This window comes from Trematomus bernacchii, unplaced genomic scaffold (genome assembly GCF_902827165.1).
Source record: "Trematomus bernacchii unplaced genomic scaffold, fTreBer1.1, whole genome shotgun sequence".
Classification (NCBI taxonomy): Eukaryota; Metazoa; Chordata; class Actinopteri; order Perciformes; family Nototheniidae; genus Trematomus; species Trematomus bernacchii.
In genome coordinates this window covers 3747731-3891909 of record NW_022987409.1, presented here as the reverse complement: position 1 = coordinate 3891909, position 144179 = coordinate 3747731, and the positions used below count along the sequence as shown (strand labels likewise).

The 144179-nt window shown below is 39.7% G+C and overlaps 8 protein-coding genes and 1 long non-coding RNA gene across 16 annotated transcripts; 6 read left to right on the top strand and 3 right to left on the bottom strand.

Moving 5' to 3' along the window:
* Positions 1-4367: 4367 nt before the first annotated feature.
* LOC117488076 lies at positions 4368-5043 on the bottom strand. Its single transcript, XR_004556499.1, has 3 exons — positions 4955-5043; positions 4514-4604; positions 4368-4397 (listed from the first exon to the last, which is right to left on the bottom strand). It is a non-coding gene; the product is annotated as an uncharacterized LOC117488076 (long non-coding RNA).
* Positions 5044-15847: 10804 nt separating this feature from the next.
* xpnpep2 (X-prolyl aminopeptidase (aminopeptidase P) 2, membrane-bound) lies at positions 15848-29069 on the top strand. Its single transcript, XM_034138489.1, has 21 exons — positions 15848-16105; positions 16730-16791; positions 17143-17253; positions 17351-17414; positions 18125-18229; positions 19142-19228; positions 19387-19530; positions 20634-20735; positions 22156-22237; positions 22854-23061; positions 23651-23740; positions 24053-24162; positions 24335-24412; positions 25126-25197; positions 25291-25351; positions 25585-25654; positions 25794-25898; positions 26944-27003; positions 27112-27188; positions 27292-27381; positions 28722-29069. The coding sequence occupies exons 1-21, from the start codon at positions 16054-16056 to the stop codon at positions 28920-28922; spliced, it is 2031 nt and encodes a 676-aa protein (XP_033994380.1). The 5' UTR covers positions 15848-16053; the 3' UTR covers positions 28923-29069.
* Positions 29070-32473: 3404 nt separating this feature from the next.
* sash3 (SAM and SH3 domain containing 3) lies at positions 32474-42604 on the top strand. Its single transcript, XM_034137696.1, has 8 exons — positions 32474-32697; positions 34349-34444; positions 36534-36668; positions 37244-37379; positions 37978-38129; positions 38975-39187; positions 39265-39409; positions 41879-42604. The coding sequence occupies exons 1-8, from the start codon at positions 32641-32643 to the stop codon at positions 42118-42120; spliced, it is 1176 nt and encodes a 391-aa protein (XP_033993587.1). The 5' UTR covers positions 32474-32640; the 3' UTR covers positions 42121-42604.
* A 2607-nt stretch (positions 42605-45211) lies between these two features.
* zdhhc9 (zinc finger DHHC-type palmitoyltransferase 9) lies at positions 45212-80950 on the bottom strand. Its single transcript, XM_034137323.1, is given in 10 exon segments — positions 45212-48590; positions 50552-50651; positions 51113-51216; positions 62270-62372; positions 62982-63030; positions 63488-63625; positions 65734-65857; positions 65859-65893; positions 70840-71000; positions 80143-80950. Coding segments are annotated over 10 exon segments (1368 nt in total). The 5' UTR covers positions 80307-80950; the 3' UTR covers positions 45212-48200.
* Positions 80951-87293: 6343 nt separating this feature from the next.
* Positions 87294-89543, top strand: LOC117488630 (tRNA wybutosine-synthesizing protein 2 homolog). The gene is made up of 4 exons (XM_034137642.1): positions 87294-87448; positions 87643-87673; positions 88125-88311; positions 88879-89543. The coding sequence occupies exons 1-4, from the start codon at positions 87396-87398 to the stop codon at positions 88890-88892; spliced, it is 285 nt and encodes a 94-aa protein (XP_033993533.1). The 5' UTR covers positions 87294-87395; the 3' UTR covers positions 88893-89543.
* Positions 89544-94589: 5046 nt separating this feature from the next.
* On the top strand, positions 94590-109024 carry sytl4 (synaptotagmin-like 4). Of its 7 annotated transcripts, none has more exons than XM_034136457.1 (19): positions 94592-94865; positions 94979-95027; positions 96038-96075; positions 96726-96923; positions 99456-99671; positions 100449-100558; positions 100743-100857; positions 100950-101117; positions 102257-102353; positions 102442-102538; positions 102647-102741; positions 103354-103446; positions 104363-104541; positions 105008-105110; positions 105556-105717; positions 106807-106909; positions 106992-107100; positions 107197-107405; positions 108269-108411. In XM_034136457.1, exons 4-19 carry the CDS (start codon positions 96799-96801, stop codon positions 108409-108411), a joined length of 2124 nt encoding a protein of 707 aa, XP_033992348.1. In that variant the 5' UTR covers positions 94592-94865; positions 94979-95027; positions 96038-96075; positions 96726-96798. The 7 variants fall into 7 exon arrangements, with proteins under 7 accessions (XP_033992375.1, XP_033992348.1, XP_033992341.1 ...); XM_034136443.1 differs by having other exon boundaries at positions 94597-94865; positions 94960-95027; positions 108269-109024; XM_034136484.1 differs by lacking the exon at positions 108269-108411 and having other exon boundaries at positions 94590-94865; positions 94960-95027; positions 106807-106908; positions 106990-107100.
* On the bottom strand, positions 108466-118390 carry srpx2 (sushi-repeat containing protein X-linked 2). Its single transcript, XM_034136500.1, has 10 exons — positions 118144-118390; positions 115440-115517; positions 114227-114418; positions 113475-113651; positions 112420-112543; positions 112221-112342; positions 111450-111629; positions 111215-111348; positions 111016-111137; positions 108466-109624 (listed from the first exon to the last, which is right to left on the bottom strand). The coding sequence occupies exons 1-10, from the start codon at positions 118184-118186 to the stop codon at positions 109444-109446; spliced, it is 1353 nt and encodes a 450-aa protein (XP_033992391.1). The 5' UTR covers positions 118187-118390; the 3' UTR covers positions 108466-109443.
* A 1338-nt stretch (positions 118391-119728) lies between these two features.
* Positions 119729-127116, top strand: tspan7 (tetraspanin 7). Its single transcript, XM_034136427.1, has 8 exons — positions 119729-119962; positions 122343-122531; positions 122614-122688; positions 122782-122886; positions 123828-123983; positions 124139-124222; positions 125864-125948; positions 126141-127116. The coding sequence occupies exons 1-7, from the start codon at positions 119876-119878 to the stop codon at positions 125930-125932; spliced, it is 765 nt and encodes a 254-aa protein (XP_033992318.1). The 5' UTR covers positions 119729-119875; the 3' UTR covers positions 125933-125948; positions 126141-127116.
* An 821-nt stretch (positions 127117-127937) lies between these two features.
* Positions 127938-130754, top strand: mid1ip1l (MID1 interacting protein 1, like). 2 transcript variants are annotated; one of them, XM_034136915.1, is made up of 2 exons: positions 127938-127996; positions 129521-130754. In XM_034136915.1, the coding sequence occupies exon 2, from the start codon at positions 129599-129601 to the stop codon at positions 130094-130096; it is 498 nt and encodes a 165-aa protein (XP_033992806.1). In that variant the 5' UTR covers positions 127938-127996; positions 129521-129598; the 3' UTR covers positions 130097-130754. The 2 variants fall into 2 exon arrangements, with proteins under 2 accessions (XP_033992806.1, XP_033992799.1); XM_034136908.1 differs by lacking the exon at positions 127938-127996 and adding an exon at positions 128943-129103.
* Positions 130755-144179: the final 13425 nt, after the last annotated feature.

The window sequence follows — 144179 nt, the reverse complement described above, 5'->3', positions numbered from 1 at the left end:
ACCTCCTTTAGTTTAGGAACCACTGGACCTCCCTAACCGAAAGGAGAGGAGAAAATGCTGCCCCACAATGCCTTGCGGCCGCGGCATTTGCCGTCACACAACAGTCGGCCGTTCACGGAAACAACCGATTATGAACTAGAAATTATATCATGAAAGTTACGGTGCTTATTAAGCATTTTAAAACGTATGTGGTAAGTTGCCAAAGTGCTTTGTTTTGAACGTTCATCAGTATTATAATCAAAAAGAGAAATATGAACGTTAGTTTTTACTGAAATGATCAAATAAAGTCAACATTTCACAGTCTTTACTGTGTGGGGTTTGTTAAACTTTTAAAAGATGTTTGAATGGTGATATACACAGTGATAGATGTTAAGGACTAACGTTTATAATAAATACATTTGTATTGATTTTAAGATCTTTTCATACAATCATACGTATTGGGATCATTTGTATTAATGTGGACCGGAGGGAGAGGGTGACGAGCATAAGTTTCACTTTCCTTTTTTATTTCAATTCCAACTTTGGTCATGAAGAATATGTTTCTCTGTGTCCCCGTTCATAAAGCATAAAACAACAGCATCAGAGCACGGTGCAGAGTCTCTAGATGAGTTTACAGTAGTCCCTCGTTCTTATTAACATCCATGTTGTAGTCCGCTGTATAGAAAACTGTAGTTTCCATAGTTTCCCCACAGCAGCAGGCGCACATTTATGACCTCCGCTGGCGCATCATAAACACGTCGGATAGTGAAAGTGCAGTCGGATTCTCTAAAGTACCGCAGTCTCTTCTCCTAAATCCTTTTGAATTCTCCTATCCACTATCCCTTAACCCTGTGACGTTTCACTCAGAGGTCAAGGAATAGACGATAGGGTTAGAACTTAGGAGCTGTTTTTTTTTAGTATTTGACCGCAACCCAAGTGTGTTCTCCCGCGCTCATCAGCACCAGCCCCGCCCCTGATTGTTTTCACCTGTGCCCAGTTATCTCCTGTTTATATTCCCCTGTTTCCCTTTGTTTGTTGTCAGTTCGTCTTGTCCTGTCCTCATGCCAGAACTCTGCTCTTCAGCGTTTGCTTCTTTGATTCAAAGCCTATTTTTTGCTTGTGAAACTTATGTTAAGTTTAGTTCCTCACATTGTGAGCGATATTCTTTTGTTACCTTTGTGCAAATAAAGTATATCAATTATACTTTACCTCTGGCTCCCGGGATAAGTTATCCTTGTGTATCCAAGTTCGTAACATTCATAAGATGTTTTGGAATGACAAAACACCTCAAGGTTTTTGAATGTATAACTTTTCTCCCAGGCCTTTTGAGCAAATATACAGTTAGACAGTCTATATCGAGCAGTGCGGAAATATTCAAGTGTTATGTAGCTGAAATCTGGGGTAAGTGGCAAGATCTGTAATCAGCTTCCCCTGGCTCTGCAGTGGCACAGCAAACAAAGGCAGCTCGAGGATTGGAGGAGAGTGACCCCAACATGGCCAGTTGTTGTTTACTTTATACAGAGACTGACGGCTGCATGCAGTGCTGCACTGTGTATACGTGACTGAGGTCACAAACCCTCCATACGACTGCATAACAGAACGGACTGCTACTGATTAACTTACATACTATTTATGGCCTTCTTTTCTCAATTTTTCTTAAAGATTCCTCATCTCTCACTCTACACAACCTCTTTGTCCCTCTTTAAAGCACAGTAGAAAGATTATCTCTGGAGGAGGACTCCACTGTCTTTAGCTGATTTATACCCTTTTAAGAACCCTAAGAAATCCACAACAACCCTTATGGCCACTTTAAAAATACCCTCCACTCCTCAGAGATACAGGAGAATGTGCATCACCACCACAGCACATCCCAGAGCAGCGTGGGGAACACACATGTTGTATTCCCTCGACCGTTAATCCTTCATGTTGTTCAGACCATTCAAACACACACAGTATAACACAAGTCATTAAATGTAATTTCTTGGGTTTTGCATTTAAACGACACAGAGCAAACAAATGTCTCTCATTGCCAAAAAAATACTCTTCATCTGTAAGAGATATTCCGTGTTGATTTGATTTGAATTCGGCCCGTCCTCTGAACTCAGCACAGATGTGACGCTGGAGGTGTTTTTCAGAGAGCATCCATGTTCGGCCTCGGTGCCCTGCCTTCCCCTCTGCCTCCTCTGACTCACACTCAACACTGTTGCCAGGGCTACCATTTATTAATATTGGTCCATAACTTTGAGCATCATCACCAGGCTGCAGCTTGGCCGACGGCTGACACTGACACACACAGATACGCATGCAAACACACACACATTCACATGGCTTTGTGAGGAGTTGATGCAGATTGTGAATGAGAGCAGCTAATGGAGAAAATGTTTTTGAAGAACAGGGTGTTCACTGAGACTGAGGAGGACTGGAGGGGGATGTGTTGGACACTAGCGACCCCTTGTGGTTTTTTGTGATGTGTGTGTGCCCTGCCATGTTCAGCACTTTTTGCAACTTTTGTTTAAAATCTGCATTACTTGCTTACTCTAATCAGGATTTGAGCCTGGGGTACACATTGGAAAAGTAAAAAAACAACTGATTTTACAATAAGGTACCCAATATCCTGAATAATTACAAGTACAATTTAACACAATTCTTAACATCATTGCATTTTACTTGAGGATTTACACTTTCAGCTACCTTTTACTTCGATTTTAATACATTTGACAAAGAAACTGTTACTGTGTGAAGAAAATAATCTGAATCTACATTGTTTCCCCAGTAAAAAAAACAAATGTTTAAACAAAAGTTAAGATGATTAACCAGAGTAGTACAAAGTGTGTGTGTGTGTGTGTGTGTGTGGTGTGTGTGTGTGTGTGTGTGTGTGTGTGGTGTGTGTGTGTGTGTGTGTGTGTGTGTGTGTGTGTGTGTGTGTGTGTGTGTGTGTGTGGTGTGTGGGTGTGGGTGTGGTGTGGGTGTGGGTGTGTGTGGGTGTAATTATATAAACAATAAGCACATTGTGATGTGTTATATGAAGTGAAGACAAGTTTTCTACTTGTGTTTTTGCATATAAATAAAATAAATGTCTCTGTTTTTACTTTACCAGTCATACTTAATGAGTTATTTTGGTTATTCCGATGTCCTGTTTGGCTATTTTAATTACAGTTTGATGCACATTCTCTGTACAGGTGTATTCTGCATCAGATTAGCTTCATATTTGCTAACAATATGAACTTCTATGTTAATACAAGAAATAACAATGGAGCTCTTACCCCCCCCAGTTGGTCACTTGGTGTAACTTAATGCTGATGCAGAAACTGTGTCACACCTTGTGGGAGATATAAAGCAAGTTTCCTCTCACTTTTCATTGTAATATCCACAACACATGTATGCATTGTAGACACCTGAATCTTAGATTACTTACAGGAAATTGATCTACAAAGTTATACAGTATATGGCATTCAAACCCTGACCTCATCACTCAGTATATCGAGACAATATTACACTTCAAAGACTACGGGTGGGTGATGTGTTGGAGGAGGGGTTGATGGAGTGTTCCTCATCAGCAGAAAGGGTAATGGAAGTGAGTATTTCAGCAGCTTCATATCATGAGTGCTTTATGTGACTGTACTGTTTGAAAGTTTGATAGGATTCCTAGTTTCAACTGAAGAAATGTATTTACAATAATACCATTTAAATTCTGCATATGGGTTCAATTAGCAGGTAGCACAAGCTATGAGAAGGCAAACAAGCAGATATGCATACACTCTAAAAAGAAATATACCGGCTCTACTTAAATAAATTGAGGTAACAATTTGCGTTGATCTTTTTAAGTATTTCCAACTTAATCGATTATTAAATGAATCCGAGTACCCATTTATAATCTGATTAACTCAATTAGTTCAGTACTACAAACATAATTTGCTTTCACCTTTAAAAACAAAATTAAATTGAACCAACTTAATTTTAATCGTATTAAGTTGCATTTTGTTTAATTTAAGCTATTATAATTTATTTATTTAAGTCCATACTACTCAGAAATGTCCATGCAAATTGTTACCTTAATTTGTTTGAGTATTAGAAACTCATTTATTTGAGTCAAAAACAATATACACATTTAAGTTCCCACTTTTTAACAGTTTATTTTCAAATGTTCTTTACACAATGACCCTTTTTATAACAAATGTTCTCAATATGAATAAAAGTAAATACAACAATTTAAATAAAGGCATGAACCTGCTTCCAACGTTTTTAACATCTCTTTTAGGTAGTTCAGGTTGAGTGTTGTATTTAGCCCCTCAGGCACAGGCTCTGGTCCGCACCCGAGACTTGAAGGACTTCTGTTCCTTCAATCACTATTCTTGCATCCGCACCCCTTGGTCAAGACAGTTCTTCAGCACCTCATTGCTAACTTCCACTTCACCATCCTGGAATAAGATTAGAAAATACATTTCAGTGTTTTTGGTGCCCTCAGATTTGAAAACATTGCATTGTGTTTCAGGTTAACACAAGTTACAGTATGATTAAGCATCGTCTTACTTACTTAAGTTTTCCTTGAAGAGATCCTCCTTTTCACGAAGACACACCACCAAGCAACGGATAGCAACCTCTTTTATTCTTTCCACCGAATCATCCTTAGGAGAACATTTTAATGTTGAGAAAGAAAAACAAAGGCTTGTTTGCAAAAACTGAACATGCCAAGCATTGTCACTTGCTGTTCATATTTATTTTAATTCAGTTTTTATCAAATGTAACGTTAATTCTAACAAGAAAAAATATATATACATACTGTATTACAAATAATGAACTTTGACTGCAACTGTGAAACAGGATACAGGAGGATACAAACAGCTAGCTAATCAGTATGCTATGCATGCTACAGTAGCTTAAAACAAGTAGCTAATGACTACCTTACAGCTTGTGTTACACTGTATATGCAGTAAGCAGCTGTTGTAAATTAAGCTGAACAAAAATGGCTACTTACCAGGTAACTTGATATATTATTAGGTTCAAATCCTGTTGTTCCATTGCTATCAAGAGTTCTGCTTCCAGGATGAATGCAGATTGCTCCAACTCAACATGCGGTCTAGCAAAGTCCGGGCAAGTCCAAGCGTGTGTTCAGTTTTGAAACTATAACTGAGTTACTCTAACTTAATATATCCCTATAGTTGAGTGAACGCAGAAATATTTTTTCAAAATCATTTTTGTTCTTTTTCAGTTTGACTGACTGACTGATTAAAATGAGTTGTAAACTAACAAAAATAAGCTGAGGTAAAAAACGAAATGTTCTATGTTGAAAAAGTATTTTTTTTTTTACATGGAATCTACTAACCCCATGAATCGTGTACAGCGAGAAAAACTGCCAAGACAACTACTTACAATGTGCATAATTAACACAATAAAATTTAAATAAATATCCTTGTGCTGTCTCAGTTTGATTACTTGTGTTCTCACTGAGGATTGCTAAATGCAGTTAACATTGAATATCTGAATGGGGCACTTATATCGGACAAAGAGTGTTGAAAGCTGGACAACTCTCAACCTCAAAGATCGCCATCTTGGCTACATACTGTAGCAGAATGGGAGGGATCAGCAGTGGTTGGACTCAGGTGAACAGCTCACTACACAAATATGAGTTATACATGTTGGTTTTTAGTGCCACTATATTGTGGTTGGAAAAAAGCAATCAGTCTGTTTATTGGGTTCATTTAGCACTCAGTCATTCCCAGCCTACAGACAGAGAGATAGATGAATAGATCATGGTTCATTAATTATTTTCATGAAGGAAGTTATTCTTCACAGTAGATGCATACATAGCACAAACAAGTAAGACATACTGAATTATACGCTTAAACGCTTACAGACTTCACCCCATTATATTGAACATTTCTGCAATTTTTTTTCTTCTCACGGCTAGAGGTTTCTAATGGTTCCCATCAACAGTTTACAACCTTTGAGTCAAAGCTTCATATAATCTCTCTGTGTATTTATTGTTTATTGCTTTTATTGTCATCTATTCTTCTCTGTTCTCTGTGTTATCAGGGAGTTATCCAAACTAAACAAGCTTTAATGACCAATCCTGGGTTTTATGGACCCTTATGCTGATCCCATTTCAATGCACAATAACAGATGGTGGCAGAACATTGACAGCTCTACTTCTCCTTCCCCTCTGTAATGCAGCTTTTGGTCTAAAGGTCAAGGCACTAGAGAAGCTTTACTGACTCACAGCTGTTCTTCCCTGTATCATGTCTGCACAGCATAACCCCATTGAAGCTGTTAAAACCTACAGATACTTAGGCATCACTATAGATGAAAACATCTGCTTTAAACCTCATTAGACAATCTCTTAAAGAAACTGAAATTAAAACTGGGATTATTTTTTTAGAAACAAGACCTGCTTCTCCACAAGTGCTAGGAAACAGCTATAGCTGCCACATTTTTGCCGCTCTTGGACTACGGGGATGTTGTGTACGTGAACGCCTCAGCTCACTCCCTTCATCTGCTGGATGCTGTTTACCATGGGGCTCTGAGGTTCATAACCAACTGTAAACCCCTCACACACCATTGCACGCTGTACTCTTTAGTCAACTGGACATCACTATCAATGCACAGACCACTGCACTGGTACAAACTCATCTATACCGCTATGCTTGGACTGCTGCCCCTCTACATATCCACTTACATCTCACACAACAGTACAGTTATAGCCTACGATCTCAAAATTACACCACTCTGTCCGTCCCCTCAGTACGCACGGTGCTTGGGGAAAAAGCCATATCATACTCTGCCCCCTCAACCTGGAACACACTTCAGCAGGAACTTAAGCTGACCAGTTTGATACCCATCACAGATTTTAAACTAATTTAAAAAAAGCTGGAGAAATCATCTGTGGGTGTTTGCACCTGCAATATCTGACTACCGATGTTTTATTTGATTGTTGCCTCAGTGTTTAGTGTCCTGTCTGTCTGTAACTTTGTGTGGTAGAGTTACCACTGAACAGGTCTCTCTTGAGAATGAGACCTTGTGTCTCAATGAGATTCACCTGTATAAATAAAGGCTAAAAAATAGTTAAGATAAGTGTTACAACAATAATACTAACAGATGTTAGTTCTGTTTTGTATTTATTATGTAAAATGACTCAGACAGTAGGAACTAATGCCGTAACTGAGGCTTATTGCACTGTTAGGGTTAGGTTATAATCTGAATTGTCCACAATGTGGAAAATGATCTTTGTCCTCTTTACAATTATGCATGAATTACAAATAACACTAAAGAAAAACACACACTTCTGGAGAGCCTGGACTGTGCTTGATGTAAACATGATAAGGATGGGACACAAGCCAAGTGGAAGAGTCAGGGTAAATACCATAAATCCTCCAACACTGACAGAGACCTTCATTCAACCTGATTGGGAGGCTTTTATTTGCTTTTTACATTGGACACTTCACTTCCTTGTGGCTTGTGAAATACACCTTGCATGCTGTACTTGCACCCCCCGGTATTTGCATCATTTGGGTGAAAAAGCTCGGCCAGAAGTTACCAAAACCCTGGTCGCCTCAACAAAGAACATTTGGTAGTTTCCTGGGATTATTGAAGAAAATAAGCTTTGTGACAATCAAAAGGATGTTCTCCAGTAATCAAACAACATGGGTCCCTATACAATTATTTGAACTATGAATGTCATACAATTTTTTTGGGGGGGAAATCCATCAAATATTTGTTTGTGTTTTCATGTAATAATGAGGTGAAGCTGCTAGCATGGCTAAATATCTATTTCGTCCGATGTGGCCAAAATGTCTGCAAACACCTGCCTTCTGTTAAGTTTCACCTGAAAACATGATCATTTAGACCAGTGGTTCTCAACTGGTGGGTCGCGACCATAGACTGTATATATAGGTCGCGACCCAGGACCCGTTTCGAGTGGGTCGCAGATGTGTGGGAAAAAAGTTAAACTTTTATTTTGAAGGCCCGGTTTTCTAACGCTGTGCATGCAGTAGGCGTTGGACTGGAAGTACCGGAGACCATAAACGGTTTTGAAAACTTCTGTCACGTAGTGATCATCTTCTCAATAAAACATCTTTGCTGATGTTTTTTCGAGTCTTCTGGCCAATCAGAATCAAGATTGTTGCCGGAAGTCCCCACGGAGAATAACTTTGCGGTAGAACTATACTAGAGTGGCGAAGTCACGCCCATCTACTTCCGCCCCATGGGACCTTATTTCGGAAAAATAATGTATTGAAGTCAATGGAGAGAGAAAACGTATCTTTCGATCCCGTTTGAATTGTGCCATGAATTACACATATGATGTTTGTCAATCTTAAAAAATAATTTCCATGTCAAAAAAGTCACAGTTTGTCGTAAAACTGTTGAAATATAAGACTATGAAAAATACGTAACTAGAAAGACTACAAATCCCAGAGTCGCGTAAGTGATGTCCAACCTGGTCTCACCAGAATGCGTGACTCCACCACGACTCCTTAACACCGCATTGCGTGGTGGAGTCACGAACTTTGCTACATTTACGCGTCTGCACCACGCAAACAACCCCAATGTAAAGTGAATGAGGCTCCTTTGTCGTGGTGCACACACGCATTTCTACAACGTCCAGCATTGAGCTTTTATTCTATAAAACGTTTTTAAAATCTACTTTATAGCTTGTAGTAACTCACGGGAGGCTTCTTTTATTTTATTTGTATTCATAATAATTTGAAAAAACGTTTTATAGAATAAAAGCTCAATGCTGGACGTTGTAGAAATGCGTGTGTGCACCACGACAAAGGAGCCTCATTCACTTTACATTGGGGTTGTTCGTGACTCCACCACGCAATGCGGTGTTAAGGAGTCGTGGTGGAGTCACGCATTCTGGTGAGACCAGGTTGGTGATGTCACAATTGTTTTCCTCCACTAAGAGATAGCTAAAATCAGCGCCATATATGCGGCTTTCACACCAGCGCTTTTCCCTTTCTAGCTCCTAGCTAGAGCTTTTCTGGTTCAGCTCCGGTTTCCCTTTTCAGCTCCCGCTCTGTTCACACCGCCCAGCTGCCGCTGCTGCGTCATGACGTCACCGTTTCCATCGCTGATTTTCTCCCCAACGGAGCTCACAACAACATTGGGTCGATGATCGTGTTGCTTTTAATCATACAAAGCCAGATTAAATTAAATAACGACTTCTCCAACCTTATACTTTTCTCCAGAGTGCCGTGGTTCATTGTTTATTAATGTGTTTCAGCGGCATTTACCGACCGCTGCAGTGCTGGCTGCTCTTCCACGGGAGTTTATTCTCCCGTTAGCTCCGGGTTAGCTCACACGGCTCTAAAGTATTCACTGTCTGACTGTCACACAAGCAGCTGATACATATCCCCAATTCCCCTTAAGTGAATGTGTGTCAGTCTGAATTGACGCTGTTTGGCATCACAACGCTGTTATGAAAGTTTCTCTAGTATAACATGGGTGATGTTAGCATAGCAACCGAAGCTAAACTGACTACTTGCTAAGCCGTTTTCTACAGGCACATTTTACCGTATACGTACGCGTATTTTTCATTATGATTCTACTTGTGATAGTCGGACATGACAACCTGTGCAGCCCATGTATTGATTCCATCCGATAGCTGCTATAATAACAAACAAAACGTCTGCCTGCTCTCCACAATGATCAATAACAGCGAACGGATGGTCAAAGTAAGGTACAAATAAACAGAATCACACGAAGCCTGGTTAGTGTTGCCTGACTTTATAAAGTGTGTTTTTTTTTTATAAGTGTGTGGTTGCCTTCTAGTCACTTTGCTCAGCGCTACTGCTTGTAGGCAGGCATGACGAGACTCTTCAGTCGACCCATGTTCAGGGGAGGTGGGTTTAGTTTCCTGCACGCCTCGACGTAAGAGAGACGTAAGCGACGCGGCGTCATAGCTCCGAAGCTCTTGCCTCTCGACCGACAATTTTTTGGAGCTGGAAGTGAACCGCATTCCGGAGCTATGACGCGGCGTCGCTGCGGTGTGAACAGGAAAAACCGGCGCTTTTCCAGCTCCAGCTCCGAGCCGGAGCTGGAAAAGCGCCGGTGTGAAAGGGGCAATAGATATAATCTATCTATATGGCGCTGGCTAAGATAAGATAACTTTAACAAGATGCCTGTGTGCTTAGTACCAGGTTGTTATTATACCAGCAATGGGTCTTGCTCGTTCTTTCGCTTCCCGTCTGATGAAAGGAAGCTAGTAGCTAGCACGTTAGTTAGCATTACAGCCTTGTCATTTGTATTAGCCTTAACATGAAGTAACATTAAGTAACCCAAAATGTTAAACAGTAAGAGTAGTAGTCATATTTTGTGAACCCTTTGAAGAGTACTGTCACCGGTGTGATCATTCTATAATACACAATTTAAGCCCGGGGGAGAAATGCTAACGCTAACGCTAGCATCGACGATCTTCTCTACTTCATGCTATCTGCACAAATGGTTGACATTAAACATTAAAACGACCAGGCAGTTCAGAGAGAATCAAAGGAAGGCAGGCAGGCAGCTTTGCATGACATTCTTCAGGACGTGTTTCATTGTGGTGATAGTGAGGGTAGTCAATCGTTTTGTTGACAAGACAGTAGTGACGGCCATCTTGGTGACGTGTGTTGTTGACCAGAGATGTAGTTCATTGAGCGTTTCACACAAACAAAAGTGTTACTTCACAGTTTTACGACACATTTTTTTTTTTTTGACTTGCAAAATTATCTTTTAAATTGACAAACATCATATGTGTAATTCGTGGCACAATTCAAACGGGATCGAAAGATAATCTTTCTCTCTCCATTGACTTCAATACATAATTCTTCCGAAATAAGGTCCCATGGAGGTCCACCGGAAGGGGAGGGACTTCGCCACTCTTGGCGAAGTCCCTCCCCTTCCGGTGGACCTCCATGGGACCTTATTTCGGAAAAATTATGATTATGATGTTTGTCAATTTAAAAGATAATTTTGCAAGTCAAAAAAATGTGTCGTAAAACTGTGAAGTAACACATTTGTTTGTGTGAAACGCTCAAGGAACTACATCTCTGGTCTCACAGAACAACACACGTCACCAAGATGGCCGTCACTACTGTCTTGTCAACAAAACGATTGACTACCCTCACTATCACCACAATGAAACACGTCCTGAAGAAAGTCATGCAAAGCTGCCTGCCTGCCTTCCTTTGATTCTCTCTGAACTGCCTGGTCTTTTTAATGTTTAATGTCAACCATTTGTGCAGATAGCATGAAGTAGAGAAGATCGCTAGCGTTAGCGTTAGCATTTCTCCCCCGGGCTTAAATTGTGTATTATAGAATGATCACACCGGTGTGACAGTACTCTTCAAAGGGTTCACGAAATATGACTATTACTCTTACTGTTTAACATTTTGGGTTACTTAATGTTACTTCATGTTAAGGCTAATACAAATGACAAGGCTGTAATGCTAACTAACGTGCTAGCTACTAGCTACCTTGATCCAGACACTCCTAGTCCTTTCATCAGACGGGAAGCGAAAGAACGAGCAAGACCCATTGCTGGTATGAACAACCTGGTACTAAGCACACAGGCATCTTGTTAAAGTTATCTTATCTTAGCCAGCGCCATATAGATAGATTCTATCTATATGGCGCTGATCTTAGCTATCTCTTAGTGGAGGAAAACAATTGTGACATCACTTACGCGACTCTGGGATTTGTAGTCTTTCTAGTTGCGTATTTTTCATAGTCTTATATTTCAACAGTTTTACGACAAACTGTGACTTTTTTGACATGGAAATTATTTTTTAAGATTGACAAACATCATATGTGTAATTCATGGCACAATTCAAACGGGATCGAAAGATACGTTTTCTCTCTCCATTGACTTCAATACATTATTTTTCCGAAATAAGGTCCCATGGGGCGGAAGTAGATGGGCGTGACTTCGCCACTCTATACATCCATGGGTACAACTTCAGATAAAAATGAACACATAATGAAATATGACCCCCGGTTTGATGATTGACAGGTCACAGAACAATGGGAGTTATCTACCCTTACCCACAATTGAAAGTAAGTCACACAGACTATCTCCTCTTTGCTCTTCTCTCTGTGTGGAGCAGCAAGCTGTCAGAACAAAGTGAAAAACAAACAATGGCATAAAATATTATTAATATGTCGGCTAGTAATAGATTTATTTATTTTCATCTCAGAGTGTACCAGAATGCGTAGTTTATATGTTAGTATTTCTAAAAATCTCCTGGGGGAGAATGCTGGGGTTGGGTTTTCAGCATGTGTGCCTTTTTATGTTATACAGTTCAGCTTTGATTCCATCATCTCATTAAACCTTATTTAAAAGTATTCTTCAGTTCTGTGAAGAGATATATGCCCTGTACTTCACTTTAATATTGTATGCTGAAAAGCGTATTACAGCACGATTTTTTGTTGAATAGATTTGAGTGGTTCAAAATTTCGAGTCGCGATTGATTGACAAAGGAAAAAGTGGGTCCCGAGGCCTGACCAGTTGAGAACCACTGATTTAGACTACTTCTCTTTCCTTTTTGGGGAAGAGCTGATAAAATGTCATCCACCTCCTTGATACTACCTCATCTGCCACACAAAGAAAGTCTGAGATCCTCAAGGTCCAACATCTCTCTTAGGTCGCTGTCATTTAAGACAGCTTTTAGGCCTGTTTGCTTTTAATTAATGTGTTAGTTGAGCTTTATTTAATTAGTCAGGACATCTTATCACAACCACTTATGCGGGTGACACCTGAGAAGAAATTACAAACAAAAGATAATACAGAAGCAAGACATAATTCACACAAAACTGCCCTGTCCGGACAGGAACTTGGCCTCAATTTGCTCTTTATATTCATTTCATATGGTTCAATCAAATAATTGGTGGCAGATTGTTTCTGTTCAGTTTTATGTCAATCAGGCTTGTATCAAACTGTAAAACTCAGCAGCTCAGTCTGTCAATCCACACTGCTGCACAAGAGAAACTGCCAGTAAATATTTTCAATGCTATAGACGAGCTGAAGGTGTTTCTAAATGTGAGAAAACAACTCTACCTTTCCACAGGCTGTGATTCCTCCTTTTCAAATAAGCTGTTTGCACCTGCTACATTATTAATAGGATTATATGTCCTATTATCTTCTTAAAGGTGGGGTAGGTAAGTTTGAGAAATCGGCTCGAGATACATGCACTTTTTGTTATATTCCATGGAATGCTCTTAACATCCCGATAGCAATGAATATCTTAAGTGCTTTGACAAAAAATCCATAAAAAAAATGTCATCTGTGGAAGCCGTAGTACTGTAAAAAGCACGACCAATCATTTTAGCCGGCCCGGCTAAAATAACTGGATGGCCTACCTGCCTGTCAGCCTTCCATCTGTGCACAAACCTATCTCGTGCCCTCATTGGTCATGTGCGCGTTCGTGTGTGTTGGAGGAGGGGCTCTGTAAGGAAGTGGCAGATTTTTTCCGGCTGTGTATTTTCAAATTCTAGCGCACTCGAGCTGGTTTCTCCAAAATGACCTACCCCACCTTTAATAGGACATATTCAGACTTTTTTTGTTCTAAATGTTGCTATATTAAGCCATTTATAATTTAGTTTCAAAAGATTAACAGATATCAAATGTGCTTTTTCCCCCCAGAAATCAACACATCAGACAGTTTGCACACAGTGTATCCATGGCCTATTTATGAATGTGATAATAAAATGTCCAGCACAATCACTGGGTCACTTTAAATAGACATAATGTTGTGAGCAGTAACAAAGGTTTTTGGGTGACTGTTGAAATACATCGATTAATGGCAGATGTAGGCATTTTAAAATGATACACAGAAATTAGGATTAAATATTATATATACAGCATTATCTTGCTATAAAATATAAAATAGTTGAAACTATTTTAAAGTGGACCTATCATGCTATATTTGAATAATCAGGGATGCAAACTTGTCACCTTTCGGCGAAATTCGCCGTTTTGAATCCAAAATAGGTCGTTTGTGTGATTCATGTAGATCTGCAATAAAAATATTTTCAGGGTATGGGGGGGGTCTGGGACCCGGAGTAATCTGCGGCCGCGAGCTGTTATGTGCCATCAGGACACGCATGATGTTCTTTTTTTATATATTCTAATATTCTAATTACGAGCGTCATGTTACCATGCTGTTACCATGCCACGGCAACCTCTCATTCCCCTGATAGGTGGAGAGTTGGCCATATAGGCGGAGCTCCTCCGTCCTGACGTCAGAGAAATGTTCAAATCTGGATCAGTCTGTATCAGATCCGTTGCAGCCCCGTTTTTAGAGATTTGGGTATGGAGGAAAAGAGAGAGGGTTGTGTTTTCTGACACTTGGTGAGTTCCCTGGAACACCAGGGACACATATTCATGTATAAAAGACGTGCAAAAGTGCATTTTGCATGATAGGTCCCCTTTAAAGTAACAAATTAATGGTACTGTGTTTTCAAATAATATCTGGTAGACATACAATAAGCTAATTATTCATAAAACACTGTACCCTATCTGCTCTTATCGTTTTCATTAAGAAGATTAACCGGGCATGGGGAAGAAAGGGGACATTTTAAATTAAACAGAGTCCACCATTTCTTTTAGTTTTCATAGACCCCTTTATAACTCCTTAAAATACATTTCAATCTGCAGCTAATGAAAGAAGAGGGTCGTTTAAAAGGCACAGCTCTGTGATCTCATATTTCTCACCACAGCGCTGAAGTCTGAAGGTCTGCCAGGTTTTGAATTTATGATCAAAGGCAGGGGATCCAAGAGCATTGTAGAGGTGTTGGCTTATAATAAAATATTCACATCAGGTACAGTAGTTGTAATGTCGGTAAAACACAAGCTGTACTGTAGGCGCCTGCTTCTGGATTAATAAACCAGCAATAACACACTGCTCTGAGGGGGTTTATCATTTCCGAGCACTGACTAATTGGCCCAGCTTCAGTGCCCAGAGTCCTATCTCTTTATACAATAACGATTATGAATAATAATATCGGCACATTTTTGTAGAAAACTTCCAAAAAACAATTTAAATAGTGCTTTACAAAAGGCAGCACATTAAACACCAACACTTATTAAAGCAAATATAGAACTTTAGTTAGATTCATATACATTAAAGAAATAAGATTAAGATTCAGACATTCTTTCTTATTCCCAGAGGGAAAATGTAATGTAAATTAACGGAGAAGTCTGATAACACTTTAAGTATGCTAAATATGAAGCTACAGTCAACATCTGCTTAGCTTAGCTTAGCAGACTGGAAACAAGGGGAAACGGCTAGCCTGCCTCTGTCTAAAGGTAACAACAGTTTTCACCACAACTTTAATTTGTTTGACGTCAAACTAATTCCAGTAAAATAAAAAAGAAGATATTATAAGATTAAATCCCCCCTCCTCTTCCTCTCCTCCGCCTCTCCTTTTGGCTAAGTGGCAGAATACATTTGGCATGAATGGAAGGATTGAAATGAAATTCTATGGAAATCCCTGCAGGATTACAAGGCCTCGTCTATAATATGTGGATCTGTAGACACAGATACTGCGCATGCATTTATATGCAAATGTGAAAAATATAGGCGTTCATCTGCACATGTACAGGACTCTCCAGTTCTTTGTGCATTGCATGTAAAACAGCCATTGTTGCCATCTCTCACTTCTTATTGGTGCAAATAATTAAGATAACAGCACAAGTGTGTTTTTATTCGATCAAAAACGCATGCAAGATGACCGTGCCTCTCAGGGGAAATTCCACAGCTGCTGAGTTGCATCATGACACAATGAAAAACGTTGAGCAATAAACAGGTGGGGGGTCATTGTAGTTTGACTCGTTGTATTTTAAGTCAGGAAGCAAATAAATGTTTCTGAACTCCAAGATCCACCCCCAAAGCCGCTGCACATGATTACTATCTGAGGGCCGCAGGGAGAGGAGATAGTGGCGGAGGAGGAGGAGGAGAGAAAAGAGAGAGAGGACAGTCATACACTTCCCATCAGACACCCACACACACGTTCTCACATACGCTGCATACACGTCGGAGCACCTGCTTTGCGATCACTCTGTCTGTGGATCTGCTCCTGACGGCTCTCAGTGCCGAGATGACTTCCTGTGGCGTGCTGCTGCTGGCTCTCTGTCTGGCCGCACTAACAGGTAAAAAGTTCCCTGTCCTCACTGGACTGTGTGTATGTGTGTGTGTGTGTGTGTGTGTGTGTGTGTGTGTGTGTGTGTGTGTGTGTGTGTGTGTGTGTGTGTGTGTGTGTGTGTGTGTGTGTGTGTGTGTGTGTGTGTGTGTGTGTGTGGTGTGTGTGTGTGTGTGTGTCAAGTCTCTGATGTTTAGCTGTGAAGATCAATATTTCTATTTGTAAATGACGATGACAGAAGCCGTGAAGTGGTGAGATATGTAAAAAGGGATCAATATGCAGTTTTGATTTCAATTGAACTTGTAATGGGGGAATAAAACATTGCCTTCTGCTTTTTCTGTGCATGTTAGTTTTCTCATCAGGATTCCTATGATGAGATATGATATATTTTATCAAATCAACTGTGAACAAGGACCTGATTGAACTCCACTCCCTTTATCTAGTGCATAACTCTTATTGGTGTGGTTATTGTGTTATCATTGTTATCTTTTGCAAGCTACTTTGACTGATCAGGGCTATTTTTAGGTTATAAGTCCCATTGATTCCGAAAAACATCCCTCATGATCATGTGCTTTCAGAGCTAACTATTTAGTTTCATTTCCCAAGATATTTCATTGTGCGCTTTGCATTCCAGGAACCACTGCTGTTGCTGCTGCGTACGAGCGGACTGAGAGGAACTGCTCCGCCTCGCCTCCTGTGAGTGAATTGAGGCTCTTTGATTGAAAGAAACATTAGAATACAGATATTACATCATAAAAACAGCATTTTCCATGGAACATGTTGCACACGTTTTATAAAGTTACAGATAATGATTACTGCACGCAGGACAGTTAATGATTACAATGGGAGATACAGGAACTGATGAATCAGCAGTTCTGCAGGTTTTTATTGCATTTGAAGACTTTTCACACTCTCTGTCTTTCTCTCTCTTTGATGTTGTATGTGTGCGTGTGCGTGTGTGTGTGTGTGTGTGTGTGTGCGTGTGTGTGTGTGTGTGTGTGTGTGTGTGTGTGTGCGTGTGCGTGTGCGTGTGCGTGTGTGTTACAGTACCTCCCCACCACAGCAGTTAATACCACTCTCCGGCTTCAGGAATTACGAGTGCAAATGCTTCTCCAGAATATCTCTGCCTACATTATTCCTGGCACTGACTCTCACCTGGTACATCTGCTGTCCGTCATAATTAACTCCTTTGGGATTTAAAATGTGTGTGTCTGTGTGTGTGTGTGTGAGATGCTAACCTCTGTTTCTCTGTCAGAGTGAGTATATTGCACCACGTGATGCCAGGATGGCCTTCATGACCGGCTTTACAGGCTCCGCAGGTACAATCCCTTTCTGCCTCTTCTTTCCTTTTTTTCTCCTCGTCCTTATCCTCCTTTTCCTCCCCCTCCTTCTCCTCCTCTTCTTCCCCATGACTCAACCCCCCATGTCTGAGTGCCGCGGTCACGCAGCTCCTCTACTTTCATCCCACATCCTCACCATTGAGCCATTTTTCTTTTAATTTTATCGCTCGCTGCATCTTTTCATTCGTCTGAACTCTCCGATCTTCACCATTAAATCAGAAGATGTATTTGCACGCAATATTGCAGAACGAATTCATGATTGTACATATTTGTACACTCAGCTGATGCACGCATTAAAACAACAAGACGGATGATATTTCAGTAAAGTGCTCTTTACGCCAGGCCAAAGATATGCCAGACTGCTCAAAGAAAAATCACTTTTTCTGGGTGTCCATTAAGAATAAGACCAAAATTAGATTTAGGGATCTACTCAGCTGTCACTACTTAAGTGCATGTATCCCATGTTTGGGTACAGCAGTGGAATGATCATATAAGCCCTGATTATACTGTGTTTCCACCACACATCTCCTCAGGCTTTCTCCTTCCTGTGTCTCTTCACATGCCTGCATTTTTCAACATTAGCTAACACATCAAACATTGTTCAAAGTCAAATCTAGCATCACGAGTTGTTTTGAGTTCACTATCAATATTCCTCTGGATAACGCAGCTGCTGTTTTGCCTCTCTGCAGGCACTGCTGTGGTCACTCAGACAAAAGCAACTCTGTGGACAGACAGCCGCTACTGGGTGCAAGCTGAGAGACAGATGGACTGCAACTGGGATCTGGAATTTGATGGTGGGCAATCGTATTGTGACTACTTGTTATGACAACGCAGTGCACACATCCAACGGTGGTTTTGATGATCTTGTCTCAAAGATAACACCTGACAAAAGCTGCACGCATTATCAAAGGATTTAGATGATATAAATAGCTCAACAAAGGAACAGTCCCAGCATGGTTTGTCTTGCAAATTTATTTTAATACTGAACAATTGTGCTGATGTTCACACATTTGGATACAGTGGGGCAACTTTGCAATTTAGGACTTGTACAGGCACCTATTGTAGTCAAGGATTTGCATAGTGGCAAAAAGAGCTCAATAAAACATATACGCTGCGTAGAGAAACACGCTGCAAATAGAAACACTGCAAGTGAGAACATAAAATATATTTCTGTGGGGAAATTCAAAATTATTTGGATTATATTGGATATATTGGCTACAACTTCAGCATTTACCACATTTATTTACATTAATATATGTGGTGGAATTCTTTATTCCTATACTACACAATTATCGTGGCCAAAATATTTTTTCATTAACGATATTATGATGTTATCTACAGACGTTTTGAAAATAATAATCATAATATTAAGAATTTGTATTTAACTTTGTTTATTGTGCATTTTGTCTCTTTTTTGGCAAATAAATTACATTTAAAATACAAATGTAGGGAGTTGAGAGTATCTTACTATAACTACAAAAGCATATATAGAGTATAAATAATATTATTTTAAAAATAGTGTTGATAGAGTCAATAAAGTATATTAGTTTTCACATGTTATAACAAATAAAATCTCTGCTGATTTGAATTAATGCACATCTAATTGGCAAACCCAAAACATTTTGAGCACAGGTGAATAAACTGCATTTATTCTGTCACATCCTGTTGAGTCAACTTGAACTTGTGTCATGTGTGATGTTCCCCAGTGTCCGTCCGCAGCGTGGCAGTGTGGCTGATCTCCGAGGTCCCACCGGGCGGCTACATCGGCTTTGATCCCTTCCTCTTCTCCCTCAGTGAGTCTCCGTCCTCCTGTCAGTCCAGGTTAACATCGATAAAGTGCTCGCCAGAGTAGATGGAAAATGATCGATGGAGCCTCCAGACGCCACGCGGACTGTTTACTCATCATTGATTCGGCTCAGTGTGTGTAATCATCTGCAATTTCCTCCATCAGAAACGCAGGGGGACTACAGTGTGGTCCTGGAGTCGACCAATCGCAGCCTCATGTCTGTCCCCGTTAACCTGGTCGACCAAGTGTGGACAGACAGGCCACCCGTCCCACCTGGCAACCTCACCCGCCTGCCCGACAGAATCATAAGTAGGTCTAGTCTAGTGCTATACACACACACACACACACACACACACACACACACACACACACACACACACACACACACACACACACACACACACACACACACACACACACACACACACACACACACACACACACACACACACACACACACACACACACACCCTGCAGTCTGCCTGTGAGGTGCCCCTTATCTATGTGCTGATAAATACCTGCAAACTGGACTGAAAAGCAATAAGCGGCTCCACAAACAACACCATAAAGAGTCTATTCATGATTTTATGGCTGCCTTAAAGATCAAATACCAACTTTGAGAGAATAGAAAAGCCTCGGAGTAGGAAGTTGTCTGGATGCCCGTTATCCTTATTAGTCTTTATGGTGGGAGAACAGACAAATGGAGAGTCTATCATAAACCTAATGGTCTCTGTGTGTGTGTTATGGTGTGTTGAGTTTTAGGTGGGTTTGGGTATGAAAGCATGCACTCACACGGTACTTGGCATTGTGGGTAGAGTCCATCAAGTGATGAGCATTTTGCACACGACATGAAGAGAAAAGGACAAAGTTAATGGGAATTCAATAATGTGTGTTTGCACTTAGCAGAAGTCTCTTTTATAGATAAAAACTACTATTCACAACTTTAGGAAAACTCTAGGAGAAGTTGAGTTTCATAACTGTTGCTCCATTTAAATAAAATAAAAAACTAATTATATAAACATAGTGAAGTTAAGAGTTGCACGGATTTTTTTTATGAACAATGGGTCTAATTTGTAATGTGAAATGTGTTGTTGTCTACTTTTTCTGTAAGAAGCAATGTAGTGTCTCTCAGTTAATTGTTTTGAATTTGAGCTCCCAACTTTACCATTTGTTTCTTCAATATCACCGCACTCATCAAACTCATTAAATCCAGCAAATCTTTTCATTTGAATTCGATGCTGAGGACTAACTCAATACATTTATATAAAATGCTTTGCAATGAAGCAGCAAGCTGGATTCAAACGATGTCTCTCCCTACTGATTAAGATCATGGTGAAGATACCTAATAAAACTCAATATCTGTCACAAAATGGCATCAAGTGTTAACTGTGATGTTGAATGTGTGTTTGCAGAAAGGTCCTGGGAGATGAAAGTGGAGCACATACGGAATCAGATAAGAGATAATCCATACGAGCCGACAGCTCTTCTGCTGTCCGCACTGGATGAAACAGCCTGTGAGTAACTCTAACTTCCTCCATGAAGCTATTAATAAATCATGTTGCTGATTTGGAAAAACGAATACTAAACCACACCAGCATTATTCAGTGAAAAACACAAAAACATGAGAATTTTGCATTATTTATTTATTCGTTCTTAAGCCTTCAAAAGTCCCATTAATTAGAAATATCTTCTTCTGGGGGAGTCCTTGTCAAGACGGCAGAAAGAACAGCTTCACGTAAAAAAACAATTTCACTTGTTGGAACACGATACCAGCTATATCCATCACACACTCCACATCAAGGATTTTCAAAACAGCAACATATTTCCTTCTGGTCAATTTGCATGAGACCTTTAAAGGTTTTCCAAGAACAGTACCTCCATGACCTCAGGCATACTAAGAGAACACAGTTTTACAAAGCTCAGGGGAAACCATGGGGACATAAAATAATCTATTTTGCGGATCTTTAGTGCAATAGTTGCTGGTATGACTAGATAAATATGATTAGGATGTTTGCTTAGAATAGCAACATGTGCAGTTTGTAGTAGCCTCTGGATAAACATGCAGTATTGTTCATCACCACCAAAGAAACATCATTTTATCACCGCTCAAGACAATTATATGAATAGTTTTTAAATGTATTTACAACTGCAGAGCTACATCCCACATTTAAAATCAATGCAAAAACAACAACATGTGTGATTATTTAAAAAACGATGTGTATGATAATTCCCTAAGAGAATGCACAACACAAAGGAGAGTGCAAGAATGTTAAATAACATACATTATAACCAGTAATGAATCCTATATTATGTAACTATGTAATAGTTGGGAGATACAATATTAGGATATATAACAATAAAACAGGATACCTTTTTACAGTGCATAACATTTTCAGAAATGACTGAAAAGTAATCCCAAAGGTCTTATTTCCTTTTAGTTTTTAGTCCACCAAGCGGCTGCAGGGTCCTTTGTAGCTGCTTCTTTTTACTTACGCCTCAGGACAGATCTGAAAATACAGTTTACATCAAAATAAAATGGCAGGGGAAACAAAGCTCAAATGCAAAAACAGCTTTTAGATTGAACTGGAGCCCGAGGAGCTGCATATTATACTGAGAATGTGGTAAAAAAATGTAAAACTAAATGACAGAAATATGGAGAATAGACTACAGATATTTTTAAAGAACAGGGAGTTTTTCAAAAGCATCTTATAAATCATGAGGAGCACTGCTGAGCGTCAGACCTCTCCTGACTTCTGATTTCAGAATTAGCGAGTCTGTTTTCAATGACAAGGACACAGAAGAAGTCACGTCTGTGAGACAGAAACAATTGATATAAACGGCGTGCCTTGGCTCAGGTGGAAGTAGTCGATGATTTAAATGAATGCACAAGCTGCTGCTCACAGTCGGCGGTGGTGTGTCTGTTTTGATTTCTAGGGCTGTTCAATCTGCGCGGCAACGACATCCCATACAATCCCTTCTTCTACTCCTACACACTGCTTACAATGGATGAGATCTGGTAAATTAATTATTCTGGGATTAAATGTGTGAAACTGTAGCATTCATTTCAAATTGTCTTTCTTATGTCTTTGTGACTCCCATGACATTTAAGAGGATTTGAGGACTGTAGCACCAGATAGTGTAGCTATTTTAAATGTAATGACATTTGCACTGATTTAAAATGTAATAAAACACAATGATGTTATAAAATATCATGACTCATATTATTATAATATTTTCACTGATGATGTAATAATACCATATTAAATTATTGGGAATTTGTATTGACGATGTCTAATCTATTATCTACCCTTTTCTAATGAACGAACATTGAACTACGACCAATCAAATGTGTTTCATTTTCCATTGATAATGATTTTAGTTCAATGCATCTCCAACAAAAAAAAAAACTCATCATTTGCCATCTGTTGTACATTTAAAATGACAAAAAGCCTAGAGTTTACATTTCCAAACATGATGTTACATTATCAGTCAGGACGTTTTATTACGTGATTTGTCAAGTCAATGGGTTTTATTATATTTTCTTTCAGGTTAAGTGCAAATATTAGATTACCATCATTCAAACATTAACCTATCTTTTTATGAACCACTCTCCCTTTGTCCACTTCTCCCAGGCTCTTTCTCCACACAGAGAGAGTGACAGAGGAACTGAAGGTGTACCTGAACGCCACCTCATGTATACGGGGGCCCCTCTGTGTGCAACTGAAAAGCTACGACTCTGTCCGAGAGCACCTGCAGACGTACGTGGATCAGCCTGGGGTTAAAGTGTGGATCGGCACAGAGTACACAAACTACGCACTTTATGAGATCATTACACCAGAGGTGGACAGACATTTTATTATATTTACTGTACTGCATAATTTCCTTCTCTCTTAGTGGTATATTACTGTATGATCTTAAGATATACTCTGTGTACATACAGTTTAATTATCTTTTGTATTGCCTTAGTCTGCGAGCACTCGCTTGCTGCTGCCGGGTATATTTATATAATGAGTTGTACATATTTACAGCTTTGTATATATATTATTTAAGAAATTGATGTAATGACTGTTTTTAATGTGAAAGAGGCCACTCATTGTGAAAAAAAACAAAGATCCCTAAACTTTACCTTGCTCTATTTTACTCAGAAAGGAACCATTATTTATTACAGAGAGTGCAGGCTTAAGGCATTTCCACATGTGACAAAAAGGCTTTACAGTAACAGAATAAACGTATTCCCTCATACAGTAATAGCAAAAATCTATGCAGGGTTCTTAAGTCAACTTACACAAAAATAATTATAACTGGGACTTTCTACAAAGGTAAAAAAACTCCACCCTGTTTTTAACGAGAGGTCCAGGTTTCTCCAATATGAATAATACTAAGAAATATATTTCCTTGTATTAATCATGTTGTTTTTTTCATCATGAAGGAGAAGCTGATGACAAGCACCTACTCTCCTGTGTTGACGACGAAAGCTGTGAAAGATGAAACTGAGCAGCGTATCTTGAGAGATGCTCACGTGAGTCACCTTCACACATCCTGTTTATACACAACCACACACATGTACATGCACACATGAGCACCAATATAGCTCATATCTGTACTCCTATGTGTGTGACTTCACTGTCAGACTGTTGGGACTTTTATGAATCGTTTTCATCAAGAGATTGAACACTTCAGTGAACACAGGCCCTGAAAAATGTATTAGCTTGTCCATAGGTGTCTGAACAACTTTGCAACATGTCATGTGACTCAGTCCGTGTGTGTTGTGCTGTTATGGTATTGTAGGATGTTGAGCCTCTGCTGGTCGTTGTGTTATCTCTCTGTGCAGGTGAGGGATGCAGTCGCAGTCGTCCAGCTGCTGATGTGGCTGGAGAAGGCGGTGCCGGAGGGGAAGGAGACCGAGCTGACTGCTGCAGCATACGTCAATAAATGTCGCTCGTGAGTGCACACGAGATGGAAGAAAGCTGTATTTCACTCAGAATATCAGTTTTGTGGAGCCTAGAAAACATAGTAGAAAGGGACGAAGAAGAGAGATATAGTGACACTGAAATCCAATCTCAGTCGTGTTCAATAATTTAAAAATACAACTAATAATAATATATTTTCACAGCAAACAGAAAGACAGCAGAGGCCCGAGCTTTGAGACTATCTCTGCAAGCGGACCCAATGCTGCACTTGCCCATTACAGGTAAGATGTAATCATTTCTGCTTACTGACTTCTTCTTTTTCATTGATATCAAACAAATATATTATTATCTCTAGTTTGCCTTTAGCTTGCAGCATTCATTACTGCAAATACGTTTTTTCAGAACATACAATATAGGTTTTAATTTAGAGGTGCTATACATTCATGAGAGGGAGCATTTTGGTGGCCTGGGAGTTTAACAATTTGATTGCCATTATAAGATACATTTATCAAATCCTTTACTTAATTCAAAGTAAAAATATCACACTTAAAATACTCAATCACAGATAGAAATTCTAAATTCAAAATGTTACTTGTACAGAATAATTATGAGAGTACAGAGTAAAATGAACTTAAAGTATAGTGGTAATTATTTGTACGTATATTTGTATTATTAATAGGAAATATTATATAGAAGTATTATAAAAAGTAACCAGTATTATAAATGTAGTGGAGTACAAAGTAGCCAAGAATGGAAATATTCAAGTAAAGTGCAAGTGCATCACAATTGTACTTAGGTATATTACCTGAGTAAGTGTTACTTTCCTTTAATGATAATCACAATGATTGTCATCCCCCCTCTTCAAATTGATCTACATGCATCATAAAATGCTCTGCAGTAATGTTCAACTTTACAAACACAGATCCTTGAGGTTTACCACAACTACCACCTGCAGTGCTGCTTTCATTTCCTGTTTTTCTGTTATTTCCTGCAGCCCTTCAGAAGAAACCAGCAGGAGGCTGACAGTTGATGAGATGTACCTGGTGGACTCCGGCGGTCAGTACCTGTGAGTAAAAACACTCTCTGCCCACACACTCTCCAGTTTCACATCACAGCTCGTGCATTTCAAATGAGTCATCATGTCTGTCGTTACTCTCAGAGACGGGACCACTGACATCACTCGGACCGTTCACTGGGGAACCCCCACAGCCATGCAGAAGGTAACACGTTAGATATCATACTGAAAATGTGACTGTTTAATTTAAATGTTGTCTTTCACGACAATGTTGATGTATGATTTTGTTTTTGATTTAGGATTATTTTACTAGCCAACACTTTTTGATGTAACTTTACAGTAAAAGCCTTTGCAGTAATGTTTTTTCACAAAATATCATCAAAATGATTCCTTTAAAATCCCATTTTCCTCTCATCAATCACATGTCTCGCTCTGCAGGAGGCCTTCACTCGAGTGCTCATGGGAAACATTGAGATATCTCGAACCATCTTTCCCTCAGGGACACGAGGTGGGAATAAAAAAAAATGAAACCTTAAATTCTAGTGTCACCACTAGAGAGCCCCATTTCTTCACTGTTTGATCAACATTTTGTAAACATCTTACTGCAAGGTCATTGAACTCTGTGTGTGGCTTTTGTTTACCATCAGGTGTAAACATGGAGATGCTTGGTCGCCGTGCATTGTGGGAGGTGGGCCTGAACTACGGGCATGGCACAGGCCACGGTGTTGGAAACTTCTTTGGAGTTCATGAGTGTATGCTTTTCTTTTTTTCCCCCACTTGTTTTCCGTTTTTGATTTATTCAGTACAGTGATTTGTCTGATCGACAGTTCAAATTATTTTGACAGTGGTTACAGTAATATAAAACCAAGAGAAGCAGCATTCTATCACACTGGAGGAATTGCGAACAGTTTTTTATATGAAAATTACTTTAAAGGTAGGGTAGGTAAGTTCGAGAAACCGGCTCGAGATACACTTTTTGTTATATTCCATGGAATGCTCTTAACATCCCGATAGCAATGAATATCTTAAGTGCTTTGACAAAAAATCCATAAAAAAATGTCATCTGTGGAAGCCGTGATACTGTAAAAAGCACGACCAATCATTTTAGCCGGCCCGGCTAAAATAACTGGATGGCCTACCTGCCTGTCAGCCTTCCATCTGTGCACAAACTTATCTCGTGCCCTCATTGGTCATGTGCGCGTTCGTGTGTGTTGGAGGAGGGGCTCTGTAAGGAAGTGGCAGATTTTCTCCGGTTGTGTATTTTCAAATTCTAGCGATCTCGAGCCAGTTTCTCAAACTTACCTACCCCACCTTTAATGATACATTTATTTTTTATTAGCAAAATAGTTGCTGATCAATCAAATTATTGATTCAACAGGCATTGTAGCAGCTTTCTGTATGTGTGAGCTTTTTCTGAAAATTGCCAATTCATAAAGGTTAAAGCAAATACAGAAATGGACATTGCATTTAAGACCCTAACTAAGTAATGAAAAAAATGTAAAATGTTATACATTATCAAGATAAAATACAACACTACTGCCTGAAAAAATACATTAAAAAATACATTAGTCATTTAAAAAATATTTATTGGACATATATTCCTGAAAAAGAAAGGTTCAAAACAAAACGACAACACTATACAACATTTAAATAGACATAATTCAATCTCAATTCAGGTAATGCTCACTAACTGCAGGAACATATGCAACAATAATGTCCATAAAGGTTTTTCTTAAGATTTGTTTTTACCTAGGTTTCTGTTTTTTTAAATAATGTACTGTTGTGATATCTTTTCAGGGCCGGTTGGCTTTCAGAGTAACAACATTCCCTTTAGAATCGGCATGTTCACGTCTATTGGTGAGTTAATATTACTTGTTTTTAAATACATATATATCCATTACATATAACACAACATAGTGATTAATCTAAAGGAAATGCAGAAAAATTCAAAGGATTTGCTTTCAGAACCTGGATATTACAAGGAGAATGACTTCGGGATCCGGATTGAAGATGTTGTTGTGATCAAACCAGCAAAAACAAAGGTAGATACACAACAGAGCTTTGTTGATAATCAACAGTTATTTAAAGGATTCCCTTTTTTATTGTCAAGGTATTCTCTATGTGAATATCCATTTCTTCCCTCAGTATGGTCAGAACTACCTGACCTTTGAGACGGTGTCGCTGGTCCCATACGACAGAAAGCTGATTGACACCTCACTTCTCAGCTCCGAACAGGTAAGACATTACGTTGGATCACTGGAAATTAAACTATCTGTATGAACTGTATATTGAGAAATGAATGGAGTTCAACATTATTTCTTTAAAAAAAGGAGGTACTAAAAAATGCGTACCCAACTTACTGTAAAAGAATGCCCAGTTAGAAGCAATAATGTAAGTGAACTTCCCCAGAGATATGAACAGTTTCCTGTTTTAATTTGTAAATACATAGTGTGACATCAACCGAGGCTTTCGATTTCCTGCTCTCTGAGTGCAGGTTTCCTCTTAAAATCCCCCCTTTACACTTCAGTTCAAAGCTTCTCCTCAGCTCAGAGACTCTGTAAGAAAACAAAACCACGTGTGAAATTAACTCCAATTTTTATCTTTCCATTTAAGGTGTAAACATAAGACTGGTTTCTGAAGCATTATTATTGTATTTGCAGTTACAAAACGTTTTTGATACTAAAAAAGTTGGTTTTGGGCTTATTTTCGAAAATGTAATATTTTTGTAATAGTTCACTTTACTATACTTGGATTAGGGCTGCACGATATTGGAAAAAACTGACATTGCGATTTTGTTTCCCCTGCGATATATATTGCGATATGAAAACATACAGGAATTGACCATCCTTTCTTGAACTTTAATGCTATACAATTGTTTGTTTTTTTAACTATATTTAACCGGATGAAGGATTTTAGTCACGGACGTCTGGATCTTAAGTTATCAGAGCAACAAGCTGAGCTAGCTCGGTTAGCAGCACCGAACTGGAGAAACACATTAAAACACCTTTAATCACGGGGTCCGTTTGCTTTGGAGATTTGATTGTGGTTTGCTGTGCATGCAAAGCCTGCTTGTCACTCACTCAAGTACCCCTGACATGAGAGCCGCGCAAGTTTTCCTTTTGTAGCAAGCAGCAAAATAATTGTAACATGACGTGTTTGAGTTAATTTGCCTACTTAATATCACAAGTCCTACAAAAAAATGTTTTAAAAGAAAATTAAATTACGTTTTTTTCTTTTTAAATCGCACGTCCACGCGATGTGAATATCGCGCATGCGCATATCGTGATTATCATCACGACACGATATATCGTGCAGCCCTAACTTGGATACACTGTTGAAATACTTGTAGTTAACTCGAGTATTTCCATTTGATCTCAAGTCAACTATATTTGCTTTTTCTACCATTGTTGGCAAAGTAATGATATTTTATTTAGTATTTTTGATGAGGGGACAAAATCACAGAACAGGACGAAAGTGGTTGTGTTATTAACGGTTTGCTTGTTTTCTCACATACATACAGTTTACATCTCTAGGCTTGTTTTCTGACTTTCATTGAGTGTTTTCTCTTGCTTCAGCTTCAGTGGCTGAATAATTACTACGAGACAATCAGGAAGCTGTTGGGCGCTGAGCTGGACAATCAGGGACTTCATGAGGAGAAGAAGTGGATGCTCAAACACACAGAGGCCTTCATGGAGTCTGGATCTTCTGCGTCCGTCTGCTCCTCCTCTCTGACTCTCATCGCCCTGGCCGTCACTCTCCTCCACAACATCATCTAATCTTCATCTCTCTTGCACATTAACAGCTGACTGGCGCACTAATGTTACCCATATGCAGGCTCTATTGAGCCGCTAAACCAGGTCGAGAGATGCACTGTAATTGATCATTTCATTTAAATTAAAGGATATATTTGTTTGACGGTTTAATTAATTGTAAATTGTTGATATTGTGGTGTTTTTAAAGTTTGAAATTATATTTTTTGTGATTTTTGTAGGTTTTAGATGTTTTGTTTATAATCTGGACATTTGTATGACCAGTTGATATAATTTATATTGTTATTAAAGTAAGACTCTTTCAAACAAAGGTGTGGACAAAAGTCATAATTCGGATGACCTGGCTTTGATTTAAGTCAGATGTGTAGCCTACAGACTTTTATTTTCATGGATTTATTTTACAAAAAGTATAGGCCTATAGGAGATACAATTAGATAAATGTCGACAATCTACATCAGCACAATGCCCAAAGAGTACTAGGCTGCCGGTACTTAGAATCAAGCTGACAGCAGCCAATCATATTGTGGGGGCAGGAGGGAAAGGTGCGTTTGATATTCACACCAGCAGAACGTTACAATGATACACGCCTGTGACACCTGTCGCTTTAATTGTATAGACTCTTTGTTTACTTAAAAAAGCACACGGCAATGTGCAAAACATTGAGCTAAATGATCCCAGGTAGACACTAAAAAACCGCCAACATTGTTCAACTCTTGAGGCCACATAAAGTGCGGTAAGTAGAGGCTTTCATATCAGCTAGCTAAGAGCTAACGTTAGCCACGGAGTTGTTGGTTTGCCAAGTAACTTGTAGCATAAACAACATTTTTTTACAGACTTTGTGGGAAAAAAAGATTTTTATTATAATTATTAATGTATTTCATAATTTGTCCCTGTTTTTTTGTTAGTAATATATTTATATACTCCTCCAAACTTCCTAAACTTCATTATGCTGCACACAATGTGTCACCACCTGTCTGAAGTCTTTGTGCTAAGCTAAGTTAGCCGGCTGCAAGTGGTACAGTAACTTCATTTTAAAGACTGTAGTCGCTAAAAGCCACTGGTTCTTTCTGATTAAGGAAATATTTTCGTTAATATCTTTTAATATAATGACAACCTTAAACAAAACAAACATGCAAACTCGTAAAAACAGCTGTGAGCAAATCCTGTGGTTTTACTAATACATGTAAAGTGCTAATACAGGCAGAAAAGTAGTTGCCTAGCAACTAGCAACAAGGTGTGAATGTGCAGAGCCCTGCATCTGCATCCTCCTGTCAAACAGCTCTGAAAGCTCATGCAGAAACCCTTGACTCAGAAAGTTGGACAGTTTACAGTAAAAGGCATATTCCTCCCTATCCGTTCGGGTTTGTGGTAAAGAGGCCCTGGAAAAAGAGGAACAACATGTATGAGATCATTGTTCTCTGTGAACAGAAGTCGTTTCTGCTGTGTTTTGTTGTTGTGTAGTTACATTTCAACATCTTTACATGTGGTCATCTCAAGGCTTACGTACTTTATTCACTTATTAAATGTGTGCTGTAAAGTTTGCTTGTAAACAGCATGTTAACATTCAGTGTTACTCACCTTGATGAGTGCATTTACTTCCTCTCCTCATAAAGGATGTGCAAAGCTAAATATTTGACATACTGTATCTGCCTTTGCTGTCAAAGCTTTGCTAGTGGTCATGAACTCCATAGGGTTCCTCTTTACCTTTTCAAGTGCAGTATTGGATAGGTTTTTTGTAGTTTACATCCACAAGTCAAGTTTTATAAGTTAGTTATATTGTTGTATTAAACCAAATATTACATATACTCATCCATCCAAGGACCAGTAGTGAACAAGTGAAGCTATTAACACTACATTGTAGCAGGCAATATTTTACTATTTACTTCACTACCTGTATGTGTCAGCGATAGTTACTTTATAGATATATATTTGACATTTACATATGGTCATTTTATTAGCATTGGATTCATTGTAGATACAATTACCCAACAATATAGAAAATAGTATGATTAAGGTCTGCTTTAACAAACTACAGCAACAACAATCTGCTCACAATGCATCATAATAATAAAATATATATCATATAACAAGTAATGGTATTTTAACATTGTGAAAGGGCCCATTCTGCATAATGATACTTTTGCCTTTTGATATTTTTTGTATATTTTTCTGATAATACTTAAGAGAAGTAACATTTGAAATGCTTTATTTTTCTGTGTCTCTAGTGTAGAATCGCTTTTAAATCATCCGAGTTCTTCTTCCACCACTACCTGTGAGGTTTCAGGTAACCTCAGTGTAGATCCAAATCTGCTGCTTATTGTTTTTGTCGATCTGCAGACAGATGAGTTTGTTGACAACCTTAGGTCGACTGACGGGAAACTAAAATAGGGCATGCTCTTATCATGTGGTTTGCCACCCCACCAAAAATAACAAGCCTAAGTTGACTAACATTTGACTTCCCTCTTTGCGTCGAGTGCCAATAGTAGCCTTCTCCTGCAGGCTGAGTGTTCATCCAAACGCACGCACATCTCTGTGACTCACTCAAGTTGTTTGTCCTAATTGTCTGTTTTGGATATTTGTACATGTCTTTCCCTACATGTTGTATGAATACCCTCTGTTGTATGTCTGATCATTAGTCTGTGTTGTTCTGGCCTCCTGTAGCTGTGGTGGCTCCTCTGCTGCAGCTGCAAAGCCGTTACTGAGTTTCTAAATATGTCATCTTTACATTTGTCTTTCACTTCCACACCTCAGGGGCTACCGTATGGCAAATGTGTTTTCGATTGAGCACAGAACCTACAAACATTAATTTAAAAAAATGACTCAAAGCTGCTGTGTTGCATGACGGAGATCTTTCTTTACTTCACTTCTACTTCAAGGTTCAAGGTTCTTTATTGTCAAACTAACATAGCTACAGAGTAATTATGTCGTTGAAAATCTTAGGTCACAGGCTTCTCCAACAATGCAACATAATAATACAGATGGTAAAAGTAATACAAAAAGAAAAATAGTTCTAAAATAAAGTGAGAGAGAAAAAAAAAAAGTGGAATAGTGCAGTACGAGTCTATATACAAGTTATTGGAATGATATATATTAGAATATATATGTACTTGAGATTTTGCTGAAGTTAAACTAACTTCTGTGGCAGTAGACATTTTGTAATACAGTGACACTGCAGCAAGAGGTGACTTCGATGTGTATCTGCTTTAAACATCTGCCCCTTATTCATAATTGTTTTGACATTTATTTTTATCAACCTGAACATTTGAGTATAAATATAAGACTGGAGGTTGATTATTTGACCACATTTTTTTTTTTTAAATCGAGCAGGATTCAAAGAAGGGAAGACTTTCTTTTATACCTTTTTTATTTGTTTATATCTGTAGTGGTATTCAAGATTGAGTTGTGAGTGTGAGTCGGTTCAGTTTGAGAGCTTGTAGCATGCAAGGCTGAAAAAAGCCTGCAACAAACCCTTTGCCCTCTGTGTAAACCAGAGGACCAAAAACAGGGTTTTGCCTCTTCAGTTTCTGCGTCGCCACGTGACTTCCTCTCCACTTCTTGCACCCCGTTCAGCTGCAGCGGAGTCGCAGCTCTACCTTTTTTTTATCTGACAACTTTTGGCATTGACAGCACGGTGACAGGAACTCTCACTCTGTGTATCGCTCCCTCAGCTTTACGTCCAGAGAAATCTCCTGAAGGACCGCTGAAGAAGAACAAGAACAAGAAGATGTTGAGGCGAAGGACTTCCAATGCCTCGGAAAAGGAGCAGGTGCAGAAGAAGAAGGTGAGTTTTTTTTGTTTGTCTTGGAACGTTTAGAGTGAACATCCTCATGTGAGCTTTTAAAAAAAACGTAAATATTATAGACTGCCATTGCGAACAGGTGTTAATCACATATTTCAAAACACTTGTTTGCATTTCAACATCTAGCACAGCTGTCTTTGTGTGCACATCGTCTCAACACAGGATGTCTGCAAACCTTTGTGGTGAAGCTGAACAAAGACACACACACACACACACACACACACAACATAAAGCTCAATCTTTATATTTTAAAATGTTTTAATTGTCTAAATACTGTGGCCCCAGTTGTTCTTTTGTAAAGTAAGGTTCCTCTATTCTGGCGGGGTGAATCATTGCTGCAGATGTAGTTTGAGTCATGTCGGGCGTTGTGGCTTCTGGTGTGTTGAGAGCGAGCCTCCTACGCTCAACACCAGTGCCCCTACTTTCCATCAACATCTACACTCCTGTGGTCCAACTCACGCCTCGTTATAACACATCTCTGTCTTTGTTCTCTGTAACTGTCTCTTCACACTCTTCTCCTTGGCCCTAATCCAGGCTGCAGAGCATCATTGATCCACTGATCTACTCTCAGCCGTAATAGATCTGAAAGCTTTGTGGCTTAACGCTTTTCAGGCAGGAGAACTGTGGCAGGAAAAAGAGACATTTACCAGAAATACTGGAAATAGCCTCATAATGATGGAGGGCATTCACAGCGGTGGTTTAATCTTCAGGTTAGACGCAGACAGACTGGATGTCTGCAGCGATTGGCTGCCAGCAGTTGCTCAAGCTTTGCCCTTTGTTTCCTGTGGTTTCAACTAAGAATTGAGAAGGATGAGCTGCGATAAAATCAAGCACAGAAACGAGTGATGGCATGGAAAATTAGACAAAGAGTTTCCACTAGGACTAAAGGAGTCTGAAGATTGCAACATTGTTAAAAAGAGTCAAAAAATAAAGTTGGCTATTTTGGTGAAAAATAAGTCTTAATTTGAATCATATTCAAGCAGATTTTTCAGCAGCCTTTTCCACAAGTGACTCATCCTTTAAGTAAAGTATAAAGGCCTAAAATTCCTTAAGACGTTAAGACGTTTTGAAAAAGGAATGTTGGGAGAAAATGATAAATGTTGAGATGTCAGTAAAGTGTGAGGGAAAATGTGTCACTATTTTCTGACCAAATTATTATAATAATTGGCAGATTACCAAATTTGAAATAAAAAATGGAAGAATTAACAGAAAGTGTACTTATGTAAAACCACTTGCCTTTACAGAATAGCATTGAGTTTGTTTTAAAACCATTTTGCTTTGTGTCTTGCTGAGCTACAGTGCAGCATGACCCAGATTCATGGCTTTATCTTTAATAACTCTGGGAGAAACACGGGCCGTTGTTGCTTCTGAGAAACCCCAACCCCCCCCCCCCCCCCCCCCCCAAGATTCATTCTGTTCACACATTTGCAGAGATTGTGTGCACAATGTGAGATGAGCATTATCAGTGTTGCATTACAGTCAAAACCACCAAACAACCATGCCAACCCTTTTTTTGGAAATGCCTTTTTGATTACACCTTTTGCTTTACGGTAAACATTTTATTGAGGGCCCTTTGCTCTAAGCTTTTTGTATCACCAGTTACAAATAAATGCAATTCTCTGTGTGTTTCCAGCTCTCTCTGCAGAGGTCCAGCAGCTTCAAGGATTTTATAAAGCACAAACCCACCTCTCCTGTGGTGTCAGAGAGGGAGTTGGCCTTAGAGGAGAATGTAAGTTATACCAAACATCAGACACACTGTACTGTTTGTACGGTTTGGAAAAGTAGAAGTAGATATCTTTGAACTCTTTGTGTTTTAAGTTCCTAAAAGACAGATCCTTTATCACATTGTTCCTCATTAGGCCTGCTGGGACCATTATACCCAAAACCAAAATGACTCTGCATGAGGAGAGACTGAAGTACACAGTCGCTGTTACAGAAGTACACAGTTTGAACTTCCTCACGTGTGGGAATGTGTTAACACCTTTTTTTAAATTCACAGAACTTAAATCACTTTCCAGTAGTGTTCTGAGAACCCTGAGTGGAAGTTGGAGGATAAATAAGCTTAGAAGTGTAGAAGAAGAGAGGAAGTAAAAACACAAAGCATTGCACACAGCGCAGCAGCATGACAGCAGACAGGATGTCTGTGAGTTTCTCAAGCAGAGAGCCTGTGTGTCAGACAGACACGGCAAGCAGCTAACCAGGTGGCTTTACCCCAAGACAGGCTTTTTTTATTCAAATGTTATTACATCCCTCTGTCTCTGTGGCAGCTGTGTGTTTGTCAATGTGGGTATTAAGTAGTAAATGAAGTTCTTATTCGAATAGTTGTGATTGATACATTTATTTAAGTCTCTAAAAGTGAGTCTCTCCACAAGTAATCATGCAAAAGCACCTCTTCAAATCTTGTGTAACCAGAGATGTACTTGATAAAGGTCATTCAGTACCAAAAAGCATTTAAGAAATGACTAATTGGCTAAAGGATCTTAGTCGACTAATCTACCAGGGAGGCCTAGTATTTGGAAAGCTTAACCCTTAACTCTCTTCACTTTTCACTGACACTTTACCTCAGCCACAATGCAGTCTCTATATGCATCACATTAATGCACACAATGTTCAATACTGCTTACTGCACATATTCTTATTTCATAGTTTATATTCTATAATTCATTACATTCTATTTCGCTGTAAATTACTGCTTTATTTTATTGCTATTTAACTATATTTTATTACAGTGTCCTTAAAGATTTGTTGTTTTATATGGAGATTTCTTTGTTTTATATTTTATGTATGCACCACGACATCAAGTCAAATTCCTCGTATGTGTGAACCTACCTGGCAATAAACCCGTTTCTGATTCTGAAGAAAACCACACAATTTAGTTTTGTGAGAGAAAGTCATGACCACAGCCCACAATCGATGTAAATCTTGTAAAGGTTAAGTTTGTCATGAGAATCCGAGTGCATAGTACTGTATTACATATACATAAAGGCCTCTGTTACAGTTCACTATAATGGACTTTTCTATCTTAAAATAAATCATTAGCTGCCGGTTTGAGGAAGCCACAGAAGGACGCTCAATGTTAAAATGGTCAAAAGGGCTCTGTGTCATGCTCAAATGCTGGTAAGTGACCAAAGTGATATTTATATGGAAGTTTTACTTAACTCACACTGCACAGGAAGTTGCGAATATGCTTCAGTGTTAGAAGCTAATATTTTTCGCCTTTTTATTTGATAGAAGTGAACATAAGGTGGATAGTAATTTCAGGGATGTGTGACAGAGCCTTAATACAGCTATATTTCTGAGTGAATCAATTATCTTTTCATCTAACCGACCATCTGCGTTCTTTTCCTTGGCAAAATGGAGGGGACTCCACCTCTGTGTCCTCTTAGTCAATGGTCCTCACACAATGCAGAGTTTCACACAATGCATTTACTGTGACTGCCCCATAATGAAAATACTTAAAACATCATTAGCTCTCATTTCTGAGTCCACAGTGTTTGTCTATAGGCAGAGTTATGTCTGGTATCGTTCTCAGGAACTTAGCAGAAATAGAGTACAGGTGTTTGTTTATGTGTGTGGGTGTGGGTGTGTACCACTTTGTGGGTATCTGCAGTGTGTGGGAATGCAAACCCCATTACCACAAAATCTCAATGTTTTCTAGTTTGTGAGAAGTGAATTTGTGACAGTGACACCACTGTGAGAATGATTTACTGTTAATGTCATATTTTGGGCTTTTTTTTAAACCTCAATTGACCTGATTCTAATAAAGTTGTGCCACCTCTCATTTCCAAACAGCTGATTGATGTTCTCACTCTTCTCAGGGGGCAGAGTGTGCCACAGTCGAGGAAGCAGTGAAGAGTGGCAGCAAACTGGGAAAGAAATGGCGAAAAGTCATCTCGCGCACCATGACCCGCAAAGCATCCAAGATGGTGCAGAAGGCTCTGGCTGAGGAGGGGGTAAGATCCTGTTTACTGTTACACTTCAGCTACAGTTACATGATCACTGTATCTAACAGTATCATTATCATTTCAAACTTTGACATCTTTTCGTTCAGCTGTTGTTACAAAAAGATTGGAACTGTCTCCATCTAGTGGACAAATGTATGTACTGTGGTTTACAAAAGAAGCCGAATGTGTGTGCTTTTGTAGTCGTTGAAAGTACATTTATCCAAGTGTTGTATTGTAAGTGCCTTGAATTTTAACGACACTTAACATTTCCGATCCTCTACAATATAGAGACCATGATTGTACTCTTTTTACTCCAATTCATTTATCTGACAGCCTTATTTTTTTTCACACAAAAAATATGATAGCTATATGACACACTGTTATTGACCAACAAATACAAATTGTCTCCACCCTGACCGATTAAAACAGTTACATTTATGACATTTTAAGCATTGTTTATATTTTTGACTAGTCTAATAGGTTTTACTTCATTTCTCAGTTTCAGTTGTAACAATAATTCCTCAGGAAATCGTTATCATTATGGGACCTTTTAGTTTAAGTTCAACATGATTAACTCTCTGCAGGGTGAGAGTGGAGAGGAGCTGTCTCCGGTCTCCTCTGATTGGCTGCCTGATCTGCTGGCAGGACAGAGGACGTCTGTGTGCTCCACCGGGTCGGAGGACGCCACGCCGGCCCTCTTCAGCCGCCAGCTGTCAGGCAGTGAGTGCACATCTGTATCTGAGATCCAGATGGTTCTCACTGTGAGGGAGAGTAGAAGATGCCTCTAAAACTTGCCTGAGAATCATCACATTTTAAAGTTTTCTTCAGTATCAATGAAATAAAGTAGTAGTGTTTGTTGCGTCCTTAGTTACGTTGCAATAAAAAAAATCCCACTCTAAACGAACAAAAGAAACTGAATGACATAAAAATAGATTGGATGGGAGAGAAATTAGAAAATTAAGAGTAAGAAGGAATATGCTGTTACAATATATATTCATGTAGTGCACATAAATGGGACACTTCTGCTTACATACAAGTAAAGTCTACAATTATAGTCATTTAACTTTGCCTTTGTCTACATCCCCTTATGGGAAATGTAGTTCCAAAAGCCTCGATCGTCATGACCACTGAATAGAAGTAAAACAAATAATAAGCAGGAGAAAAGCCCTTCATAGGCAGAATTGTATTGGCTCAATAAGAGTTCAGTGTCGGGCTATTCATGGCAGTTTGAAAATCTGGCAAAATTGTTGAGGGGGAAAAACCCCTCATCTGAAGAATCTTCCTGGTGAATGCTCAGTCTCTTCCTCTGTGTCCTCAGGCAGCGACAGACAGAGCCTGGACAGCGGGTACTGCCAGAGGGACAGCATGCGGCTGGAGGAGAGCTCGTACTCCGGACCCTTCTGTGGCCGCGCTCTGGTGCACACGGACTTCACCCCCAGCCCCTACGACGTGGAGTCGCTCAAACTGCAGGTGAGTCTCAGGGGGGGTCTTCCTCTCCCTCTCTCAAGATTCAAAGGTTTTATTGTCATATGCACAAAGCTACAGTGTAGAAATGGCAATGCAATTCTTCTGACCTGAGCTCCTCCAACAATGCAACATATATAATAAAATACAAAATAGAAAGTAGTGCAACAAGTCATACATGTCAATAGGATATGTACAAGAACAGAATATGAAAATAAATAATGTAAATTAAGACAAAATTTAAATACGGTTTATTGCGGTGATAACTATTTATATAAATAAGTATATTGCAAGATGACAAACAGGAATGTTTATCGGGCAGAGAAACCGAGCAGACGGGTTGTTTCTCTGATATCTTTTAAGTGTTTGAACGCCACATTACTGACTGTCTGTTTCACAAGATAAGGTCATTTTAGTAGGGATTGTGTTTTCAGAGACTCATTTGATCCAGACAATCTCTATATCTCCTTTGGTAAAGTCCAAAGGTAAAAGAAAATTCAAAAGTGATCGACGCAAACATTTTGAAAGTTCACAACAAGGATACTATTCTGCTTCTATCCATATTTATTAGCCTTTAGAAACAACTCTTTGCTCGATGCACACAAACGGAGACAGGCTCAATAACAGGGCGGAAATAAGACGTCTAATGGCACCATCAAATGTAATTTTTAATAGAAGCTTTGAATGAAAAAAAGTCATTCAATACAACCCTCATATTTTTAAAGACTTAACAAACAACCAGACAGATGTTGCTCTCAAGCTTTTCATTTGTCTATCCTTTTTTTTTTGGTGTCCTTCATCCTGCTGTCCTCATCATGACTCATGGTGCTGATGCGTCATCTCTCTTATAGAAAGGCGACATCATCCACATCATCGAGAAGCCTCCTGTGGGGACGTGGAGCGGGAAGCTCAACAACAAAATTGGGTCTTTCAAGTTCATCTACGTCAACCTGCTGCCCGACGAGAGCCCCCCCGCCCGCAGGAGACGCTGCAACAGCAAGAACCGGCTGTCCAAATCCAAACCCAAATCCCTGGAGGAGGTTCTGGACAGCATCGGCCTCACGGTAAGAGTCTCACTGTGCCACCACTGCAGGAAGAATATGAATAAATATCTGTCTAAACGCTGCTGTTGGTGTTTCAGGAGCTGAGCTCTCTGCTGTCCATGCACGGCTTCCAGAGCCTCGAGGACTTTGCAGGGCTGAAGCAGTCTCACCTGAACGAGCTGAACATCACGGACCCGGACGCTCGCTCCAAGATCCTGAGCGCCTCTGAGCTGCTGAGAGACTGTAAGGGCAAACACTGTAATCTGCAAAAACCTTTAAAAAATACACCTCTGATCCAGAAGCTGAGAGAAATATCCCACTAATGATCATTTCAGAGTCCGTGTGCCACTCGGATATCACAGAAAATGGTGTCTTTGGGGGATACTTCATGCTTCATCACCTTTTTCTGCCTCAGCTGCATAATGAGCTTCATTGTATGGCTCCGTTGCACAGCGTCACACTCAGTTTGATTAATGCTCAGTCGCTTGTACCATCATACTGTGTGTGTGTGTGCTCCAGACGATCCATCACTAATGATCTGAACACCGGTTTACAGCTATTTGTTGAAAAGACTTTAAGGATTAGCATTACAATTAGCTGCAGCGAGTTCATTATTAAAGCACATTACAGCAACAAGGCAATTCAAAGTGCTTTACATAAACATCAACGTAAACAAATACATCAGGAACACATTATGACAGGAGATTTCAATGCTTTTAAAATGAGTAATTAAAGCTTCCATAGAACAGGAAATTAAATCAAAATAAGAAAATATCATACAATAAGACAAGTCTATTACTAAAAAAATGACAATGCATTGTTAGAAAATAATGATAATTTGATAGGTAAGCCAAAAACACTGAAACCTGTTTAGCTTCTTGTAGCCACTACCAGAGGCCTGTACTACGAAGCTGGATTTTCGCTTAGCCGGCTAAATTCAGGGAAATCTCGGGCTTTCCGGTCCTACGACGCTGGTTCTCTTTTTAGCAGGCTAGATTTCCATGGTAACTTATGCTGAGCGGCAAACCTGCTCCGGAGCAGGTTAGGTTGCAGGCTAAGAGATCAACTCAGTGAAAGCACCGCCTGCTGACCAATCAGAGCTCCGTGTGTGCGGAGTTTAAAGCGATCAAGTCATATTACAGGATAGAGGAAATACAGAAAAACTGCCATTGCAGGAAAGACAGCCGGCAAAAATCAACTGACTGTGTGAATGTGAAAATTCATAGAATATCCCCTCCCATCTTCAGAGCAATCTGACTATTATAATATTAGCGTTAAGAAAGCTTACTTAAATATCTGCCACGACATAAGTAACCGGATCAGAGTAACATTAAGTACAGTCCGCGGCACTGTGAGTGCAGACGTAGATGTGTCCCATTATCTATCATATCACATCATAATGTATCATATATTTCCTTATCTGAGTCAGCTTCTTGAGCCGTATCTGGCCGTGCAACACTCACAGTGTCACATACTGTATGCAGAAGTATTATTTTAAGCAACACATTAAGTTGACGAAACACTCGAGTCAAATTCTCCTAATTAAAGTCAGATCCACTCGTGTCTTTTAGACGGGGCAGTGATATCATAAACCTGTTAATGTACGCATTCAAACACTTTTTCTTTTACCAGCTGTATTCACCTTGCAGGTGCAGCTATGTGGCTTTTATCCTGGATAAAGTGTTTAAGTCATGGATGTTTAAAGTTTAACTTCTTCATATTTGACTAATATTAAAGTTCACTTTTCATTCAGGAAGTATGACGCTGCGCTGTCAGTACGCTTGTCCGTGTTTGAGATTGGTCGAATGCTCCAAATACCACCCCTTTCATGTGAACGCGCACCTAACTAGATAGGACACGGCTGGCTTGAGCGATCCACTTGATAACCGGCGTCGTAGTACAGCTTAGCGCCAGCGCGTATGTTTTGGCTTAGGCCAACCGGCTAACTCAAACATATCCAGGTTAAGTTGAACCAGCTTCGTAGTACAGGCCTCTGGTGTCAAGAAGTAGGAAAACATGGCAACATAAAAATGGGCATTGAATACACTCCTCTTATTAGGAAAATCCCACAAAGATGTTAATTAATGTACATATATGGAAAAACAACCATACAAGAAAAGACTTGAGAATTCAACGTAAAAGCCAAAAACATCCCACATAACGGTAATTAAAACGTATCGTAGCGGTCTGTGCCTTTGTGTTTATTCTCAGCTCACACAAATAAAATAAAATAAAATCACTGGACACAAATATACACTGTTTCCACAACCCATGCTAATATATTAGTAGTAGACCAAAGATGTAGATAGATATGTCACTATATGTACAGATGTCCATTTTCACTTTTCACTTGTCACTTGAACTCATTTCCTACTTCATAACTTAGATGACCAAATACGTATATATGCTGACAGTTATTTTACTCTTATTTTTACTCATCTCCTATTTCATAGTCTTTTATTATTATTATTATTGTCATCATTATTTAAAAAAGAATTCTTGATTTTATTAATCTGTGTGAATCTTTGCTGTCCTGTTTTTTCACGCTTACCCTGTTGCTGCTATGTACAGCTGAATTTCCCCACAGGGATTAATAAAGGTCCATCTTATCTTATCTTATGAATCTAAAGTTCCTCTCTGCAGCTGAACAAGATTGTAGGAGGAAGGAAGATTGTATTTCAGTATTTAAATCTGATTCTTTGCCCTGTGTAGCTGACGACGAGTCCGAGCCTGAGGAGGAGGAGGCCAAGGAGCCGAGGGACTCCGGCTGCTTCGAGAGCTCCGAGAACCTGGAGAGCGCACGAGCGGAGCCGAAGACCGAGAAGGAGAAGGAGCAGGAGGGAGCTTCAGAGGGGCAGAGAGGTGAGGAGGAAGAGGAGCAGCTGGAGGAAGAGGAGCAGCTGGACGCTATGCAGGAGCAGCTGCAGGAGCTGACGGTGGACGAGAAATCTTGAGGAGTGACGGAGAAATACTTTGTCAATCTGATTCTCTGGACTTTGTGGAGCGAGGTGTGATGCCGTTAAAAATGTCCCTTCATACAGAGAGGACTGCTGATAGGAACACAGTGTAAGGTTCAAATACTGCAGGAAATGAGGGTCTCCGTTTACTGGAAGAAGCCGCACAGCTTCTATAGGTACGCTGTATAATGAACATGTTTCCTCCTGAGGGTATTGTTTCATTGTCATGTACAAATTAAGCCTTTTCAGGTCATGTTTTCTTCATTTTTACAATGTCATTCTTTTTTTTTAGTGGTGAATGCTCATACACATATGAATGTAAAATATATTCAGATGTAACTTGAGTTTTATTGTAACTTGTAGTAGTTTGCTTTTAAATGTGTATTGAGGTTCTTTCACTGATTTATGTTGCATTACGAGGAGGTTGTGAACAGTTGCTGTAAATACTTTGAATAAAACTGTACTGAGAAGTTGTTGTTGACTAGCGAGTACAAACTCAGTTGTCAGAGCTCTCGACTACATAAAACAGATATGTCTTTAAAAAAGATGTGTACTTAAAAGTCATTCAATTATATTATCCATAGACTATATATAGTTTTTCATGGAAAAATATCTTTAAAAAAGCATATTGTCATAAAAAAATGAAGTATAGCCTGTTTTGAAAAATATAAAAAATTAATAGTTTTGCATGTCCTAAAATAAGTAAATAAAAACAATCATAGCTTAGTATCTAATATCTTAAAGGGGACCTATCATGCAAACTTTTTGATGTATTTTATACATAAATATGTGTCCCCGCCCGGTGTGTCAGGGAACTCACGCAGCGTCAGAAAATAAAACCCTCTCTCTTTTCCTCCGCACCCAAATCTCTAAAAACAGGGCTACAACGGAGCTGATCCAGATTTGCGTCCGATATGACGTAATATCTGAAATGTAGGCTGGCTTTACACCCACGGCCCTATCAGAAACGTTGCTATCAGAAACAATGCCCGACTGTTTTGGACGTAATATGGTCGGTGCATGTTTACATTAGCATCGCTAACACTCAGAGCTAACCTGTACTGGAGAGCGTGTGTGAAGAAGCAGGAAATAAAAAGGAACTCACCTTGTGGTATAACCGGCAAGAGAGAAAGCCTTTGAGCTCCATACTGTTTCAGAAATAATCTTTGATAATCCATGCGTTTCATCACGGCAGTATTTAGTTTAGACAGTAGCTGCCGGGTCCTGCATGAGCTCAGCCCCCTCCTTTTTATTTTTTTAAAGCTTTATACCCCAAATCATCACTTTAGAAACAGGAAGTGAAATAGAGGGATATGAGGCATGGCTAGAATGGGTGATCTGTTTGGTATTTTGAGCAAAACACTTCATAGACATGTTTTTTATATATTTTTATATATGAGACCTATGCTATTGCCTAAAAATAGCATGATAGGTGACCTTTAAATTAGAATACATTGTCATTAAAGAAATCTTACTAATGTGGGTTATACAAAATATAATTTACACATTTAAAAAAACTCAAAGCATGTCTTTTAAAACTCAGTAAAGAGAAAGTTATTGTACTGTATGTCATAACAACTTATTTTAAGAAAGATAGATTAAAATCCTAGAATTGTATGTCAAATACGTTTTAAGTAATTTCATAGTATGTCATGAAAAGTCTTAAATCTTAGTACAGTAATACACAAAAATATCAATAATAGAAAACATGTTTGAACAAAGTTGGCATACTCTACATTTAGTCTTCTGATACAGAACTTTAACATCTATCTGCTTAATGAAATGTGGGGGAAATAAAGTACATCCATACTATTTAATTTATTACCTGGTAGTTTGGAAGACATTACAGTTAAACAAAGGACCTGTATTATCGGATGATCTGTAAAACATTGTCACCCTTACATTTGTTGTTGGTTTACTAAGAGTAATAGAGAATGCAACGATCACAAACATGCTGCAGACTTTGTGGAAGTGAAGACACTGAAACCAAATCCTATTTAGAGATGAAAACAATCCTCTGCTGTTTGCTCTGATGTGTGAATCTCTGCATGTTACTCCTTACACACCAACAATATCATGGCAGTACATATGAGTGTTGTGTGCCAGGAAGACAGAGGTAACATCTGATATATGGAAAGAGCAGCAGAGTAAACATTGTACTTTTACAAAAGTGATTCATTCATTCATAAAAGATCACTTGTTTTCAAATGATTGTATTAATACTGTAGTGGGCAGAGGAATAATAAGTAGTCTGACCTTTACTGAAGTAAAAATACTAATACTACATTTCAAAATACTTCCGACCGCCTATTGAAAACATGGAAATAACACTAAAACAGAAAAACAAACCGCATTTTCAACTTGATTTTCAAAGTTAATGCACATTCTTTTTGACGGGATTCTTCTTTCACAGAGAGATTAATGGTTTGATAGCATAAATAATACTTCTGTAATTAAAGGTTTTCCCTTTCCTATAATGTGTTATAAAGGTTTTTGTGCATGTAAATTGTCTGCATAGGCTAAAATATGTAACACTCGCGCTCCAACACATTGTAGGCTAAGGGGCGGGACATCTCTAAGGGGTTGACCAATCACAACAGAGCTGGCCAGCTAACCAATCCGAGCAGACTGGGGCTCTGGTTTCAGGCAGAGGGTGAAAAGAGGTGCTGCAGCACAGGCAGAATGAGAAAAATAAAGAGCTTTTTGAACATTAAAGCATGGAGACATGTCCCAGTAGAGACACTACATACAAATATGAAAGTGAAAACGAGCATGATAGGGCCCCTTTAACTAGTTTAGCTAGTTCATTAGCTTGTCACCCATTATGTGTACAGAGAGTTAATATTGTAATTTCAACCATTAACATGTTGCTGGTTTTACAATTAACTGTGTGTATCTTTTAAGTCTAATAATAATCAAAAAGGTGTGTGTGCAAGTGTGAACTCCGCCAAGTGTCTCGTGTAAACATGTTCTGTTGTTGCTCTTGCTAAATGCAGCGCGAATCTGTATGTAATAGTCTTTTCCCTTCATTTGCATCGCGCCCTCTAGAACTCTGTATAAGAGTAAAGAAAACATATTTTAAAAGACAAATAAGACAATATTGTTTATTTACCAGACACATTGATCATGTAAAAAGAAGTGAATTAAATTGAATGAAACACATAATAGTCACAGTGCTGATACTTAACAAAGTGAACATAAATAAAGAGTATCATCGATGGTATATTACTGTTTCTGTATACATCATGTAATAGATTGATCAGAGCATTCAGATCTGACCGTCATGGCATTTTAACACAAGAATCATACGTACAGGAGCTCAGCTTGAGCCAAAAAATCATACTTCATCCGTCCCTTTTAAAGTCTCCCGTCTCTTCTTTCATCGAATATCAATCACATACATTCTTGCTTCTCGGTGACAGCAAATCAATCAAATACACCAAACTGTCTTCAAATACTTTCCACAAAGAAAGATCAGCCGCTAAATTCAGCTTTAAAAACTAGTCTCAAACCTTCTTATTAAAAAGTTTTCCCAACAAATACTCAGCTGTTTTTTTTTATATACTTCACAGAAACAATACTGTCACACACTTTACAGCTTCTTCCAGCGGGGGTGAGTCTGTCATCTCTCCTTTTTTCATCCTAATGTAGAGATTAATGTGGAGCTAAAACTGTTAGTCAATATATCGACAGGAAATTAATTGCACACATTTTTTTGCTGAAATTGTGCAAGTTCCAGCTTTTTAAAATATAAATATTTTCTGAAAGTTCATTGATTTTCGAAGGGTTTCTGAATAGCTGGTTGGACAAAATTAAATACTTCAATATGTCAACCAAATATTTTTTTGACAAAGGGTTAGCCGATAATCAAGAAACTCATCCACAGATTTTAAACAAGAATGAAGAATATTGGCCAAGATGAATCTTTATCATCCAAAGTGTCTAAACTGCTCCATTATTACGGTACAATATAAATAATCAAACGTTTCCACTCTTTGTTTGGCAGATGTTTTGATCTTCAGGAGAAACTGTGACTTAGTAATAAATAATCTCAGGCATATTTCTGATACAATGCTGTTGACAAACTAGAACTTCTACACAGGTAAATTTCACAAACACTAGCTCTGTCTTGCATACAACACAATAACTATTACAAACCCTCGCTATCAGCTAACATCATTTAAATACTAAGAATAACTCTTTCTCTTTCCTCGGTGTGGATGCTGTCCCCTCGAGCGACCTGTGACCAAAACAAATAAACTCTGCAGCCATTTTGAAGTCTGAAATACACAGAAGTGTGAAGAGAAAGGACGTCTTTGCCTCGGCTCTTTATGCTTTAATGATGCGGCCACAGACGGCTGCAGTGGAGACCTCGGCTTTAGGTGCACTGTCACAACAAGGAGGCGAGGAGAAGGAGAAGTGTTAAATATGTAGTAACAGGAAGAGAGAGGAGGAGGAGGAGGAGGAGGAAGATCAGCAGGAGGAGGCGCTGGAGCTCAAAGGCAGCGGGAATAACACCGGCTGCACTTAAATGCTAAAAAAACAACAACCTTGCTTTAGTCTCTCCTCCTATCCAATCAGCTGACATCTTTACCTTGCAGAAATATGTACAATTCAACACGGCTTCACTACGTTTTTGCTTTACAATGTCTAATTCAGTGGTTCCCAACCTTTTTAGCATGTCCATAAGTCAACCAGCAGTTCAAACAGAGCGCTTATTTTCCTTCTACGATTTATTTTTGTGATTTTCCAGCTAAAAACCCTTTAAGAAAATGTACTTCATTTACGGTCTGTTCAAAATATCATCGCGTCATTATTTTATCCTAATAAACATTTGTGTAAATTGTGGACCTTTGTGTTAAATTTGATATTCTACCTTTAGACAGAGTCAGGCTAGCTGTTTCCCTTTGTTTCCAGTCTTTTTGCTAAGCTAAGCTAACTGTCTATTAGCTGTCGCTTCATATTTACTGTACATATGTTGTAGTGATATCAATCTTTTCATCCAACTCTTCAGGAAAGTGAATAAACTACTTCCCAAATAGTCAAATGATACCTTAATCCCACTCATTCCTCATGTTATGACCCCATTTTTCTTACCCTCCAGGTTGGGAACCACTGAACACTTTGAAGAATAAACGTTGGCATTTGTCTATCAGTGGCATGAACGGATCTATCTGTTGGTCGACTTCAGTTGCACTTGTTGGTGCGTCTGTTATGATAAGGCACTGTTACTACTAGTGTCTACTATCATCAGAAGTCAGACCTTTCCTCTCACACAGTGGGACTGAGCGTCTCCTGGATAAAAGACTTCACGTTAAGCAACTTCAGAGCACCGATGTCACACTACATCCTGGATTTATAAAAATGGAAGGACAGGCGTTGGTCTGGATCTCTTAAAAAAAAGTAATGCATGTAAGTTATAACAGTACTGAATGCAGCAGTATCATAAAACAAGGTAGATTGGACTTGCCTGGAAGGAGCCTTTAATCTGTCAGCTAAGGATCGTCCTCCTGGACTCCTGCCGTTAACCCTTCTCTTCAAAAAGCTGCACGTCCAGCCTCTGTATGTTTGCATAGGGCATGTAATGTGCACACAACAGATAAATGGAGTTTTATACATGTCCAGAAGTAATATCGTCGTTGCCAGACACTTGCAAGGAATATATTTGAACTGGCCTCTCACAATAAATGTCATTACGCAATATTTTAAATAAAGAACAGAAGCAGTAGTGATAATCCCACAGGTGGCCTGCTGGGACGTCAAACGCTCGGAGAGTTTTTTTATTTCTCTCTGCAGTTCGTCCTGCAGCTTCTCCCCCTGCGTGTCTTTTCCATGCAGTGTGCAGGAGACAGAGGAAGCTGCTGACTTTACATTAAATCGATGCCCCTCCTGCACTGTCAATCTGCGGGTGAGGAGAGGGGGGGGGGAGAGGAGGAGCTGCTGCAGAAACCCTGCTCTCCTGGAGGAATGTGGGGCGGGCGTCGGAGGATAACTGAGTCCCCCGCACAGTCATCACACGTCGATAATGTTTCACTTCCTGACCAGCCAGGATCAGAGCCCCCCCCCCCCTCATGCAGCTAATGGGCCGGGCCCTTGCTGACGGACACCTCTGCGTCAGGCTCGGGTGAAGCCAGGGGCGGGACCTTCGGAGTCTCCTCTCTGGGGGAGGAGCTCTTCTCCTCTCTGGGGGAGGAGCTCTTCTCCTCTCTGGGGGAGGAGCTCTTCTCCTCTCTGGGGGAGGAGCTCTTCTCCTCTCTGGGGTAGGAGCTCTTCTCCTCTCTGGGGTAGGAGCTCTTCTCCTCTCTGGGGGAGGAGCTCTTCTCCTCTCTGGGGTAGGAGCTCTTCTCCTCTCTGGGGTAGGAGCTCTTCTCCTCTCTGGGGGAGGAGCTCTTCTCCTCGTGGGCGGCGATGCTCGGCTTGGCCTCATCAGGTGTGTGTTCGTTGCGGATGAGAGGAGCCGTGGTTTTCTGCAGAAAGAGACACTGATGAGGAACTGAGCTGCAGCAAAGCTGAAGGAATTACATGCAAACAACAAGCATGGCATTTTTAGCTTCAGTATAACTGGCTAAACTTCTCTCACCATTTTAGTATTAAATTGATATATCTATCGAGAAATAAACAGACATAAAGGTGAATTCAGTTCTGCCTTTCTGCTGCTTTCAGTATATGGTTAAAACCAACACACTTCATTTCCAAGATAACTCTATATATATAAATATATTTGCAGACAACAGACACCAACAAAGCTTTACCTGCTGCGACATGAAAGTGATAAGAGGTGGGAAGTAACTAAGTAGATTTACTCAAGTACTGTACTTAAGTCAAATGTTGAGATACTTGTACTTTATTTGAGTATTTCCATGTTATGCTACTTTGTACTTTTACTCCACTAAAATTAGTGTATACCTTTAGTTACTTCACAGATTTTGATTAATGATGTGAAATATAATCAACTCTTGAATCAGACTTTAGTAACACCTGGAGTAAATCCACAAGCTACCCTGCAGTAGACAACGTCATTAAAACCAGCTGCACTTTTAACAGCAATTAATGCATCAATAATTATAATCAAAATATATAATATATATCATGTGGAAATGGGCCCATCTGCAGAATGAGTACTTTAAGTATATTTTTATGCTAATACTTTTGTACTTTTACTCAAGTAACATTTTTTATGCAGGACTTGTACTTGTAACAGAGTATTCCTACACTCTGGTACTTCTACTATTACTCAAGGACAAGATCTCAATCCTCCCACATCTGAAAGTGAACACACATTAATGCATTGATTATTATATTATAACAGTGTAATACTGTATACTGTGCATTATTCTTCAATGGGCCATTCTGCGTTAAAAGTACTTTTAGTTTGGGTATTCCTGTACATCAGGGCTATTCAATTGGCGGCCCGCGGGCCAAATCCGGCCCGGGGTGATATTTACTGACCCTTTGAGTATAATGTTAAAAAGTCATCAATTTTTTTTTTTTAAGATTTTTTTTTTTTTTTTTTTTTTTTTTGCCATAATGCCTTTATTCCAGAGAGGGTGTTACATTGAGAGATAGAGGGGTAGACAATGCCTGAAAACTTCGACGGGCTCGGGTTTCGAACCCACCTACTATACTGTAGTGACAACTCCTGTCATTGATTGCATCTCTGCGTGAATGATTAGATAATTTCACCTAAATGAAATCAAATGAAACATGTAGGCCTACTGAGTTCTGAACTTGCCATTTAGATCTATAAAGGCCTTGGGGCTATGTTGTTTGATTGAATTAAACACAATATATGCACTCCACTATGCTGTTGTAGTATTTACTGTATCTGAAGCTCTTAAATATGATTGCTCATATTTCAAGCCATCTTTTTCCCGGCCCCTTGCTTTGGATCATTTTCATCAACCGGCCCCCATTCCAAACTAATTGAATAGCCCTGATGTACATTGATGCTAGTACACATTTCTAATTGTTACAGATTACTTTTACACCATGGTATTAGCACTTAAGTTAAAGGTCGGTATGTGTCTTCCTCCGCTGCAAACACGACTAATGATGTAGCCTAGCAGAAAATATAACAAAATAAAAATAATAAATAGATAAATAATAGACTATATAAAGAGACATAACATGGCTCAACATCAGTGTGTCTCAAGATGGATTACCTGTCAGTTTGATTACACACACACACACACACACACACACACCACACCCACTTTCTCCAACATCCTCTGTAATTGGTTTAGACTGTTTTATGTCTACTCTGTATTCACTATCCTATGCTCTGCAGCCTCGTTTCACTTTAGAGCCAGAGAAGTGTGTGAAGGGGGGGCGGGTGTGTGTGTGTGTGTGTGTGTGTGTGTGTGTGTGTGTGTGTGTGTGTGTGTGTGTGTGTGTGTGTGTGTGTGTGTGTGTGTGTGTGTGTGCTCACCGTGGTTTGTGACACTGGGTTGCTGCTGGAGGGGGGGGGTGCAGCAGACGCAGCAGAAACACATGAATCCTCCTGCATCAGTCCTCTCCTGTCCAACACGCTGCGGGGACAAGGCCATCGGTCACCAACGGCAACCGGCTCGTTACCGGGCAGGGTGAGGAGCAGCAGAGAGACACGTCTACCGACTAATCTATCACACACACTCACTGTCGCAGCTCACAGATCTATCTATTATGACAATAAGCAGTGTTTTATTTCACTGTACAGCATTTCAATTGACATTCTATTTTACTTGTATATAGTTAACCTCTCCAACATTAAGTGCACATTAGTCTTGCAACATCATCTTGCACTCATTTATTTCCACTGGTTCCTATTGCGCTATTTGTATTGTTTTTAACTATAACTACACTTTCGATGTGCATATGACAATAAAGCCTTTGAACAGAGCTCTTTGATAAAACTGGAACATAGTGAAAACCTAATATAGGCATCTAGACAATTTATTAACCACGAAAGATGATGGATTCTGTTTGTTTCGTGTTTTAATCCGACAGTTACCTCGGGAACGTCGGCCCGCAGAGAACCTCGAAGCAGTTCTTGAAGCAGTTCTTGTGGCTGTACGGGTTCTGGACTCGGTTCTTACCCGACCAGGATCCTTTAATCTGAGAAAACACAAAAAAAACACTGTAAGGCAAAATCTTCCCAAACCACCTCCCTGATTTTCCCTGCGCTTATATCTTATTCAAAAGCATACTTCCTTTTTTAGATGTTATTCCCACAGGCTTGGCTCTGACCTACTAAAAAGGAACTTTAACGATTCCTGGTTTAACGGGAACTCTATGCGCCAACGGGTGCGAACAAGCACAGCATGATTACAACCACTTTAATAATTCATTCAAGAATCTGAGGATTAATATAAAGGATTTCCCCAGGTAAGATAATACATTCCACTCTGTGCTGTATGCATGCAGCTGCTTCATATACATATTCTGTAGAGGCTTCTTTTACATTCATATGATGTACAAAGTCATTTGAATATTCAAATCCTTTATGCCTTTTAGGGCTGCACATTTACATGAAATGGAAATATTCTAAAGGTCATGTGCACACACACACACGTGTCAACAAAATGCCTCCTGACATTTTTTGTATTTTTGAAAACTCAAAGACTCTCAAATGCGGCTTTCACACCAGCGCTTTTCCCCTTCTAGCTCCGAGCTAGAGCTTTTCTGGTTCAGCTCCGGTTTCCCTTTTCTGCTCCCGCTTTGTTCACACCACTCAGAGCCGGTGTTGTGTCAAATTATGCACCCCCATAATGAAATGTCCCCCTTGTCACGGGAACGCGCATTTCCAAATGACACGTTTACACCTTAAAACGATGTTTAAAACGAAAAGTAAACGTTCAGGGTTTTTATTAATGGTAATTTTCAGACTGTGAGTTGTTTAGTGGTAGCTCATATAGTCTTGATTCTTGTGGTTAAACTTGTCGCTCCGTATTTGATGGTAGTGGTGTCTAAATTCATTCGTCACTTCCTTTTCAGCTTTTTTCTTATTATTGTTACGTCCTGTCTGTATACACGTGCTTTAAAATGTATTGTTTAATTTTACATATTTGTCATATAATAATCAAAATATATGTTTACAAATGTTACATAGTCTTTGTCAGCATATTTTGCCACGTTATACACCCCTTGCTATCTTACATAATAAAAGTGTCACATTCATGAAACTTGCTCCATTCATTGGTACTAGTCCTACAACTATACCCTGAAAAATGCTTGAGGGTGGGATTAATACAAACATCTTTTTGGGTGGGGGTGCATTTTATGACAGGCCTGGTTATCACAATATGCCCCCCCTTGCTATCTTACAAAATAAAAGTGTCACATTCATGAAACTTGCTCCATTCATTAGCTCCGGAGTCTTGCTTCTAGACCGACAATTTTTTGGAGCTGGAAACGAACTGGATTCCGGAGCTAAGAGGCGGCGCTGCTGCGGTGTGAACAGGAAAAACCGGTACTTTTCAGGCTCTAGCTCCGAGCCGGCGTTGAAAACGCGTTGGTGTGAAAGGGGCAATAGTCACATACAGGCTTCCCACCTTGTTGGTGAAGGTGGTTGGAGGAATACCTTCAGACATAACTCGGGGTTGAAAATAAACTGCCAGCTCTACTGCATGTTTTTGGATTATAGAGAAATACTTTGTACTTTGAGTGCAGTTTGTATTCTCCTAAATATAAATTATAATAGAAAGTCAATCACAGCTAGTTGAGCTTAACTTTTATAAAAAAAGCTTTTTATCAATGCAAGGTTAACACGTATTTTGGGTATTCTATTTTATATACTGTTCATATCTCATGGTCTTGTATTTCTATTTCATCATCTGTGTTGCTGAAATTGTTTCATTTTATGTCTTTTCCATTTACTATATTTATGTTGTTATACTATCAAAAAATGAAAGAAAGAAAGTTCATAATTAATAATCCAGCATCATTTCTTAAGTGCTAGATTGACTCAAGTGTTACTGATACAAAAAACACAATTTAGATTATAATTGTATTAACCCAAAAAGTACTTTGTCACAAATAATTGACCCCTACAGAACAAGCTTTGGCTGCACAGCATGAGTTTGTACCGAACGCCCCTCCAGCGAGTCAGAGAGAAAATAAAAAGCTTTTCTTTTAGTTGTTGCGGCAGATGTAGGTCAAACTGTCTGCCCCATGGGCTACTTCAGTACTGCATGCCTACATGTAATATCTGTGTGTGTGTGTGTGTGTGTGTGTGTGTGTGTGTGTGTGTGTGTGTGTGTGTGTGTGTGTGTGGTGTGTGTGTGTGTGTGTGTGTGTGTGTGTGTGTGTGTGTGTGTGTGTGTGTGTGTGTGTGTGTGTGTGTGTGTGTGGGAGACACAGTGGACAGAGCATGTGTCGTCCTGTGGGAGAGATCGGAGCAGCACTCAAGGTGCCTTCTCTTGCTCACCCTCCTTCCCCTCTCCTCCCTCCCCCCCTCCCTTCTGCCACAGCAGGGCATCTGGCACGGCGCCCGGCCCTGCAGCGATTGGTGGATTTATTATTAGGCCAATCACAGATAACCAAGCTATTGTTTCAACTCCTGGAGCAAAACTACACCGGACTGTACTGTAGGTGCTCATTGCAGTGCTTCATTACTGATTAAATGAAAAAAAATGAGGCCAGCTCTTGCACAGGAGAGAGAGAGAGGGGATTATAAATTAACCATTACAACAAAGTATGAGTGCACTTTCTTGCTTCCAGCCATCTAGAAGCTTCTATCATCGCTGCTTGCGCTCTGCTTCTCCTCAGAGCCTCTGCAGCACTAACAGAGCCTCAGATAGCATACACACTGTTACACTCACACACACAGACACCACATAAATGACTCCCTCTGAGGATTCAGCCACCTGCATCATCACCACTCATCTCTGTGTGTGTGTGGGGGGGTGTGTGTGTGTGGTGACTCAATGTTAGTCAAGCAATCAATACTTATTTTCCTCATTTAGCCTCACAAGCATCTCTAAATATATTCTTGTTATTCTGTTTTGTTTGTCTGTTTTCATGCATATTTTTAGATCAGAAGTCGATGTCGGCTCGTGAGCAGAGAGGAGTCCAAGCTTTCACCAGACAGTTTGTCATATGGCTCAGACTGTGAGCAGAATAAAAGTGTTCCTGCTGTACCGCCCACATTAAGTGTGGCTGTGGTGGACACATATAAGACAAAAACATTTGTCATGCTTTTCGTAGCCTGATTTATATCACCTTTCATTCTATAAATATATATATTTTATGGCTGTAGAGTATATTCTTTACTTTTTTTATAGTTATACATAGCGATATCGAAATCCCCTCTGTAAAAAACGTAGACTCTAACATGTTAACCAAACAATTAAAAGGTTTTGAAACTGGCTTCATCAAATGGTCGGATTTCTGTTTTGGAACTGTATGTTAGCTAGAACAATAATAGATCATGCATTTCTATTTCCATATTTTAAACAAACATAATTATTCTGATGCAAGTTATCAGAAAATGTCCTGGTGATATCCGTTAGTTACATTTTTACACTATTCACTCTTTCTATGGTTTCTAATTTCTCTAATTTCCCCTCCTCGGCTCCTCGAATCCTCGGTCCTCCGGTAGTGACCCGGAAATGGATTTCAGCGCGCCATGTTGAAGGACATCTCATTTCTCTAAATGCACATCGAGGACCGAGGATCGAGCGCCGAGGAGGCTCTCTGGAGGAGCTATAACCGAGGATACACTGATGGGTCCTCCACGGATGTATTTTCGGCAACAGTGATGTTTAAAACAGTCGTGGCGCACGGCCGGACTTATCTCAGCCAATGACAGCTCTGCATGCATCCCCTGGATATTATTTTATTAACTGCTTGAATCGTGACGTGATGTTTACAGTGAGAACAGCTGTGGTCTGTGCAGAAAGCAGAGCAGTGTGTATAATATATATCACTCAGTATAACAGGCCTACATTACTCTCTGTATTTGCTTTAGTTTAGTAGATATCTACAAACAAAGAGTCGACATTTTTCTAAGACCATTTACTGCTTCTCATAATAATATACGGCTGTAGCCTGATATATATTATATGCTTTAGGAGCTGTAGGTGCGTGTTGTACAGTGTGTAGGTGCGTGTTGTACAGTGTGTAGGTGCGTGTTGTACAGTGTGTAGGTGCGTGTTGTACAGTGTGTAGGTGCGTGTTGTACAGTGCGTAGGTGCGTGTTGTACAGTGCGTAGGTGCGTGTTGTACAGTGCGTAGGTGCGTGTGGTACAGTGTGTAGGTGCGTGTTGTACAGTGTGTAGGCGTGTGTGTGGTACAGTGTGTAGGTGTGCGTATTGTACAGTGTGTAGGCGCGTGTTGTACAGTGTGTAGGTGTGTGTTATACAGTGTGTAGGCGCGTGTTGTACAGTGTGTAGGTGTGTGTGTGGTACAGTGTGTAGGTGCGTGTGGTACAGTGTGTAGGTGCGTGTTATACAGTGTGTAGGCGCGTGTTGTACAGTGTGTAGGTGTGTGTTGTACAGTGTGTAGGTGCGTGTTGTACAGTGCGTAGGTGCGTGTTGTACAGTGTGTAGGTGCGTGTGGTACAGTGTGTAGGTGCGTGTGGTACAGTGTGTAGGTGCGTGTTGTACAGTGTGTAGGTGCGTGTTGTACAGTGTGTAGGTGCGTGTTGTACAGTGCGTAGGTGCGTGTTGTACAGTGCGTAGGTGCGTGTTGTACAGTGTGTAGGTGCGTGTTGTACAGTGTGTAGGTGCGTGTGGTACAGTGTGTAGGCGTGTGTGTGGTACAGTGTGTAGGCGTGTGTGTGGTACAGTGTGTAGGTGTGCGTATTGTACAGTGTGTAGGCGCGTGTTGTACAGTGTGTAGGTGTGTGTTATACAGTGTGTAGGCGTGTGTGTGGTACAGTGTGTAGGTGCGTGTGGTACAGTGTGTAGGTGCGTGTTATACAGTGTGTAGGCGCGTGTTGTACAGTGTGTAGGTGTGTGTGTGGTACAGTGTGTAGGTGCGTGTTGTACAGTGTGTAGGTGCGTGTTGTACAGTGTGTAGGTGTGTGTGTTGTACAGTGTGTAGGTGCGTGTTGTACAGTGGGTAGGTGCGTGTGGTACAGTGTGTAGGTGCGTGTGGTACAGTGTGTAGGTGCGTGTGGTACAGTGTGTAGGTGCGTGTGGTACAGTGTGTAGGTGCGTGTTGTACAGTGTGTAGGTGTGTGTGTGGTACAGTGTGTAGGTGCGTGTTGTACAGTGTGTAGGCGTGTGTGTGGTACAGTGTGTAGGTGTGCGTATTGTACAGTGTGTAGGTGCGTGTTGTACAGTGCGTAGGTGCGTGTTGTACAGTGCGTAGGTGCGTGTTGTACAGTGCGTAGGTGCGTGTGGTACAGTGTGTAGGTGCGTGTTGTACAGTGTGTAGGCGTGTGTGTGGTACAGTGTGTAGGTGTGCGTATTGTACAGTGTGTAGGCGCGTGTTGTACAGTGTGTAGGTGTGTGTTATACAGTGTGTAGGCGCGTGTTGTACAGTGTGTAGGTGTGTGTGTGGTACAGTGTGTAGGTGCGTGTGGTACAGTGTGTAGGTGCGTGTTATACAGTGTGTAGGCGCGTGTTGTACAGTGTGTAGGTGTGTGTTGTACAGTGTGTAGGTGCGTGTTGTACAGTGCGTAGGTGCGTGTTGTACAGTGTGTAGGTGCGTGTGGTACAGTGTGTAGGTGCGTGTTGTACAGTGTGTAGGTGCGTGTTGTACAGTGTGTAGGTGCGTGTTGTACAGTGTGTAGGTGCGTGTTGTACAGTGCGTAGGTGCGTGTTGTACAGTGCGTAGGTGCGTGTTGTACAGTGTGTAGGTGCGTGTTGTACAGTGTGTAGGTGCGTGTGGTACAGTGTGTAGGCGTGTGTGTGGTACAGTGTGTAGGCGTGTGTGTGGTACAGTGTGTAGGTGTGCGTATTGTACAGTGTGTAGGCGCGTGTTGTACAGTGTGTAGGTGTGTGTTATACAGTGTGTAGGCGTGTGTGTGGTACAGTGTGTAGGTGCGTGTGGTACAGTGTGTAGGTGCGTGTTATACAGTGTGTAGGCGCGTGTTGTACAGTGTGTAGGTGTGTGTGTGGTACAGTGTGTAGGTGCGTGTTGTACAGTGTGTAGGTGCGTGTTGTACAGTGTGTAGGTGTGTGTGTTGTACAGTGTGTAGGTGCGTGTTGTACAGTGGGTAGGTGCGTGTGGTACAGTGTGTAGGTGCGTGTGGTACAGTGTGTAGGTGCGTGTGGTACAGTGTGTAGGTGCGTGTGGTACAGTGTGTAGGTGCGTGTTGTACAGTGTGTAGGTGTGTGTGTGGTACAGTGTGTAGGTGCGTGTTGTACAGTGTGTAGGCGTGTGTGTGGTACAGTGTGTAGGTGTGCGTATTGTACAGTGTGTAGGTGCGTGTTGTACAGTGTGTGGGTGTGTGTGTTGTACAGTGTGTAGGTGCGTGTTGTACAGTGTGTAGGTGCGTGTTGTACAGTGTGTAGGTGCGTGTTATACAGTGTGTAGGCGCGTGTTGTACAGTGTGTAGGTGCGTGTTGTACAGTGTGTAGGTGCGTGTTGTACAGTGTGTAGGTGCGTGTTGTACAGTGCGTAGGTGCGTGTTGTACAGTGTGTAGGTGTGTGTGTGGTACAGTGTGTAGGTGCGTGTTGTACAGTGTGTAGGTGCGTGTTGTACAGTGTGTAGGTGTGTGTGTTGTACAGTGTGTAGGTGCGTGTTATACAGTGTGTAGGCGCGTGTTGTACAGTGTGTAGGTGCGTGTTGTACAGTGTGTAGGTGCGTGTTGTACAGTGTGTAGGTGCGTGTTGTACAGTGCGTAGGTGCGTGTTGTACAGTGTGTAGGTGCATGTTGTACAGTGTGTAGGTGTGTGTGTTGTACAGTGTGTAGGTGCGTGTTGTACAGTGGGTAGGTGCGTGTGGTACAGTGTGTAGGTGCGTGTGGTACAGTGTGTAGGTGCGTGTTGTACAGTGTGTAGGTGCGTGTTGTACAGTGTGTAGGCGTGTGTGTGGTACAGTGTGTAGGTGTGCGTATTGTACAGTGTGTAGGTGCGTGTTGTACAGTGTGTAGGTGTGTGTGTTGTACAGTGTGTAGGTGCGTGTTGTACAGTGTGTAGGTGTGCGTATTGTACAGTGTGTAGGCGCGTGTTGTACAGTGTGTAGGTGTGTGTTATACAGTGTGTAGGCGCGTGTTGTACAGTGTGTAGGTGTGTGTGTGGTACAGTGTGTAGGTGCGTGTGGTACAGTGTGTAGGTGCGTGTTATACAGTGTGTAGGCGCGTGTTGTACAGTGTGTAGGTGTGTGTTGTACAGTGTGTAGGTGCGTGTTGTACAGTGCGTAGGTGCGTGTTGTACAGTGTGTAGGTGCGTGTGGTACAGTGTGTAGGTGCGTGTTGTACAGTGTGTAGGTGCGTGTTGTACAGTGTGTAGGTGCGTGTTGTACAGTGTGTAGGTGCGTGTTGTACAGTGCGTAGGTGCGTGTTGTACAGTGCGTAGGTGCGTGTTGTACAGTGTGTAGGTGCGTGTTGTACAGTGTGTAGGTGCGTGTGGTACAGTGTGTAGGCGTGTGTGTGGTACAGTGTGTAGGCGTGTGTGTGGTACAGTGTGTAGGTGTGCGTATTGTACAGTGTGTAGGCGCGTGTTGTACAGTGTGTAGGTGTGTGTTATACAGTGTGTAGGCGTGTGTGTGGTACAGTGTGTAGGTGCGTGTGGTACAGTGTGTAGGTGCGTGTTATACAGTGTGTAGGCGCGTGTTGTACAGTGTGTAGGTGTGTGTGTGGTACAGTGTGTAGGTGCGTGTTGTACAGTGTGTAGGTGCGTGTTGTACAGTGTGTAGGTGTGTGTGTTGTACAGTGTGTAGGTGCGTGTTGTACAGTGGGTAGGTGCGTGTGGTACAGTGTGTAGGTGCGTGTGGTACAGTGTGTAGGTGCGTGTGGTACAGTGTGTAGGTGCGTGTGGTACAGTGTGTAGGTGCGTGTTGTACAGTGTGTAGGTGTGTGTGTGGTACAGTGTGTAGGTGCGTGTTGTACAGTGTGTAGGCGTGTGTGTGGTACAGTGTGTAGGTGTGCGTATTGTACAGTGTGTAGGTGCGTGTTGTACAGTGTGTGGGTGTGTGTGTTGTACAGTGTGTAGGTGCGTGTTGTACAGTGTGTAGGTGCGTGTTGTACAGTGTGTAGGTGCGTGTTATACAGTGTGTAGGCGCGTGTTGTACAGTGTGTAGGTGCGTGTTGTACAGTGTGTAGGTGCGTGTTGTACAGTGTGTAGGTGCGTGTTGTACAGTGCGTAGGTGCGTGTTGTACAGTGTGTAGGTGTGTGTGTGGTACAGTGTGTAGGTGCGTGTTGTACAGTGTGTAGGTGCGTGTTGTACAGTGTGTAGGTGTGTGTGTTGTACAGTGTGTAGGTGCGTGTTATACAGTGTGTAGGCGCGTGTTGTACAGTGTGTAGGTGCGTGTTGTACAGTGTGTAGGTGCGTGTTGTACAGTGTGTAGGTGCGTGTTGTACAGTGCGTAGGTGCGTGTTGTACAGTGTGTAGGTGCGTGTTGTACAGTGTGTAGGTGTGTGTGTTGTACAGTGTGTAGGTGCGTGTTGTACAGTGGGTAGGTGCGTGTGGTACAGTGTGTAGGTGCGTGTGGTACAGTGTGTAGGTGCGTGTTGTACAGTGTGTAGGTGCGTGTTGTACAGTGTGTAGGCGTGTGTGTGGTACAGTGTGTAGGTGTGCGTATTGTACAGTGTGTAGGTGCGTGTTGTACAGTGTGTAGGTGTGTGTGTTGTACAGTGTGTAGGTGCGTGTTGTACAGTGTGTAGGTGTGTGTTGTACGGTGTGTAGGTGCGTGTTGTACAGTGTGTAGGTGCGTGTTATACAGTGTGTAGGCGCGTGTTGTACAGTGTGTAGGTGCGTGTTGTACAGTGTGTAGGTGCGTGTTGTACAGTGCGTAGGTGCGTGTTGTACAGTGTGTAGGTGTGTGTGTGGTACAGTGTGTAGGTGCGTGTTGTACAGTGTGTAGGTGCGTGTTGTACAGTGTGTAGGTGTGTGTGTTGTACAGTGTGTAGGTGCGTGTTGTACAGTGTGTAGGTGTGTGTGTGGTACAGTGTGTAGGTGTGTGTGTGGTACAGTGTGTAGGTGTGTGTGTTGTACAGTGCGTAGATGCGGCAGACAGACGGGTCTCAGTTGGTTTGGTGTCCTATGCTTACTTTTAATACTTGTAAATAAAACTTTTGGCCCGTAATTTCAATTCCTCATTTCAGCGACCAGAGAGGGGGGTCCGCATCTGTAGCCTGTTATTGTCTCATTATACCGCACTGTAAATGAATTAAAAGTAAATATATAAGTCGTCATGAACACATCTGTCCATCAGACAGATTGCTGCTGTGCCTCCTGTCATCATTAATGGACGTCTCTTTAAAATGACCGCTCAGAGGAGAGGAGTTCTCATTTCTCTAACCGCCTGCTGCTTCCCCTCCTCTCTCCTCGGTTCCCCTCCTCGACTCCTCCGCTCGCATCTCCTGTGGGCGGGACTAAGACACGAGGATAGGAGTTGAGGAGGGGAGTCGAGGAGGGGTATTAGAGAAATGAGAAACCTTCATAGTGTCTCCTTTAGCTGCAGTTATAAATACCCTGTTGTTTTGGTCGTGAATTTGTTTTCACATCTCTGTTTTCGTTCAATATTTATATATTTGCTTTACTGTATTTTAAGTTAAAAGCCTTGTTTAACAACCAACAGTTTACTGGCACTTTTCCCCTTAGTGCTGTAAATGACCATGGTATGGTTGTCAAGGAAACAGCTCTGCAGTATACTATGTTTACACCTCTGTGATGTAGGTTTGTGAAGCCAGCTGCCGGATCACAACATTAACTCATGTATTCTTAAAACTGCACTTTATCTTATGTTATGACTTTTATATAAATGACTTTAATGTGAATCTCTCTTTGAAATATCTGAGGTCCAAAGGTACTTGCACTATTTTTATTTCATCTGTGATCGATTGGTGGGAAAGGACTTTGCTCAAACATGACGTTTATGGTACACTAATGAGTGGTTTGACCTCTTGTCTGGGGAGATAAAAATAACGCTGGCAACTCAGATGACCAACTATTTACCAACCTGCATGATCTCAGTTCTCTCTTATTTACACCCGGCAACTTCATGCTGCTTGGCTGAATCACAGAGAGTTGTTTGACACAAAAACAAGAACTGTTCCGTTGCATTATCACCACCCTGAGCTGTAGAAGGATCAAATCAGGGTTTCCACACTTTCTTAAACATCAAATTCAAGGACTTTTCCAGTACTTTCCATCCCTGATTCTCTCATATTCAAGCACCCATGGCTGTAAGGTTTGAGACGTATAGAGTTATTTTAACACATAAAGCAACACTTTATCTTATTTACAACTGGCAAGTTCCTGATTATTGGCCGAATCGGATTTATGTAAAAGTGCAAAATCAACCACAAAGTCTTTTGGTGCTTCTCGCCAGATGTTTTGAAAATGTAAATGCATTTCTCTCTTTATATAAAAGTTGTTAGCAAGCAAGCAAAACCTTGAGTGTCTTCTTGCAATGTTTTATAAATCCTTTTAAACCTCAAAATGAAGGACTTTTCCAGGTCTTTGCAGGCACGTCCTCTCATATTTCAAACCCCCAACGGCGTCAAGTTTGAGACATGGAGAGTTTTCTTGACACAAAAGCAACACTTCATCCTTTAACTTAGAACTAACATTATTATTTCTTAATTGAACAAGAACCATGCATACAATAACATTATCTCTTAAGAGAAGAGATGACTCATGCCAGATTTGAGCTAATAGCTTATTTCCATCTGCAGTCCTTTCACTGAAGAGAAAGGGGATAAAAAAACGTAATCTGAAAGTAAAAATAAATATGTGTCCCTTTGAGACATATTGAAGAAGTTTGAAGTCGCATAAAATGGAAATACTCAAGTACAAGTATCTCAAATATGTACCTAAATATAGCACTTGAGTAAATAGACTTACTTACATTCACTATCAATAATAATAATACGGAAAAAAAACTAACCAAAGAATGAGTTGATGCTGTGGCTCCATGATATTTTGCATGAAGACAGGATGAAACAAAGTAGATACAAAGTACAGCATGTGCGTCTTCGGGGTTATTTCAGATACAGATGGTAGAAGAGACAGCTTTAATCTCGCAGTAACATTGAGTTATGAATCACTTACATCCTCGTTGGTGGTCTGGTTGAGGGAGATCAGGTAGGTGTGGAAGCCGGTCAGTCCCACCACCGACCACAGGGTGAAGAAACACACCAACACCTCCAGCACCGTGGGGAACAGTTAAGAAAAAAGCAACAGATGTTTCCTGCCCGACACGCGGTCACTGATTAAACAGCGGACAGCAGATGACGGCAGACAATTATGCAACATGAATAATGACAGTTTTTTTTTTTAAAGGATCAAAGGCAGGAAGCTTTAACATTTTAAAAAGACAGAAATGGCCAGCTGGAATTTAGCTCTTATCCATATGCTATCTTTAGTCATGCTGGCTGGGGTTATTTAAAATACAATAAGAGCAGGGCAGAGTTAGTAATGTTAGCTTAAACTCTAATAGCAATAGGTTACTATTGAAGCTATTCACCAATAAATGGTCATGCTAAAAGATGGAGCTTATGTAGAAGTAGAATTTTTTTTTTGGAATCCACTGCTGTGTTTTTGGTTTTGAATAGGCCACGAAAAGACGTTAAAAAATCAAAGCTTGACAGGCCTGCAAAGCTATTATGTGATTCTCACTGATCAGGGGTAGGTTTAGGAAACAGTAATAGCCAGGGTGTGATATTTGAAAGAATCTGGATGTCTTTCCATTTCCTTTTCTAGGAAATCTGACAAACATAATCCACACAGCAGCTGTTTTTGTGGCCAGAGCCTAAAAGGATATGTTCCAGGTGTTTCCTTCAAAGTGTTCAAAAAGCCTTTATCCACTGAACCTGTGAACAGAGCAAAACAGAGGGAAGTTAGGAAAAAAAGCTTTCTAAAAATTCAACTGCTTCCCTACTAATTTGTCCTCTACTGAAGAGCACATTACTGCAGTATTAAGATAACAGGCTCAGAGATAATGATCCTGACTAGAAACACGGTTTCCTCATCTCTCTGTCGCCTCGCTGCCTTGTTGGGTAGAACAAGGAAGCAGGAGGCAGGTGATGAAAGAGGAATCATGTCAGGTTGTCGCTTGCTGTTACGTGTCATGTCTCGCTGCAGGAAAAGCTGGTCTGAACGAGGTCATAGTTGCTGCTCATGTACATGAGTCTGCAAAAACTCTGGAAGCCGCCAATGAGTTTGTGTCAAAGGTTGTTCTTCCTGTTTTACCACAATCTTTCTATTCATACTCTAATCTCCTAGACGTTTGTTCCTTCTTATTGCACAAACGACTGACAGGATACTCACGCATCACCACGTGGACGATGTCGAAGGTGAAGATGTAAATGGTGAGCAGGGAGAGCGACAGGGTGAACATGTAGAAGTATCGGTAGTTCCTCTTGCCCACACAGTTGCCTACCCATGGACAGTGGTGATCAAAACGGTCTGTAAAAAAAGAAAAAAGGGTGTCTGTTTGAATAGGGAAATTGTACAGGAGCTGCAAAAACAACTTAGAAAACAGATACTTTTGGAAATCAATCGAGTGTTAAAAATACACCGGTATTTCAGTCAAAGAAAGCTTTGAGCAGCAGCTTCTGTAAACCTGCAGTCTAAATATAAGGATCACTTCCTCTTGGCCTCTCCTCTTCTCTTATTTGGAGGAGAGCCAGATGAAAGCAGGACAGGGTCAAACGGACGCAAGGATGGAGTTTCACAACAATATACAGTAAATATAGAGGCAGGAACACAAGACTTGGAGCAACTCGTAGATTCAAAAATAAAAGGATACTTTATATATTTAGAGAGAAGACGTTCCGTGCTGTCCTTCTGTGTTTACATAAATATTTGGTGAACATGACATGTTCAACTTAAATTTGATGCTAAAGTGACTTTTAATAGGGAGAATTGTGTCTCTTTCAGTCTCTGCACCCCGAACTTCTGTTCTTCTTATACAATGTTACTTTTCGTAAATTGCTCGTATAATCTCCAGGGAGAAGTACATAAGATATTACCGCAATAAAAGTAGTATTTTTCCCTCTTATGTCCTCCCATTGGTGATTTACAGATCTTACTGATGGACAGCAAGCATCACCTAATTGCTAACGGTCGCTAACATTAACTGACCTTATCTAGTTAGCCTTTAGCTCAGTTTTTCTACTCATTACATAACTAATGTAATCATAACAAATGAATGTGAACCATTACAGCTGTCTCATCTACGGCAGCAGTGCATAAGGGAAATGCATCACATTTATCTTAAAGCACGTTAATAATGAAATATATTGTATTTTGTCCACTTAAGAGAGAACAAAAATGTGAAGTGTGCTGCAATCCAGAGGTCTGGAGCCGGGCGAGCACTTCACCCCCAGAGATATTGTTTTATTCCTGCATACAGATATAAAACTACTGCCTAAATACTGAGAGACTACAGTATATTGTGCATCAGACATCTCATAATATATTAACTACAGAAGGCTCCGGGTATAAACAAATGTAATTAGTGAAGCAGTTTGTTGTTTTTTTATTATGCTGCATGTTTTGTTTGGGACTTTACCCGCAATAAACAATGTGAGGTTGAGGAGGGAGAGATAGGAGTGCAGAGGGACTGAGGCATGCTGCTGTGTCATGCTTGGACTGTGTGTGTGTGTGTGTGTGTGTGTGTGTGTGTGTGTGTGTGTGTGTGTGTGTGTGTGTGTGTGTGTGTGTGTGTGTGTGTGTGTGTGTGTGTGTGTGTGTGTGTGTGTGTGTGTGTGTGTGTGTGTGTGTGTGTGTGTGTGTGTGTGTGTGTGTGTGTGTGTGTGTGTGTACAGCAGGTGGACACAGATGAACCAGTGTTCACAATGACTGTGCGCTTATTCCCTCACTGAGCCTCCACTGTCTCCTCTTATATCGACTTGGAGTCTACGCTGCCTTTAGACGCATTCCTCACTCATCAGCAGCCAAATCACTTTTATTCTGCCGAGTTGAGAGATGAGACAGCTGCACACACACACACACACACACACACACACACACACACACACACACACACACACACACACACACACACACACACACACACACACACACACACACACACACACACACACACACACACACACACACACACACACACACACACACACACACACACACAACACACACACACACACACACACACACACACACACACACACACACACACACACACACACACACACACACACACACACACACACACACACACACACACACACACACACACACACACACACCAAAATTCAAAGCGCATTCCATAAAAAAAACCACTTTGATCCAGCTTTCTAAAACTTTTGTTTAGTCCAAAAATGTATTTATAAAGCTATGATTTCAAACCTTTTCATTATTGTGACAAACGTATGCAGAGAGGTAATTAAGAGTAGGGCTTCAGAGATAATCCTCACATCACGAAGCTATTTTTCCCCACAGGAACTCACCTTTCTATTTCCGAAAAACTGAAATAAACCGATTTCAATGAGCTGTCTTCTCACTTTGTTCAGCCTTTGACAGCGGATCAGAGGACGTTTCTTTCTTACCGACGCAGTTGTCACAGATGCTGCAGTGAGAAGCCCGAGGAGGTCTGAAGATCTTGCAGGTGTAGCAGTACTTGAGCTTCACGATCTGGTTGTTGATCTGAACGTTGCGGATTCGAGGGGGGGGGTCGCTGCCCCGCGGGGACGTTCCCATTAGCAGCCTCTGCGGATACAAAGAAGAAAAAACATTCATAAGCAGGTGTTGGCAATCTTGATCACACAATGAGCTGGAATGGCATTTGACGAGCAAAGACCTCCTCCACCAAGGCCAATGGTGCATTCAAATGCTCCACGCTTCAGGTGGTCCCATTTCCTAATGTGGGAAGTCGGGCTTTATCTGTTTTATTTGTTCTATGTACTATATATATTCATGTTGCACTGTTGGAAGAGCCTGTGACCTAAGTTTTTCATTGCCATATCTACACTGTAGCTAGTGTGCAAATGACAATAAAGCCTTGAATCTTATGTGTTCATCAGCCTTACGTTTAATGTAAAGCAACATGGACGTGGAAACAACAAGAACATGTGTTGCTTTTTATTGCTCAGAGCGTTTAAACAACACTTATATATTTTCCCAGTTCTTTTTCCGACTCAAGGGGGAGTTTAACTACGTTTTCTGAGTCGGGAACTCACTTTTTTATGATCATTCAGAGCCAAAATGTGTGCAACCAGCACCACTTTCTTATCTACCAATGTGACCTAAAGTCAAACATAATTTGTATATACTATAAATAGGTTCTTCATTGGTCAATGCCTCACCCCAAGACAAGTGTTTATGAAAATAGGGCCAGTAGTTTTTCCATAATCATCTACACTGCTATTAAAAGGTTTTATCTCATGGTTATCTGCTACATACAACAACACTACAAACTATGTCCTCAAAAGTCACAACTAAAATCTCTGAGAATATTTTCACATTAAATGAATAGGTCTTAAACAGGCAGTGAGAAATGTGAGATTCAGTGACAGGGACAAGAAAAATAAGGGATGTAAATCTCGACAGCTGAACCTTGAGGGACAACAGGATTGGCTCGATACAGTATTGATGATGCTGGATTTCTATGTAATCACTGCTGAGCTGTAAATATTATGTATTATTATCAACACTGTGACGCAGTGTCCGGCTCTGTTTGGGCTTCAGCTAACCTTCCTAACACTGACATATCTTGAGGTGAGTAATTTAGATCTTTCTGATTCAGTAGCACTGCAGGAGCTGAGTGCAGAGAGCTAATGACCAGACGGCTGACACCTCTCAGGAGAAATCCTCCATTACCACGCTGCATAGAGAAGCTGTGAATGTGCCGTTAATGGAAAAGAGCATTACGGAGAGCTCATTTGACTTTGTGGGGGTAAATTAAGAAAAGGAATGTGGCATTTGTGGAAATACATTATCAGGAATAAGAAAACGTGTTCAGAGATTAACATAAACTAAAGTGTTTGTTTATCATTTGTATATATTACTGAATCCAAAAATCTGTATTGTAAATTTTTTTTAGTTTGTATGCAAAGCTTCTATAATACATCTAGAGACATAAAGATGGTGAAAATGACTTGATCTGACGGCACAAACTGCTCAGCATCATGAATCTACTGAATGTGGGATTAGTGGCTTTCAGGATAAACCAGCGGAGAATAAACAAATGACTCATCACTCACGGGGGGATGATGCCACTCCCTCGGGTAGCAAAACTCAGTCTGGTAGTGGTATTATATATTCCAAGAGGATGCTTCTCATCCTATTAGCAACTCCCCCCCCGAGGGACTTGTGTCTAACAGGCTTCTTCCATACCTGCCTTCACTACTGGCACGCCCACACACATCACAGCAAACAGATACCATAACACAGTGGAAAATACCCTCCATAGGAGCTGCAATTGAATCTGTGCACATTCTGGATATTAGGTGATGAAGAACCGGCTATTTTGGGAGATTTGCTGAGATGTGTTTGGTGGAATGTAATAATTAGGTGCCTTTACCTGAATATCATTTCATTTGACCGCTTCCCTGATTTAATATATATTTGGGTTTACTGGTGATTTAACAACAAAGTATATTTGTTGTTAAATCGCTCTGGGAACTTGTGATTATGATTTATATTTAAAAGACACAATTATTGGTGGAAGAAATAATTTAGAACTTGAGCAATGTATGTTCATCCAACGTTTTGATGATGATGATGATATCTTACAAATGATATTGTTCTTTTCAATGTGTTTTCCTCACAAATATCACACAAGCATTCGTGTTCCTGTTGTACAGAAACACGTTAGGCAACAATGTGTGTAGCTTTAGGAAAAGATTGCGGTTTGTAAAAGCGTCATTAAAGTACGCAACCTAGGTAACAAAATAGGTTAAAAAATATGTCATCTTTGACTTGGTTTCACTCGGGACTTGACCAGAGGCCTGTACTACGAAGCTGGATTTTCGCTTAGCCGGCTAAATTCAGGGAAATCTCGGGATTTCCGGTCCTACGACGCTGGTTCTCTTTTTAGCAGGCTAGATTTCCATGGTAACTTATGCTGAGCGGCAAACCTGCTCCGGAGCAGGTTAGGTGGCAGGCTAAGAGATCAACTCAGTGAAAGCACCGCCTGCTGACAAATCAGAGCTCCGTGTGCGGAGTTTAAAGCGATCAATTCATATTACAGGATAGAGGAAATACAGAAAAACTGCCGTTCGTGAAAATTAATAGAATATCCCCTCCCATCTTCAGAGCAATCTGACTATTATAATATTAGCGTTAAGAAAGCTTACTTAAATATCTGCCACGACATAAGTAACCGGATCAGAGTAACATTAAGTACAGTCCGCGGCACTGTGAGTGCAGACGTCGATGTGTCTCATTATCATTCATATCATATCACATGATATCACATCATAATGTATCATATATTTCCTTATCTGAGTCAGCTTCTTGAGCCGTATCTGGCCGTGCAACACTCACAGTGTCACATACTGTATGCAGAAGTATTATTTTAAGCAACACATTAAGTTGACGAAACACTCGAGTCAAATGTAATTAAAGTCAGATCGTGTCTTAGACGGGGCAGTGATTTCATAAACCTGTTAATGTACGCATTCAAACACTTTTTCTTTTACCAGCTGTATTCACCTTGCAGGTGCAGCTATGTGGCTTTTATCCTGGATAAAGTGTTTAAGTCATGGATGTTTAAAGTTTAACTTCTTCATATTTGACTAATATTAAAGTTCACTTTTCATTCAGGAAGTATGACGCTGCGCTGTCAGTACACTTGTCCGTGTTTGAGATTGGTCGAATGCTCCAAATACCACCCCTTTTATGTGAACGCGCACCTAACTAGATAGGACACGGCTGGCTTGAGCGATCCACTTGATAACCAGCGTCGTAGTACAGTTTAGCCAGAGCGCGTATGTTTTGGATTGGGCCAACCGGCTAAGGCACACATCAAACATATCCAGGTTAGGTTGAACCAGCTTCGTAGTACAGGCCTCAGGTCTCCGTGATTAAAGCCCTGTGCTTTTTGACCCATCCATCCAGCCCAAAACAACCATAAGTTCACAATAATAATAATAATTCCTAGTGAGATTTCCTTATATGGCTGCATGCAGGAGTTGCACAGGTCATCACGGCCGCAGCTATGACCAGCGAGTCATTGTCATGCTGCGAGTGGTATGAGTCACAGCCATGATGAGGAGTGCTGCCAGATGAATATCCTCAGAGGACCGCCTGCCTCCGCCCTGCTTTTACACCCCCTCCTCTGTCATGAGCCAGCCTTCACCCATGCCTCTCCACCGGAGTGAGAGCACGAGTGATGGCTGAAGGACACAGTGAATCTTTAACAGAGACGACGAGTGAACATTGACCAGCCACACAGGCAGAAGGGGGGGGGGGAAGAATAAAATCTCATTCCTCCAAATAGGAAGAGAGTATGGCCAACCCAGGGAGAAAATATGCACTGCGTTTAATTAGTTGTTTGTGTTTTTGTTTGCAAAGGCTTTGTTGTCAATTTGATGCAGCGTATCGTTTGTGTCATGAAACAACAGGATCCTTTGTAATGAATGTGTGTTAGACTCAGCTCTACATCCACGGGGAGCACGGCCAACCTTCCGCAACATAAAGAATAACAAACATGAATAAACCAACAGGACTGAGGCTGTCTGCTCACTGCTTAACTAGCATATACACTGAAGTATTTATGCCCCCAAAATACTTTCACTTGAGCTACCTCCAACATCATTTAGACTAACAACGAGATGATGTAACAGCAGCATGGACTCTAATACCTTAACATTTTGAATGGATGTAGATAAAGGATTTGTGCCATGTGGCTTTATCAGCACTGATTGTGAATAACAGCCACTCAAGGTGAGGAGCAATCACAGAGGTGAGAACACACGCTACTTCAAACCTGGCAGCAATCTGTAGAGGATCTGAGCTGAAGGTGCATGAAGAAAGATGATACTGGGCTGTTCTTCTATTATCATTATAAGTTGCAGATATTTCATTGCAAACATTAGCATATACAATTGTTGTGTGCTAAAATGCATTCTTCAGATTAGCAGAGACATTTTTACATTTCTTATTCTGGCAAAAGTAAAATAAATATTTCATGTAAAACTAATGGAATCACTCAGTTCACCAGCGAGTCCTCACTGTGTCTGCTGTTGATGTTGGGCAGGTAGTGTACAGCGAGTGTTTACTAAAAACAACTGCCTGCTCAAATGACAACACTATTAGAGTGACCCAAAACAGTGATGTTGCAGCCAGACAGACAAACAATGAGCTGACACGTTATGCGGCAGATTCAGCTGACCCATTTCACACTGACTTCATATTACATTTTAGTCATAAAATATTGATTATAGCAACTTCAAATACATTTTCATCAAAGTACTGACACTATCACAACTCACACTTGATTATGTGAGTCTGCCACACAGGAGGACTTGTTCAGAGGATGTTTTGAGGATTCAAATCTGATCAAATCACACCAACACATTTATATCATGCTTATGAAGTCATGAGTGTTCAATATTATAGAGAAAGATTGGAAGCCAAGTTTCGAGCAGAGTATTGGGGAGACAAGTGTTTTCTAGATTTGAGAGAATACATGTAACTGTCTTTAAACTCACCAATCTCCATCTCAATGAATGTGGCTTCCTCTGGCAGAGCTCGTGGCAGCACCCCGGGGTCGCTGAAGCTCGTCCTCAGCAACATGGCGATGACGAAGAAGAAGAGCACGATGGCGAAAACTGGGACGGAAGGAGACAGATGGACGGCCAGGTACGGACATCTGTGGGAAAACAACGAGGGTGAAGAGCCGGTCAAAAAGCAGGTACGGTTTCTCAGAAAGGTTAAGAGGGGAGGGGAGTATTTTATATAGCATACTATTAGAACAATGTATGTTTTTGATACCTCATTATTTGACCTTTTTGACTGTTGGTTGAACATTTTGTACCTTGGATTTGGGAATGTGATGGACATCAGTTGCTTCCCGCGGGCAGTGAGACTGTTAAACAATTGAACTGCTGAAACAACTTCAAAACATTCATCTGCTACTCAGTAATATGTATCTAATATCTAATATATATCATTCCAATAACTTGTATATAGACTCGTACTGCACTATTCCACATGCTCACTTTATTTTATAACTATTTTTCTTTTTGTATTGCTCTTGCTATCTGTATTGTTATTATGTTGCATTGTTGGAGAAGCCTGTGACATAAGATTTTCAACAACATAATTACTCTGTAGCTATGTCAGTTTGACAATAAAGAACCTTGAACCTTGGACATTTCTCCAACATTTGATAGACAAAAGAAAATAGTTGCCAGAAGAATGTAATTGTTAGTTGTGTAATTTCACACAAAATGATTATTCTTTGAAATGCCATGTGTTTGCATCACATGAATACAGCAGATAAGAGAAGCTGTGGAGTTCATTATGAAAGCGGCCTGTGCAGAGAGGGCATGACACGACAACACACACATTCTGAACTGGTGTTGTGAGCACAAGGTCATGAACCACGAGAGCTGCCCTTTCTCCGGACCGCCCCGAAGTCATGGCCGTGAATAAACAACACCGTGTCACACCTTCTGGAGAAACATTAGCATAACACCGGCCACTGAGACCCCAGCCAGCGGAGCTCCTGTTGCTCAGGGCGATAACAGATGAGCTGCAGAGGCTGCGGTATGGGCATGAAGTTATTAATAGTTAAACTGTGCGGCCTCATCTCCCTGCCAGGTGGACGGGATCATATATTCATAATGCAACACTAATGCTGCTCTACAGGAGAGAAAGGTATTGTGCTACATCCTGTACAAGACTGACTTTTGTTCTGCACGTCATGCATGACACAGACTGCACACAGATGACACACCCTCTGCTTTATTACAGTATATAGACGATGCAAAGGAGGACCATATCAACTCTGCAATATTTGTAAAACTCTCCTCTGAAGAGTCATCAGGCTATATTACATTTACATGTTATTACCTTTTTCTTGAATTAAACATTATTCAGTACGAGTTCAGCAAAACGATTGTTCTAAAGCTGATGACAAAACATAAATCTAAAGTTTTTTGTAAAATAGATTGATTGTTCAAGTTATTTTTCAAGCAGAAATCCAATAAATCCTATGCTTTAATTATTCTTAAATGGTAATAAACTGACCATAATTGGGTACTGCCCTCAAGAGATATTACCTTGGCCATTAATAACTTTTTAACTGAAATGTTACAAACACAATGATCAATTGTTTAAAAACTAATCAGCAGATTAATAGATAAAGAAAGATGGGTTAGAAGCAGCCTCAGGTATAAGTAGTCCGGTTTTTTAAAGGGTTTTTGGGGTGCACAAGGTTCATTTGTGTGGAACATAATATCCAATATTGACAGCAGCCATTTATCCGTATCACATATCAGCCAAACCACGACACAGTTACATAAATGAGGATGAGATATCAATAACTCTCAGGGGGAGAGAACAGCTTGAAAGCAGCACTAATGCATACATATGGTTTCATTTCTCAGTGATTGTTTAGTTTTGATTTGTTTGATCAGACTGAGCAATCTTATATTTGGATACAAATGTGCTGAAATACAGAGCCAATAAACCAAAATGTGTATCTGTCAAAATACATATGGACTGCACTGTAGCTGTACATCATCAGACATCCCATAATAAGTTATTTCATCGAATGAACAGCTATATTTGATCAATAATAAAGCAGTCAAGTTGGTTTCAGCCTCTGTAAAGTGTAGATCTGCTACCTACTCTGTTTTAATTCATTTTAAAGTAATTTGAGTTTCAGACCCTGACAAAAGGTCTATTTAATCACTTCCAGTGCCATCTGTTATTGTTTTGTCCAGGTTGCATTTCGTTCATTTTAACTGCACATATACAGCGTTAAGGGGAAGGATGTAACTAAGTCAACAACTGCCTCAGCTCAACATGGCAGAGAACAAAGTCCACCTGCCTAGCTGCACCTGCTCGTGTAGCTACACCATGCAGGTACATCAGCATACCTGTGCACTTGTGAAACAACACACACAAAAACACAACACCAGCTGAACAGGTCAGAGCAGTTTCCCTGCAGTATCCTTTCTCACACAAATGGAAACTAGGAGCAGCGATTAAATCAATACAGGTTTCCACTGGACCGGCCTGTGAAGTATGTTAGGCCCATTTGAGAGAGCATAGAGCAGCCGGAGGATTCAGACGGAGGAGAGGCAGCCTGCGGGTGAAGTGTAATTCCCGTAATGATGACTGGTAGGTATCGGAGGCACACTCAATCATCGGCTTCCCATCATGCCCCTCCACGTCCTTCCTGGATGTGACCGTTTCCTCTGCTGTGGAGGAGCAGTTGTGTGTGCTGTGTATTCATCAGTCACCACAGAGCAGCAGAAAAAAACTGGACTTAATCGAGCCCATGTGGGGAAAATATTTTCATCAGTGAGGCGATCAATCAGACCACCAAGTGACACTCATGCCACTTACACATTACCTCTCTCTCTGTCTCTCCTTTGAGGCTAACAATAAACTAGCTCCTGTGGTGGAATGCAACTGAGTGCATTATTACCCCAGCCAGCAACACTATGAAAATGCTACTTATGTGTTAAAGGGTTTGTTGGTTGTTTTGAAGCGGGGTTGTATATGATCCATAATGAATGTACTGTATGACCTACAGTACATGTCAAGTGGCACACTCCTAATTATGGGAAACAGACAGGAGTTGGACCACAGGAGCTAAGAAATGTACTTTTGTGGACAGGCGCAGCAGCAAAACACATTTTACCTCTTAAAAAAAAGGCCCACCTATAAATAAAAATTGAAGTGAGTTGGAGTTTTCACTTTATTTGGATATTTTTACCGCATGTCCTTGCTGTCAGATTGCCCTTCCCGACAGAAGCTTTTTTCTATGCTTCGACTCTTCAAAGTCACCAGATTTACCTCGCAGAACACAGAGGTTGCTGGACTATAGCTGCCTTAATCATTTAGTTAGTTTTCTGTTATTGTGTTAGGCTGTTGAATATAAAGCAACCCTTCAAAACACAAAAGTTACAAATGAACCAAAACATAGTTACAGATCGAGGGCAGAGGTAGACCAGCACCTCTGATGTTCTGCAGGGTAACATTACTGTGCTTGTCAAAGGAGTCTTGGAGCTTTGACAAGAGCAACCATCAACACCGAGCAACCTTCCCTGAAACACCAAGTGGGACCAACGTTGCATTTTGGGTAATGCAGGCGCCAGGTTTTACAAAGGAAGGAGAAAGTGTAAAACCAAAAAAAAGGTTTTTAGGGACGATATGAATTCCAAACTGCAACACAGAGATATATTTTCATTTCACTAAAGTGTTTCTTCCATATGACAAAACATTTTGTTTAATCAATGGTCCGTACAAATGTTATAAAATCATTAAGAGGCTATTCCAATATAGAAAATATTGTTTTCATGGCTTAATAAATTGAACCATTAGCTTAAAACCTGCAATCAGCTACCAGTCATGAGAGAAAATAATCACATACACATATGAAAGATACACAGAGTTACACAAGAGATAGTGATAGGTTACATACTGTACAGTACTGCTGATTCTGCAACCAAAGTGTGAAGTTCACGTGTGTGTGTGTGTGTGTGTGTGTGTGTGTGTGTGTGTGTGTGTGTGTGTGTGTGTGTGTGTGTGTGTGTGTGTGTGTGTGTGTGTGTGTGTGTGTGTGTGTGTGTGTGTGTGTGTGATGCATTAAGGAGAGTCTACTGCAGACTTTGATCTAAAGGATTTCCCCTCTTAACTCAGGATGACATGGGTTTAACGATGAGAAGCTTCTTAGTAGGGATATTGCTGAGTTTAAATCACTTTAACTTTTCAGCAATAAATCCACTAAACCCATGATGATGACTTCACCACTTCATGCCTCGGTGACTCATGACATTTTACCTTTGTTGAACATTTCACAGCTTTACATTATAAATACTTAGCAGTTGTAAGCTGTTGGGGATCATTATGAATCATACAAGAGATGAATTATGCACAGTGGGCCTCAGTAACCCCGTCATACAAACATCTGTGGACTGTGACTCTGCCTGTTTCAAAAATAACAAAAGCACAAACTTGCCCTCTCCCTTTTTTCCACAAACAGACATAAAACCTACTTCATTACCCAACTTGGTAAATATTCTGAGTAGAGGAGGGGGTTTCATAATTCCTTTCGTAAGACATCTCAGAGGTCTTTTGCTTTTTTCTGAAGATGTAATCATGCTTCTACAGTTTGAACCTCTCATGCATTACCATTACATTAAACAGTTACCAACGTAACACTACTCTACTGAAAGTGTTTCGAGAATGAAGATTATAACGTTTTATAACCATTTCAATAAACAAATATTCATCCTGCTCCACTAATTTAAAAAATGTCCTTTTTTTTAAATTATATTTTCCTTTTGTTTTGCAAACACAGGACAGATATGTCATAGGCTACCTGTATTATGTAAAGTACAATTCAGTCATATGAGAAACAGGTTAGAAATCTATCAAAATGGTTTGAAAAGCCTTGAAGGAATCAAGAAAAACCTTGAAAGCAGCAGTTAATGTTACAATGTGAACCTTCAAGGTTTTAAAAAGATTGCAAAGTATTCTTTTCTTTTCATAACATTCCATGCTTAGCGCTGTGACTCAGATGTAATGTTAATAAATACGGAAAATCCAGAAACATGTCCTTTAAAACCTGATCCAATAAATGAATGCGTTAAAAAGAGGCTACACTTGAGATGAAGAGGACACCATCTGTTGTCCAGTTTAAATCAGTCATCCTTGTTATGCAATCCTTAAATACCATATGAGAGAGATGAAACATGAGAGCCACGGTCATAGTCCTTTTACCAGGATTAAAGCTAGGATTACAGATGTTGCGTCATAGAATACTGACTAAGAGAAATGAAGAATGATGAGAAATATGATGATTTAATGTTGGCCACATGAAAAAACAATACTACTGAACAACATTAAATATTTAGTCATTTCTAAAGGAAAAATCATCTAAGAGAGCATCTAATTCAAGCCGAACACGTCACAAAACAACGTCAGGAAAAGTGTAAAGTGTGCCTCCCTGTATGGCACAGGTTGTGGGCGAGAATAGCAGCAAAGAGAAGCATCCAGAGAACAAAGCCTGTAGATCACTGTTACAGTAAATGGTGCACGCACTCTGAATAGAGCATAAATCATGTTATTGCTCATTCAGTCAGGGCTGGCGGGTGCTTTCTGATTGGCTAACAGGGGGACAGGGTGGGGTTGGATGCTGAGGGAGGCTCGGTTACAAGATCTCCTCCGACTGCAGCCGCCCGCCCTGCACTACTCAATATGTGTTCACATTTTATAAGGCTGATAGGGCATACGTAAGGATGTAGAGTACAACACAAACACACACACACACAGTCACACACACCAAGGATCACTCTCATTACATGCACATATGCTTCTCTGGCCTCGTAGCTGAGCGTCCTGCAGTGGACAGACAGATGACACACTCTCCTTGTGTTCCAGTTTCTTTTTCCTTCATCCAAGCTCCATAGGTGGCAACGCACATTCACATATGCCTGCATGCACGCACTACATTTACACCAACATACAAATGGGAACTGAACCAGTGAGTATCCAACAGCGAGGAAGCGTTAGTTACCAAAGCACCTTATACAGCATCCAGGTATAATATAAATATGTAAAATCCCATTTCAAAATCAGATCAGTGGGTATTATAAGGGCAGAAACCAACAGCGTGAGGACACACAGCCCTAAAATTGATTCCAGGGGAAAACAGGCTGGGCCCATCTCTTCCCTGAGTAATTTGTTTAGTTGTTCCTAATGGCTTTTTCCATTTGTGTATTCGGGCTGCTCGTTTCCGCAATTTAGCACAAATTAAAGCAGAGAGAAGTCTCCCTGCACGGGGAGCTGATGCCTGGTGATAAAAGTGAGACGTCTGTGTGGATGGTGTTGGATGTGAGCCAGCCAACGCCAAGACACTGCCCTCTCTGTTTACCCATCATGCCCCGCTGCAGCTCACAGATGCACCTCAGGCATGTCAGGAACGAACTCTCCAAAACAAGGAAACGACGCCACAAAGACAGAAGATGTGATGATTAAAGAAGGCTGAACCACAGCTCAATGCACCAACAAGCAAACATTTAAAATCAGATTATAAGGATGCATTGTTGGGCATATTTTGTTTTTAATCAATGCCAAGCCTTTTACATATTGAGTTTTTGATAAATGATGGCCACTGAATGATGTTTTGGAATGGACAATATTATAAATCATATTAGCTGGAGCTGTTAGGAGTACATCTATTGATTGGCTACTATTTTTGAAAATGTATTTATTTCACTCATATTCAGCGCAAGATGAGGGAAACAATCTGCTGAGTTGTTTGCTGGCAAAACAACCATCTAATAATGCTAAGAGTCTATAGTCAAACTGCGGCATGCTAACCCCATAATTACAACTAAACACAAAGTATAGCTGAGCTGATTGAAATGTCATTAGATTCGCAGGTAATTAGCAATAAACCAGAGTAGTTAACAATAACTAAATAAATACATTTTGACCCGATAGTGGCGCTATATGAAAATCAGGGCATCACCAAAATGATTACAATGAAGGGGGCATGAATGTATGTACTAAAATGCAATGGCGATCCATGTAATGGTTTTCAATATATTAGTTTTTGAAAATGCCAAACTTCTATGACTTCTTCTTTTCAAATGTTATGAAGTGCTGAATGTCTTACATGATGTTAAACTGAACGCTTCTGGGTTTGAAACTTTTGCTCGGATAAAAAAAGCAATTTGTAAACACAAACCAGGAAATATAGAATGGGTCTTTGTTCACCATTTTTTTTAAATGACTACAAAATAATTCAAAATCTAGTGAATATAAAAATGTTCTGCAGATAAATCATCAGTGGGTATTCCACTCTCAATATTCATTCCAAGAAAGAGTGCAATTAGAGGTTTTAATCCTTCTATTAAGCACAGATGCAAGTTTGCAGTTTGTGAATGCATTAAAGCTCTTTTTGCAGAAGGCTATTCCTCCGTCAGAGGGTTAAATCAGATAAGCATCAACATGCCGTGTAATGGCCAGTTGGAAATTACCCCCATGTCGTCTGGGTGCAATCTCTGCGTTAATATCCATGCGCCTACGAGAGATAATTATGTTCAACTGTAATATGAACATAGCATGCTGACAACCCTCCAGCCATTAGTCACCACAATGCCTCCTCTGGGCTCTGGACCTTCGGTGTGAGAAGTATCATCTCTCTGCCTCTCCTTTTGCTCCGGACAACAGCTGCTTCTGTCCGGACTCAGAAGAAAAGCAGGAGGCCATTAAAGTGCAGAGCAGATAAAGATGGGAAGGGCCTGGCACTATGTGAGCTACCTCTCTTCTCTGCTATACTTTAAATCCATTTGGCCTGCATGTAAACACCCTCAATCAGTACAGAAGAGCACGATTGTGAGCTAAATCATTCCGTCTATTTGTTGAAAACTGGCAAGATAAGAGAGAAGAAAGAGGAAACAAGTGGTACATACACAGAAAGTGCAATCTAAATGAGAAGCAGCGCTGCTTTATGATCATCATTTAAATTCATGTTCGTCCTGTTAAAAACAATCCTCTGCGCAGCCTGACAGGATTTGAGCTCTCATGCTGCGTACGAGCCTGTGTTCGCTGAACTAATGAGTCCACTGGGTTTGTGCGAGTAGTGGTTTGAGACAGAACTGCTGAGACAACAAAAAAGCAGCTTGAGCAGAAGCTGGGCAGCTACTGGCTATTAAATATTTAACACCTCAGTATGTGGTCAATCATAAACCTCTTTCCTGTCCCAGACTGAGAAACCAAACATGGATCCACAGAGTCACTGTGATCTTTCAGCAGAAGAAAACAACAATCCAAGATGCCCATCAGCTCACATTTTCGTATAGCTTACTAATGTCCAATTCTCATTTGAAACTATTGACTATCAAATATGTATGACAGTAATTGTTGAGATGAGACTTCAAGTTTGAGTTGAAACAAAAACATCTAATATCTTGTGGTTTAAGCTAAAAGAAATTGAGGATTTTACATTTTCCTTCGTCGTAATGATAGTAACCTAAAGAAATGTGCTAGCTGGTTGGATAAAACAGACCATTTCCATTAATCCAATTAAGTTTAACAATATGTTATTTCACTACTTTCTGATATTTCATTGGCAAAACTGCATAAATGGAGAAAATATTTGAATAACATCTGACCAAATCCCCTGTTGACTTCTTCAGATGTCTTATTCTGTTTAAAACAAAAATGTGAAGAGCTGGGCACTCATAAAAACTGACTGGAATTGATGAATCCATAAAGCTTCCATGTTATCTTCTGTCTATCATCTTGTCGAACATTGGATATTTAACAAACACTCCTTCTTCATCATATTCACAATGAATTAGATATTTGTTTGGTTTCTATATGCTGAGTGCTTAAAGATGTGTTTCTGTGAATTTCCCTGCGGAGATCAATAAAGGTTCATCTTAAAATTGTTAGTGAGAGACTATGTTATGATGTTGCATGTAAAATTGTAATTGTAATGTCTGTTGGTTGTTCTATGTGTAGCTGCCAGGGACTGCAGATGAAAATAAGCTAATAGCTCAATCTAACATAAATCATGTGTTTGTTATGCATGGTCCTTGTTAAAAAGGGACTAATAATTCATTTTTGCACTGATTGTTGAAGCTCTCAAGTTGGATAATGTTGGAAATGGCAATACTGTCAGCTAGCTTAATACAGAAATGTTGGGAATGTGTGTATTTGTGAAGAACCACAAGAGCCTTAAAATGAATTGTGAACCCTCTCAGGAGCAAATCATCAACGAGTGATTTCATTATGGAGTCAGAGGCAGGAAATGAACTCACTCAAAGGCGAAGAAGAGGGAGCAGGTCCCGACAATGAGGAAGAGGGTCAGGTAGAAGACTCCCTTCTGCCGGGCCATCATCACCCTGCCGTCGCAGCAGAAAGTGTTTTTCCCCGGCAGCTTCTCCCATTTTCGCACCTTACGTGTGATCATCACCGCCGACATGGTGCCCTCTCTTCAGATCTCAGTCCTTCTTTAGGTTGATGCCAGCTGTTATACTGTAAAACGATTCAGATAATAACCTGATAGCTCTTACAAATATTACCCAGTCAATGTGACACAGTCCACTGAGGAAGAAATACCCGAAACGACTCAATGTGTAATATTAAAGATGTCAGCACAAGGTGATGATTGTAAAGCATCTTCTTTTCGTAGTTCGCAGTCACATCATCGTTGTGTTTTCATGTCCATTTGTATTTCCAGTCTTTACTGCAGCATGTCATTCCCACACTGAGGCTCCCACGCTGCACCGACAATCTCGATCCTCTCACAGGACAATATTAATTAAAAAATAATATATTAATTAGAAATTAATCCAAATGCTGGCGGCAGATGTTTCCCACAAGGAGCAAGACAATCCAGCTGGGGCTGTTGCATCGGGATCTTGACCGAGTGACATTCATATCATCTCGATAAATCATAAAAGGCGTTCTCAGACATTACACTTTGACCATGCGGCTGGACGTGGACAATATGCCTTCTTGTGTTAAAAAATAAATTAAAATCCTTCAGAATTAGGAGACAGCAGTCAGTATGGAGGAAACATGTAAAGCTGTTCTTTTTTCCTCCTGCAGGATGCCAGCCCTCGGTTTGAGTCAATGGCAGCAGCAGGAAACACGCCTAGATTGAAATGTCTTATCTTAAAGGGGCAGGACAGGTAAAGCAAAGCGAACAAAGGACGAGGATGAAGGTCCTATTTGGATCACATGAATATGCTGAATTGCTCGCCTGTGGTATTACCCAAGGGGGAGACTGTGAAGGAGTGTATTTAATGAAGGTAATTGGTTTTAGACACCAGATGCATTAATCCCCAAAGTGTTGCTCTATATGTAGTTTAAAGCAGAGCAGAGGTAAACAGTGCAGAGGTCCACAGAATAAATACACCTTTCACTTATAGATTAGGTATGTTTTCTAATAATAATACATGTTATTTATAGAGCACTTTTCAGGATAGTCAAATACACTTTACATGTTAAAATACATTCAAACAACATTAGAAAAACACACTTAAAATATATAAAACACAACAATAATTACAGATGAAAAGCAGTTCTGAAAAGGTGAGTTTTGATTTCAGATAGGTTAGTTATTCCACCTCCATTGATACATAGAAAACATGTCCTAATAGCAATCTCTTGTTAAGAAAAATAAGTCTATTAAATCGAGAGACGATATGAAGATGTAAGACATTTTGTCATTGTGTCATTTTTATTTTTAATAATCCACCAACACGAATAATCTTTTCTAATTTTCCAATAATGGGACTACAAAAAAACGAATAAATCTGGTAGCACTCTAGTCCGTGTAACTCCATTTCAATTGCAATAATAACATCCGTTTAACCCTGTAAGGCCCACGGTTGTAATTTTACAACATTACTTTAAGCTATCCTTTTTTTATAAAGACTACATTTACATTTACATTTACAGTCCTTTTGTTCAGCCTCGCAATGCTATTGGGTAGTAAATGTGTTTATAGGTCCTGCCCTCTGGCCATACACTCACACAACTTCCGAATCTTCAAACGAGCAACATCTCATTGTTTTATTGGACTGGATTTGTCCGATTCAAGTAAGTAAAATGCCTCAAAAAAATGTTTTTGTGATTATTACAATGTCTAGAACATGTACATATTTAGTTATTGTGGAATACATTCATCACATTTTATTTTGAGCAGCTTATGTCTTTGTTGTAATATTACAACACTGGGTCAGTGTGGTAGTCAAAATAGCATGTGTCCCTGTCATGGAGATTGCCCTTCTTCTATGTTCACATATGGAAATAAAACACTAATAGAAATATGATGTCTTTGACAATTCACTATAACTAAGTTCTAAATGGGTCCTCTGTTAAGATTTTGAATTAAAACCAGATTTGAATAAATTAATACAACTATCTGATAAAAGTATGTGAAATTATATCTGTAGCAATATTTTAAACTCTACTTGTATCTTATCAGTTAATTAGTTACAACAATACATTTAACTCTGGTTCTGGCAGAAACAGTTCTTTCTGAAATGTTTTGGGACACGTGGATGTATCCCTTTTAGTATGATAATTAGCCTATTATCATTAGCCAGACAGCATTGTGTGACTTGTTGAACTGGTTTACCTGCATGTGTGGGTGTAGGTATTCCTTTTATTATGATAATATGCTAAGCCAGGTAGTATTGTGTGACTCAAGTGTTCAATGTAAATAGGATTCAGATACTTGTTGCATCGGGACACCTGGAAGGGGGGGGGGGGTGCATGCATTCCTTATAGTATGATTATAGGCTAAGCCAGACAGAATGAACACTTGTCCCACCACCCTATCTATTCCTTCAGGTAATCTATTACAATATAATAAGCATATGTATTATTGATACATATTTATTAGTATACCTTTTCCATTTCAGAATGCCACCAGCAAAGAGAGGTCCTTGATTCAGTGTGCAGGATGTGATTGCTGCCATCCAAAACGGAGAAAGTGAGTTTGAGATGGAATCAGAGGACAGTGACACTGATATGAGTGAAGAAGAGGCAGATGAACATGCCTGTGGCCACATGGACAAGGAAAACCAACAACCCAATGACCCCCCAGTCAGTGATTATGTGGACATCGAGCCCCAACAACATAAACCCACCAAGCCCTGTGACAGGTATCGCTGGCTGAAAAAATATTTCATCAGTCCCAATACTGACTTTTCTGGTCCAGATACCACAGAGGATGTAATTTCCCTCCACACACCACTGGAGTACTTCCAGAGGTTTCCAGGTGATGTTGTGATGAAGCTTGCCTCCACGCTTCCAGAAGGTCAGAACTAAAAGATATACGCAGACAACTACTTCACCTGTGTCCCATTGGTAGTGAAGCTCCTTGATCGTGGGATTCATTATGTGGGAACAGCCAGGCAGGTGCGCTTACCCAACTGTAACCTTGAAGAGGAGAAGAGCTTGAAGAAAAAAGGGAGAGGAAACTTTGACATCCGAGTGGAGGCCAACCACAACATCTGTGCTGTCAAATGGTATGACAGCAGAGCGGTCCCACTTGTGTCATCCTTTGCTGGACCAGACCCTGTGCAGAGAATTCAACGCTGGGACAAAGCCAACAAAACCTATGTAGTAGTTGAGAGGCCTTACATTGTGGGTACTTACAACAAGTACATGGGAGGTGTGGATTTGTTGGACTCGTTACGGCCAAATACAAGTTCCCCATGAAGTCCCGACGCCGGTACGTGTACATCTTCTGGCACACCATCATCCTTGCTGTGATCAACGCTCCTCTACAAGCGGGAGTGCAAAGCTCTAAAGATGCCTAAGCAGGAGATCCTGAACAGGAGACAGTTTCAGGCAGATCTAGCATCCTCTCTCATCCTGGTAAGAATGCATTTCTGCTATTTGCCGTTTGTAATATTTTTTTTTATATTTCACTGTAATATTTTCGACTTGTATCCTAATGTATTTTTGACATGTATCTTGATTGATTCTGTTCTAATCAGGTGAACACAACTCTTCTGAAAACACCCAAGAGAGGACGACCATCTTCAGGCAACGGGAGCCCAGCAGCGACAGTGACATCAAGGAGCCCGTTGAATGCTCAGAAGAGAACATCCTCAGGTGAAGGGGTCCACCAAACGGGGCCCCATCCAAGAGATCACAACCTCGATATACGCAAGGACCTAATGGCACATTTTCCAGTGAAGACACTGCAGTAAAGGGTACACAAACACACAATGCACCAAGTGTGACGTCCGTCTGTGCTTTTCCGACGATAGGAACGGTTTTTGGGACTACCATTGTATTCATATTTAATAAATGACTATTCATAACAAATATGACTGATGTGTGATTATTATTCATGCTATATACTGATATAGGGCTAAGTAAGCAATCAATCCTGCAAATCAACCCTTAGTTGTTCAATATATTTATTCAGACAATGTGAGTAGAAATACGGAAATTCTGCTCCCACCTAAGCCCAACGTTGCAATATTACATTTCCCTAAAAACTTACCAAAACGTAAAACATTTGAAAACTCTTTCATTTCTGCTCCAGAGGCTCCCTACAACAACATCTGAAAGGTCAACAAAATAAATTCTAATGTTTTTCTATATTTGGGCTTTACAGGGTTTTGGTATAAAGGCCTTTTTTTGTTGTGCTTTATTTTAGTGAATATTCTTCAATAAAACTTAAAACTTTTTAATTGTGTTTTATGGCCAGACAGATTCATTTTTAATATACAGCCCAAAATGCTTTACCGGCTGGAAACAAAATCTCTCAAAAACATGAAAACTCACAAAGATAATAAAGGACATGAAAACATAAAAAGTCCAGTACCTTTGTGTATGTTTCTTTCTCAAAGCAGCTAACAGAAATCTTTCTCCCCATTTACAAAACAAAATTGTAATTGTTGTTTAAAAAAAAAAATGTTGCAACACATTTCTTTATTCAATATTTAATTCAATATAAGAATTTTTTTAAGTAATGTATTTAATTCTTAATTGTATCACTTTATTTTTTGTATTAAAACTTTTGTTTTCATATTAAATATCTTTATATATTATTTTTCAAGTTAGTTTTTATGATTGTACTCTGTACTCTGTACTCTGTACTCGTGTTGACCGCCCAACTCACGCGATCGTCACCATTTCACCCACACATGCCATCTTGCCTCCCACCACACTTCACTCCGCCATGCGAACCACCAACTTGTTGTTAGGCATCCATTTACCCCTTCAGCCAAAGACACCAGTACATATTCCAGTCAAATTTTACAGAATTGGCTTCTACGTTTTTTAAGGTTACAAGGCGACACAAAGATATTGTTAAAGAACATTTGTTTGAACTCATTGCCAGAAGTTACCATACATTTTTCACATTTGTTCCAGAAAAACTCAAGGCTACCAGGACGTGTGGAGCCGGGTTTCCTGAATATGTCATTTAGAAAAAACTGGACTTAAGCCTCTGTTTCTTTCTAACTTCACCAAACTTCAGGTTTTTTTTCCCTGTTTAAAAAAACCCTCTATTCTAACAACAAAACGGTTATCTCGATTGGGACATTCTGGCTATGACTTCATCATTTCTGAACAACATCCCCTAATTTGGCTGTGGCTGAGAGGAAGAGCTGTTGTCTGAGTGAGAAGGTGGTGGGTTCAATCCCGGCCATGCAGTTATCATGTTGATTTATCCAAGTGTGTATTGTGCTGCTTGTTACAGTTTTTATCAGTTGCTAACACACTAAAATGACACATAAAGCACAACATGTGTTTTAGCAATTGAAAAAAACTGTAACTCTTCAACTGATTTTAGTTCATCCTCCCTCTACCTCTTCCTCTTGCTGCTATCCATATATTTATAGTTTGTTGTAAAAAGTTCTTAGGCATAGCCTTTTTCTAGTGCTTTCATCCTGATTGCTGAGTCAACAATAAAGCAGTTTGGTGTTTATGGTCATTTGGCATGTGTATTTGTTAATTGGTTCATGTGTGTAGCATTTTTAATGGCAGTGTTTTGAAAATGGCAAACAAGTGAATATGTCAGACTTCTCTGTCTTACTTAGAGAACTGTGTGCAGTGTTTTGCAAAAAGTGCCAAGTTGAATTGCAAATCTTCTTGTTTCTACACAGTACTTTGTTAGGGGAGAGCTGAACCACCAAGACCTGTCAGATGCTTCTTTGACCATCCTGCCAACTAAAATGTACTTATGACTGCAGGCAACTAAAAGTCAGATCTTCAATCTGCAGCTCTTTTTTTATTACATAGAGAGATGAGTGAGAATGAGATTTATATCACTGCAAGAAGAAAGTTTCAATGTATGACTTATGTAATGTGAAGCAAATAGACAGAAAAAGATATGATACTGTACCACTTCCAATTGGGGAACAGTGTAGGATGCATCAATACATTAATATCAAGTATCAAGTATCAAGTATCACAGAGTGAAAATAAGTGGATTAGCGTTAGGTTATTGTTAATAGGAGATCTCCAAACACTTCAAAGACATCTTAATGATGATATTAAGATGTGCATGTTGCAAATCCTTGAATAGTAAAACATCTTCATTATTCTGAGAGATATTCTTCTGGCTGCTGTGACTCTATAGTTAAGTTAATTATATTGTTTCCCATTCAAGACCAAATAAAATCTTGGAACTTATTAGGAATGATCATTTTGAGATGTACCATCTCGTTTCGAGGGGGTTCTCATCATCAAAAATACAATAGAAGAATAATTAGAATAAACAATAACAGACAACCAAAATAAAACCAATATAGCAATACTACTTGTGACAAAAACAAACAAGACATTGATAATAACAAAAATAAAAGAAGGTGCATTTCTCAGTGAAAGTGGTTACCTTTGAATATAAATAATTTCTTAGTTCAGTTACAGATTACAGGAACAAAAAACAGAAATTGAGCAATCAGTAACCAATTGATGTTTTTGGGGAAAGTTACCATTAAACGTTATATACATGAAAACACGACATAATACAAACGTATAAAGACCGCTTTAAACTTTAAGTGGTGATAAAGAATATATTTATTTACTTTAGTTGAACTCACCCTCGTGTGTTCTGAGCCGTTTGTCTCCATCTATCGACATTGACGAGCAGGCTTTTTTTTTTACTTTATTAATCAAGAGTAATTTACAAACCTTTAGGGCACTTATTACTGTCAATAACATTGAAAGGTGCAAATACAGTGTAGATCAAATAGAACAAACTGTTTACATCTTACCCAAAAATTTGACTTTGCAAAAATGTTACGGTCGTTCTTCCATCCAGTGATGTGGGGCTTCACCTAAAGTTATTTGCATTTATGTATGAAGTGTTCCAGATCAAACGTTCAACTAAAAATTCCACATTATTATTTTAATTTAATAATAATGAAAAACGTTTTGCATTTCGAAACGTCCGTCCTCTATTATGATCCGACTAGAAACACGCGTTGTATTCGACTGTTATTGTTGTAGGAAGCTCATTTTCTTCGTAGGCTAAATTAGCCTTTTTATACCGTCAAACATAAATACGGTGGATTTTTTTGTTTGCTTTTAAATGGACGGTGGGCCTTGCCTTCGTGTGTCGCAGTGTCATGTACAACAGTTCAGGTAAACAGTCGCACTGTAAATAACTGCTTAAGCTAAGGAAGCTAGCACTTAGCATGGAACCCGGATACACTGATAGGAACTAAAATACGGACATCAAGATTGCTTTGATTATCAAGTTAGATTGGTTTTCTTTGTCTTTTTCTACTCATTTGAATACTCATTTTTTTATTCATCCTTTATCTTTTCTCTTACAGAAGATGTTTACAGACCAGAGCAGCTCTTGATGTAGGTTTGTGCATAATAAAAGACTCAGAGAAGACTGCCCATTTTAATATCCTGTCTGCCACCACTCAATACCACAATGGACCCAGTTATATATATCTGTATTAAACAAGGACCATGCATGCAAATACATTAATCTCAAAAAGAGAAGAGATGCTATATTCCAGATTATAGCTAAAAGTGTATTTACATCTGCAGTCCCTGGGCAGGTGCACACATACCAATTAACAAACACTAAAGACATTTCATAATGCCTATCACATTGACAAATAAAACAGATAAAATACAGATGTATACATTTGTCAATATAAATATAATTGTACAATTTCATGGTGACTGTGAAATAGTTTAGAGTCCTGTATTTAAAGATGAATACAATGAGCGGCAGACAGTACTCTACTGCAGCTATAAAGTGTTTTTTATGCCTCTCCTGTTTTGACAATTTCCTCTTCAGTCAAATAATAAGACAGAAAGAACAAGTGGTAATAAACTTGAGAAAATCCTCCAAGAGCTGATTGAATCTCATGGTGAAAGATGGACGGAGGAGCTGAGGGCGGACCTCCCTCACAGTTTTCAGAGGCATGGAGTCCTCCTCCTGCTGAAGGACAACTGCTTCTCTCTACCACTATGGAAGAACATGGGTACTCAAACTCAACCACACTTTTCTTTAGAATTAGGTGTGCAAACAAATTTACAAAAACATTGAACATCCTACCCAATCATGTTATGTGTGCTCCATTGCTATCGTCCTTCAAAAGCTTAACTGAAATACATTACCTTTTTAGCCTTGCCTTTCAATAGTCTTTGCAGGTCCTAACTTTATTTTTATTTTATTCATGCAGATTTCATTGGTTGTAACTCTTGTCCTTTTTTTAAATTGTATTGGTCAACTGTTGGTTTCAATATTTTTGGGATTTTAGTCTTACTCTTTTAATAGTTTTAATTCACATTAATGATCATAATTATTTGTATTTTATTTTTATATTGAGTGTTTTATATTTACACTATCCACATAGTGTTTTTGGTGGCAACTTCCATTGTAGCTCGTGTATTGTGCCACTTGTGCTTCCACATTGAAAGAAATGTGCTTTTTGAATAAGACTTTCCTTGCTTATAGCTTTTACTATTTCAGATCAACAGTTGTCGAGTTCAGTGGCCAGAGGACTGGGGAATTATTTAGTTAATAGTATACTTTTTTTAAATTCCAGATCCAGTTGAGTGACATTGCTGACAAAGTGAACCTGGGTCTCATACCGAGCTCTGAGGACTGTTGCCTGTCGACTGCTGAAGAGAACAACTGGGGGCCTTTTGCACTGCAATCAATGATGCAATGATGCACAGTGGACAACAAGCATCCATCACATAGAACATGTGAAGTCCTATGCACCTCATGTTCACCATGTTGTGCTGGACTTGGCGTGCAGACCATCCTGAGCTGAGGGGATGAACACAGAAACTGAGTGGACACGACTGTATTCATCTTTACACAAACACTACACTAACTCCAGTCTCTACCCTAAGCCCCTGAACCCTCCCAGATTGAATTGACCTTGTTAGTACATGAGTACTCGAGGCTGCAAAGCTTGAACTAAACAGAAATGGGAACAATTTGCTGCAGAATATCATGTTACCATAATGCCACCAAAACATGTAAAATAGGCCTACATTTGTGGATTTTAGACTTTTTATATGACATTTTTTACTTTATTTATGACAAATGCACTGATTTTAATGTATTATTAGCTCTTGATGTACAGAGGGGACAAAAGTTAATTATGAAAAAAATAGTTTACTTGTTCTTTTTAAACAGAATTATGAAGCAAACAAAAAAAATCATTGAAGAATAAACCAGTTTTGCTTGTGCTTAAATTTCTATAGTTTCACATGTTTTTGTGTACCATCATAACTCCTTTTTTATATTGCGTTTCTTTGTACATTTAGGCTTCCAGACTTCCCCTGGTAACCCCATGTATCAATGTCACAAAGCTATGAATTGTGAGTTATCTCCTCAGGCAAAGTCTGCAGAAATTTGGATTTACGAGGTCATGCACTTCAAAATGTGGGAAAACTCTAAAGAGTGTGGACATTGGGAATGGGCCGATGTTTATTCCACCTGTAAGGTAGTACAAATCAGCCGCTGCAGTGTTTATATAAACCTTTATTTATCCAGGGCAGGTTCACAGAACATAGATGCTCTTTCTTTCTTTATTTAGAAACACCGTGCTTCACAGCCATGCAAATACAAACCAATCTGGAGGCTGCCAAGCCACCGGTTATATCTTTTGTGGTGGGTTTAGGGCACTGAATTTTCCCTTGATCACTAGATCCCTTATGGTTGGTTGAAATGAAATGTTGTAGACATGACACATCTGTGTGCTGGGGATCACAGGAACACCCAGACCTATACAACTCACCCCAAGAAATTAAAAGAGGACATAAATCACATATGAACATACAGTATTAATCAGACGTAAATATACCCGTGGAACCCCACACTGTATATAAAGGTGGAACCTTAGAGGGCAGCAGCCAATTGAATCAATACTAAATAATTAATTCAATACCACATCACAGTTTCACTTCTGAGCTTAAGACAGGTGAAAAATTAAACGTACAATCGCAAAAACCTCCATAAAATGTGCTTTCATCAGTGGGCCATTTTCAAAGGAAAATCAAAAAACAGCTTATCAACTCCTAAGTGTTTCCATGTGATATTATTGTTGGGCCCACTGTCCCAAAGACAACTAGATCACTTGACATCTTTCTCAGATGCAGCTACTAGCAAGACATTTTGCAACTGATGCAAACCATAAGGAGAAAAACAAGATATATATTAAAATAAATTGTAATTAATTCCCAATCCTGCTCAGAGTAGGCTACAGTCCACAGCGCTTCTTCCAAAAGCATGGGTTCACTCCAATTTCTGTGCAGGCAGTCCCTACCTCCAAGCAACTCACACATCCACTGAGCTTTATGCAAATGAATATGTGAATGAGTATGTAAATAAGCACATTATGTGGAGAGGCAACTCATGGTCGCTTTTATTGGAAAAGAGTTGGCAAAATGTTCCCACAGGATTGCAGCTGATGGCTGATAGCAAACCTTAAAGGTAACCAATGTCATTATTTTACAGCAAATCAATTTCACTTCAAATGAAGGTCAACAAACTCCTTTATCCACCTTAAAGCTAGAGCACTGGATGTTTTCATGATGGAAAGGATGTGAATCACATGATATGGCCTTCACAGTCAGCAGGTCTGAACCATTATGAACAGCCATGTGAGATTTTGCACCCAAATAAAGGAATATCTGCTGGATGAATGATAGTAATCCTTCCAGTAGAAAGCACCAAAGCTACTCTGGCAGCTTGTGGTACCAATATCGTGTTACGAGAAAGTCAATGTAGTTATTATTTTCCTTCACCCATCTGTATGTGGAGGTAGCAGCAGATGAGAGCACACAATGTCTTTACTTGCCAAAAGAGCCATTTACCACAGACACGCCTGGATTTTTTTTGTGAGTAATGGCCGTGTGAGTTTTCTCTTAAGTGTAGCATTAATAATGTAAAAACAAAGTTAGCAGTAAACTCCAGTCACCTATCTGTGTTCTCAGTTATGCTTCATACCTCAAGTCTATGAGTACATGAAGGTACCATGTTGGGCACATTTAAGTAGTTTGGGCTAACTGTAATCAACCTGATAATTATCATTAGCCAATAGCCCGTACACATTGATATAATTAATAAAACAACACAGAAAAACCTACAAAGAAAATATGTGATTCACAGACTAATTGAAAATGTGTGTTGATGTATCCTTTTTGGGTCAAAGAATGTCATACTGTCCTCAGATTTACTGTTCATGATTACAAACTTGGATCAGTTGTTGTTAATCTCCCACCATATTAGTTGCATGGTATATTTTCCGTATTCATACAGCTTTGCAAGATAAAAAGCTATTCTTGACTGTTCTTTCCCTTGTTTTTTCCTCGAAAATGGTGTGTTATTATTTTTCTTCATATTGTATTTGCATATTCAAAAATAGTTCTGCATACCAAACCAAAAAGAGTTGTAAGACTACGGAGCTATATCAGGGTCATACGTTTTGATCATTGAAAAAAATACAATTTATTTGAAAGTTCAAGTTTTTATCTTGAACTTTGAAAAATACAATGATGTATTCAAAATAAAAATAAGTATTTGAAATAATGTTTCATGTTGAATATTATTTTGATTCAGTTCAGCAATTTTTTAGAATAAAATATTTATTTTCATATTTCACTTTTATACATATTTTGATATTTGAATCCTTCTTTTTTTCAGTTGCTGATTTTACGTATTCAGATTCAAAACCATTATTTTTTCAGTTTCAAATATTGTTTTTTCAGGTTTCACTTTTTTTTTCCTGCTGGCTCTTTGCGGATCACGTAATTTCACATTAGCACAGTTTATTGCTCTTATACCGCAATTGGTGCCAACTACGATGCTAACAGCTCGCTTAACGGAACTTTGACGCTGGTATCAGTTTTGTTTACCACCAATCACGTGAGTATTTGTGTATAGAAAGTGTTGAGTTATATTTTTCGCGCTACCTAATAATAAATAAATTCTAAATTGTATTTCTTTGAATGATCAAAACGTATGACCCTGATATAGCTCCATATACAGGGTTCGAGTTATGTGGGAGCCAATGGGAGCTGAGCTCCCATAAGGAGGGGTCTGAGCTCCCACGGACGCAGTGAAATCATACATCTGTGGGGGTCGCTAATACATTACCAACAACAACCATTATTTTAATCACAAATAATGCATGTGTCAATGTAATGAGTATTATTGAAAAGAAAAACATGTTTTCCAAAAGAACAACGCATCTCTTGAATAACAATATGCCTGCGCTGCACCTCCAAGGTGCGCAATACTTTATTGCACAATCTATGCCTGTGAGCGTGCAGCGCGAGCCGAGATGAAGTGTGTGTGCGTAGTTGAACCTTTTCATACAGGGCCGTGGTAAGTAGGGGTGCTGAGGTGCTGCAGCACCCCCTGATGGAGGACAGGGAATCTGCACGTCCACAAGATTAAATGGAAATATAATACAAATATAATACAAAAAAAACGAATTTTCGGCCTTGATGTTCACATTCATAATTAAGTAAAGATAACACCCTTTTCACCCCGGTTACATTTTCCATGTGCCCTGAGAGGCTCAGTGAGGTAAAGGACTCTGAGTGTTTAGATAGTTCACTTTAGTCTAAGTTATCTCAGTGTGTCTCAAACGGTTTGGTCAATTTATGTAAACAAATATTTCCAAGGCACACCTTTATAATTATTAGGATAAATAAAAACAGGTTTGAAATCATTCCAATGTATACTATAGGACAGTAAACCAACAATATCCTTTAAAACTGGAGAGATTAAAAAATATGGATGAATAAATAAATGTTAACTGGTAAAATAAGATATAATTGAACCAGCAAAAATCTTGCCTAGGGCAGCAAACTGGTCAGAACCGGCCCTGGTGTCATCCCCACAGCACCCCCCATTTGAAACATGTTCCCACGGCTATGTACAACAATACGCCCAAGCTGCCCCTCCTTAAAAGAAATGACAGCTAGTATCTACCTCATTGTTTAGAAAACTAGGTGTGTCTTGTTCTTGTTCGATCAGATGTTTCATGATTCAACATGTCTCATTGGGCCGTATGAACAACATGCTCTATTCCAATGCTCAGTTGCTCTGGTTGGATTTCCTACTAACGTAATAGACACTTTGGACATTTATTAATCCTAGTAGATTGTGAGTCATCAAGTTTATTTATAGAGCAGCTTTCAACACAAAGCAATTCAAAGTGCTGTACACAAATATAAGACAATAAGATCGAACAACACTAACATGTGTAGTCAAATTAGTCTGAAAATGATTTAGAAATGTTGCTTCATTTGGATGGAAAATGTGCGAAAATGTGCGAGGCGAAAATGTACCTCGGGCAGCAAACGGGTCAGAACCGGCCCTGGTGTCATCCCCACAGCACCCCCCATTTGAAACATGTTCCCACGGCTATGTTTTCATATTTAAGTTTGTAGCAAGTAGAGGGCTGCTGGCAGGCCCGGACTGGCCATCGGGAGGGCCGGGAGGTTTCCCGATGGCCTAGCGATTATCATTTTTTTAATGTAGGCTATTGTGAACGCAACGCTGCGCAAATGTGGGTTTGCCTCACACAGGGTGACTATCTGTCTACATGATGTGGCATCTGTTTCAGATGGGTGTGCACCAGATTGATGCATTTAACTCCAAAATTAAAAAAATATCTTATCAGGGGGGGCATGCCCCCGGACCCCCCTAGAGGATTTGAGGTCCACCCCCAAAATATGTTCACATGGATAGGTTCCCAAATACATTTGCAATTTTTTTTTAAATAGTAACCCCTGTTCATATGTTTATTATTGGTGTGTGTGTGTGTGTGTGTGTGTGTGTGTGTGTGTGTGTGTGTGTGTGTGTGTGTGTGTGTGTGTGTGTGATTGAGTTTGAGTGTGTGTGTGTGTGTGTGTGTGTGTGTGTGTGTGTGTGTGTGTGTGTGTGTGATTGAGTTTGAGTGTGTGTTAATTTCAAAGACCCCCATAGAGCTCAGTTTATAACTCGAACCCTGTCCATATAAGACCAGCTTTACAAACGTTATCTTTTAGTGTTTATATGGCAGAGTAATAATGTTCCTAACAACGTGGTTCATCTATCATCACTTTGCATACGCCTAGACAACAAATAAAGCCATAGTGTATAGAGAGTTGTACAGACACGCCATTTGTAGTGTCTCTTTTCCTCAACAGCAATACATTCCTCACTTTTTGTTGATATTTTGCATGATGTGTTGCATTTCCCACGGTTTTTTTTCTAACACAGTCAACTTTTAGAACCCATGCACTTCCCTGTCAGGTTACTGTTTCGCAGGGTAGAGTGAGCAGAGGAAATTAATGGAGTGTTACATGGGTCACATTTTCCACATCCAGCCCTCCTGTGGTAAACAGAGCTAAGGAAATACACCTGTCACAGTGGAAACTGTGGAGAGGCGCTCCTGCTTGTCTTCTGCAAACTTTCCGTATCTTCCGGTAGTTGAGACTCCTCCAACACAAAGTCAACAGTTTTTTGGAGACGGGAGGCAGGAGGAAGAAGTGGGAAAAGACGGGATAAAAATCGACGAGGAAAGTGAGTACACCAGTTTAAAAACACGCGGAAATGTAATAACTTTAAAGCGTTGTTAGCTTTTTGCTACTTTTACCCGTTTTGTGTTTTCTGACAGGGATATCTGTCGCCCGTAGTGACGCTGCAAGCCGTGTATCGGTGGTAAAGTCGACATTTAACAACACTGTGAGTTATTTTAATACTGTTTTGTATTATTTCTCAGCCGACTCTTTTCCACGTAATATAATTGAATCGTTTGCACCAAAACACCAGCCTTCACAGTCGGATAACAGCAAACTGATTTTAAAATACCATGAATTGAAAATGGAGTATCGTTAGCCTTTATTTAATTGTCAGTAACGTAACGTACTCTTTCAACTGTTGGAGTATAAGCCGTAATATCTTCATTTACACACATCTAATCACAGTTTGCTGATAATGCTGGAAAAAAAACACCCATTGTCTAGGAATTTGTTTGTCAAATTATTATTTGTTAAAATAGCCTCATTTACATTTGATAAGACATAGCAGCATTTTTAGGGGTAGGCTAGGTAAGTGTAGCTTGAACTAAGTGTTTCTAGACGAATTTAATATCTCCTATTAAGATTAGTTCATTATTACACCATCTCTATGACGCATGCGCAATTTCCTTGAGGGTTACTAGACGAGTTCCCTTGAATAAGTTGATATTGCTGCAAGCCTCCTCCAGATGGTATTCAAACAATGAGGAAAAAAGTATCACATTCTGTGTAGTTTTGGAGTGCAGCTTTTCTATTGTGTACCTACTTAACAGCAGAGGTGGGAAATAACTAAGTACATTTACTCAAGTAGCCTACTGTTAAGTACACTTTTTTTAAATACTTACTTTACTTGATCCAATGTATGCTACTTTGAACTTTTACTCAACAATTCAGAGGTACATGCTGTACTTTTGCTCCACTTCATTTATTTAATGCCTCAAGTTTCTTTTCAGATTTGGATTAATGATGTGAAATATAGATCAACACTTAAATAAGACTTTAGTCTAGAGTAAATTCACAAGCTACCCTGCAGTATATACAAAGTAATTAAAACGAGCTGCACCTTTACTGACTTTGATAACACTTTAATGCATCAATAATTATAATCAAAACATATCATATATGATTCTGAAATGGACCAATCTGCAAAACTCTGGTACTTCTACTTTTACCTAGGTACAAGATCTGAGTACTTCTTACACCTCTGCTTACAGGTACAGTCACCTCCTCAATTTACGTTTCAAAAGGAACTTGACAGACAACCAGCATGTTTTTGGGATTAGCCTTTTGGGATTGTTTATAAACTACAGAACTCCACCCGGCTCTCTGTATCCTTAGAGGGTGGGAACCAGGACACAGAAGCCAAGTTCATGTTGTTTTAGCCTCTCTCGCTCAGAACAAGCCTTAAATCCTCCATCATCCTGGTTTCTATTAGTCATATATCATTTTTGGATCGCTAGATTCAACAAATATTTTTGCTCCAAAGTTGTAGACCTTTTCCTCTGTCTGTTAGTTTTGTGATTATCTAGATTCCCATGGATATCCTTTTTGACTGATAAGCCTTTCTGAAAACAAGGAGACTACAACTCTAACTCAAAAACGATCCATCGCAAAGTTGCTGGACTGAGGCTTCTATGTATGGAGGCCAACGGGAAGAGAAAAATATCACTTAGTCGATTATTAGCCATTTGATAAGTCTGGCTCTTCATCATCGTCAGGCATTAAGTTCCTCTTTTCCCTGTAGAGCTCTGCCTGGGTTGCATCACATAGAAAAATACTCAAATGCATGTTTTGTCAGTGTTAAATCAAACTTTTGTGAAGTGTCCCAGTTGAGTTTATTCCTGATTGTTGGTTCTGCCCTCAGGAGATCTTCTTGATGCGACAGCCCCTGAGTTGAGCCAGTTAACCTGCGCTGAGGGTTCACGATAACTGCCACGATGCCCGAGGCTGCTGACATGATCAACCTGAACCTGGCCTTCCTGTCTGACTCTGAGCGGGAGAGGATCCTGGAGGTGCTGCAGCGGGACGAGGAGCTGAGGCAGGCCGAGGAGCTCCGTGTGCGGTGAGGAGAGAGCACTTTCTGTCAATTGTACTCTTGGTTAACTTACTAATGCTATTTCCAGTTTATTCAAATCAAGGTAATGAACACAGTTTAAAGTAACTTACTCTGTAAATCACAGAAAATGAACATGCTTTTTTGGGGGGGATTTAAAAAAAAAAAAACGTGTATTTACTATACACTTTTTTCTCTTCCGCTTTGTTGGAGTCGGGAGGCGTGTTAATTTATTCCGGCAATTACTCAGACCTTCTAATTGACCTAACAGAAGCTATTGAGTCTATGTAAGTTCACGGCCCGGCTCGGATCCACTGGGGTCAGCAAGATCTCACCTCCATTAACTGCTGTTTCAATTCAGACGACACGCTAAATCCGTTTAAGCAATCCCGAAAGATTTTGGTATCAGTAATGAGGTGTGGCCCTACCTAAGTGTGAGTGTGGCAGTTGTGCAATCTTACCTTTTAAGCAGGAGAGGAGAGCGCAGATTTATTTTAAGTTACCCCAATCCAAAAGGGTGGGATGATTTTTATTTGAAGAAAATGGTCCACACTTATACAGGGTTTTTACCTTCTCTCGTTACAATGTGACAATCATACCAAATATTTCATGCTGTGGTAAATTACTAATATGAAACCTCAATTCACAGTTTTACATTTCTTATTTTATTTCGTCACTCTCTCTTCAACTGTCCCTCTTCAGTTGTATTAAAAACCTCTTCCGGTGGAATTCAGAGGAAAATCCTCATGGATTACCGGGTGTGAAATCAAATGCATTAGAATCTCTTCAACTCTCCCTCTTCAGTTGTGACATTTAAATTCTAACTTGAACTGCCCTCTTCAGTTGTGACATTTAAATTCTAACTTGAACTGCCCTCTTCAGTTGTGACACTTAAATTCTAACTTCAACTGCCCTCTTCAGTTGTGATACTTAAATTCTAACTTCAACTGCCCTCTTCAGTTGTGATACTTAAATTCTAACTTCAACTCTCCCACTTCAGTTGTGACACTTCAATTCTAACTTCAACTGGCCCACTTCAGTTGTGACATTTCAATCTAACTTCAACTGCCCTCTTCAGTTGTGACATTTAAATTCTAACTTCAACTGGCCCTCTTCAGTTGTGACACTTCAATTCTAACTTCAACTGCCCTCTTCAGTTGTGACATTTAAATTCTAACTTCAACTGGCCCTCTTCAGTTGTGACACTTCAATTCTAACTTCAACTGCCCTCTTCAGTTGTGACACTTAAATTCTAACTTCAACTGCCCTCTTCAGTTGTGACATTTAAATTCTAACTTCAACTGCCCTCTTCAGTTGTGACACTTAAATTCTAACTTCAACTGGCCCACTTCAGTTGTGACATTTCAATCTAACTTCAACTGCCCTCTTCAGTTGTGACATTAAAAGTCTAACTTCAACTCTCCCTCTTCAGTTGTGACATTAAAAGTCTAACTTCAACTCTCCCTCTTCAGTTGTGACATTTCAATCTAACTTCAACTGGCCCACTTCAGTTGTGACATTTTAATTCTAACTTCAACTGGCCCACTTCAGTTGGTTTTAGTAAAACACAGTCAAAACAAAACCTATTTGAGAGAACTTACCAAGGAGAAACCCCACTCTGGAGCTTTCTCCCTCTCAACCAGTGCTTTTATGCTGCACACAGGGACAAAAAACCAAAGACACCTCCTTCATAACCATATTTGTGGGAAAAGGTCATGGCCTCTGCTGTGCAGGACTGGACATGTCCAGACATATTCTCCTATGGTATGGCCTAAACACATTTTGGGGCTCCAGTACTTTTCCATTGAGTCAGGGGCCTCCTGTGCACAGCCTGCTGTGAGTGAAGACAACTGTCTCCCCTCTGCTAAACAGTGACACCCATAAACTATAATAGGCCTTAAACGTAACTTTTCAAACCACTTACACTTTGTATATACCGTGGTGATAAAACATGAAATATAATGCATTTTCATTGTGGGTTATACAAGATTATATTTGATTATATTAACTTTCATTTTAGTTATTCAACTTAATATGGAGACCTCAACAGCTTCTAGTTTTTAACGTTATGTGTTCATGAAGGTATCTGATGTCTATTTCGGGATGTCTTGGTGTTTGTAGGCCTGGTTAATTGAACCTCAGTTCTTATTAAAAACCATGCAAAATGTGTCAATATACTTAAGTATAGTCAGATATTTAGTCTTGTTTACTCATATGAAAGTATAATCTAAATTAGTCCCAATACCCAGAAATGTTATTGGCATCAGTATATTAAATTCAAACATAACCCAGCCATAGTTGCTGGGAGCTGGAGACAAATTTACCCAACAGGCCATGCAATGGATTACAAAGAGAGAGTCCATGTTATATGTTTTTTTAATATACAGATGTTTGCGTTGCAATGTAAACTACCTTTTTTTGGTAATTTAAGTATGGTCAAAGGTGATACAGAAAAACTAACAAAAGTCGTAAAAATATAGACCTCAGGAAGTTTATCATTAACAACTCTTCTTGTTCATTACTTGCGTTTCTGTTTCTCAGGAGCATGAAGACGGAGTTGCTGGAAGTGAAGAGGAAAGGGGCCAAACGTGGCAGTGGAAAATACAGTCAGCACAGTTGTGGCAGATGTCAGGATCCTCTGAGTCGACTGACTGTTTTCTCCAGCCAGTGTAAGATCTGCAATCACCATCTCTGCAGAAACTGCCGAATAGCGATCCCCGATGGATCCTGGGTCTGCAGCGTGTGTGCCAAAGAGACGTGAGAGATTGTTTTGTTTATGCTCTCATTAGATGTTGAGAATACTTTTATATGAGCAAATATTGTTTCTGGATCGAAACTATTTGTCTTCAGTTTTTATACTGTTAAGATTGAGCTAATCCTGAACTATACGCCCTTGGATTACCTGGTGAAGATGTAGAAGTCACACATGAAAACTTTAACAAAAAAAGGCTGAGTCATTTCCTGGAATAGCTGGGCCCTGTAGATTTAAGCAACAGTCACTCAAACAGTTGTAGTCTGTTTGTTCAGGACTACTTAATGGTGGATTGGCTATTTTAAAAAGGTTTATGTTTATTTGGAAGCAAATACAAAGCAGACCATCATTCACACGGAAGACACTAATATGTAGTTATTTTTGGTTATTTAAAATTGTACAATCGTAGCACGATTTGCTGACTAATAGTTTTATCTTTGAAAACCTATTATTTTGAGCAGCATATTTATCAGTGCTGCAAATTATTATTATTTCCATTATCAATAAACCTGCCAATTATGTATTAGTTTAATCGTTTGGTCTATTTTCTTCTATATATATATATTCTACATTAAAAAATACTTTTATGATAAGCCTAATTAATAATACAATTATTTTCTTCCAATCGAATAATCATTTCAGCTCTAGTATGTTCAAATTGAAAAATACAGCATGACAGGTATTAACCATTAACCTTTTTTTAAATGTGTTATTTTACTGATGAATGAGTGTAAATTCTCTTAAATTAAGACCTTTTATAAAGTATTTATATGGCATTGTAGGGATCTAAAGAAAAGGACAGGGGACTGGTTCTACGATCAAAGGGTCAACCGTTTCTCCATGACTCCTGGACACGACCTGGTGAGAGTCTCCCTGAAAAAGAGACCAATGGGTGAGTACAGGAAGAGGAAGTGGTGGCTATCTACTGTTCAACAAGGAATGTAAACAGCTCTCAGTCTGGGCCAAATGAAATGCCCACAGTCACTGGAATGTTGTCCCTGTTCAACAGCAGGAGGAGAGAAATACAAGTGACATTATGTTTAACTGCTGTGTTTAACATTTGTTCTGTGTTACAGCAAAGAAGCGTGAGACAACAGGAGAAGTGCTGTTGAGAAGCACTGACATAAACCCAGATCTTCCCATTCCTGTGCCGCGGGTCAGGCAGAAAAATCAAGTAACAGATAACAATGGGTGTGTCTCTAGTTTTCACATTTATTTACACATTTTAGTGTTCTCAGACGCGGATTTAGCATCTCTTCCTTTTGTCATATTTACTTTTACAGTTATGCAAATGAGAATACAGGATCAATTGCTTCAAGAGAGTCATTTGAATCAAAGGAGGATGTTTGGTCAAAGCCAACTCGCAGTGACACGGAGTCTGCAGAGAACAACAGTATGAGCAGCCATAAAACAGACACTGAATCTGGCCATGTGACCCCCGAGCAACAAAGGTAAACCCCCTGTAGTTACTTTAAAAAGTACAAACACTACAAGGTAACTTCAAAGCAACGTTAGAGTGATTGAAGTGTTTTGGCCCTCCTCCCCCAGAGCTGGTAATTGTACTGGGGAAGTCTACCTTGTGTCAGATCATTTTTTAATACAAAATGCATTGTTGTTTGTTTCACCCTTTTGTTAAATACTTTTAAACAATTATATATATATAACTAGAGTGCCTTTTGGATAATGTGTCTTGCCGTTCTACATTTAATAGTTTAAAATAAAAAACAAGTGGACACCTTAAAATACAAAATAATCAGTAACTGCAGTAAAACGATTGCTATATATCAGTGTTGATTTTGTTAATCGAAACTATGACGATATGTTTGTCGACGTCCTTTTCCCTATTTTTTTATCTCAGAATAACACTGCACCGTCTTCACTAAACTATTTCTGTGACTTTATCAACATGCTATATTGTTGACAAAAAGACTTTACCTAAAAACGTGACAAATCTATTTTTTGGTTTACAAAAAAAAGACAGAATCTTATGAGCATAAACTCATGCATGGACATTCTGGGCGTGGTAGTTACACATTTGTCTGTTTTACTGACTCAACTTCTTTACTCAAGTAAAAGTAAAGAAGTATGGGCTTCGAAATGTACTTAAGTAAAAAGTACCCATAACTACCATCTGTTTTAAAGAGTAACCGACCTCCCTTCTTATTAATAGAACAATAATGTCATTGTTAGCTAATGAATGTTTCGATACTGAACAACGGCAACATGACAACGTTTTCATTGGTCGCTCTTCTTTAGAGAAGACCAGGAAATGATGGATACACGATTCGTGTTAAAATCAATAGGCACGCAATGACTCTAAATAATAATGATCACGCCACCAAACACACATTCAAACTAAAGGAACCAGCCTGTTTGAAAATGTAAGAAGTAGAAAGTACAGGTATTTGAGTTAAAAATGTAAGAAGTAAAAGTAAAAAGTCGTCAGAGAAATAAGTAGTGGAGTAAAGTACTGATACCAGAAAATGAACTTAAGTACAGTAACAAAGCATTTGTACTCCACTACTTCCCACCTCTGTTTGAATGTAAAGACTTGTATCTGTAATTAATACAGATGTATGTCATCCCACAGGAGAGAGAGCCTCTCAGGGTCCACTGTGTCCAGTCTGACGGCTCCAGTCAAAGCAGACATCGTGACAGAGGACAGTGCTAACTCAGAAGTTATCCATGTACGAATATTTCAAATGCCAGGTTCGTGTTTCCTTCTCAAAGTATTTTCTTTTCTATAAATGTGACTCCTTGTTTCTGTTACGACAGGTCCCGGAAATAAAAACAGCCCGAGTCAGCCCGAGCCCGGATATGGACGTTGATAGACTCTTCAAGAAGAGCATCAAACGAGGCCAAAAACCCCCTGGTTAGCATCTGATATAACCACATGCAATGCTGTTGTTCTACTTCCAGAATCAAAGGAAAAACATTGTGTGTATTGTAGTTTAACTGCTGGTCTGTATGTTTATAACAGAGACGATATCCACACTGGACCTTCGAGAGGGATGTGACACGGCTGAGGTCTCCATGGGCAACAGGAGACGCTCTGTACCAGTCCTAGAAATACAGGTACAAATTTAACTTTGATACTATTCTCTAGTGCTTTACCCTGAATCTATGTTAAAGGTCCAATAAAGGCTTTTATATATATACCCAATTATATTTCAATCGTTCTTCAACCTTCCCAATTCTGAAGCTGACACTGATCAACACTACTTGCTTTTAGCTTGTTTCAGTTTCAGTCTTGGGACTAGGTTTGCTCCATCCTATTTAGATGTGCTCTGTTCTGTCCCCCAGACACATCACCCTCCCCTCTGTGAAAGATAATTTATGTGATGCAATGCAAATATAGGTTAGCAAAGTACACACAATCCAAGGAAACTCCTTTATTAGGACGCGTTTTAGCTTATATAGGCAGTCCATATGAACGTTTTTTTAAAGATATTCTCTGAGTCAAGCCTCTTGCTAAAACAAAACGTGTTCAATGGCTGGTCTATTCTGGTTCTGGCTCTTTTCTGTGGTGAATTATTTCCTGCCTGTTCATAAACTACCAAAAGGAGACCATCGACATAGTTTGATTTTTCTGCTACTTAAATTGACTAAAATGTGTTTATTATGTTTTTTTTTTTAAAAAACCCTAGCCTGATTTTAGACAGAAATCTAATTATTATGTTTCCACAGGAAGATGGAGAGGAGGAGGAAGATATTGACAGCTTGGTTAGCTTTCATAAAAGGTCAATGGTTTCAAGCTCCTACAGTCTGCACAGCTCGAAGGTAGAGTATTGACATTTCTCTTAGCTCACATTAGTACACCAAAAGATTAATCTTCGGAACGCAGCTCATTATGTCTCTCACAACGGAACTGATGTTAGATAATCTGAACGAGCATCTTTGACCTCAGTCAGGATATCCTCCAGCAAGTGTGAAACTGATATGAAAAGTCCTTGATGTTTATAAACTTACCAAAGCTTCAGGGGACACAACAGTGACTGTCACTCTGGATTTAGTTATTGACAGAAACATTCTGATCTTTGCTAATTTCTTTGTCCCTTTCTGTTGCAACTCAGCAGTTTTGTGTTAGGTAATTTCTTAGTTTTCTTTATTGTGAAATCTGATCTGCACCTTCATCACAAAGCAATCAGATGGTGTCTTCTAGAACATAATCTTAATGGCGCTATTTTGTATTTAATAATAGTTCGGATGGGTGGGTTAATTATCCATAATAACTGTAGATGGCAGCTGGCACACCCAGCTGAGACCAGGCAGGAATTACATCACGAAAGCTAAGCAATGTATTGCTGTACACAAGAGCCTGAGCCAAACTATTTTAGCCATCTGAAACATATTTGTGTCAGTGGGTGGCTTTGAAGATAGCAGAGATAACAGAAATTACTATCTGACCGCAAGGAAAAGCAGTATAATAATTTACATATTGTGTACACTTAATTTAACTTATCTTTTAATTTTGGTGTTTAAAATATGTCTCCGAGCACCGCAGTACATTCCTTAATTTCCATGCTGTTACACATGTCTGTTTCTCCTATAGTAAGTACTATGAATATGGATAATTAAGTCATACAATTCCACTCCAAAGCAACCAAACTATCCTTTTAAAGTCAGAATTTGTGAATAATGATACAGAAATGGCTGATGATGAGTTTTCAGCTCAGGTGTCTGTATGTTCCTCCAGAGCACGCTGGGCAGCCTGATGAGTATTTACAGTGAAGCAGGAGACTTTGACAGTGTGGAAGTGAGCGGAGACCTGGTCTTCTCTATGAGCTACAACGAGCCCACCCAGAGCCTCCATGTCTTCATCAAGGAGTGCCACGGGCTGGCCTACGGCAATGCCTCGGGCCAGCTTTCCCATCCGTAATTATTAATAAACTTTTTTCTTTCTCCAAGCGTAATTCACATAATTTAAATGTTGGCCTTCATACTGCATATTGTGGCTATGACACAGTAACAGATGTGTACTGCACACACCCCACTTAGTGCTGTTAGCACAACTTTGATCCGTGTGGATAAGAAGCTGCTGTGTTTACAAAAGTCTTGATTATCACATCCTATTGGTGATTGCTTGAACTTCACAGGAAATTCAATGTCAACAGATATTTTCCAGAGAATGTATTCAGTTGTATACAGAGCTGATTCTCATGAACTAACATATCATGTATTGACTCACATGCTCTCAAATATAGAGATCTGTATTTAAGTTGTACGAGTTAAAAACGGCCAAATAAACCAAAAAAATATATTTAAAAGAAATGCAGCAGAGAAGCGGTAGACATCTCTGTGAGAAACTACTTTAAGCATTCCTTCTGTCTTTGTGTTTCAGTTATGTTAAATGTTATCTACTGCCTGACAAATCTCGCCAGAGCAAAAAGAAAACCAGCATCAAGAGGAACACGGTGGACCCGGTCTACAACGAAACGCTGAAGGTGAGGGTTTATAAGTGTTGACCTTCTCCTGTTGACTTAATGGCACTCCCTGATTAGTGACCTTGTGCCTCGCATGCTGCAAATAATGACCACACCTACAGAGACTTTAAGATTGATATTGACATTGCAGATTAGAATAGTTGTCAAATATAGATTTTGGTCCAATGTAGAATCAGCTTAAATACAGTAGCAAACAATGCTTCAGAAAGGAAAGCTGGATAAAACCATTCGTAGTATTATTCATCTGTAATTTAGGATTTGCTCATTAGAGTGAAGGGAAATATTAGGAAGATTTCAGATGCAACTTCTGATCAAATCTGAATTCATTTTGATTAATTCATGTCCCATGTTTTATTTAGAACTCCCTTCAGCACCAGAGCACTAAAATAAAAATAGGTTTTAAAAATTAAGATCAACTTTTGATTCGTTCTTCTCCCACTGTCAGTACTCCATCAGCCGCTCTCAGCTGTTCACCCGCTCCATGTTGATATCCGTCTGGCATCACGGACGCCTGAGCCGCAACGCCTTCCTGGGAGAGGTGGAGATCCCTCTGGACAGCCGAGACCTCGACTCCCCGCACGAGGAGAACGTGGCTCTCATGGCGAAGGTAGATCAGAGACACTGGATGTAGAACTGTTAAGAATTCTTAAGATGGCACCTTTATTGAATTATGTAAATCTCCAGTGTCCAAACAATGTGATGAATACCTTTCCTTCCTAAGGCTAATTTTGAAACATTGCATTGCTGCCTGTAGACTATACGTTAGTACACATACATGTATCGTACTAAAGAGCAGCCTTAAAGACGTTAAAATGTCCAAGTATACCTCTTGTGTTGGATGTCTTCTTATGCATTCATATCTATTAATCCGTAATGTGCGTTACACAGTGTAAAGAAATTATTTGAATTATTTTTTGTGTGGTACTTTCTTGTAAATCTATTTTCTGTTTAAATTCATTATTTTGTACGATTAGTATTTATCCTGTGGTCTACAAACTTGTTGAAAACTTTTCCTTTTTCATAATAAATCTGCACTTTTTTGTAGAAGAAAAAAAAACCTAATTGTTTGTATATACTCACTGGCTACTAGCACTCTGCTCGCCTGTCTCTGCCTGCTCTTTGATGTGTTTCACAGTGCTTTGCTGTGACCTGTAGATCAGAGGAAGAGGGGGAAACCTTCTGCAGGAATGTGAAACACGTCACCTCCGTGCACGTGCACTAGATCAAACGAATATAATATTCCTCTATAGCACTACTGGAGGTTAAAACTGCAGTTCCAGTTTTAAATATCAATTAGAGCAAAGCAAGTTGCAGATTGGCTGTGAGAAGCAGAGCCTCACCTGTTTACTGTGGGGGTCAATGTAAGATAAGATAAGACTTTATTTATCCCGAAGGAAAAGGTTGTGCCAGAGTTACAAAAATACAATAAACACAGCAGTAGACTGTATTTGAGATCATTTGGAAAGTGAGAGTCTGTTATATATTTCATCAAGCTGAAGAGTCTTTACCTTGAACAGAAGAGGGGGGATTGCTGTCTATGAGTCTAAGTGTTTATCAGCTGATATATTGTTAATGTGTTTGTTTTTTGTAAACATTGACATCAGCCTCTGCCACCAGTGTGACATGAGGCCTCCATGTTTGCTGTACTGTTACTTGGGTTTCTTGTGTCCTGACTATAAAACCTACTCTCCAACAGTCAGCCTCTGCTGCACCAGCTTCAGCTTTTGCTCAGTACAAAGGAGAGCTGGTGATCTCCTTGAAGTATGTCACACCTGAAAAGCCAACCTCTGGGAAAAAAGGTAAGACGATGATAAGAAGCTCTGGCTGAGTTACATTCACTCTGACTTAACTTCTAAGAGTGTGTGTCTATCTTCTCCTCAGGCAAAAAGGCAGAGGTCGGGGGAAGTGGAGAGCTGCATGTCCTTATCAAAGAGGCAAATAACTTGATGGCAATGAAGCCAGGAGGCACCTCCGATAGCTTCGTAAAAGGGTAAGTGATCAACTTTCCAGTCTTAAAAGGACATTTTGCATTCACATAAAAGCATCTTCTCTGTTCAAGACTCACTCTCTTTTTGTGGTCCTGCAGTTATTTGTTCCCAACGAAGGCAAAGAACACAAAGAAGAAGACTCCGGTGGTGAAGAAGAACCTGAACCCCAGCTACGACCACACGTTTGTGTACAAGGATGTGGCTCTGGAGCAGCTGCAGGAGATGTGTCTGGAGCTCACAGTGTGGGACAGAGAGGCCATGGGGAGCAACGAGTTCCTGGGAGGACTCCGCCTCAGCTCGGGAACAGGTCAAATATACAATTCATTCAATATAAGTACAAGTTTTTTAGTTTTTTATATATTTATCTTATATCTTCTTTTGTGTGTCGTTTAAACAATTGCTCTTCTGTGAGCATTGCTCTTTGTTAATGGCACCAAAGCTGTCAGGGTTAGTGGTCTAGATTTAGGAATCTACTCTTTTATCTATCTATTTTGTGTCTCCTTGTCTCCTCTCTCCTTAAACCGGAAAGAGTGAGCTAGGAGAGTGCTATTAGCGAGGATGCACAGGACCCTTTCAACGTTTTGTTTTGGGTATTTGAATTAAAAATAAATGTATAAGGTGTCATGAACAGAAACATCATAACATACAGCACTAGGCTATTACATAACAATGAACACTTAATGTTTTACTTGACTATGCTTTTTAAATGGCGGCTCAGAGGAACAGATGTCTCATTTTGTTAAACGCCTGTTTCCTCCGCTCCCTTCCCTTGCGCCTCTACCTCGCCTCCTCCTCACATCTCAGGTTGGAGGGTCTAAGACGAGAGGAGAGGAATCAAGAATGAAAACATTTTTTGTAGTAATTGTTTGGTTTAGGTACCCTCTTTTACTCCTACCCCCTTCCTTAATAACTTGCGTGAAGGAAAATTAAATGAATCCTCATATCAAATAGAAAGTCATACTATATCTACTCTTCTAGTTTAATAGGTTTTATTGTCAAATAATAATAACCTTTTTGACAAAGAGACGCTTAATTTCAAGATTATTTCTAAAGCTTCTATGTGGGAAAGTTCAGTGTGAAAAAGGAATTTGCCATTATTAATTTAAAAAAGACTCATTTTTGCCACCCGTAAATCTCATGATTGCCTTCATGTAATCTTCCCTCCTGCAGGCACAGTGAAAATTGGAAAAGCAGAAGTGGAAATGGACTCTTTGGGAGAGGAAGTGAGTCTGTGGGAGAAGATGATGAAGTACCCCGACTCGTGGGCAGAGGGCACTCTTCCCCTGCGCTCCACCATGGTGAAGGCCAAATGAGGACGGCACCAAAAGAGACTGAAATGTAAAAAACTGCGAGGTCTGAGACACGTATGAGATTATGGATTTTTTATATTTTGCAAGTTTGTCAGCGCAGAGGCGTCTCCTGAAGTGACTAACACACACTTCCTGCTGAACATCTGCCTCCCTGTGGGGTTCGTGTTTAGCTCCGCCCCCTGACTGCAGACTGGTGTAACTTTAGAAAATGTGCCAAAACATCACAAACTCTGGGTTCAATTTAAGAGCAAGGACACATTTTATATATTTTTTTAAAATTCAGAATGTATATTTACTGCATTTCAAATTCACGCACACTTTTAAGCACTTAGCACAGAACTAGTATCACCTTTTTTCTTAATAATTGTGTACATAATTATACTGACACGTGGGAAAACAAGTCATTATAAACTACAAAATCTCTGGTGTTGCATCCAACAAATTGTATTATTATCTTTATAAGTTGCACAAAAATCTTTATTTGAAATTATTAAATCTCTTTATTTGCAGAAATAAAAGTAGGTATTCATATTTTAACTGTATGTGATCAGAGTTGTGTTTACCTCAAGGTTTCCAATAATATTCTGTTCATCTAATAAAAAATGTTAAAAACCAAGACATGCTTAATCGTCCATACCAGCTGGATTTAAATAACCTGTCCACGTTAGTTGAATAGGCTTTTTAAGATGTGTGTGTTTACAGTTCTCTTTCAATTTCACATCAGAACAGGTGGTACTTTACAAACATACTAAACCAAATCACATATCTCACCTAAATTTATGTTTCCATTTTATTTAAATGAGCTTTTCTCGAGCTTGTCTGTATCTTCTGTCTCCATTTGCTGGCCTCTGTGCCTTTCAGATGATTAGAGAGAGAACACAGTGCTAGCACTTCAGTGTTGTTTGGTGATCACATCCCCCCCCCCGCCCCCCTTATGTCCCTCTGGACCTGGTTTTGGGCTGTTTGTCCTTCCTCATCTTGCGTTTAGTAATGCTGATGAGTTTATCGCTGTGGCAACAGGAGAGGTTTATTTGATTAGTCGCAGAAGTCCCTGTGGAGCTCCAGCCTCTCTCGCTCCTCTTCCTCCAGCATGAAGCTGTCGATGTAGGAGAACAGCTCGTCCGACGCCATCGGGTAGATGAAGCGCTCCCGGTCCATTCCCAGCTCGTCCAGCAGCAACATGCTGAAGTACGACCTGGAGATCCTGAACAATTGTCTGCAGGAGACAAAGTAGATTATTAAAACCCTTTATCTAGGAGAGCCCAGGATTATTTTGACCTTCTATATAACTGTACATAACCCACATTACATTACATGTCACTTGTTAGACGCTTTTATCCAAAGCGACTTACATACTCAATACTGTGGGCAATCCCCACAGGAGCAATTTGGGGTGAAGTGTCTCAGGGACACAATGACATGCTGACTGCAGTGGGGTTTGAACCTGTGACCCCCTGATCCTAACACCAACGCACAACCCACTGCACCACACGCCTCCAGTACATCAGTACTGAGCAAGAAATATGACATCTTACTTTGTTGATTCAACCAAAATATTCCAAACGTACAACTATAGGTGGAGAGAGCATTGTTCCCCTTTTTATTTAAGTAGCTAAATAGGTGCTGCACGGTTAAACATCATCAATGTTGTGCAAATGAAATGGGTATAGGTTTCTTTTTAAAGAACGGGACAAATATTTTGCTAAAAGTTGGATTCATGTTACTGTAAATCCATATTTTAATATTTAAGCAATCATTTGGCCGACCCCTTGCAGTAACTATGAGGACCCCCTGTAAAAGACCCATGATATACATGATATAAGACTAAAGCTTATTGATACTTGATAGTATTTTTAACAGTTGCTGCCTTTTAAAACTGAAATAATAAGGTACAAAATAAGAATACAATCACAATAAAAACTCACTCTTATAAATGATTATTAAGACAGAAACACTCACTGTAGCTGAACCTTTATAGTTAAAAATAATGTGATATTTTAAGGCATGGCCAACAGTGAAATCAGTATATAATATATTTCCATCCGTATTTCTACCTTTAGTGATGCCCACATTTCCCAGAGTGCTTTGCATTACACTCAAAGAATGTGCCTTTAATACGCTGCTCTCACTCTGCTGTGTGTCAGAGAGACTGAAGAGATTTTCCAGTCTGGAAAAAGTGAGCAGCAGTGCCCCCAACTCAAATTACACAGTTGGTGGAAAAATCTATATCTCTGCCTCTTCTAAGGTGAACTAGTGCCTGCATGTTGGAGCCTGCTGCAAAGTAATGTCTAACTCACAGATCCTCATGAAAACTATAGCGAGATGGTCCTGTTTACCATTGATCATCATTCCTCAGTGTTGTCAAAATCCCATTACGGCTACCCTGGTGTTATTATCTGGCCATTTTAAACAGTGCTGATCCTTAAAGTGGATTTTTTTCCCCATACAGAATCCCTTTTATTAGGAGGCTCCTGACATTTAAATAGAGTAATAAGATACACCTTCTTAACGTTAATGGAAATGGGAGTTATTTCAGCTAAATAAACACTTTTCCCCATGACCAATCAAACGGCTGAATAACTAAGCAGTAAGTAGTCTCACTGTCACCTCAGACCCTCGATGGCTTCAGAGCTGAGCAGACTTTCTTTGATGTGACCGGTCTCACGAGGCGGGGAGCCCAGGAGTTTGATGACGGTAACACGTCTCAGGTCTAATCCACAGTCTGCTTTCTGTTTGAAACAAGAACATTTTTGAGTTATTTTGTTTAAATGTCCTTATTAAGACCAGCAGCCACACATTTGCTCACCTGTATCATGATGTTCTGCAGCTGGTAGTCTGGGTCAGTTATGTTTGGAGCAGACATGATCAGCAGCCTCTTCTTTTCATAAAACTGTTGCAGGAGAGCGGATACAGTCTTTACATCTGATTTAATCTCCATTGCTGCAAACACACAAGTCACAAATGCATCATGCACCTTCTTCTATATGTGTCCTATTATGTTTTTGCCGCAAAACTGATATGCAACTTTAATGCGGACTCACGAACACACTCGGCCGGGTCTCCTGCCCAGCTGCGGTCGAACAGGCAGACACGAGAAGAGACGCCCCTCCTCTCATATCCCCCTTCACAGTGATATTCACATGTTGCACCGTAGTTATTCCCATCAGAGGAGCAGGTGAGGAAGCCTTGCAGAGGTGGAGGTAGAGTTGGGCATCTTCTCACTATAGGGAGGACAAAGTGGAAATAAGAAATCAAATGTGTCATCCAGGTATAATGCTCTCTTTTCATTACCGAACATGCCTATTGGGCCAAGGCTCAGGGGGTTTCAAGGATCAGGGTCCCCCAAGAGTCTACCTACAATATGATACACATCCCAACTACATAGAGACTCAATATGTCCATAATGAAACATTAAACAACTATCAAAAGATGTAAAACAGCTGTAACGAGACATGAAACCGCAGAGAGACTCAAAAGGACAATTAAGAGACACAGAGCAACCACAAATACACGCAACACAACTACTAAGTGATGCAAAGGGACAAAAATGACCACAAAGAAACAATATAACAATTCTGCAAAACGATCACAAAGGCAAGAGAAATGGACACAAAGACTGACAAAATGGCACACAAAAAGATACATACAACTACAAAGACACACAAAAGCACAATAGAAAGAGGCTGAACATTGATAAAGTCAAATGTAGTGTGACTTGCTCCTATAAAGAAGATGTTGTGGGGCCTTCTGCATGTCTGTGCCCAGGGGAACATTGTCTCAGTAGTATTTAAACTCACTATAAGTCAACTCACCCTCAACACGTACAATAAACTTGCAGGCGGCTCTGTTCCTGGCTTGATCGTACACTTTGTATCGGATAATGCTCGATCCCTCTTTAAAGTCGGTGCGCGGCCCCTGGCCAACAAGAATCACACTGCAGAGAGGCGGAGGAGAGTTTAATCCATTATAAGTAGGAACAGGAAAGAGAGGCAAAGGAAAGGAGCAACATACTCAAGGGATTTATCAGCAGTATCTGTTGCTTTGGGCGGGTCCCAGGCCACCATGGCAGTGAGTTTTCCAGGCTCGGCAACCTTGAGTCTGGACGGAGGACATTTGATCTTTGGAGGGTCAGTATCTGGAATAAACAATAGGGAAATTACAGCATTTACATTTTGCCAGAAAGGAAATCCCCCCCTAACTGTAAGAGTCTGATAGAGCGGAATATGACAACTCAAAGACAGCAGACCGCAGCTCTGGATTCAGTCCAGAGAACAGAGGAAATGTGCGTGTTGTGTTTCTGCTAAACACACACGCACTGGATTGTGAAAGAATAATAAAAAGCAGACCAGAGACCAGTGGTGGAAGAAGTATTCCATACCATACTTTAAGAATAGTCTTTATACATGTAAAAGTCATGCATTGAAGATGTTACTCAAGTATGTAGGTACAATTACAAATATATATAATAAACTATTAATAAAAAATGTCCCATTTGAGTGTTATATTATCATATATTTTACCATTAGGTTATTATTACTCATGCAGTAATATAAAAGCCAGATTGTACTTGGTGGAGCTCATTTTTTAGCTTTATTAGAAATTATTCTGCTGATTTCTTTCTCCATTACTTGATTGATTAAGTTTGTTAGGTGAAAAATGCCCTAACATTCACCAATAGCTCAAACTTCCCAAAGTGACACCTTCAAAATGTTTGTTTTGTCCAACCAACTGTAAAAAGAAAACTCAACATAATTAAAAAAAAATCAAAATCCAGAACATATTCACTTAAAAATAATAATCAACATTTTTTCTAGAAAACAGAATGAAATAAAAGAAAACTCAAGTACAAATACCTCAAATCATACTTGATTTCAATACTCGTAGTCGTAGTAGCCTATATGTACTTTGATACATTACATTCCACCTCTGATAGCAACACAGATGGCCTTAATTAAGCTCCATGTGATGGCAATAAGTTAAACCTCTTGCTGACAGTTCAGTTAAGACTTTTGAGTTCACACATCTGGTTATATTTACATGTAGATAGAAAGACCTCCATGATGTACCTTCACAATTTGGCTGGCCTCCGCTCCACGACCCCCGGCGCTCACAGGTGCGGGAGTGTTGCTCCTCGATGCGATAGCCCGCGTCACAGGTGAAGTCACACCTGGAGTCCACCATGAAGCCGTGGGAGCAGGTGTACCTGCCGTGGGGGATGAGGGGCAGCACATGGCATCGCATCTCTGAAGGGGAATCAATGCACATACATACAGTGTAAGGGTACAAAAACAACAGAATCTAAATGTATCTTAAATAATGAGACTGGCAGAGGTGGCAACAAGTCACTGTTTTGCAAGTCATGAGTCATAACTGATCATTCCTAAACTTTGGGTTTTAGGTTTCAAACAATTCAGTATGCCTTTTTCACCAAGAGTTTTTCTACCCACATGTTTATAAATGTTTTGGTTTCCCACAAAAATATCTTTGGTATTTTTCCAATTGGCACTTGCGTTTGTTTTTAAAGGAAAAGGAATGTCCAAAGACAGCTGATTATTGTATCTTTAGCACATTTCAATCAAACAGAAGTTAATAGTGCATTTGCTTGGGACAATTTTTAGCAGTGGATTAATACGAATTATGTGCATTAGGAATATTTTACTGCAGCAGGAAGGTGTATAGTCTCAGAATAAAATACAGTGCCCATGTTTGTGGTAATCAGGGAATATGTCAATCAGTGCAATAGATTGTATTTAATTGAATGTAGAATACCATCAGATTCATCCTCATATAAGAATGTAAAGTCTATACTCCCACATACTGCGGCAGAAGGAGGTCCCAGACCAGCGCCGGCTGGGGAGGCACGTGATGGAGCTCTTCCCGATCAGTCTGTATCCTCGATCGCAGCTCATCTCACAGCGAGTGCCCAGCGTGCTCCTGTAGGCCCGCCCCCGGGGGGAGTGGCAGGTCACCTCTCCGTTAGTGAGGCCCGGGGAATGACACCAGTGAGGGTCTGTGTATAAAGAGAAAACAAATCCAAACCAGATTGTGTTAAGCACTTGTAGTTGAGGTTACTAAAGTTCAATCTGTGGTTGGCAATTGTGTCTATAATGGGGGTCAGATATTCCATATATTTATCTCTACCCTTATTCCTCACAATATTTTATTATTTTACTTTTACAATAAGAATATGAGCATGTGTACACATTGACTCAAGAGGGGTAGAAGTAATACCATTTGTGATGGTGTTTATACAAATGAGTAGCACTGAATAAAGTTAATGTTTTTTGGTTGAAACACATGTGACAAAAAAACTATTTTCTATCTTGCTTCACCCTCAAAATAAATATTTGTATATCAATTATTAATCCAATGTTACCTTTAATTCTTGAGGAAAATTGAGAAAATTCTTCATGAATTGAAGTTAATTGAGGCCACGTTTAGCATTGGCCCAACTCTAACACAATTATGGCAGTCATTTGCTCACAGCTTCCCAAACACATGCATTTCCACTGAAATCTTCAGAAACACTTTGCCATGAACAGTCTCATACTCGTCAGAGGGTTGATTATTTGGGAGTGTTTGAAATATTAACAATTTAGCCAAAATGCATGTGTTGTTATAATGTTAGTGTTGAGAGTTGTGTGAGAGTTAATGTTTGGCTATACATTTGCTGATGTTAAACAAAGCCCCAATTCACTTCAATTCATTGAGATTTTTCTTCATTCTTTAATTATACATTAAATTAATTAATCATGTATTTATTTTTTGCTATGTTTACAAATGTCATGTTCTTATATGTTGTATGTCAGGGACTACGGATGGAAATTAGCTCAAAGCTAAAATCCGGCATATTTACACTTGAAGCATTATTTGTCTAAAGTGTTCATTAATGTGCATTGTCCCTATTCAAATAAACGATTAAATGAAATGAAAAAGGATACCAGAGCAACCATGTACATAGTAATGGCAAAATCAGTCATGGTCGAGAGTACTGTATAGATATACAACATATTGTGTTTCTTAACACCAACCTTTGTAGTCTAGTTGAGGACCATAATCTTCTTCTACAAAGTCATTGGAGCTGTCATACTCTATGGTCCCAGAGCCAGCTGAGAAAACAAACATCAAACATCAGCATTTATGTGATTCTCATGATTATCTGCACACAATCTCTTTCACTGCTGCTCAGGTTTCCTTTGACACAAGCTCAGTAACATTCCCATCCGACACCTGGATTTGCAATCAGTGATGCTAACAGGAACTCCTGAGGGATTTAAACCTGAGAGCTTAGAAAACGTTTGTTAAATGTGTTGCTGTTTTCTTGAAATGACAGACATGAATGTAGGGATGTAGATATGAGTGCAGAGAAAATATGTTAGAATGAAAGATGCAGGGTATTCCTGCATTTTAAATAGACAAAACGTTCATCAAAACTCTGCACAAACAGCTTGTTTTCATTACGCACTTCCCTCTTACTCATCTCTTCTCATGCAGCCGTAATCAGCGGTGTGTGTGAACTGTACTTTGGCTTTCATTCTGAATGTTGTCTTTCTGCATAATGAATCAGTTTTACTGTTATCCTGTTCTCAGCAGCAATCTCAAGAAGGACTCCATGTTTACAGCTGAGCTGAGTGCCAAACTTTCCAGCCTTTAAACCTCCTCCACCCCAAGGCATGTTCTGCTTCCTTTGCTTCACTTTAACACAACAATAACGCATCACATTACACGTTCTCTGCTCTAAAAGCTGTTTCAGATTGTTCCAGCTGTGTGTGGATAAAGCGTATCGTCAGCGTTTTCTTCTCATAATGAGCGTGATGTTCCAGTTCTCAGTAACACTTCCCCAGACCAATATTTCCCATTTCCCCTTCACAGGGAGTTAGTCAGAAGAAAATAAAAATGCTTAGATCACCAGTCTGCACCGCGGGGCTGAATAAGAGACATTACTTCAGGAAACATGCATCATCATGCTTTTGGCAATAAAATGTCTGCATTTTTAGCTACAGGTAAAAACACTGCAGGGCTGAAAAGGAACCAAGCATGAACTCAAATACTGTATAATTGAGGTACTAGTACTTCTCTTGACCATTTCAAGCTATACTTTCTACTGTACTCCACTATTTCAGAATAAAACATAAATACTGCTAGCGTTTATTATCTCAATAAATACCATATTTAGAAGTTGTAATTAAATCATCCTTGATACTGTAACTAAATGTATTTAGATGTAATCGTGGTTGATTATTGCACTGTTGGAGGAGCCTGTGACCTAAGATTTTCATCGTCATAGCTACACTATGTTCTTATGACAAAATAAAAAAACCTTGACCTTGAACCTTGATACTGATTTATTGTTAGCTGATTACAAAATCCCAATTATGTAAACCGTTACTACTGAAACCTCACTACAAGTGAGCATAATACAATTAAAACTAGCTGATTTTGTATTGATGCATCCTTTAAAAAAAATGTAATATCTGATCATATGTCACATGGGCCACCTTGAGGAACAATTAGGACTACATGTGAGTTTGTACACGACTTTTACTTGCGATGTTGTGTTTCTACATTGAAACATTGGTACTTTCACTCAAGTAAAGGATCCAAACAAGTGATGAATACTGACACCCACGATGCACCATGCCCTGCTCACAGTGCTGAGTTCACTGCAGAGACATGCAGCTGTACACAGAGTGATGATGAGGAAGCAGAGAAAGGTGAGCAGTTTGACAAATGCAGGCTTCATTTTTCTCTAATGACAAAGGTGACTAGCTTCCTTTTCATCACTCTGCATTAGCTTCTGAGCTTCAGGGTGAATCTCAGGTCTGCAGGATTAATGAAAGCTTCAGCCCACTTGCCCCAGAGGGGGACTCCTCAGTAATTAACTTGCAGTGATTGGAGCCGAGCTGTAATTAAACTGCTTGGTCAGCAAAGCAGAGGGGCTCCTGCAGAGAGAGGCAGCTAAACTACAAGTTCATTCAGACTGCTGCACTCTTTCAGATCCTCATTCCTGAAGAGAGGAGTGGGCTCCATCTGCATTCAGACTGTCTCCTCAGAAACGCACCACATCTGCATCTAATACAGTTGTTTTTGCGGCTGATATAAAGGCATTTCCCTTCTTCAGGGGATTGGAAGTTTGAGTGAAACGAGAAAGCTTTAACGATATTAAACTTTTAGTGAAAACTAACAAAGAGTATGTGTGCAGCTATTGTCTGGCTTAAATTAAATAGACAAATATGTTATTCTAAATTCACAATTGTGTAACCTTTGTACAGTTTTGGACAAAGTATTCAGATTCTTGAATTTAAGTGAACTTAAACTAATATCCGCTGTAGTGGAAGTCCTGCATTCAAAAGCTTGCTTAAAAGCATGTAGCCTACGTTTAATTAGCAACATTTACATACAAAATAAAAAAATATATAGGTTCTTGTTCAGTAAAATGATTCCTGATATAGTTTAACTATTATAGATGTGTTTGGATTATTTAAGGTTTGGCTCATTTGTACTTGTTTATATAGCCTACTGTTTGGGAAGTGGATGGAAAACTGTAATCTGCAATGTAACAAAAGCTGCCAAACAAATGTAGAGATTTTGTTAAAAAACAAATCTGAAGTAAAAAGTATAAAAAAATTGAAAATGATATTACGTAAAGTAGCTACAAGTAGACTACCCCAAAGTTGAAGGCTACTAAAGGTCTGCTAAATACATTTCAACACTTTCTTTATTGTTCCGACTCACCTGTGACGTATAAACTGAACACAGCAACAAAGCGGAGTAGCATGTCAGAAACACAAAGATAACACTTCTGGGGGAAAAACTAGAAATTACGCGCAGGTTGGATCAGATCCGAGGGTCCAACAGAAAAGATAAAAAGTTATAATCCAGAGAAAGTTTACTATTAACATACGATTAAAAATAACTTTACTAAAAATCCACAGCTGAGGAGAATGAAGAGCTCCGGTCATACCACAGTCTCCGCAGATTTGTAAAAGGATCTTTTTACTTCATCATCAAAGTTGGACACCACTTGGTGGCGCTTTTGGGCATTTAGTATTTGTGTGTGTTCCTCCCACTACTGCATTAAACATGATCATTATTAGCCATTTTATAAACCCTCACCCAGAACCGTCTTCTCCTATATTCATTATTATAACTGATAGCGTGATTAATGCCTTCAATGGTGATTTATAGATATATCTGTTTCCTCTCATTCTGAAACTCATGGTCTTATCCTCAGTCATTCCTTATGGGAACTCTGATTGTTTAAAATCATACTCTATGATTTCCTTTATTTATATCACTTTTCAAAAACAAGTAGGCCACAAAGTGCTTTAAAGATGTATAAAATACCCACTGCACTTAAAAAATACACATCAGGTTTGTTATGATATTTCTATTGTCGATGTACGATTTATGATAATATGTTTTATAAGTGTCATCACATGTAGTTTATAATAATAATAATAATAATAATAATAATAATAATAATAATAATAATAATAATAATAATAATAATAATAATAATAATAATAATAATAATACATTTAATACTGATAATACATTTTTATTTGTATAGCACACTTTAAAAACAACGTCATCTCAAAGTGCTTCACAATTCAATGAGAGTGGAGTTAAAAATTAACCAAGAACTAGTTAGACTAGTCCCACAAGAAGCTTAAAAGATATGATGAGCCTTATATCAATTCAATTAATCTACATGTTTTTATTTTATGAGCGTCGATGTGAAACTTGTATTTACTCAGCTGATACAAGAGGGGGAAAAGCATGTTAAAAAAACAAGTTAGACAGCACGAGGCCGGAAGTAGTTCTGCTTTCATCAAAATAAAAGCACACATTAAAACGAGTTTACACTTGGCTGCATGGTAACTGGACTTTAACACATTAAACAAAAGCTAATAAGGCTTATAACTCATTATTAGATATATCATGAGTAGCTTTTATAAACCTTTTATCGGGTTGAACGTTTTTTCTGTTCTTTTTTTCCTTTCAGAAATAGTGTTTGAGATGTGTTTCAGCAGCCCTGCATGCAAATGTATATTAACACTCAAAGACCAATATAGGAATAAATAGTCAGATCTTAAAATATGACACTATTTTTGCAAAAGATCTAAGTGCTTTTTCCACTAGGCTACTCCAGTGTGTGTTTAAAATAGCCATAATGCAGTAGTGTTTTTAAGCTATTGTTTCATTTGTAAACCAGTTTTTTCGCGTTTTATTTTGAAAGCTGTACTTGAGACTGATCTGTCGATGAATATGAAAATCACTGCTGACTTTACTGTGAATAGTTTAAAGCTGTTTTTCCTTCAGGAAAGTGAATCTGGGTTAGTGACGACACTTCCCCCTCTCCTCGGATTTATCCCTGAAGGTTTTTTCTCCCCCTCTCCCCTGTAGGGCGCTGTGAAGTCAACTTTTCTCTCCTTTTTACCAGTTTTAAAGTAAAAACAGCACCATGTCGCCGCCGTCTCGAAGGCTTCAGACGAAGCCGGTGATCACCTGCCTGAAGACCTTCCTCATCTCCTACAGCCTCATTTTCTGGGTGAGCAGCTGCTGCATGTAATGGGGGCCAAGGAGCTAAAGGAGCAACAATGGGCTAAGAGCCGCGGCCGAGGTGCCAACAAGGCGAACTAACTCCACTCCTTAAATCACGACAGGAACACACAAACACACACGGAGTTCAATAAGTTGTGTACATGTCGTTAAAGTTCAAGTGGAGCGGGTTTATGTTGATTTAAAGAACCACTTGTTGGAAACGTAGCGACCGTTGTTTTGTTCAGATACCAACTGTCTGAAAACAGCCCTTAGCTCTGTATTCTGATTTATTTCTGGTTTTACCTCAAATAATGTTTTTAGCTACATTTTAACTTGGCTGAGAGTGATATTTTATAAATTAAAGGTAATAGTTTTCACTGTAGGCTATCATTGATGTTGTTCTGCATTCCAACTTAATTATACGTTAAAGTGCAACGTTTGTCTAACAGAAAATGTTTAGGAGTTAAACCTCAGTCAACATTTAATGTTCCACTCACACCGTTTTCTGTAAATAGCTACATTTAAAGCTGACTAACAACACGTGTCACTATGTTATCTGTTTTTTTCTCAATGGGCCTATCTGAGACAGAAAAAGTCTAAGAAACAATCCAAGAATCTTGTTTACTATCATGAAAGTAGAAGGTAACCCTAAAATGTTCTGGTAAAATATACACATTTGAGATGCTGGAACATTACAACTGCATGTTTGCTTTTTTTAAATAATCAAAATGGTTGTTGATTAATATGTTTCTGTGGATCTAATTGTTGTAGTCTATGGTGGGACAGACAATGTCATTTGGTACTGATTTTAAGGGTAGAACAGGAAGGTCCATTGGAGTTTTAATTGGAGGTTTAGCATCAACACTTTATTTCCTTTCAAAATTAGTACACAGTTGCATCATTCTTTCCAGGATCCTTTCCAATATCCTATAGCCCAAGGTGACCCCTTCAGAGGACTTGTTTTGCCAAGATTACAAACTCAAAGATGTTCAAATAGATTGTTGCACAAGACAAAGAAAATGTGAAAAATCCTCATATTTCAGAAGCAAATACAAGATCATTACATTTTCTACTTATCAACTTGTTAGTTAACAGACTAAACATGCTTGCAGCCATGTAATGCTTTTCTTTGTCAATTTAGTTAACTAGCTAATCTTACTTTATACTAATCCTATTAATAAAAAAAGATTCATCATGATAATATTTGGTAGAATAGTCAATAGTGAAAATAAATGCTAGCTTCAGCCATAATTACATGTAAGAAAAGCCTAAACACAAGCTTGTCTTGAGAAGAAAATGAGCAGTTATCGTTGCTCCCCCCTTTTAATCTTTGTACCGAGCAAACAGCCATCTCAGGCTGCTGCAAAGTTCAGGTCAATGCTTTTATCTGACAATTTATTGCTCTTGGCTCAATGCACTGATGCCTCCCTTCAGGCTAATGACTCGTGTGGTCGTAAAGGAAAGAGATGCTGAGATTATTCAACCTCAGGCTGAGGCTAGTGGGGTATCCCGGGTGTGGTTTTACTCAAATGTTGTCAGGTAAATACAAAATCTGCAGCCTCTGTCCTGAGATTGTGAACAGTATTTGAGGTTATATGTTTTCTCTGGATACACATTGAGTGTCAGAGCTCCAGCATCCTCTTCTAACTCTAACCTTTATCTGCAGTTTGTCCACTGCAAACTGATTACATTAAGGAAATCAATCAATCAATGAAGGAAACTGAGTTGTTATGGATTCAGCCCATCATGGTTCCTAATTAAAAGTGTCCCTGATATTGGCCAAACGTGGTACAGATCACTCGTCTATCTGCATGATCAGTTTGGTACACAGAAAAACTCAATATTTGTATGTCAGAGCGTTTTCACTGGTTTTTAAATAGGAAGAGATAACTGTAATGATTGATGGGTCTTAATTAGTTTATTTGACTGTTTGGTTTATAAAATGTCAAAGCAACGTGTCAAAATGTCCATATAAGAGTTTCAAATCCTCACATTTAAAAACTGGAAACCTGTTAATGTTTTGACTTTTGTGCATGACAGGGTAAGGGTAGGGTCTAGATTTGGTTATTCATTTTCCTTTTTAGAAAATGTAGGATAACTGATAACTGGTTTTATTTTGGAACCAGTTCCAAATGTGTACAAATATGTCTCGATCTCTTACGTATCGAGCTGATCTTTTATCCTTCCCATTTTTTTTAGGTAAAACCTTTTCAAAAACAGTTTAAACAATTCAAAATGATTCAAAGGGTTTGATTTAAATGCTACTGAACTCTTACATGTACCAGTGTGGTTTCAAGCCTTTAATGTCAGGTTTTGGCCATAAAAGCCTGCTCATCCTTCTCGTTGGCTCTTCTCTGCCGGAGCTGACTCCCTGCTGTCGTCTTCAGTTCACAGGCGTGATCCTGCTGGCGGTCGGCGTGTGGGGGAAGGTGAGCCTGGAGGCCTACTTCACTCTGGCCTCGGAGGAGAGCACCAATGCACCATATGTCCTCATCGGGACCGGAGCCATCATCGTTATTTTCGGACTGTTCGGCTGCTTCGCTACATGCCGCGGCAGCCCATGGATGCTCAAACTGGTGGGTGAAGGTGCAGTAAATTCACTGAAATATTCCCTTCAGATGTGACCTTGCTTAATTTTCCTTTTATTGCTCCCTCTAGTATGCCATGTTTCTGACCTTGGTGTTCCTGGCTGAGCTTGTGGCCGGTGTCTCTGGATTTATCTTCCGACACGAGGTCAGTTACTGTCAGAAACATTACCTTTCTTGTAAAGAAAATGAAATCACATCAGCTCACCGGAATATATAACCTTTGTTTTGTGTTGAACAGATCAAGGCCAAGATAGGTGTTGCCTATGACAACGCTGTGACAAACTACAACAGCACCGACGGCAGCAGCAGCAGCAGCGGTGCAGTCGACATCATCCAGAGGACTGTGAGTGGGAGGGTGCTACCTTTATCTGACTCACTGTACTAAACAAATAACTCTTGTTTATATGACAACATTGCACATGGGAAACTAAGCATTAAACCAACAGAGAGCAGAGAAGTGCTGATCTGTAGGTGTATAATGTCCTCCAGGCTACTCTCTAGGCTTAAGTCACTTGTTAGAAACAGCCTTTTTTAAGATAGGAAAAGTTTCAAACATACATTTTTGTCGTAGGTCAAAACATGAACATCTCTTATGCTTAGGGTTCAGGCATTTTATAGGAAACCCTTTCAAGAAACCCATTGACTTTGAGAAGAGGTCACCTGACATACATCCATGCTTACACATTTTCTAGGTTTTAGCATTAATTCCTGTGGCACTCTTAAAGGTGGGGTAGGTAATTTTGGAGAAACCAGCTCGAGTGCGCTAGAATTTGAAAATACACAGCCGGAAAAATTCTGCCACTTCCTTACAGAGCCCCTCCTCCAACACACACGAACGCGCACATGACCAATGAGGGCACGAGATAAGTTTGTGCACAGATGGAAGGCTGACAGGCAGGTAGGCCATCCAGTTATTTTAGCCGGGCCGGCTAAAATGATTGGTCGTGCTTTTTACAGTACTACGGCTTCCACAGATGAAATTTTTTAATGGATTTTTTGTCAAAGCACTTAAGATATTCATTGCTATCGGGATGTTAAGAGCATTCCATGGAATATAACAAAAAGTGTATCTCGAGCCGGTTTCTCAAATGTACCTACCCCACCTTTAAGGTGATCCCAAACATCTGCAGTGACATCACTAAATCATTTAATGACCAGCCAGGAAATATCCAAGTGTTTTATTTTTTCATCATTAAAAAAAAGAGTTTGACCAACCTTTTCTGACACATCAAGACATTTGTTACATTGTTGTAATCATTTTGTTGTTGGCGATTCTCCATATAGCTGCATTGCTGCGGAGTGGACAATTACACTGACTGGAACAAAACAGCATACTTTAAAGCCAGCGGCATCCCCGCCAGCTGCTGTAAAGACAGCGCCAACTGCTCCCCGGAGAGCCTGAAGGACCTGGACATGGCCGGGCAGGAGGTCTACACCGTGGTGAGTTCACGGCCTTACACCACCACTACATATTTGTGTCAAGGTTTAATGGCTTTAGTTTTATTTGAAGGAACAACCACATTAATAGCTCAAATGTTTAACTGTGTTTGTAGAAAGGGTTAGAAGCCATTATGAATGTTTTCTTTCTGCTGTAGGGCTGCTTTGCGAGGGTGACCCATGTGATGGAGTCCAACCTGGGAATCATCGCTGGGATCTCTTTTGGGATTGCATTCTTCCAGGTATGTCAAATATGTACATTCTTTGTCTCAGAACAAATAAGACAGTACTGCATAAGAATTAGTTTAATTACATTTAGGGCTGTTACAAATAAGTTCAAATCATAATTATTCAAAATCAAGATTTGAGTGCTGCAGAGCTTTTTCCTTTTCTTGTCTATTAATAAGCCTGGTGTTGCAGAACTGCTGCAGACAAAGATAATGCTGCACTAATTATAACACTAAATACTATTTGTAGAAATACATTTGAGCTTTTGCTGCGTAAGATTTTTTCTGACTTTTGCGGTCCAAACCTTTCAAATAACTCGAGCGTTTTAAAGCCAAAATGTAAAGTTTATGATGTGTTTTTATTTTACAAAATAATTCAATTCGATCCACATTTTGTTTGCGTGAGAGTTTCACTGCAGTCTAAAACCTGTCTGCTCCGTCTCTCGCCCCACACCTGATTTAACGAGGCGGCCCAGCAGCATAATAAATCTCATTTATATAACCACAATCATTTAGATCTGGGGATGCAGTGACACGGACAGTAAAAGAGTCTAGAAGGGAAAGATTGTGAGGGGTACATTTACAACACGCACAAATTAAAATGAACCTTTTGGCTAACTATCCCCATCACCTGAATGTTTATTAATGTGCACTGTCCCTGTTAATAAACCAATAAGTACAAAAACTGACAACCGGACATAATATTTGGATTAAATCCCAGTTAAATTCAGACACTGATCATATTTAGAGTCTAACAGGGGACACTTGTTGCTATTCTCTCCTATTCTCTCTCCCCCTTCATTTCCTGTCTGCTTTATACAGCATACTATCTAATAAAGTAAAAGAAAATGACCTTCTACTGCTCCCTATTGAATTTATTATTACAATTCTATTATAAAGGGATCAGTGAACAATTCTTTTACAGCCTAGATGCTATGACCAAACCCACATGTTGATTATAATCGACAACCACATTCTAAAACCAAGTGCAGCAGGTCAAAGTTAATCCAGATAGTCGCTTTGCATAATCAAATATTATTTACAGCCGGTAATAATTTCCACTTTCACATTCGTTTTTACTTTAATCTTTATAGTTAATGTATCATTTTCTTTATAGCCTGTCTGAGCACTAATGTGGCTGATCTATGCTCTGCTGTATGTGCAGCTGACAGAGCGACATTATCTGCCGCTAAGTAAAAGAGTCCATTTTGTTTTGTATCACAGCAAACCGTGCCAACGCCTAAGTGGCCAAATCTGAAATGACCACACAGTGATCCATTAAGTTACTGACTGAAAATGTTCACTATGCAAAGAAAAACGTCTATGAAGAATAATTTGTCCCTGTTACCATAACATATTTGTATCGGTAAGAACGGCCACTTTTTGAAGCCAGCCTGCAACCTCAGCACAAATCCTTGCATATTTAATTATTTAACCTTAATTTATTAGTTCTCCTTTTATCTAGCTACTATTGTGATTCTATGTAAATGTGTTTTAATGTGCCTTATTTCATATATTTTCACATGTAAACCAAAGGTAATTATATTCTATCTTTTCATAACTGATAGAAACTTCATTTTCCTTAAGATTAATATGGTGTGTTAGGAGTTGTCTGTTTTGATAAATCTACATTTTATTTTATTTTTTTCCTCTCAGCTCATTGGGATATTCCTGTCCTGCTGCTTGTCTCGATACATAACCAACAACCAGTATGAGATGGTCTAACAGTGACCTTCCCCAGGTGAGGCTTGTTATCAGTATATGTATTATATATAAAGAAAATTGGCTGATCTGGTTTTTGTTGGGAGAATAAATCATGTTCAGAATAATCCGAGCACAAATTGTGAAACTGAAGCAGTGATGAAATGATCCAATGTCCAAATGCAAATGTCTTTACACCGGCGTCTGACACGTTTTCCATCTCTATTTGCAGGTCACTGATGGGCAGCTCCTGATGCAAACTGAGTTAAAGAATCTCCTGTGATTTTATTATTGTGTTCGTGTTAGTTGGTATTATTTTAGAGAGGGAAAAACACTCAATGCTTTTTCTTTTATCAAGCAACAAATGAGCAGAAAGGAAATAATGTAAAAAGGGATGTTATCTGCAGTGTAGTTTGACCAAAAAATGTAAGGGACCTTCGGAGATCATGTGTTACGCCTGAGATTTAATTAGGGATTTATATTAAGTGTAGATGTTTCTTTGAGTTAATTCATTTGACCAATTGTCAACCTTTCCTCTTGTTGTGTCTTTGTATAATGCAGCTGCCTTGTTTCTTGTAATTTTGCTAAAATATGAGTCTGTAGCTGAGCAGATGAAATCTAGACAATAAGCTGTTAAATGTTCTCTGCAACACTAAGTGAATTTCTGTGAAACCAACATGGACGATAGGTCGCCACCCTGAAAAAAAGCGAGTAAGGACTTGAGAATGAGCCTGACTAATTATGTAGGCCAGTATTGTTGAAAGCTTTCATTCATATGTGCCAAGTACAGTTACCCAGCCAACTTTATATCACATATTTCAGTGTTAAGTTGTTATTCTTTTGTGGATGCATGTGAAATATTTAAAAAAAAAATAAAGATTTAATTTAGTATCTTTTAATTGTGTGTGTGTTGGAGGAGCAGCTCAGGATGTGTCTGTCCTACAGCTGTTTGCTTCTTCAATCATCAGAAGTATTCTGGCAGACAAACATCACTCAGTTATTTGGGGCCTTGTGAGGGATCCATTCACAACAAGTGTAAGCCATTTGTTTTATAATATGCAGGGTAACGGCATACTATTTTTGGATACAACACAATATGGAAGTTCAGATGCCTTGTGCAGTGCAACAGTAAGTGTTACTATTGAGTCATTTTGGTTATGAGGTTTGGTAATACATATTTTGTACAATAAAAATGGAATTTGACAATATTTGAAGAAAACCTATGAATGTATTCAGATGTTTATAGTCTTACATTTTAAAGGAAGAAAATGTCCCACTCAGTTGACAGAACAGTAACTTTTCAGTTATGAAGAAATAATACTAATCTAGAGCAGGATATATTCATCAGAATCCAAACTAACATGAAGTGATCCACAAATGTGTTCTGTTATAAATATTAAAGTTAATTCTAAACTTCCCTAGATTCCGCACAAGATCTAAACTCTTTCATAAGATTAATATATAAACATATTTAGATATTGTCCCATAACTGGAGAGGGGAGGCTGGATGATTGACTGCAACACTGACTTTGGATCTTATAAAGCACACTTGTGAGATGAATCCTTTATATACAATGAAAGACAATTATTTGCTAATATGACGGTGTGTGTGTGTCGATGTTCATAAAATAAATCTCAGTCAAAGTTAATTATTTAGTTGGGACCGCAAAGGAAATAACAGCAAACTTTATATAGCACTTTTCAAAACAAAGTGCTTTAGAAGACAACAAATAAACAATGGCAAGAGTGATATAAAAAAAATTATGTCATAACATTTGTATTGTAGACTTTTTAATCTTTACCTTTTTTGTAAATTAATGGATAATTGTTGTTCTACAAGCTTCTAAAAAAACTTAAATCTAAAATCTTTGGCTGGCTGCTCCCAACAGGTGCTCCTGCTGCTAGTTGGTAGCAGGAGAATCAAAGGTGTAACTAATAACTGTAACGATGCTCTGCCACGCCCCATTAATTAACTTTATTAAATACACCTGTGTGCACATGTCATACATGCAGATAAACCTGACAACTCAGTGTCAGTACTTATTGTTCAAGGTGGACACTGGAGCTTTGTCACATTAACACTGTCAGGTAAGACCAACGGCTTCATTTAGAACAGTTTGTAGACAATTTGTAAAAAAGAAATTGTAGAAAACAATTATTATAGATACTGTGGATCATCGGTGGATTATAACAAAATGGGCACAGCCCCTTTTGCCTTTTGTAAATGTAGTCGTGCTGTGTCTTTAGGCCTTTTACTTTTGTCTTGTTTTTTATCCCTTTTTGTAGTTGCTTTGTCTTTTAGTTTATCACTTTGAGATTATTATCATCTTGCATCTCTTTACATTTGCTGTGAGTCTCTCTTAGCTGTTTTGCATCTATGTGTGGTTGGTTTCTCTGTAGTTTTCTTTCCATCTCGCCATTTTAAGTCTCTTTGTGTTTGTTGCGTACACTCCGAGTGACTTCTTGTAGGTAAAGGCCAGAGTGGCCCCTCAGTTTTGGGCCCCTGGGCCTGCGCCCATTAGTCCTGTTCAGTAATCCATCCACGACTGTGAATGACTGGTTACTATTGTAAAATTATGAATGGTGTCAGGGAGGTGATGAGTTTCTGTTCATTGTAAGATTTATTCAAAATCATACCACCAGGTGGCAATGTTGTGTAAAATAATACATGTAGGCAGCTGTGGAGACATTAAAAAAGCGACTAATACTATTCATTTAAACCAAAGACGGACCTTTGCATTATTTAACACACAGTAATCAAACTTCTTAATAACACACTATATCAAACATCGTGCATGCCTGTCAAACTCACCAGTGTTGCCTTCAGGCTGCAAACGGCCTAGAAAGGATGACAAGTAAATAAGCTGCAGATAATTGCAGACAAACCTGTATAAATACATTTGAGTGACAGCTGTGATCTGACGTCTGATTGGTCAGATTTGGATCAGATGCTCTATAGGTCCGCCCACATTCTCCATGCTGCCCAATGGGCTCGGTAGAAAAATACAAAAAGGGCGGACTTCATTAGTTTCTTCATCCAAAGCCGGCTATCCGGTATAAAAACGGTCTTCCGTGGTCGGTTAGTTGAGGAAATATTTTTACTTTCCTTCCCGGCGGGTGGTGTGCAGAGCCTGAGAAGACTTGGTTTGTCCTACCAGCCAAGAAACATTTTCCTCAGGTTACCTCTTGGTTCAGGTCAGTCTGCTTCCTTTCTTTATTCCGGGTTTCAGATTGTAACAACAGGAAGTCAAGGTCATATTGATGCGAGTCGGGCGTTAACAATGCGGCACAATGAGGGTTTATCATTCATGTAGTGGTTGAAATTGATTTTGTGTGAGCGAGACGACCATTTATTATAATCTTCTGCGGATGCGAAACGAGCCGCCCCTGTTTCATCACATTTCCTGCCTAGCTACACAGTGTGTGTGGGGGCTGTCTGTGTGTGCATGAATGTCGTGATTGGTTGCCTTTGTACCCTGAGTGTGTGTGAACCTGTGTTTCAGAGTGCATTAGTCCTGGATTTGGCTTTTGTTTTTGCAGCATCATTATCAAATCTTTGCACTTTTTTTATTTCTTTTCTCCATCCTCATGTTTTCTCTCATCCTCTTGCAGATCAGCCACCAAGCAGCTCTGCCTTAACATCACCACCTGCCAGCTCTACTGTAACTAAGCCAACCTAAAGCCTTCAAAATGATGCAGATCAGCAACGACCCCGCCAGCAACAAGAACTCACTCATCAACGTCATGCACCGCTTCATAGCAGCTGCCAACAACATGGACGAGACCATCATGGTGCCTAGCCTGCTGCGAGACGTCCCCCTGGAAGAGCAGGAGGCCAGCAAGGTGGAGCCCAACAACAACAATCATGAACCCCCCTGTCCCAACAAGCAGAGGGACATGTACGAGCACTACCTGCTGCTCAAGTCCATAAAGAACGACATGGAGTGGGGGCTGCTGAAGAGGGAGATGAGCAGCGGCGCCAGCTTCCTGGAGATGGCGGTGAAGCAGGAGGAGCAGCAGCAGACGGTCACCGGAGACCTCCTCGCTGACGAGAACTTAGACCTGGAGAACCAGTTTCATTATCACCTCAGAGGACTGTTTGGAGTTCTGTCCAAGCTCACAATGCAAGCCGACCACCTCACCAACAGGTACAAGAGAGAAATCGGAGGCGGAAACTTCATGAGATAGAAGTATTACGTTTTTCTCCCCTCGGACTGCTTGACTTGCACAATGGGATGTGTTGAGAAGGGCCCCCCCCAACCCCATCTCTTCCTAATAGATCTCAATGGACAGTTAACTGACCAGGGCGACCACTTTGACTTTCTCTCACTCCTGAGTAGCGACACTCCATCTTCCCCTACCAAAACACAAGAACCAGTGACACCGGCTCGTGTCCCTCTGCCTGTTTCAGAGGATGCACTGTGCATGGTTGAGGTTTATTGAATTGGTCTCAAAGTCCAGATGAAGCGCAGCTCTGCTTTATGCAGACAACTTGCCATCCCCTCTTTTGTCTATTCATTTCAACATAAGTTTGTCACCAGATTGTGAATAAAAGAAGGTTCCTAATTGTAGGAGAAATTGAATGCTGGTTATTCTGTCCCTCCTTTTTAAGAAAATTATTTGAAAGCTGAGCTGAAGGGCTCTTACCTGCCAAGGTTTTAAATCTTTCCACCTGGTATTACTGTAACATGGCGTGCCTTGACTTTTTGTACACCCTCATGCCCTGTTCAGTTATCTCCCCATTATCTGACTGCTAAAATGGTTCATTATGTTCATTTGTTTGTCCTTGGATATTTCAAATTTTATATTAAATCAGTAAACCTGAAATAAATAATTGGAAACTTGATGTTTGCTTGTGTTGTCTCTGCTAACAGGAAGGATGTTGGAGGCGTTTCTCTTTTCCTTTTTGTAGCTTCATTTAAAAAAAGAAAAAATGTTTTCTTCTCATTGCTTAAGGCTGCACAGGAATGTATTGTGATGCATTTTGACATGCCATAACATGTCATCTACAACAGCTACTTTACTCACTGCTGCGTATGTGGGGCCCGTTTAACAGCTTTATTTAATGAAGGATTTAACAGTTACTTAACTAACTAGTACTTTAAGGTGACGCTCGAAAGAGGTGCTGCTAAAGAAAGTAGTGCTCTCGAGCAGAATTTGTTTACTTCATTTCTGTTTCATGCAAATAGTCAGTTGTGCAATGCAAATCACCTGCAAGATCATCCTGCAGCTTGTATGTACGTTTTTAACCTAAAATGTAGATGCATTTTAGCAACAAATGTAATCATTGTTAGACAAATGAAAGTCATCTTAAATTAGCCCTTTGATTTCTGTTTCTGCAAAAGATGTCTGATAACAGAACATAATACCGATTATCTTATAAGAAATATGATATATAAAACTGTGCCCATTTGTCACACACATTACAAGAGCTCCGTCCATTTGTTGTATCTTAATCTAATACCTTTCGCATTTACCATCTACTAATCTCAAACAATGGGAACAGCGGCTGAAAGGGTGACAAAAGCTGTTAAGTGCTTTAACCCATTAGAAGTGATAAGACTCTGTTTAAACAAGACAATAAACTTGATTAAAAGAAAACCTTACACCCTGGTTGCATGTCAAACATGATCTTTAAAACCTCTGCAGGAATTAGTGAAGATTAAGGACATGGATAACATATTTCTGCAGTTTTGTCCCAGTGAACAAGATGGTAGTGGGGTATAAATTAGACATTAAATTGATGTATATGTTGCTCTAACTCCACACCAGCTGCCACATCTATCCATCACTGAGGGAAACCCTCCCCTTAGCAACAGCTCCACCAAGAGCAGCCAATCCGCTCGCAAAGGCTTTTTTTCTCCTCAAAGGCAGAGCGGTGATTAGGAGGTTGCTGTATGAAGGGCATCCAGGAAGAGAGTGGAGGGCAGGCGGTCAAACAAACTGGTGTTCCTCTGACCAGCAGCACAGCGCAGGCCGGGGTTTGAGAGTTTGCATAAAAGCTGCTGCCTGAGCCCTGCGGTGCGAGGCTGCAGCCCTCCTCTTTCTCTCCACTCACAAAGGGCCATACAAATGGCTGCAAATCAAAATGGCTGTGCTGGTCAGGCCGCCTCAACCCACTCAGATAAACTGGGTCAACCAAACTGGTGACAGCTGGGCAGACGCTAAATGTGAAAAGAATGAGGATCTTTTTTCTTACAGTATATTAAACTTCTAAAAATAAAGCAATGAAATGTACATATTTATTGACGTTAGAGAAAATCTGCTTATTTAATTTCTGGCCAAGAGTTATATGTGAAGATTGATACCACTCTTACCTTTGTCTTATATTTAAAGATGTAGACAGTTAGCTTAGCTTAGCTTAGCATAAACACTAGAAACAAGAGGAAACGGCTAGCCCTGCTCTGAAAAAATTCACCAGCACCTCTTTAGCTCGATATTCAACATCTTGTTTGTTTAATTTGTTCTTATCTTCTTTAGGTCATGCTGTTCAGTTCTCTGATAGATTCAGTATACAGGTCTTCCAGCGGTGCAATGCATCTGTCCTTTTAGATTCCTGTAATGTCAGCAAAGTTTTGCAACTCCAGCTGAGTCAATATCACTATAAAGTAACTTTGGTGTCCCCATCAGAATCACTCAGTCATCATGAAAATGTAGCAGAATAATGAAACTCTGAGGTCTTATTATAAATGGCCAAACATTTACACACATATCAGTAATAAGTCTCTTGAAATGTGTTTCCTTCATTTTATACCGTATTTCTTCATTGGATGTACGTGATTTTGGCATGTCCCACACACTGCTCTGCTAAGTGATTAAATGATACTATAAAATAATTATATGGTTTTATTGTCCACAACGAGTTATTTGATAAAACGAGTAATTTTGATAATGTATATTCTATTTTCATAATAATATTGAACATTTTGCATGTGTCCCTGACATTGCTGTCCACCCTGTCATTATGGGGTAACTGCCCCTATAAAAAACATCTGATGTTTTCAGTGACATTACTTACTACCACCATTTTGTCTTTCCTCAATGGAGGCTGAGACATTGGCTAGTTGCAGAGTAAGTATTTAAACTTATATTTCGTAATTGTAATCATATTATGTGTGTAGTTGGATGTTGTCAAGCTTAACATGTCCACTCTGTCATAGTGAAATGTCAATTAATATAAAAACCTTTCAGAAATTCGAAATATATTTGTTAAACAAATATGCTAACTGAATCATGTCGCTAACTGAATCATGTTGCTAACTGACGGTCCACCATGTGCTCATTAAATGCTAATATTAGCCAAAAATGTCCATCTGCAATGTACATTTTATAATCGCTATGTAATTACAATATATTTACTCTACTTTGAATTTGTCCATGACAGGGTGGATACATTTTGCTGTTTGCATGTAAATTGTCTGCTTGCAGTTAATTTATAAAAAGTGTGGGAGCTTGACCAACATCCATTTCTAACAGCATAACATCTACTTAATACAATGAATATGAAGTTCAATGGAAAATCTCAGCCTTTTTTTTTTGGAAATGGGGAAGTCTCAAATGCACCTTATGGTGATATTGAGCATTCACACACATCTTACTGCAGGAAATTGCATGTTCTAGTTTGTACAAAAACTGTAGAGTGTAGAAATGAGGACTGGCTGAGGGGGACATACCAGAATAACTTATGGCTCAGAGCAGTTCATAGCACTCAATGCACTTCGGTTTTAGTATGGAGGCACAAATAAGAAAAACGTGTCAGGCTAACAGTTTCCCCCTGCTTTCAGTCTTTATGCTAAGCTAAGCTAACTGTCTGCTGGATCTTCTTTAACCGACAAATATCAACCTTTTTATCTCACTTTATTCCTAATAGACTACTCCTTTAACAATGTGAACTGCATCAATCCTTGGTACTATTCTTCTAGTCTCAAGAAAATGTAATCAAACATTTGACAGATACATTTGTTTAAAGATAGCTTTTCACAAAACAAGGTATATCTCCTCAAATAAATTGTACTTTTGAGTATTTCTTTTCTATTTCAGGCTCCAGACAAACACATCTCAAAGCAGTACTTGAACCATGACATTGATATTCTGTAATATGGCTCCGACTGCCGGCATGCACAAGTCTCCCAAGTCACGCCAATGTCTTGAGAAACCCGAGAGCAAATCGTTGCAAACCTGCAGTACATTGCCATTTTGAAACAGCTCCAGAGTTTAGAGGAAGAAGTGCTGTTACATCGTGCTCAGCAGCTGTTTAGTTAACTGTTTCAAAGTCCATGATATAAAGTGCTAATTTGCTTATACAGCTTCAGAATTATAATGCCCACAGTAAAGAAAAAGATTGAAGATCAAATGTCTTTCAAATCTCATTTGCATCTTGCAGTCAAGACCAAATACAGATTTTCATTATGTGCACATTTCCGCACCCTTAATTTCTCACACAATTCTTGTAGTTTTATTAACATTTCAACACAAGTATATGCCCAAAACTCCTCGTGTGTTTGGTAAATGAGCTGCAAAACAGTTGTTTAGCTGTCTGATATTTTTGTCAGACATGGCGTGTTGCAAGGGCTCTTAGGGTCAGTGCAATGTGCCAACATATCTTGGGACATGAGACTTTGGGTGTTGAAAGGCCTCTTGATGTTCTGGCAGCTCTTTGCCCCACCTCACCCTCCAGCATGAGGGTGCGTCGTGATCGCAGACTTGGCAGACTGCAGTCCTTCCCTGGCAGCAATCTGCTTCACCTCAGCAGCACTGTCTGTTTGCTCAACAGCTGTAAAGCAAGCTCGTACCTGACAGGAGTAAATCCACAGGCAGAGCATGGATTATTACTTTACAAGGCAGGTCGAGTTAACCTTCTAAATAAGGGTTTGTATCTTTTTAGCAGTGCAGCTTAAAGCACCAATATATACCTGCAGCTCTGCCTTTTCTCTGTTTGCTGCTGACAACCTGGTCAGCTTTATTCTGCTCTGCTCTGGTAACAGCTCTGCTCCCTGAGCAAACACCGGGGCACATTCGCTGTGCTGTTTGCTTTAATATCTCGTCAGCTCACAGCAAAGCTTTGAGTTAACTGTGAAATCAAACAGAAGAGACAAACATTTGACTCTCAGTGGGAACTGTAAGAGGATTTGGAAACAACATAGAAAAGATTTGCTTAATTTAAAGAGGCCTCCAGCAGGCTGTTAAAGGGACAGTATAGGAACCTTTGTGTTTGAGGTGTATAACCTTCAGTAGATGATGGTCAACATGCAGCACTGAGGACGGGGACATATATTTGCAAACTCAATATCACCTTCATTGTTTGCTATATTTAGAGAATATTACCCACTTTAAATTATGCTCTGCCTGTATTTAATTCTTAAAAGGAAATTACACCAACAAAATCTAAATAATGTTAAGTAAATGTAACATAATGTGTGAAAATACTGTAAACACATGGCATTTATCTCATCTTTGCATTTTGTAGTTGAAGGCAAACTGTATTTCTTTGTACTACAGTATGTGCCATGACAGTAAAATTGAATCTAATCTAATCTAATAAACAGTAAACCACTTAAAGTCTAGACTATGTTTAGAATATTTTCCACAGCTTTAACTTGCTGTCAGAGAGCCCTTTCTGATGGGGAACTGAAGACGCTATCTGTGCTCGTTTCAAAGCAACCACACTCCATTGAAAGAAACTGTTATTTTGCTGGTTTGCCTCTTCCTCAATCAGTTAGTTAGTTAGTGTCACTGTGTGACTTTGGTACAGTGTCCGACCAGTGCAAACGCATTACAACCTTGCAATATTTCCATTAGGAGGAACGTATAAAAAACTATGCAAATATAAAAACACAAATGCGCCAAAACACATGCAAATGTAGAAAAATCTTCACAAACTTGACAACATATGCACAGAATTTATAAAACATTTACCAACTTGCAGCAAATACAAAATGCTGCAAATACAAAACGCAGCAAGAAGCTCAAAGCAGAATGGTTTTGGAATCACTTTTGTTTCCTTGTTCCTGTTTCCGATGTGTTTCGAGCTTCTTGCGGTTTTAATGTATTAACTCTCTGTGCAGCAGTTCCCTAATCTGTATTGGAGCTATGTTAAATTGCATTGTCTCTATCAGATAAACAAAATATTATAATTACAAGTACAGTGAATTGTTTTAAATTAAATACTTGAGTAATTCTTCAAAGTTAAAATCAACCATGTAACCCTGCAGGAGACTCAGGCAGGAGTTTAACTCGGTCCCAAGGTAGCTTGTGATTAATAAGAGGTTGCTGTTGGAGTTGTTGAGTTATGTATGCGGCCCACATGCAGCGTTGCTATGGTAAAATTGTCTCATGTGAAAGAGGGGGAAGCCCACATCATCGTGCATCGCTCAGAGTTACAATATGCTGCCTTGTTGAGCTGTAGAAGTAATGGGAGCCAGCACGCTCACTGATGTCATTAACATTTCTGTGTGTTTGCTGTTTGCTCTCAGCGCAAGAGCAGCAGAAAATATTTGTGAAGAAAGCAGCTCTGACTGTGAGAATTACTATTAAGCGTTGCATGGTATTATATTATAAGAAAGTATATTATTTTTTTAAGTTCATTCAAACAATATAGTTAATAGAAAGGTTCAAATGTACAACCAGTAACAGACTTGTTAATTTGATATCAAAGTGTTACCCAATGTTTTTAATGACTTTGCTTCCAGTCATTAGCTAGTACTGTTTTGATAAAGGTCTGAGACACACTTACTGAAAGAGACACAACACTTATCTTATCATATCGCATAGATTTGACAGGACCTTATCCAATGTACCCAGGGTCACATACATACAGATTAGATAACAATAAAAAAAAAGTACAATTTTACAGTTTAAAATAGAAGAGCTCCGCTAGCATGCAAAAGCATTCCTTCTAGGGAACGTGCAAAGGACCACAGCATTAACAATAAGAATAATATTCAATAGTAACTTCACAAATGAAGATGAATACAAAAAATGTCAGTGTGACAAAAAGTGACTATAAAGAAATGATAATGCATTGCTATTGAGTAAATTAAACATCATGTAAAGAAGGTAAAACAGCTTTGCAATGACCATCTAACTCGGTATGTGTTAATGCATCAATAATAATAAAAAATGAAATAAATGTAACTCTCAAAATCGACCCTTTCTGCATGTTGATATCCCTCCCACTTTTACTGTAAATACATGTTGCACATGTAATAATGCTAAGGTGGGATTTTGGGTAAAGATATCTTCTTTAACATTATTTATTTGTGGTGATTAACTCAAGTAAATTATCTGAATACTTCCAGCAGGAGTACATCAGACCAACATTCTCTTTGCTTTATCAGGAGACATTAGCTCAGGGCCTCTGTATTAGACCTTCATCCTGGCACAACACATTGCAGATTAAGTCTAAGTGTCCGTCGGTCCACTCTTTCAGCTCCAGCTCTTTTGTCTTGTCAACATGGAGACGCAGATGTGGAGCTGGGAACATCTTGTTCTCTCTCAGGCGGAGACTTTCCCACTGAACCCACCCAACAAAGATGTAACTCCTCCTCCTTCCTGCTTTTTCATCCACCCTATGATAAGACCTGATAGTTCTGTGTTAAATACTTTTGGGAAGAGAATCACTCTGTGTTGCTGTTTGGGTTACAACTCCTAGTCACCAGAGATGGGAGGAGAGAATACTGAATTCACTCAGAGCACAATGAAGCCTGTTTAGTTTTTTTCACAGCAGAAAACCCATCTTCCCACGATGTTAAACTTGAAAACCCTGGAGAACACGCCACTCTGAACACGCTGGTGCACCACAGCTGATCAGTATGTGCGGCTCGGTGCTGAACATATAGGGGAGGGAGGGTTGAGGTTATGTAAGAGGAGAGGGGGAGTCCAGCAGCAGCAGCCTGACACAGAGTGACTCTGAGCCCTGTCTGCTGCTCACACACACATGCGCTGCTAATATAGGTCAAAACTACCTTCTGTCATGCACTCTGTGTATGCACTGCAATGTAAACACACATGGCTGTTTGGAGGGATTGAAAAACAAGGATTAGGACAAATAAAAAGAGGTGTTTAACTCGTGGAATGGTTATGACAGGCAATTAAGAATATGTAGTTCATCTAAAATATTTATTTAAAAAAAATTACTTTCAAAATAAGGAAAACATACCAAACCGAGGCATGATTATGATTTAAAAAGAAAGTCAATGTGAACTTTTGCATATTTACAAAAAGAAAGATTAGAATTAATACAAAACAAAGTCAAAAGTGTTTGCTAAGAAAGAAAAAACAAAAGACAGTTTGGGACTTTTGGGTATGAATATCTTCTTTGTGTAGTTTCATATCCAGTGTTTACATGTAATGAGGATTGTACAAAATAATAATTGTAAAAAGAGGAGTTATATAAAGCTAAGACTTTGGATTTTACACCTATAGAGAGGTGTGACTCCTCACGTCCTCAGTTGTCTGTAATTATCAGGTTTATGTTGCTGATAAAAATCAGCTGAAGTCCTCTCCTCTCACATGAGACAGATAAGCCCTGCGCTCGCTGCAGGTCACTGTGTGTGTGTCGATCTCTGGCTGCTGCATTTAATCTACGAGACAGAGGAGAGACAATGGCTGTGCTGTGTGTGTGTGTGTGTGTGTGTGTGTGTGTGTGTGTGTGTGTGTGTGTGTGTGTGTGTGTGTGTGTGTGTGTGTGTGTGTGTGTGTGTGTGTGTGTGTGTGTGTGTGTGTGTGTGTGTGTGTGTGTGTGCGTGTGCGTGTGCGTGTGTGTGAGAGAACGTGTGCTTTTACAACAATAAAGCCCTCTGTTGTCAGTGGAGCCATTGGAAACCACTCCAATCCACAGAAAACACAGCGATCAGATTTCTGACATCAGTGTTTGTTTTCGGCTAAAAGCTTTATCTTTAACCAGAGGATTTTGAATTATTTTGGATGGCAATACACCAGCAGGTCGACAAATATAATGTGAGGAAGAAGTGGCCTTATGTTGTTGTGTTTTGACCTGCATGTAGCCAGAGTTTTCTGTTTTAACCAGATTTCATGTCTGGGCAAGTTTTAAAGTCACTTAAAGGCTGTCTGGGATGTTTGACATCGAATGCTTACAGTGCTACATCTCAGTGGTTTTCCTCTCTACACTTTAGCTGAAGTTCCCATTTTAAAACTCAACTTCCTACAGCTCTTAAACTGAGCATGAACCACTTCTCCTTTTACAATTAACCCTTGAAATGATGGAAGCATCTGCAAATGGCAAGGTAGTACAACATGTAAACTATGCTTTGGTGTTTCATGTTTACCTCTTTACTTAATATTTCATTAAACCTGTTGTTTTCCTTTTTACAAAATAAACAAAGACAAATAGGAAGATCTTGGGATGATGAGATTAAATGTGAAACTAAAATGAAATCGGGTTTGAATCGAAACTCAACAACTCCTTCACATCTGCTTTCAGCAAATGAACAACTGACACTTCACTATTTCTTAAACTGCATATGCCACATTAAGATGAACATTTAACTGCTTTCAGCTTTAACTCTTAAAAGTTAAAAGTCTAATGTTTAAATACAAACTGGTGACTCAAGACCGAAAGTGAACATGCCTTCAGTGATTGCACTTCAACTGCTTTTACTCTAAAGGCCGCTACACACCCACCTGAGACCAAAGAACGCGTACCGAAGGCGTCCCGACTTTTACGTCAGCTACGTCGCCTGCGTCGGCTACGCCGCCCGCTACGCCGCCTGCCTACGAACACACCGCAAATAGTTAAGCTGGCTACACACCAACCCGATTTTGGGAGTCAGAGGCCGTCAGAGGCAGTCGGGGTTGGTGTGTCCCGCACCGTCGTCTCTTTACGGCACCTTTTCACACCTCCCGATGCCTCCCGCGGCCGATTCAACATGTTGAATCGGCCGCGGGAGGTCAGAGAAAGTCGGCCCAAGCAATCATTCTGATTGTTTGTTCACACTACCGCTGCCTGCTGGTAAGGACAGTTATTGCCACTCGTCGACTGAAGTATTTGCGGTGTGTTCGTAGGCGGGCGGCGTAGCGGGCGGCGTAGCGGACGCAGGCGACGTAGCTGACGTAAAAGTCGGGACGCCTTCGGTATGCGTTCTTTGGTCTCAGGTGGGTGTGTAGCGGCCTTAACAATCAAGACTTCCAACTCAAACTAGATTTGTTTGGACGCAAACAATTAACATTTTAACATCTTAATGGCAGCCACACACTCATGAGAGAATGGGCCCCTGGCCACACATATGCAAAGGGCCCCACCATAGGAGCAAGAACACAGACTTGTTGTTTAGCCCCTTGTCGTTGTTGTTTAGTGTCTCTTTGTAGTCATTTTGCATCTCTCTGTGATTTGCTGGCTTTTCCTTGTTGTCATGTGTCTCTGTTGTGGCAGAAGGCCAGGGGGGCCCCTCAGACACTGTGGCCCCTGGGCCCCATAGTTGATTCATTCATCCATGCATGTGTTTACTTTACTTCATGTGGCTAGAAATAGAAGCGCTTATTTTACATTTTTTTACGTCTGCGTGACTGAGTTTTGTTTTATTTTAGAGCTTCAACTTCAAATGTCAATTGAAGTCCTGTAGGTACTTCAACTTATGCCTATCTATTATAAAACATACAACTCAACTGCTATCTGTTAATTCATATCAAGTTAAGTCTCAGTTCATTTCATTTCTTACACTTCAGCTAACAGTGTGCTTGCAGCTCTCACACATAATTTCTCCCTTCAGCTCCTTTCAGTGCAAACTGCAATTTATTTCACATGCAAATAATTATTTCCACACATTTGAATGGTTTTAGTATATCTGCACTGGCACTCTTCTTTCAGCTAAGTCTGCTTCTAGTTTATCTAACCTTTGTGAGGCTGTAAATACACTGTACAAACAATTATAATCATGACTGTATCTGGGTTCTCATGCACATGCACACAGGCAGAAATGTTGGATTAATCCCAAATCTTACTCAGATGTCTGGCCGAGGTCAAGCTGCTGGCCAACAGCGAGGGCCGATACATGACGGTGTTATTTTCATGGCCTGGGTTATATTTAGAGTTGAGGGGGTGAAACCATCGAGCCAGAGTGAGCAGCAGCTGTAGATCTCTTCATATCAACACGGAAAAAGAAAATGCATTGTGTCAAAGGATTATCTTGTATTATTCATCATGTCTTAATGCCACAGACATTCAACAGAAGTGGAAAGAGATTCATCTAAATCATGCTGATGTTAACAAAAGCGCCCTGTGCAGTCTCACGGGATGAAAGCTAGTTTGATCTGTCTCCGGCAATAAAACACTCCCCAGACGTCCAAAGGACAATTCAGACAGATTCAACGTTTATTCTCTCATGTTTAAGATTCTGGTCACTGAACTGTTTTCATTAAGGACTGTGAGAAAAGGGAAGTATCCAGGCTGTTCTTTAGATGCAGGGACATCCCTCTCCTGAGTGTTTGTCTTTTTTTTAAAGAAGACTATTGCATAACAAATGTCCTCAGTGAACCCGAGGCATGGGGAGGAACTCATTTTTAAAACGAATAACATACAGAAAAGCAGAAAATAAACAATTGGAAAGCCTTCAGAAGTGAACACGTGTTGCCAGGATTAGATTTCAAATATTAGTTTAACTGAATATTCCTCATATTGCATTCTGGAAATGTAAGTTCAATTAATATATAAAGACCCCCTCCCATCCATTTGATATAATCCTATAATGTTCTGTTGTGCCAAACGTTGCTATGCTTCATAACCCTTTGTGTCTCCATGTAAGGCTGGCCTCCCTTCCTCTTTCCATGTCAGTCTGTCAGTAGGTCTTGTGCAGACTTGCCCTCGTTTTCATCCAATCCGAAGCCACTGGCCCACACCAGGCGGCCAATCAAAGGCAAGGTATGGCAGGGGCTTGGTGAAGAGGTGCCGCCCCAGACAGCTCAACTGCTCCATGTATGATGTAATGAGGCCAGATTCACAGGAGAGTCATGATTTCCTGAGACTCATTAAACTCACAGAAACATGATAAATTCACTTGGAAAAATCTAAACCATCCGGATAAAGTTTAATACTAAAATATCTACAGCAAAAAGTGATCTTTAAAGCCTAAGTGCCAAAATAAAAAATATGAAAGAAATTCATATTTTTTTATCTTATAATCAAGTTTTATTATGCAGTTATAAATAGGTTATCAAAATACTTTAATCAGATATAAATCTACAGTCTGGAATCTGTTACAGTGAGACAACGCCCTGCAGCAGCAGTGACTGAACTCTAGTAACCTCGTGGGGACCGCACAGTTTTAACTCTGGAGGACCGTCTGTGCTATGTGGGGCCCGCGAGGGGAAACAACTGGTATGTCCCAGGACAATAAACATCCCAGTGTTTCAGGTTCACACTGAGACATCAAACAGAGGCCCATATGCTCCCTAGTACATGGAAGTCAAAATCTCCTTATGGATATCTCTTCTTGGAGTTAAAGTGTAAAAATGGACTCATAGACATCTGTACCTGAGTTGCAATGGAAATATATTTGTTAAGTTGACTTGTAAATAAGTTGCAAATATCTACAATCTACATTTGCACTAGCAACAAATGAATTGTCAATAATCAACATTTTGACTAGTCAATTGCTGGTTTCTAGAATTATATAATCTCTACTGATTGAATGCAAAATATTTGTTGCAATATGGCGAGATATCAGTGGTGTCATTATGTGTTGTTCGCAGTTGATTTTTTAATTTGCATTCCCTGACTGTATGTGTGTTACATTTTAGATGAGAGGTTTGTGTGTTGAGTCACTGAGGGCAGACTTTCCCCAGGATGAACCAACAGCCGTCCTGCAGATAAACAGAAGTTGAAACATGTCTCACATGATGGACTGGTGTTCAGCTCTGTTACTTCGCTGCATGAGGCTCCGTTGCTTCAGATAAGGAAAACACCAAACAAACCCAGATCAAGAAAAAGATGCAACAGTAGGCAGGAAAAAGAGAGATGATGATGCAAGCACAGAGAAACCTCCATTACAGACGGTGGTGCTTGTGGGACACAAACAACAGATGGTTGTTCAAAAGCAGTGGTTTTTATAGACAGGGATATATGAAAACAGGAACGTACGGCTGTGGACTGGCAACATAAGAACAATTATTTCAGCCATCTCAATATCAAGCTGACAGCTGAGATGTCCAGAGAAAAGAGCAGCGGGCCAAGAACAGAGCCCTGAGGTACTCTATGTACGCGTGAGAAAATATTGACGTAATATTATAGGTACAAAATAGAGCTGCCACCAACAAACATTTTCAGTATCGGCCAATTATAATTAGATTATCCCTTTGGTCCATACATTTTCAGAAAACAAGTCTATTTTAGTTTGCAAGTGATGTCATAAAATGCCTTTTTTTATGTCGAAAACCTAAAGATATTCAGTTTTAAAATTATTGGCTGATATTTTTCTGTTGATCAAGAAATCCAACAGTCCAGTTTTACACACAAGTACAATTGAAACCAGGCAAGAGCTCTCAAGGTCATCTGTAGGATAATAAAACATTTATATTACAATATGAGGTGAAATAGTAGACACTAGTATTTGAGCTCACTGAGATCAGATACAGGAAGTCAAAGAGGCAGCAGATTTGCTCATTTCACTTTGAATAGTAACGGAGTCGCTGTCATTGGTTCCCCCTAGTGGATAAAATACTTTCAGACAACACTGTATGTCTGAGTTTTCAGAAGGCATTTAGTAACTCAAACATTTCCGATCATCATTTTTGATCTTGCACAAAAACCATCTCGACCCAGAGGTTCACAAACTGTTCCTTTTTTTTGGAGATTTCTACTGAATCACAGTCTCTATCAGTACATTGAGCTTGTACGTGCACGTAGATTCTGAGAACCTCTAACACGTCTTATCCTCGTTGGCTTAGAGTCAAACTATAAATACTAAATCCTACTGTAGCCACACACCTACAGGAAGGTCACGATGACAGAGAAGTGACGCAGTGATCTGTTACACAGCAATATTTATGTTAGACTTTAGCGACCAGACCATGTAAGGCTGTAGCGGCGATACCACTTTGTGTCATGAAGATTGTGTTTATGAATTAAACATTTCATTTATAAGAGGAAGAGTTACTTATTCTAGCCAGCAGAGAAGAAGACAATCTCAACAAGACATTCTGCTGATGGTAAAGGCTCTGTGAGGCTGGTAAAGGCTCCAAAACAAGCGAGTAAGTGGACCTTGAAATGAGATTTGTTTAGTCAACATTCATCTGATTATTAAGACAAACAAAAGTATGC

Excerpts from the sequence above, each read along its gene's own strand:
- sash3 (XM_034137696.1), top strand. The coding sequence starts at position 32,641 with ATGTTGAGGCGAAGGACTTCCAATGCCTCGGAAAAGGAGCAGGTGCAG. Across the intron at positions 39,188-39,264 it reads TGGACAGCATCGGCCTCACG|GAGCTGAGCTCTCTGCTGTC; the intron begins GTAAGAGTCTCA and ends TTGGTGTTTCAG. Across the intron at positions 39,410-41,878 it reads CTCTGAGCTGCTGAGAGACT|CTGACGACGAGTCCGAGCCT; the intron begins GTAAGGGCAAAC and ends TGCCCTGTGTAG.
- mid1ip1l (XM_034136915.1), top strand. The coding sequence starts at position 129,599 with ATGATGCAGATCAGCAACGACCCCGCCAGCAACAAGAACTCACTCATC.
- tspan7 (XM_034136427.1), top strand. The coding sequence starts at position 119,876 with ATGTCGCCGCCGTCTCGAAGGCTTCAGACGAAGCCGGTGATCACCTGC. Across the intron at positions 122,689-122,781 it reads GATTTATCTTCCGACACGAG|ATCAAGGCCAAGATAGGTGT; the intron begins GTCAGTTACTGT and ends TGTGTTGAACAG. Across the intron at positions 122,887-123,827 it reads TCGACATCATCCAGAGGACT|CTGCATTGCTGCGGAGTGGA; the intron begins GTGAGTGGGAGG and ends TTCTCCATATAG.
- sytl4 (XM_034136443.1), top strand. The coding sequence starts at position 96,799 with ATGCCCGAGGCTGCTGACATGATCAACCTGAACCTGGCCTTCCTGTCT. Across the intron at positions 105,718-106,806 it reads ACGTGGCTCTCATGGCGAAG|TCAGCCTCTGCTGCACCAGC; the intron begins GTAGATCAGAGA and ends ACTCTCCAACAG. Across the intron at positions 106,910-106,991 it reads GCCAACCTCTGGGAAAAAAG|GCAAAAAGGCAGAGGTCGGG; the intron begins GTAAGACGATGA and ends TCTTCTCCTCAG.
- LOC117488630 (XM_034137642.1), top strand. The coding sequence starts at position 87,396 with ATGGACGGTGGGCCTTGCCTTCGTGTGTCGCAGTGTCATGTACAACAG. Across the intron at positions 87,449-87,642 it reads TGTCATGTACAACAGTTCAG|AAGATGTTTACAGACCAGAG; the intron begins GTAAACAGTCGC and ends TTTCTCTTACAG. Across the intron at positions 87,674-88,124 it reads AGACCAGAGCAGCTCTTGAT|TCAAATAATAAGACAGAAAG; the intron begins GTAGGTTTGTGC and ends TTTCCTCTTCAG.
- srpx2 (XM_034136500.1), bottom strand. The coding sequence starts at position 118,186 with ATGCTACTCCGCTTTGTTGCTGTGTTCAGTTTATACGTCACAG. Across the intron at positions 112,544-113,474 it reads AGGCCAGCCAAATTGTGAAG|ATACTGACCCTCCAAAGATC; the intron begins GTACATCATGGA and ends TGTTTATTCCAG. Across the intron at positions 109,625-111,015 it reads GAAGCCATCGAGGGTCTGAG|ACAATTGTTCAGGATCTCCA; the intron begins GTGACAGTGAGA and ends TGTCTCCTGCAG.
- xpnpep2 (XM_034138489.1), top strand. The coding sequence starts at position 16,054 with ATGACTTCCTGTGGCGTGCTGCTGCTGGCTCTCTGTCTGGCCGCACTA. Across the intron at positions 20,736-22,155 it reads CGCACTGGATGAAACAGCCT|GGCTGTTCAATCTGCGCGGC; the intron begins GTGAGTAACTCT and ends TTTGATTTCTAG. Across the intron at positions 25,352-25,584 it reads CCCCCACAGCCATGCAGAAG|GAGGCCTTCACTCGAGTGCT; the intron begins GTAACACGTTAG and ends CTCGCTCTGCAG.